The 144,179-nt window shown below is 43.5% G+C and overlaps 1 protein-coding gene across 5 annotated transcripts; it reads left to right on the top strand.

Moving 5' to 3' along the window:
* The first annotated feature begins 35,106 nt into the window (after nucleotides 1-35,106).
* On the top strand, nucleotides 35,107-100,290 carry HMG20A (high mobility group 20A). Of its 5 annotated transcripts, none has more exons than XM_033160925.1 (10): nucleotides 35,110-35,206; nucleotides 78,266-78,372; nucleotides 79,115-79,262; nucleotides 81,128-81,340; nucleotides 89,043-89,175; nucleotides 90,518-90,546; nucleotides 95,212-95,287; nucleotides 96,308-96,523; nucleotides 97,379-97,522; nucleotides 99,985-100,290. In XM_033160925.1, the coding sequence occupies exons 2-9, from the start codon at nucleotides 78,284-78,286 to the stop codon at nucleotides 97,513-97,515; spliced, it is 1,041 nt and encodes a 346-aa protein (XP_033016816.1). In that variant the 5' UTR covers nucleotides 35,110-35,206; nucleotides 78,266-78,283; the 3' UTR covers nucleotides 97,516-97,522; nucleotides 99,985-100,290. The 5 variants fall into 5 exon arrangements, with proteins under 5 accessions (XP_033016817.1, XP_033016816.1, XP_033016813.1 ...); XM_033160922.1 differs by having other exon boundaries at nucleotides 35,112-35,206; nucleotides 90,515-90,546; XM_033160923.1 differs by lacking the exon at nucleotides 35,110-35,206 and adding an exon at nucleotides 76,817-76,904 and having other exon boundaries at nucleotides 90,515-90,546.
* The last annotated feature ends 43,889 nt before the right edge of the window (nucleotides 100,291-144,179 follow it).

Raw genomic sequence — 144,179 nt, 5'->3', positions numbered from 1 at the left:
GGGTTCTGAGAGTTGTTAGGAAACCTCTATTCCCCTCTTGGAGCTACAATTTCCAGAGTGGCTTAACAGTCAGCCCCTCCTTCCCAGAACTCTGGGATTTGTAGCTAGGTGACATTGTGTGTGTTGTGTGCTAGGTGTGATTTGTAGCTAGGTGAAAATGTTGCGTTGTATGCTTGCTTCAAATGCAACCACATGGAGGCTGTTCCATGTGTCAACTATCTGTATGAGGGACACCCATGTAGTACTAGTGATTTTCAACCAGATCATTGTCTCCTCTCATTTTGCTTCCGATCACATGATTAAAAATGCTGAAACTACATAAGAAGCTGTTTATTCAAATATATATTGGATGGAGCAGCCTACAAGTAAGTTGTCTTTTAAGCAGCTGCTCACAAAGCAAGCTGCCTTAGAGAATAGTCAATCTGAAAATTAACTGCTATTTGTTTTTGTAATGACTAACCTCAAAGGAAAAAACCACACATCAATTTATTCACGTCCAGAATTGTGTGGAAAAATAGAAATCTGTTTCTGATTGATTTGAATGAATATCACTTCAGCAGAGAAACTTTATTTATTTAGCGAAAAGACTATTCTGATGTTGATTTAGTGGCTGTCTCCTTGTGTGTGAATGTTATGGAATGCACACAAATTTACTGTAAATTGACAACTACATTTCTAAATTGGATTTCACAAAATACAATACTGTTCAGAATATAATGGCAGTTGGCCTTTATCACACTGTGGCATGCAGCAAGTACAGGTAATGAAATCAGGTATTTATCTGTCACTCTGCATAAATACTAGATTGCTTTATAGTAAGCGATACTATTATTTTTTATACTTAATAGGTAACCACTCCTACCAAACACCAGATGGAGCTGCAGTATAACACAAAATGAATGTGGTGGTTCCCTCACTGCAAGGAGTGAAGCTACAGAGAACCAGGCAGAGGGCCTTCTCGGCAGTGGCACCCTTCCTGTGGAACGCCCTCCCATCAGATGTCAGGGAGATAAAGAACTACACAACTTTTAGAAGACATCTGAAGGCAGCCCTGTATCAGGAAGCCCTTTAATGTGTAATGTTTTATTATGTTTTCACATTATTATGTGTTGGAAGCTACCCAGAGTGGCTGGGGCCACCCAGCCAGATGGGCAGAGTAATAATAATAATAATAATAATAATAATGACAATAGTAATAACAATATCACATGCAAGCCTTGGTTCACTATCTCATAACAATCTTATAAGATAGTATAACATGTATACTACTTTTAGCTGTTGCATAAAAGATAATATTGCACACAATTACTGTATAAACAATATGAATATAAGGTAGGCAAGTATGTTCCATATATTCTTGCTTCAAAAGTTTAAATTTAAGAAATTGCTTCCCAAAATATTGAAGATAATTAGGAAGATATTACTTTGGCTTTCACCTGCTTTAAAGAAGCCATTGAAAAGCTTTTATCTGTTTAAAGCAGTGTCAGGAGACTAAAATGTCTTAGAAAATACACTAGCATAACCACCAAAGAATTTGAGTTCACAAGGTTTTTAAAGGACTAGTTGGCATGTATGTATGTCTTCTTTGCCTTGATAAAGCAGCCTTTGCTTCAACATCTTTAGAACCACTGTTTTCTACTAATCAGACTGTGGCAAGATGATGCCTTCCATTGGACTTCAAATTTTAAGACAGGTGCAAAAACTTTGTTACAATTGTTTTATAGATTATAGATGCTGCATTGATTTGTTAATCATGACTTTTGATTTAATTGTGATGTTTAGCTTATTTTTTAGTTGCTGCTTTGTTAACAGTGTTTTATACATTGTAATTGTTTCACTGATAATTTGTTAATTACTCTATATGAATTATGCATTTGTGATGTTCTATTATGTTTTGTCATGTTACTGTTATTTATTATTTGTAAATTGCTTTGGGATTCATTTGAATGAAAAGCGGCTTAGAAATATAATAAATCAGATCAAACTGCTTTCTCATGTCTAGGTGCCAAACAGTACTAAATGAATTGAGACAGACAGGAGAGAGGACTTAAAATCAGAGTCAGTTTGGGGGATGAATACTTTTCATGAATGCCCTCTGTTATTCATTAGGTGCCCTAATTTCAGTGGTGCTGATAGAATATTTCAAAGTTTTATAGCATTAAAAAAGCCTATCGGTATTATAGACAACGGAAGACACTAATGAATTAAATAACTTGAAGGTTGGCAGAGACAGCAAAAGAAATCCTTTGACAGTCCCCTTTGATGATAAACTTCCCTGTTGCTCAAAAGGGTAAAACCAGTTACAAGCAAGCAAGCACACAGCAAAACCAAAAATAACCTATTTGCAAACAGATGCACTCTCCTAACTAGGAAACAATATCAACATGAATGTGGTCAAACTGTAATAATGCACTGTACAAAGTATAAGGATAGGTGTGGAGAGAACAAAAATTTAAAATTATTTCATTGGATTATTGGACCTTTCATTGGACCTTGCAATGCATTAATTTGTGAAGGTTTTTTGTGCAGATTTTATTAACTCTATTGTAGGAAAATGTAGTCTTCCGAGGCAAGAGTGAGCTATGGTTTTGAATACCAAAAAAAGAGTAAGATTGAGGAAAAAGTGAATATTGATATTTTAACTTCTTCCTGTGATACTAAAGACATCAAGGCAAAGGCTAGGGGGGGAAATAGCTACATTATATCCAGTATGCACACAGGAAGCCTGAAATCTCCATTTGCTTACAGTACAAGCAATTTCTTATGTTCACTTCTCTTGGTATTAACAGTTTGTCTAATGAAAGAGATAGATGCAGCCTCTTTTTTCTTCTATGTATTTCAGGTACTATTTCTTTGTTCTAAATTTCAGGCTGGCAGGTCCCCTTCAGATGTGTGCTGTCTGAATCACAATGAAGACCTCCTACACTAATACTTTATACCAACACAATCCAGTTAAAAGGAACTTAATTGGTGTGCACTATTCCCTGCAATTTCAGCATTCTAAAAATGAATAGTCTCCATAAGTACCAGATGGTGACATGCACTAATTAATCAGGCCAGCTCAATGAATGAGCCTATTAAAATGAATGTACCTATTAGGCATGTGTTTTCGATGCTCTCTGCTGCAAAAGCCTCCCTTTAAATGAATGCCTGATTCATTTAGTGAGCAATATAGACAAATGTGTGCTACAGTCATCTGAGTGTGCAATGGCGCCAGCCTATCAACTGCCTTTACATCACTAGATGCTTCATGTCAAAGCATGGTTTATGTTGTTTTTCTTCTACTGGGAATGTTGAACGCTTATCGTTTCACCTGTTTGGGCGGAGTTTGCCCACTAACAGCATACTCCCAAATGTGCTGCAGGCACCACAGCTCATCCCCGACAGCTCTTCATAGAGCTAAGCTAATCATTATTCATAGCAATAGGAGGCAATTGTGAGAGTTTTGCCTTTCATCAGCACTTCTAACAAAAAGAGAAACCAAACTATGTTTCACCATACTGCATTCAGGCCATTACAAAATAATCAATTAAGATTTGTCCATAGAAAAAGCAAATATTGTAAGAATGTATAAATCACAAAAGGGTGCATAAATGTAAACGTCCTTGACAAATCTTCTCAACGCCTAATTTATACTACATGCATTTCATTATATGATCCACTTGCCTACTATCAACAAACACATTGGGTGTTACCTACAGAAGCTTTGTGAAAATTATTTTCCATGCTTGCAGAAGTTGTTGAAACCAAAGAGTACAGTACTCATGTTTCCAAAAATGGCCACATTCAGGAGCTCTCCAGATTGACTGAGAACAATGTGCCTTGATATGCTCAGGTATTTTAATAAAAAATAAATGCTTGCATGGGCCACAAATCACTCCAGAAAATCACTGACATGAGTATAAATATAGCACATGCGATGGTGAAGGGAATATAACTCATGTTGATCCCTCTGAAGTAAGCTACTACATTTATTCCTATGCAGTGTTCCAAGTGGGAAAAATGCCTAAATGCATCTCATAGGAGCCTTCTATTTATAAAATTCATTGAAGAATTTCTACATTCCTATGGCTACAGCAGGCAGTACTTTGGGTGATATCCAACTTAATTGGTCTATTCTGAGTATGACTGTTAGGTATTACCCTTTGAATTTAATTGCTATTTACACACAATAGTAAGTGTCAAACTAAGTTGTTATATATTGTTAACTAAACTAACAAACAGTACATAAACTATTACAATTTCTTCCATTGCTTCTGTTATAAAACTGAGCTATAATAGTTATAACTACTGCAGAGAACAAGAAGAACCAGTGAATTACTTCTTTTCAGATTATTAATAAAGGCTAACATCAAGTGAAGCGGTAGGAATAGGAAAATGAAAATGGTAGAAATAAATCTCTCTTTGAAAGACAACAATGGAAAGCTAGCCAATTCAGATAATATAATGGAGATGAGGGACACAGTCCAGTGGTAGAGAAATGCTTTGCATATATAAGGTTCAGGATCCAATCCCTGGTATCTCCAGGTGCCAAGAAAACAGCTCTGCCTGAGACCATGGATAACCAGAGCCAGTTGGGATAGACAAGACTGGGGGAGATGGCCAATGGTCTTACAGCATAAGGCAGCTTCATGTTTCAAGGGGACCTCTTCTTACAGAGGGGGGAAAGCCATTACAGAATGGAAGCAGAGAGAGCTGAAAGGAAGATTTTTGCTAATCATTAGAGATGTAAAAGTCCAGGAGAAAAAAAATGAAAACATTCAGATGGAAATTTGTTCTTTTTCCCTTCAAAACCTTTGTCTTTTTCCAGAAAAATATATATATTATGAACTGTAAAAGATAAGCTTGTTTCAGTCTACACAAACCTTCAATTTTTAGAAGTCCATGATAAATATTATGACATATACGAAAAAGCTGAAACTGATTGTGATAGTTCAGAAAATGAGAATGATTAAATTTCATGTAACATTGTCTCTCCCCCGCCACACTTTTTCTCTGAATATTTCATGTCTGCTTGATACTGAAGGACTGAAAATTATAATTTTCAAAATTCATAATAATTTGCTTTTTTACTATACAGTGGTACCTCTGGTTATGAACTTAATTTGATCTGGAGGTCCGTTCTTAAGCTGAAACCGTTCTTATCCTGAGGTGCGCTTTTGCTAATGGGGCCTCCGGCGCATGATTTCCGTTCGCATCCTGGGGCAAAGTTCGCAACCAGGAGCAACTACTTCCGGGTTAGCGGAGCTCGTAACCTGAAGCGTTCGTAACCAGAGGTGCCACTGCAATGCTGATGGTTTTGTCTGTTTTTATTGGTTTTTGCCCACTCCTCATAAACTGGCAAAGCCACATAAGTGCTAGGTTCCTTCTTCAGTTCAGCAGCTTGTAGCTCCATTTGCAATAATTATTTTTTTAAAAAAGAAAAGAAAGAAATCCAATTCACAATTGTTGTCTGAATAAACTGTACTTTAGAATGTAAGAACCAGCTGCTGGATCGGGCCATTGACCCATCTAGTCCAGCCTTCTATTCTCACAGTGGCCAACCAGATGCCTGTGGGAAACCCTCAAACAGGACCTGAGTGCAAAGGCCCTTTCCCCTTTTCCAGCGACTGGTCTTTAGGAGGAGACTGACCATGGAGGCGGAGTAAAGCCATCATGGCTGGTAGCCATGGATAACCTTCTCCATTGATAGCCTTCTCTTCATTGCCATGAAGAAAGCTACCTCCATGTGGATTAGGTATACACGAGGACTAAAATGAGTTGCTAGGCAGCAAAGACACCCAGTTACATGTGTCTACATAGAAATGAGACCAGGCACTTCAAAGAGTGAAGAGTGAAATGGCACTTCAATACAGCATGGCATACTCCCGTGCCGAGACATACAATTTCCTTACATAACTTCCATAGAAAACCCTTGGAACATTTTTAGACAGACTCCAGGGCACACATATTCAGCTCCTTCTACTGCCAGTTAAGTAACTGCATGTTGACTGGGAAGATGACAAGTTTGAAAGCTAGTCACTGCTTGTTCACTGTGTGTCAGAGTATAGAAGATCAGAATACTAAAGTGTTCCCAAAAAGGGAGCAATGCTAATAGTAGGGAACACCCAATTGATTCTATATGATAAAATCCTTGATAGTGAACATTAGCAGAATGTGATATATATTTTGTTGTTGTTCAGTCATTCATTCAGTCGTGTCCGACTCTTCGTGACCCCATGGACCAGAGCACGCCAGGCACGCCTATCCTTCACTGCCTCTTGCAGTTTGGCCAAACTAATGTTAGTAGCTTCGATATATATACAAAGCCTCTTCTAAACAAAAAAGATTGCACAATTATTCCTCATTTACTTGCAACAAGTATCCCTGATGAGACTATCACCTGATACCAGTGGTATAATGGATGTAGCATTATGTTTGGATGCAGGGGAACCCAAATTCAAACCCACTTTTTGTTAAAATGTACAGTGGGGCTCTTTTATAAGAGACGTTTAAGAAAGCAGCTTCTCCAAAGCAGCCTTCCCCAAGCTGTTCTACAACTCCCATCATCACTGGCTTAGCTGGCTGAGGGTGATAGGACTTTTACAAAAATCTGCAGGGTTGGGAAGGCTGCCTCCCATTGTTTATAAACAGGAGAGAAATAAAGGTACTACATCAATGAGACATACTCCGTCGTCCTCTCAAGGTTAGTAGTTGTACCTACCGGTAGTTTGCTAGGAATTACACAAGTCAAGTATTGTCATGACCCCAAAGGCCAGAAGGGATCAAGGTGGAACAGGCCCAAGAACCACAACTGAAAGAGAAATGCCCAAGACCAAGATGGCAGCAACCTGTGGACAGAGACACCTCCATCCAGGTCTAGCAAAAGGCTAGCATACTTACTTCCAAAGGCCTCTCATATCACAGAGCTGGTACAGTAGTACAGGCAGAGTGCTCCCAGGATGAGCTCCTGGAGAGAAGGAGTGCTGGAATCCAAGCCAGATGCCTGCCCCACAAGGTCTTCTACCTTTCCAAGGAGGGGGAGGCAAGATATCAAGGCATTAAAGGCTACAGTCTGGTCTCAAGCATAGTTGGAGCAACTTGCTTACTAGGAGCTCTTGGTGATATGATGACCAGCCTACCTTGCCCTATGGTGCTCCATGAACTTCTCAGAAGCAGAATGGTATATACATTAGAGGAAGATAGAAACAATTACTCCTCTTCATAATAAATTCAGCTCTAGATGTTTTGCTAGTTGACCAACTTTGCAAGACTCAAAAACCACAGAGAGGGGATGTGTCTCACTCTTAGTTATAGCTTAGTTAGTTAAAATGCTTAGAAAAAACAATTGGTATTTTACTGAAAATTGCTAAACTGAAGATGGGAACAGAGAAACTGGACTGTTTATTCCCTGTTCAGTAAAGCAATAACGTCTGTAATATTAGTCCTGATTTGTAGTCATAACAACATTATCAGAGAAGGGGTTGTTCCAGCAGAGTAATATATAGTATTTGTATTACAATTCACTTGTTTATTTTTTGCTTTGATGGGAAAGATTATTTTTCTTATGAATGATCACAGAATGATTTACTTTTAGATGATTCTAACTTGGCTTCACTTACTAGTTTTGGCAGCTCTGAATGATGAGAAAATCTTATTCACATGCCAGTCACACATATGTACTTGATAGTTTTGGCTGGGAGAGGGAGAAGAAAATGGAAAAGGTACTTTAATTTAAAATGCTGATTTACTATTAGAATTTCACAACAAATGGCCCATATGAGTGCATCTACAATAACTTGTGCAGGGAAATATTCAAGGATTTTCAAACACGCTAGCTTCTAATTACTACTACCCATTGAGTATCAAGCAAGAAATGCTCAGCTATTCCTCCATATAATTTTCTATCAGCTTGGTTAGGAGAAATACCACTTCATGCTTATGGGTGAATTCATTTCATGTTGTTTTTAATGGCGGGATAAGTAAATGCAGGTTAGCCAGAGTATTTCCCAACACTTCATAATCTCAGGGCTACTTCAAACACTAACAACTTTACTTCATAGAAATTCACATCAAGTACTACTTCTCAGGGTTGCTTCAAATACCATTCTGAGTACTACTTCAAATGCACTTCTATGAGACTTCCGGCGAGGGCGCCATAGCCGGTGGCTGGGAGCTGTCTCCGTCCCGAGACGGCTCCGGTTTTCCCGGGGGCTAGGAGACCCGCAACCGCGCTGCGGGCTCCGGCGAGCCGCGGGAGGGGCGTCCCGCGGTTTGGGCTCTCCAGCAGGCCCCTTTGCGTCACCCCATTCTCGAGCCCCTCTTGTAAAAGAGGGGTTCGAGTGAATGGGAAATGGCGTGGGGCTGTGGAGGCTGTCCCCAACCGGGAAAACACAGCGGCGGCCGTCACTGGCTTTTGAGCGCTCACGTTCTTCCTTATTTGGCTTGAAAACATGAAGAAACCTGTAAGCTGTAAGTACGGGGTATAATTGGATTTTAAAGTTGATAATTCGGCTTTCGGGGAGAAGCTTGAAAAAGGGAGTCCGTTTCTCTCCTGTCTGACAAAGAGCTGTAACATTGACTCTGGCTGTTGCTATTTTTAGCTGATACAAAAGTCTTTGATCTGGTGGACTTGCAAAGAAACCCCGTTAAGGGGGGATTTAAGAACTTTGAAGTATTTCTTCTGACTGTGGATTTTAAACTGAAGAATTTTTGCTCTTTGAGCAGGGAAAATGGTGGCTGTAATCTGATACTGGAAGGTAGAAAAGTACTGATCTTTGTTATTCCTTGCCTGCCCTGCTGGTTTCGCTTTTACCATGTATCCGGACTTAGCAATGTCTTCTGGACAAAGGGAAATACTCTGGAGACTAGAACTTTTGCAACAGAATGTCACCGAGATTGAAACTGATTTTAAGGGTCTGGCCAAGGAACTCAGAGAATTAAAAGAAGTATTCAGAGAGAGAAGTACTGCAAGATTCTTTGAAGAAGAGGAGACGCAACTCCAAAAAGAACAAGAACCTTCCTGTCGACGTGAGAGGTCTAGGAAAGGACTTTGGGACATTAGAACTGTGTTCTGGGGTGGGAGCCCAGAATCACGGAAACAACAGATTTGGAAACTACAAATACAATTGGATGTGAAAAGTGAACTGGAGATGCATCTTTTGAAGAGACTGGTAAAGACATTGTGGGAAAATTCTCTGGATCCCTGGCATTATGGAAAAGGAGACATTCTGATCAATGGTTTTGGAAAAGGTTGTGGGGAAGCCCGGTGGGAGAGGGTTGTGGAAGGAGAGAAGATGGCGAGAAGAGGGGTAGGGTGAAAAAATGTATATGATTGTTAGGAAGGCTCACCACGGTACCCTGACTTCAGAGAGCGAAAATGGTTTTAGATCAGAGAAGTAATACATAGGTTTTGAGGTTTAACATTGGTTTATATGGTTGGAATTAGAAGTAACAAAGCAGCAGTATTATGGAAATAAGAAAGGTAAAGATTATAAGAAATTAAGATTTGTCATATGAAATGATATTGTTTTTTATGTAGAATTTAAATGATGTTTGAATTTAAGAAAAAGAAGAATGATGATGAATGAATTGTTTTATATAATTAGATAAGTTACTAAAGTTAAATTCGAACTGAAAGCAAGAGAGAGATTGGGGGAAGTCCCTCTTTAATTAGGATTTGAACAAGAATTGATTCAATAGATTCAGTGTATAGGTGTGTAAGGTATGTATTTGTTTTCTTTTTATTTTTTGTAGATGTTGTTTGTAGTGTTTGTTTTTTTGTTGTTATGGTTATTGTTATTATGTGTTGTTATTTGGTTGCATTTGTTTCAAAACTAATAAATTCTTGTTAAAAACAAAAAAAAACAAATGCACTTCTATGAAGGCAGAACAACAGAGGCATGGGCCAGGGGGAGTGAACTCTTGGGCAAATGGAGCAAAATTGAAGCCCCAGCGGTGCCCAGGGAAGGCAGCACCCAAGACAGGCCCTTCCTGTTGTCCCAATCTTTTCCTTTCTCTCAGCCCTTACCTGTCCTGCTGCACGCAGCATGTCCCCTCTGGCTGCTGCAGCCAGAAGTTGAATGGGGAGGAATTTCTCCTCCCACGCCCTCAGCAGCATCAGTGGCAATTTTAATCTGAAATCTTAGGTGCAGTATACTGCACCCAGAGTTCAGAAACTGCTCATGCTAATGAAATTCCCTGTTGCAAAACGTGCCCAGTTCTATGGGAGTTTTGAACACTCTTTTCTTGTTGGATTTGTCTGCCTTTGACCCTTAAATATTTAACCTTTAAGAAACTCCCATTCATCTTGGACTCTCTTCTCTTTGAATATTTTCAACCATGGGAGCTTCCACCCCATCACTGTATCCAGGCACTAGCCGAGGACCTGATTCAAATGACAAGGTGAAATAGAGCTAGATGGTGTCTGCACCACTTTGCATAGTGTAGCAACTTCCTGAAGCATCCCTGCCTTTAGCACAAGCCCTGAGGATTCTATCATCAAATGCAATCAAACCTGGCAATTGGTGGCTGTCCTAGAAGTTTTTTCTTTTCTTCCTGAACAGGCAGGGATAGTTTACAGAGGTGCCTGTTCTGTCAGTCCACAATCTATGGGTAAATCAACATTACAATATAATAGGTCGTTCCTGAAGTTTCCCTGGGCTTCAAGAGCTTTTTGTTGCATGGCACAGTAAACTATTACAGCAGAGAGCTGCTGCCAATGTAGAAACTCTCTTTGGATCCTGGTGCATGATACTGATGTCTTAATGCTTGCAAACAGACTCCTATTACATTCATTCAATAATTCCATTCAGTCCAAAGCTTATGGTTATGCAAATTTAAGACTGAATATTAATGTAGGAATACTTTCACTACAGTGAAAAGAGCAGTTCAGTCATTTTGTATTTTTCTCACTATCATGAAAATTACTTTAGAAATGAAAATTACTTTTAGCAACATATGGACTAAACTCATGGTTTTATAGTAATATTATTATTATTTATAGATCAAAGCTAACCCCGCTGCCCCTGCCTCACAGTCACACACGACAGAAGAAAGGGGCGGAGCGAGAAAAGAAGAAAACAGCAGAGAGAAATATTTTTTACTGTTTTTTATCTTTATATAGAAAACAGACCAGAAATGAAGTGGGAACAACACAAAATGGTGATTGGGAGACAGAGATGATGGAGAACGGGGAAGAGCACAAAATGGCAACTGGAACCAGAGGGAGAGAGGGAGGGAGAGAGAGCGAGCGCGCACAACAGAACAGCCAATGAACAGCAACTGACACTCAAGAGTGATCGGAATGAGAAAAAAGGCAAAACTAAAACAAATTGTGAAAAAGAGATGAATGAATGAATTGCCTGAGAGAAAGCTGCAAGAATGGGAGTGTAAATGGGTGGGTGTGAGTCTTTCATGGAGGCAGAACAGACTTGAAATTTTTCATAATACACTAAGATAACAGCTACAAAAAATATAAATAAGTAGCATACAGAGTTCTCTCTTAAGTAGCTCCTCCCAGTATTCACCTGGGATCTTTCCTTTGTCCTTCCAGTCTCTTACCCTGGGATACCAACACTTCCCTGTTCTTCTGTCAGGGGATCCTCCGGAGGCAGCTGAGAGCAGGCTGAGGTGGAGGGAGGCACCCCTGATGTTGAAAGTAACCAGCACCGCCAGAGAAGCCCTGAGACTTCCCGTGGGAGCGATAGGCAGGGAGGGAGTTCCGTGGCGGAAGGGCAGTCAGATGTTGCAGGGTCCCAACACCAATTCAGCAGTTCAGCGATGGAGGGGGAATCGGTAGTTCCGTCACCCCAATTACATAGGGGGCTAAAACGGAAAGAGGAAAGGAGGAGACTTGGGGTCCCCAGGTTGTTTTGTTGCAGGCGCTCTCGCAAAGCGCCACTTCTGGAATCTGAGAGTGACTTAGACGGTCATGGAATTTGAGCTCTGACTTGTACATATCTGTATAATAAACTGATGTAAATATACAGATCCCGTGCCATTGCCTTTTACTTGTGAGGAGCATTACTGGACCCTTACATCTCCCATCCAGGGTCCTTCATCAAGCACCTACCACCCCATGAGCATGCATTCCCTGGACCCTAATAAAGACCCCAGACATAGGACTCCAAAGAAAAAAGAAAAAGAAGAAAACAAAGGAGACAAAAAAAGAGGGGGGAAATGAAAAGAAACAATAAGAAACGAAAGAGAAAGGGAGAGAGAGAAAAGAAAAGACAAAACACAAAAGGGAGAAAACATTTCTTCTCCTAGAAGCCTGGAAATTGCATGATTTTATGATCATTATTATTCTTATATATCAAAGCTAACAAGTTATATAAATAGTAAATATCATGTGGTTATTTATTGCATTTATATCCCACCTTGTTCTCCATGCTTCTCCTCCTCCCCATTCCATCCTCACAAGAACCCTGTGAGGTAGGTTAGGCCAAGAGAGAGAATGACTGACCCAAGGTCACCCAGTGAGCTTCATGGCTGAGTGACGACTTGAACCTGTGTTCCAGGTCCTAGTTTGACACTCTAACTGCTACAACACACTGGGTCTTATAGAACAGAATATCCCAATATGCAACAAAAAAACCTCAAAATACTGGACTAAAACAGGAAATGTAAATATTAATAGTATTCATAACATTTGCCCACACCTGGCCATTACTAAGTAGAAGGAAAATTTTACACTGTTAGAAAATGCACATAACTAAATTGTTTTATTATTGAAATTCTAAGGCTCTTGTACTTTCCCCCACTATTACATAAACACCACCAGTATACCCGTCCTGTTCTATTTCAGTTTCCAATTATTACCATTTAGCTTCTGAAATAATAAACTAATTATTATGGAAAAGATGTTAAAATTTCATTAAACATTGTCTGACACTAGGTAGCACTGAGTTGACTTGATGAAATTGGAAATAACCAATTGGAAACAACCCAGTCTAAGAATAAAGATTACACAAATCCCCTGTATTGCTCACTCATTAGTGCTCTTAGTCATCAGTAGTTTTAAGTGCCTATAAAATAACCATCTAATTCAATCTTATTTTATCACAGTTTTTTGTGTTTTTCTTCTGAGCAATTTTATGTGGCTAACACCAATAACATAAGTTTTGAAAAGGTATGTTAAGAGCTACTTTTCCCTTTCCCAATAGAAGGATCCATACACACTGAAATGCCAGCCAGCTTCAGTTCTATTGACACCCTCCACTATGGAAATAACAGTATTGCCAACAACTGATTCCCCAAGGCAGCTCTTCCAGGTGAGTCATACATATTAAAGTATGTATGGAAACAGAGTATCATAAATTAAACTTAGGACAAATCCAATCAAACATAGCAGACCAACAGTTTAGGCTCTGGAGGACACATGCGATGATGGGTGGGCAGTCGGGAGTATGGTGCATGTATGCATGCATGCATACAATCCCTCTCATGCACACACACACACAGATTCACTCACAGGGAGGACAAAAGGATTAAACCCATCCTTCACATCTTTCTTCTCATCCCTCCCTTCTTCCATCTGGACAGATTCTCTTGGCCAGCTTGCAAGGTACATGAATAGAAGAAGGTTTGGCTGAGAGACAGTGACTAGTCTAAGGTCACACAGTGAATTTTGTCATTGATTTTAACCCTGGTCTCTTAGTCCTAGCCTGGACAAAAAGGCATAGAGGCAAAAAAGCTGGGGGAGAGGAATAATATTTTCCCATAGGCCTGGAAATTTATGGGGGCTGTGTGGTACCTTTTTAAACTAAGCAATTCACACTGGAATCTTGTACATACTTACCAGGGAACAATCCTTATGGAATTCAGTGGGACTTACTTCTGAGTAGGGCTGGGTGCTATCTGGTTTTCAACATCACAATATATCCACAAGCTAAACATTGCAATATACTGAGGTATCACAATGTCTAAAATAAGGATGGAGCTATGTAGAGGCATTGGCTGGCTTCAGTTTTCCCCACATTGTGATTTTTGCATAACACACACACACACACACACACACACACGTTTCATGATATATTGCCAGGCCAAATTTTTTTGAAACTGATTTAACAATATGGATTTCAAACCAGTTTTGGGCAATATATTGATATATCACCCAGCCCTATTTCTGAGTACAGTTACTGTGGCATGAATCCACATTAGCAATTGTGATAGCAATTTCTAAGCCAAGGTAGAAATATTTGGTGTTAAGCATTGATAAAATTGAAATGTTTAAGTTTTCAGTATTTACTTGCAAAGGAGAAGGATAGGAAGAACAGACAGGTGCCACACAACATTTATCCTAGTAGAGAAGCAACTGTGACAGCACAAAGCCCATTTGAATCAGAGTAAGACACTTTTCAGCATAGCTTGGTGCTGTTAGTAAAACTACAGTGCTTATGAGACATTTGACTCTCCAATCCTATTAGCTTTGGTCTCCTCTCTTACACAACTCTGGTCACTTTTCCTTATGATTGTAATTCCCCCTCCCTTTTCATTTCTATTTTTACCTACCATATTGTTGTCACCAATGTGTCATAAGAAATACGTTGTATATAATAATCAATGTAACATTTCATAATTGGGAAAAAGGAATCAATATAACTTCTGATTTACGGTATTGTCAGTAAACAGCATGCACTGCAGGCTAGAATTTTTGCTTTGAATGTGTGTCTGGCTAGTTTCTATAGCAACTGCACTCATCCTTTTCCTCCTTAAAACAATTTTTACTGCTTCCATTTATACTTAGTTTTATTGATCATTATAGGGCTGAGAATGAGGGTTGTGCCTTTGTCAGTCCTGAATATAATATCAGTGGTTTTCTTCATTAGCCTCACTGGAAATAGTGCTGTTGCTGTTTTCAGAAGAACTAACTAGAATTACATTATAATGAATGTCAAACTGTATATAAGACGCTGGAGGTAAGACAATAAGATCATAGAATTGTAGCATTGGAAGGGACCCAAAGGAACATCTAGTCCAACCCCCTGCAATGCAGGAATGTGCAGCTGGCCCATACTTTTGGCCCATATGGGGATCAAATCCACAAACATGCCAATAACTGATTCCCTGAGGCAGGTCTTCCAGATGAACCTTCGAATTATCAACACACTCTTCTGTCAGGATTTCTAATGCAGATTTAATTGGACAGTCCATTAAAATTCAGGACAAATACTTTTCTTCATCCCCCCATTTAAAAGGTATTAAAACAAGATTTTTAACTGAGATGCCCAGTAAGCTCTTTGTCCTTTGTTTTATATTTTAAGCTATAATATGATGAAATTGCCAGTCAACAGGGATTTCACAACAACTTTAACTGGCCAAGCTACACACAAAATTATGTCGTGCCACTCTAGTCGGATTGTACCATTTAGAACAGGAACTGCATATCTGAATGCTGACCTATATAGGAAAAAAATCCTACACAGAATAACATTCCATGTGATTTCTCGGATTGTGGGAAAGAAAATTGTAGTGGGGGAGGTGATTTTCAGCAGAAAAACAGCATGAAAACACCCACATTTTTTTTAAAGGAAGATCTCTCTCTCTCCCCATGCCCCCCCCCAATCCAGCTTTCCACTTCTAATTCTAACCCCAGCAGCTGCATTCTTGGCACTTTTGAAAATAAAAGTGCCCCTAAAGGAATAACACTAAACCATATTAAGAGAATGAGTCAATTCCTCCTCCCAGTTCACATTCTCTCCCCTTTCTACTATGATACCCAAATGCAATCATATTATAGAACCATCTGAGACACTTATCTTTGAGTTCTCTCACTACAGCACTATTAATAATTTGGGGGATTTCAGGAACTACTGCTTTTTATTTCCATTTTGCAAGAGTGGACAATAGTAAGGAACTTACAGCTAGTTACATTCAAATGAAAGCCAAGAATGGTAAGAAAACTCCTTTAGGTTCCCAGCTTTTATTGTTGCTGATGAAACCAGATAAGCATTTGAGTTAAAAGGGCTCAGAAACTGTTAAGAGAAGTGACCTTTTTGTTTTGTTTTGGTCTACAATATGTTTCTATGTCTAATGTTTATTCTGAACAAGATGTTTTCTGAACAAGTAACATCCCCCCCATAAAGTTGTTTTTTTAACAGAGAGAGTATGCCTTTACAGCTAGATATCAACAACTCAACAAAATATTTACTCTTATAACAATGTAGCATGCAAACTTGATTTTGTAATTTTTTAAAAAAATAATTATCTGTTGACATTTAGATTATCCCCAATAGGTTTCAAAAGTACTAAGGAAAATGAATCAGGGGAGAAGCGTTCCCACATTATTAACTCAAAAGATACACAACTTCCATCTCAGTACATTACCTTCTGTCTTTATAAAAGACATTGGCAGTGCACTGGAGAAGTAGATTAGATAAAGGAACAAGCAGCCTTGACACCTCAGAAAAAAATCCTAGGATAACAAAGATTACATATTTTTAATATCCACGCTAGATGTCCTCTGAATACAGTAACGAATAAAGGGGACTCATTAGCATATACTTTTCTCACAGTCAAAATTGGTACAGATTATTATTATTATTTAAATCTGGAAACAAAATTATCCAATTTAACACAATGGCGTACGGTAGTTCTCATATAGCACTAAGGCTAACCTTAACACAATGAGCAGATGTGCAGGTTCCTGGAGAGAAAATCAGGACTACAATGCTTTTTGCCTGGTCCTGCTGCTGTGCTTTCTAGTGCTAAGCCATGGTTTGGCTTAGCATTATGCCCAAACCTGGGTTCATGGGTTGCTTCATTCCAGGCAAACCACAAATCTGTGTTTGGATGCAGTTCTAAGCTAAACAATGAGAACTGCAACTGCAATCCCATATATTGCCTAATTCACGCTAAGCAATGGTTGTATGGGTCAGTGTTTCCTATTCTTCACACTTCTTTTAATTCTGATTAGACAGGAGGCGCAAACCATGGTTTGCCATTCAGATGTAATAAATAATGATCTGCACTAAAGAATAAGCAACTAAATAAATTGAGTGCAAGGGGTTCAGGAAAGAACTACTATTCTATGTATTGGGAGACTAGGAATGTTGCATCTGAATTAACTGTATCTTCCCAATGGAGGTTGTCTGAGCTTCAATATGTTTCTGAAATGCAAACTAAACCTTGCTAAAATCCATCAATATAGGAGTAAAATAATGTAATCAAACTTTGTTAAGCAGGTCAGGACATACTTTGCTTAAAAGGGATTATAAACCCATGTTGTAATGTTCATTTAAATTTCACCCAGTGAGTCATGTGGAAAAATTGTGTTCACCAGCAGAAAACCAACTGAAAAACATGTATCCAAAGCACACACTCTTTCCCATTCCACAGCCTTCAGTTGTTCAAGAGGGAAAATATAATCGAAATAGTAGCCTTTTTATTTCCTGTCTAAATTATACAATGCATCAATGCAGCTGAGATAGTTCTGCTCAGATAGCACTACTTAACCCGTCCCAAACCCTAGAGGAATTTCTCCCACACAGAACATGTAGCATTTCGTAAGCCAGAACAATCAACTACTTTTATTTAAATCTTAATCCAGGGCTACTGATAGAAAGGGTAGGGTTTTAGGGACCCCAGCTTTTCTTTTTCTTTTTAAAAAGTTCCTATGTGCTCTAGAAGCAAAGTTTTCTAAGCCAACTTGTAAGCCTTCCGTTTTGGTGAAATGAGCTAGCCTGGCTTCAAGTCCCTGCCTTGCAGGGTTTAACACAATGAATGAAGCCAATGCATTATTGGCAAATGACATTTCGGTCACCGCCCAATACCCAGACTTTGCACATCACACAAGTGAACTCATAGCTTCCAGCAGCAGCATCGTGTCTGCTTGCCATCCACTGTCCTCTCCACACACATCTAGCACTAGGTCGAGAAGATCAAAAAAGCACACACACCAAAGTTACAGCAGGATCTTGATAAACTATTATCATTATTATTATTTGAATTTGTTAATCACTTTGCCCAGGGTCAGTTCATATGGCTGATAATTCAGAAATGTCTTCAGAGGCAGCCCCACATCTAATGCATTGCGGTGATCTAACCTAGAGATTACCAGAGGATAGTAAACATTAGGCTATCCCTGTCCAGCTAAGGGCACAGCTGGGCCATCAGCTGAAGGTGATAGAAGGCACTCCAAGCCACCGAGTCCACCTGAGCGTCAAGCAACAGTAATGGATCCAGGAGCTATGTACCTACTCCTTCAAAAGGAGGGCAACCTCCCATCCATCTGATCTAGGGAACCACCCACTAACAGCACCTTACTCTTATCTGGACGGAACTTGGCTCTCATCCAGTCCATTACTGAGCCAAGACAACAGTTCAGCACACCCACAGTCACACCTGCAGAAAGGAAAACTTGTCATCAGCATATTGCTGACAACATATTCTGAAACAGAGCTCCCTCAAGTGTAATGGAGCCCCCACCTTGTGCAAGCCAGAGGCAAGATGGGGGCTCCATTACACTTCTCCGTTGAGGGGCAGGAAGCCGCGCATCCCTAAACTGAGATGTTTAAAGGAGGCTTCCATAATAGTATATAAATAGAAATTCTTTATATCCTAATTTAATGAATTTGCCACACCATCATTCCTACCATGCCAAAGAGCCAAACTGTTCCATATGCTATTCACCATCCATGCATTTCCTCATGGTTGTGATTTTATTATGGGGATATTATATTTCCAGGAAATATTTTTATCTCCCTCTAGCAAATGTGTTCAGATGTGATTTTTCTGTACAACATGCTTGCACAAGTGTCAACAAGCCCCACTGGTTATTATATATGATAAGCATTGTAATACTTCCACACCCCTTCATATTTATGATTAAGATTATTATTTTTTAAAAAGCTATATTATTTGAAGACATTCATTCATGAAGAAAGAACACATATTTACTGAAAAATGCACATTAACAATGTACCTATAGTAAAGAATGCACTCACAGTTGGCTTTTGGGGGTGGAGGAATGAGTATAAAATAATCCAGTACACCAGTGTTTTTCAACCACTGTTCCACGGCACACTAGTGTGCCGCAAGATGTTGCCTGGTGTGCCATGGGAAAAATTGAAAAATTACTTTATATATAGTCAATATAGGCACAGAGTTAATTTTTTTTAACATTTTCTAATGGTGGTGTGCCTCGTGATTTTTTTCATGAAACAAGTGTGCCTTTGCCCAAAAAAGGTTGAAAAACACTGCAGTACACTGACCCCATACATTTAGATAATGAGGTCTGCCATGTGACTGCATGGGCTCTTGGGAGTGAATCCCATGATGCAGGTTGGGACCCAAGTGGAAGTGGGCCCCAGTTATTAACAAGTGGAAGACCATCAACGTAAGGGTGTGAGTTATGCTTTGTAAATATCCTTACTGACTCACTGAGGAAGCTGCAGCAGATACTATTTCAGAAATGACTTCCCAGAATGGTCTAAGATCATGATGGTGATTACCAACAAACTGGGATCTAAATGTCCAAATAATGAAGTAATTTTATAATATAATTTGCACATTATTTTATATCACAAGTATAAACTATTACAAACCAAAATAAGCTGAAATTACTCAACTCAACGTAAGAAACCCAAACACGTAAATTCAAAGTATTTCAAACAACCGGAACAAACAATAAATAAGTAAGTATGTGTACATAAACCAAAAATAACACCACCAAATAAGGATACTTGTCATAGTCCTTATAGAGCACCATGTATATGTGTTTGTGAAATGAAACTGGCACTCAAGCCAAGCCATACGCTGGCCTTCAAACTGTATCTAACCGAGATTTGGCTAATGAACCAACAGGAAGTACAGCACTTTCCCCAAATCAGTACTGATTAAGATCATGATGACATCTGAGTTCCACGAGGACTTACAGGGGTAACTTCCAACTTTTATTCTATAGCTTTCTGTTTTTGAATGCATGAACAGAAACATTACTTAAGTAAATATTGAAATCAATCTAATAGGTAAATAAAAAGTTGAGAAATGACTTAAAATTTCTTAACCTTAGCTTCTGTACCAAAAACATTTCATTTTTGTGTTATTCACTGTTACAGATGAAGAGGAAAAGAATATTGGAGAAACAACCTAGAACATTTTCAGAGAGTCTAAGCATTCTGGTCCTGCTGTTGAGTCAAATGAGGTAACACAGAGCCCAGCCAGGAGCCCAGCTCCACCTACCCGCTGCAGTGTTTGTCAGCGAACTGCCTGAACTGCCTTAGGAACTTAATGATTTTCCTACTTAAAGAAAAAGTTGAATAGAATCCTGACAACGGTCTAATGCTTCCCCGCTTCAAGTAGTGAGGTGGCATACACAGTACATTACACCACAGCAAAGCACGACAGCCTTGTCAGCAACTTTTTCTGGAAAGCCTCAAGGCCCCTCCAAGTAGACTGTCTGCATATCAACCTCCTTCTAGACATGTCTTTGTCTACAAATGGAGAGGGCAGCTGGATTTCACAGGAGACTGGATCCATTCCTAGGGCCTCATGCTACTAACCTGTACATAGTGGATGATGATTTTCATCAACAGGCAAGTAACTTCTCATCTCTAACCTACTGCCCACTAATGCATCTTTCTTGATGGTAAAATTTCCTTACCGCCCACCAGTGCTCGATGGAAGGAGGATTCAGCTCATGCCGTAAAACCCCCTACCACCCACCTAGAATCCTGAAACGCCCACTAGTGGGCGGTAGGGACCAGGTTGACAACCCCTGCATGTACACAGAGAACATGAATGCTAAACAATATTTTAATCCTCTTTATGTTGTTGTATCTAGTTTTCAGTAAAGCTCAAGTCTCCCATAATATTATTAGGAGAAAGCTGGTGAAATCTAGGCTGAACGAGGTAACTGTTAGGTGGCTTTGTAGCTGGTTGACTGACTGAACCCAAAGAGTACTCATGCATGATTCTTCGCCATCCTGGAAAAAAGTGACAAGTGGGGTGCCACAGGGTTCTGTCCTGGGCCCGTTGTTGTTCAATGTTCTTATAAACAACTTGGATGAAGGAATTGAGGGGATGCTCATCTAATCTGCAGATGACACCAAACTGGGAGGGGTAGCTAATGCTGCACTAGACATAATCAGGATTCAAAATGACCTGAACAGATTGGGAAACTGGACCCAAACTAACAAAATTAATTTCAGATAGGACAAATGTAAGGTACTGCACTTAGGCAGGAAAAACCAGATGCACAAATATAAGAGGAGGGACACCTGGCTTGCCAGCAGTACATGTGAAAAGGATCTATGGGTTCTTAGTGGACCACAAGCTTAACATGAGTCAACAGTATGATACAGCAGCAAAAAAAGCTAACACTATTCTAGGCTGCAACTACAGGTGTATATTGTCCAGATCATGGGAAGTAATAATAGTTACCACTCTATTCTGTCACACCTGGAATACTGTGTCCAATTCTGGGCACCACAATTTAAGGATGTTGACAAGCTGGAATGTATGCAAAGGAGGGAAACCAAGATCATCAAGGGTCTGGAAAACAAGCCTTATGAGGAATGGTTGAAGGAGCTGGGTATGTTTAGCCTGGAAAAGAGAAAATTGAGAGGAGCTATCATAGTTATCTTCAAATATCTGAAGGGCTGTCACATGGAAAATGGAACAAGGTGGTTTTCTTCTGCACATTTACTTAGTAAGCAACCAGGAGTTCATTGAAGTGCAGTAACAGGGGATTAAATCTGCCACACAAATCCACTATTATAAAGTGGAAGTGTCTCTGCGTCCAGTCCCTGTGTCCGTGGGATTGCGCTACTGCGCATGTGCCCCACGGACAGCCGTTGGGACTTGGAGCGCAGAGACTTCGGGAAAGGTCGGTGCGAGGAGAAGGTGGGAGGAAGGAAGGGTGGGGCCGACTGGCTGTCAGTAAGCGAGGAGGCGGCAAGCCAGCCAGGGAATGCCCGGACGTGAGAGCGGGAAGGGGCGGGGACAAGAGCGAGAGGGCATGTCTGCGAGGCTGGGCGCGTGCGCGGAAGAGACTGGGCTGAGAGCGTTGACGTCGCCTCCCCCTCCGCAGCAACAGCGCTGCTCGCTTCTCGCAGCCCCGCCCACGGCTCGAGATTGTGCAGCCGAGCATGACGCGGTGTCCTAGCGCCCGTTAATTTAACGGGCAGAATACCCACTAGTTTCTATATAAGTGCCTAGTCTTTAGAAACAGAATCCAAAATATAACATGGTTAAAGTAGTAAGAAACAACTCACCAAAATCTATAGCCCAATGAGTGAATGGAACGACAGACAGACAGACAGACAGACAGATAGATATTCATATATTAAGTCCATCTATACAGACATCTGCAACTTTTTGAAAATTCTCTGATCCCTTGCAAACCAGAATCTTAAGACTAGAGATGACTGTGAACATATAAGGGGATTAAGTTAAGCTATTTATACTATTCTGCAATAACAGCATTGAACACAGCTTAAGCAGCCTCTGGGCCAACTGCCAAGTATGTGGAGTAAAAGTTGCCTCAAATGCCAGGGTGCCTGGATGAATTAAAGAAGTAAACTAGGTTTACCATAACATATTTACCATAACAGAAGGTGTGTTGCTTGGACATTAAATTTGATATATTGCTCTAAGAAAAGCATTTAGAATGCTTTTAAAGAATGCATTTTCTATTATATTGGTGGAATTATAAAGCACTTCTAAATTAACCCTACAATTCACATTGATGAAGTGAAATAAAACATTAACAAATGAAAGCATTGGTTGTCAGCTAGGAGCACAATAGATAATTTTAAAAGCCGATTATGAAAAAGAAAATATCCACAAGAATAGTCATATCTGAACTGTCTTGTGCTTCCTGACTTGGAATATTTGAATAATAAAACCATGCTTAAAACTTTTTTAACACAACAAAGTATAATGGCAAAGCACAACAGTGAGCACAGAGCATTACTTTTATGAGTCAAGCAAACTGGAATGAACTCCATGTTTTGTAGAAGCTTTAGTATCCAAGTAGAGTTCTAACTCATATTTTACTAATTGCTTAAGGCTAAACCTGATATATGACACAGTTGTCATTCATGTATTCTTTCCATAAATATATAAAGATTCTGGAAGTGCTTACTTTAATAAAATAAACAAGGAGACAGACATTGAACTTTCCCTCCTTCCACACGTCATCTCTTTGTTCCCACCACTTTGGGAATGAAGAATTAATGTTTGAGCAAATGACTGACGGGAAAAATCCTCCTTGCTATTTTTTTCTGTTCAAGTAAGATCTGCCACTTTATTTGTGAATGAAACAGAAAAGCAAAAAGAAATGTGTGCCAACCATTGTCACATCTACTTTGACCACAAGTGTCTCCATAGGCTGGACCTGCAAAGCAGTCATGAAATATTCTAGTAGGCCAAACTCTTTATTTCTATTAGTCCCATAATTATAATAAAAACCTACTTTGTTTGCCCAGTACACCTTCCAGCATCTATGAAGCATCTTACATTAGTGATGTACTTGGCCTCAAGCAGAACACAAAAAGGACTTCTGAAAAATAGCCTATTGCTCCACCTCAGAGGAATGAGCGTCCACTCACAGACCAGCAGAGAATATAGGTAAATGTGCTTAACTATTTTTGCATTCCCAATTATGCTGGATAAATTTTTAAGTAGTGGAAGGGGTGCCTCAAGTGTAGTGGTAAAATGCTTTGGAGAGGTGCTTGTGAAGCTCTGAAAGGAAAATGCAGCAGAGGGGAGTGGCTCTCTTGAATTTGTCTTGTGTAGAATATTGGTTGAAAAACAGCAACACAAGCTGTTAACTCACACACCCTTCTGGAATCCTGAAGGCTGCTGCATAAGATGTCAATAACTCAAATAACTGAGGAAGGAAGTGCTTATTGTACACTGAACACAAATTACATTCGCAACACATACCCACACTTCCAGAAAACAATGGCACACACAATTAGTAACAATATGCATATGAGACAGGACAGAACAGTTGCCTGATCATGAGATGGTCAATAGTGGAGAAACAATAGCATGACTGCAGAATGGTACAGCGGAGATAGATGACCAGAATATTATAATAAAAGGAATTTTGCATGTATTAGTTTCCACAAAAAATAATGTTTTGGTAAGCATTCTCCCATATGTGTCCTTGGGAAGCCAAGTACAAAATTTACAGTGAATTGCTTGCCATCAAGACTAAGATGCAAAAAAAAATATTGAGGTGCACCTATTAAAAACCATGAAACATTTAAATAATTTAAATTGTGTGGGATTAGCTCTCTAATCTGTATGCCACATCTATCCTTACTATCTGCAATGACACAGAAATCATGTTCTGCTCAAGCTTTATAACCATTTAATCTAATCTCACGTCAGAGTGCAGAACTCAAATCACCAAATCCTACCAACCATGAACAAATTAATAGTTTTTCCTTTCAGTGGATCTGATTCTTATATAAGTGTCATTTCCTTAGCTGAAATCTTCAAGACAAATCCTTAATCTTAAATGATACTATATAAAGCTTTGCAGATCACATTCTTTTTTTAAAAAATTAAACTTTATTCATCTTAAAAATTGCGGTTACACAAAAACACAACAAATACAAAAGAAAAAAAAGAAAATTCCAGCATTTCATATTCCAAACAAGAAAAAACAAATAGAAAACATAGAGAACGAAAATAGATGTATGAATTAGCTTACAGTGCAAGGATCTAGAAATTAATTCTATAAATACGTTATCCACCTTACTCAATATTGCTATATTTCTTTACATTATTGCTTACATTGTTTCCTTGCTTTTTGCTTTTTGCTATCTGTAAGTCGTATATCAAGACAAACGAAGAAGAATAAAGACTTCCACCTACCAGGCAGCACTCACTTTAATCCTCTACCTTAATCCATTTTAATAATTCCCTTCTCTATTTGCAGATCACACTCTATTTGGGTGATTTATATTTGCATCCTTTAATGGGGGCTCACCACTGCCTTTGGTATACAATTCAATGGTGAGGTAGTGAGAGACAGACGGATGCCAACAACACACAAATGTTTAGTACACAAAAGAAACCATTTTTGCAAAATGAGGGATTTGGTTGGTTGGCATCCATCTGTCTTGAGAGACTATGGAGTGAGTGTCCAGGAGAGAAATCAAACTGCTGCATTAGCAGCACCAAGGTAACTTCTCCAGGGTGCAAACCTGGGCAGTGTGTCTGGAGGTCCTGGGCTGCACAGACAATAAGACACCCCTCTCAGCCTCACAGATGGGGTCCAAAAGGAAGCAGAGCAAGATGTTCCAGGAGTTGCAGGAAGGAAGCATACAAGGCGCTACCCAACTGCCTTAGGAACTCCACTCTGGATTTGTTCCGGGTTTACTCTTTAGCATTTTCTTCTCCCAAAGGTATAGATAAAGCCTTTAGGTAACAACATCACCAATGACCCAATGTATGCTAATTAGGTCAACAATAGGCAAAACAGTATCAAGTTAGTCAGTCTATTTATTTCTTTAAAATATTATGCAACCTTTTATCACATCTCATAAACTGTCCAATAATCTCTCATTCCCCACAAATTTAAATTACTGCCATATCTAGCATGTTAAAAAAACCCCCAAGGTACCAAATTTGGGTACCTCAGTACAAGAGTTTACATGTCTGTAGACAAGCAGAAGCCAGTATTTCAGGTATTGCAAATGTAGGTTCTTTACTTCCAAGAACACATCATGCGTAAATTTGATCAGTGATATCCGAGGCCAGTCAAAGACCAAATTATTCTCTAAAGGCAATAAAGGACAGAGTGTAGGAATAGCAACATAAAGGGATACGTTGACATGCAATGCTAAGCCACGACAACAGAGTTTATACTGTTAACATGAAAATAGGAAAACAGCCTTGTATTTACAGTGGTACCTCTGGTTACGAACTTACTGTAATTCGTTACAGAGGTCCGTTCTTAACCTGAGGTACCACTTTAGCTAATGGGGCCTCCCACTGCTGCCACCACGCGATTTCTGTTCTCATCCTGGGGCAAAGTTCTCAACCCAAGGTTCTACTTCTGGGTTAGCAGTCTGTAACCCAAGGTGTTTGTAACCCAAGGTACCACTGTACACACAAACTCAGGGTGGAAACCACTGGAGGGGAGAGTGCTTGAATCCTGCTTCTGGGGTTCCCATTGAGGATGCTGGACTAGACGGGCCATTGGCCTGATCCAGCAGGCTCTTATTATATTGTGCAACATAGAATCATAGAATTCTTAGGAGGGGATCGGTTCACCGCCCCTCAGACCCTGTGGTGGGTTGGAGTATTACCAGCTAAACATCACAATACTTTTTTAAAAAACTCTTTATTGCGGTCCAAAGACCCATAGAACAATTTCAGAACACAATACAGTTAAGACAGCCAACCACAAAAGAGAGAGAAACTGAGGCAGTCATTTTGTTTGGTCTCAAGCTTGATGATCTTTGTTTCTTTTGACTTCTGAAAGAAACTTTGCCACGGCTAGTGTAATATCATTAGACCTGTCATCGAAAAGGTATTTAATATTGAAGGCTTCAGATTTTCCCGGCAGATTTGCCAGTAGGCATTTGATCAGTTGAACAATATACTGATATATCACAATGGCTGGAATAAGGATGGAGCTATGTAAAGGCATTGGCTGGCTTCACAGTTTCTCCCACGTTGTGATTTTTGCATAGTGTGCACACCCAACCATGATTTGCAATATATTGCCAGGTAAAAAAATTATGAAACTGATATCACAAAATGGACTTCAAATCGCCCAGTCCTAATGTAAAGTTCTGAAGAACTTGAAAGCTTGCCACTATCTGGGGACATTTTGATCAGTCATAGAATAATAGAATTGTAGAGTTGGAAGGCTCTACCAAATTATCTAGTCCAACTCCCTTCAATGCAAGTCTAACCAAGGTATTCCCCAACTGCAGTTTTGGACACTGTTTTAAGATACTGACATGAAAAAATTGATACTAGCTTTCATTAAAAATAATGCTATTACCCTACCACAATGAAAAAGTTGCATTCAATCACATCACATAGAACTTTATCATGTACACTATTTCTAACTTGAATGCCTAAAAATACAACTGTTATGCAACTTTGAGAAGAGCAGGCTGCTGCTTATCTGTCAATACTTATTTCTAATCATTACAGTAGCACAATAATTCATTCATCCATGACTCAGCCATTTGATTTTGTGCTGCCTCTGCTCCCCTACCATCAGCTCCACTGTCTTATTTTTAATAGTTCCCCCCCCCTTTGTGCTAGCAATTTAATCTAAACGAAAAGGCAAATTGCAACATACCAGTGACATATTGGTGAAATTATAATACCCCAATGCAACTATCCCATAGTGGGAAGACTATAACTTCATAACATGAATCATATGCACTTCTTGCAGTACTCAATATATTTTTGTTGAATGCCTTAGTATGTATCTATGCATCATATAACTTTACATGTAGACATGATATCTGTTAAGATGCCCACTGCAGAATTTAATGCAGAGAAAGATAGCATTGAAATTAGTTTCCTGATTTTCAATGTAGCACATTGTTCCCTTATTTTAAAATGAAGCTACATTGCATTTTTCTGATTTTCATTTATTGTTGTAACATTAAAATCTCAATACTTTATCATGGCTGTACATTTCTATACTGGCTAAAGTATCTGAGAAAGAGATGTGATGGTAGTTTTTCAGCAACAGACCTACACTGTTTCAATGTACAACCAGCACATAAAATACAGCATATTCTGACCATAGATTTTTTTCTGTTTATTTGCAGAAACACACTTCAATACAGTGTTTCCCTAGTTAGTCTAATTAGCATCAATTCTCGTCATACCTGTTATTCTGCAATGACATTTGTATCATTTTAATCAATGAAAGCCAGCAATTCTAATAGCAAAACCCATCTTATAAAACACAAAGAAAAATGCAGCACTACCATACTGCAAAATTAAGAGGGAATAAATACATAAATCTTGCTGTTTCATAATTACACCATCAACTGCATTTTGCAATACATTATTTGATTCACTGCCATGCAAATACCAACACTAATAAGAAAGACAACTAAGCATCCATGTTTTGATGAATACAGCACCAGGGAAATGATCAAATTATGTCTGGTGTTATATAAAACAGAACAAACCCAACCACACTGACGTGCATGCAGTACAAACTTACCTTAACTAAAGATCCTTTAAGAGTGGAGAGTCTGCATCTAATTGTTTGGCATTTTCACCTTAAACCACTTAAGCTGTTGCAGAACATTTTGCATGGCAACTGTAACCAACAGTATCTAAGGGTAAGAAAGGTACTTTAAATGCTAGAGAACAACATTCCATATGGTGGTGCACCTTAAGTCCTCATAGTAGGGAAAACACTCAAAGCTTAAAAGATACACAGACGCAGTATTTATAAAATCCTGGTCACCACACCATAAAAACAGGTAAAGCTACACATGTACATGAAGTACAGAAAATGTAATGCTTTATGTTTCCTGCAATCTGTTCTGATGGTTTTGAAGATAGGATTTTACTTGCATTTTACATTAAAGGCTTGCTGATAGGAAAGCTCACTTCAAGGAGGGAGTCAATCTAGCTACTTTAGGAAGGGAGTTCCAATGTTTGGGAGCAGCCACCACGAATGCACTCCCCACATCTAAACCAAGCGTGCCTGTGAAAATGGCAGGACTGAGAGGTAGTTCCCCAAAAATCTCAGAGCCTGGGCAAATTCATAGGGAAGCACAGAGTCCTTCAGATACCCTGGGTCTAAGCTGTATAGGTCATAATCAGAGGTTTGAATTGTGCCTGTAAACGGACTAGTGGAGCCGCTGTAGCAAGAGACTTACGCTCCATAGACTCAGCCCTGGTCAACAGTGGCTGCAGCTCTGTAAGCCAGCTGAAGACTCCATGAACTTTTCACATAAAGCATGCTAAGCCATTCAAATACCATGTAACTAAAGTATGGGTCACTGTGGCAGGATCAGATGATGTTTCCCATCTCTGTATATAAAGATTCCACTTCCCTACTGTATCTAAGAGTGGCGGATAATACCTCACAAAACACATATAATCATATCCTTTAAAAATATTTTCTTAGCATGCAAGACATTGCTGAATATGTATTAAGCAAAAGGAAAATAACTATTTCTTCCCATTAGTGCCTTAATATTGCACAGACACTAATGTGTCACTGATATGATGTATGACTTTTAAATGTACACTGTGATTTACAATCTATAAGAATATGTACTAACCTTTTAATTAGCAACAACTTAAAGGTAAAGGTAAAGGGACCCCTGACCATCAGGTCCAGTCGTGTCCGACTCTGGGGTTGCGGTGCTTATCTCGCTCTATAGGCCGAGGGAGCCGGCGTTTGTCCACAGACAGCTTCCGGGCCATGTGGCCAGCATGACAAAGCCGCTTCTGGCGAACCAGAGCAGTGTGCGGAAACGCCGTTTACCTTCCCGCTGGAGCGGTCCCTATTTATCTACTTGCACTTTGATGTGCTTTCGAACTGCTAGGTGAGCAGGAGCTGGGACCGAGCAACAACTTACTTCATCCTGAATGCCAAACCATTCTTTGTTTTGAAAAGTTTTCCACCCACATTTTTGTTAGAATCTGGTTCTAAGGAAGCCTGTCATTTCATTGCTAATTTCACTGGATTAAGTTAGTGTTGACCTGCATAATCAGCACTAAGGTAACAGTGTTTTGTACAAATTGACATTGGCGAGCATTTCCCTCCGTGTTTGTTATAACTGATACAAAACCCAACAAAGAAACCACAGCTAGCTGTTCCCCTATCATATTCTACACAACTATGTTTGTCATTTCAGTGGTAGCTGTAGTTAAATAATGTAGACCAGGGGTCAGCAAACTTTTTCAGCAGGGGGCCGGTTCACTGTCCCTCAGACCTTGTGGTTGGCCAGACTATATTTTTTGGGGGGGAAATGAATGTATTCCTATGCCCCACAAATAACCCAGAGATGCATTTTAAATAAAAGGACACATTCTACACATGTAAAAACACGCTGATTCCCGAATCATCTGCAGGTCGGATTTAGAAGGCAATTGGGCCAGATCCGGCTGCCGGGCCTTAGTTTGCCTACCCATGATGTAGATAATTCCTTTTCATTTAGCAATGGTGAAAAGCTTTTAAATTATTACCTCCTCCTATCACTCTTAGTTTCAGAAAACAACACATCAGCCAGCTACAAAGAAAATAAAAAGAGAGAAGCTATATGAGAAGTTCGTAACAGAGTAAAAACAAAGGATATACGGTATGTGAGGTTTGACTTTTACATCATTATTCCAAATTACTTGTATGATACTAAGAGTGGACACTGCAACTATACAAGCAGTATGTTACAAAAGATGGAGGGGACTGCAACAAATCCTCCAGATTGGGGTGGAATGGGTGACTTTTGACTAGGGCTGGCTGATATCTGCTTTCCAACAATGTTAATATATAGCCAGCTAAACCTTGTGATATCCTGATAAAGGAGGAAAGAAGGTGGGGAGAAAGAAGGCAGTTGTTGGCCATGCAGATGATCAGCATAACCGTGCACAACTTCTGCCGCTTCCAGGCGAGGCTGGTTAGGCAGTGCTGCCCCGGGCAGAGTACACCAGCCGGGGCAACAGATGGCATGGCACCGTGCACAGAAATGTAGAGCCCTGGGGCTCCAATGGCCTCCCTGGAGCCGCCAGCTGTGACTTGCCCCAAAGATAGCCTCTCACCACACAAGCGATGGCTACCAGAAGCCACCCTCCGGAGCACTACGCGAGGCATGGGAGGCAGCTTCATTCTGCTCAGCAATTGCACAGCGAGGGAGGGAAGGTGGCAGCCTGCTGGCACTTGTGTGGCCAGAGAAAGAAATGAAGGTGCTGGCTGACAGGCAAAGTTAGCACCACTCTTGTCTCAGGCTCCCCAGGCTGGCATCTGGGCTGCAGAGGGAGGGAGTGGGCAAACATCAGCAGCCTGGCTGGGCTCTCCGGATTGAGCTGAAGTACTTGATTTTAAAGAGTAGAGATATAGCAGGCATAATGGTAATCTGGTGGAAGGATATTGACAAGATGAACTGTGTATAGAGGAGGGTGACCAAGATTACCAGGGTATAACTGCCCCAATCCAACAAGACACATTTCAGTACCAGATATACAACTGAAGCTGTGAGCTCAAACCAGTGCAAGTTTACTATTGAGCTACAAACTCCCTACTCAACCTAACCAACAAAATTTACTTTCAAGTTGCAGATGTCCTTAAGACTTAAAGGACACTTCAAATATGAGCAAGCTTCAAGAACAAAATCTATTATCATGTGACTGATTAATATTATGCACCTCACATTTCAGAAATGTATTTTATCTGCCACTGAAAGTCAGGTACAACTCATATGAATAAGGATAAAAAGTTTAGTTGGGAAGTCAGTAAATGACATTATCTTTATCTTTGGATTTTCTTACAATAGGGTAAACCCATCATCAACTGAGTAGCAGATTACTCATGGAAAAAACAACGGGGTGGAGAAATAATTTCTAATGTACTGTATTTCAGAGAGCAAATGAGGTTCTCTTGAAACAGAATGGAGATCATACTTTTGCCAGGAAGTATCCTGATCTGTACAACTTATCAGCTGCTATTTTACCATTACAAAATCTAGCACTGTTGGGAAAGTAAATCTACCTACCAATGAAAAAAATTAGCCCCTCACATGCTTCGATCCACATTTCAGGAAAAGCTTCTAGATTTTAAAAAAGTAACTCCTGGTTCATATAACCATAATTTTCTTTTAATCTGTGGTTTAAACACACTTTCCCACACATAAGTAAAATCCTATAAGTCCACTCAAAAATCAAACTGCTGCAACTGTGAGAAGATAAAAGCATGCTGCCAAAAAAAGGATCTACATGAATCTACTGGAGCGTCTGTCATCTCTAGTTCCTGCTCTCCCCCATTTATTTATTTCCTGCATTTATATATCACCTTTCTGCTAAGTCTGACCGATGTATTGATCATCCAACACCAGCTTGTAGACCACATCATATGAACCACTTCAAAAAAAAATTGAACTGGCAGTGTATTGCAAAGCACAGCCTTCAAAACTCCAAGGGGCGCTATAATTATGAGCTCTCTGGCAGGCAGCTGGCTGGCTGCCCTTTCAGCTCACTTTCCCCTCCAATGCCAGAAGAGCCCCACTCTCAGCCTCAGTGCCTCCCCATAACCATGGTGTCTCTACCCAATGCAGAAATCAAGGCTGAGCTGTTTCCTCTTTCTACTTCTAGGGAGGAGTGGAAGGAGTTCGCCCTCCAAATGTGATGGTTCGTCTGCCTCCAAGATAAGGAATCTGCAGTGCACATACCTATTAATTTCCTTGACTGCTCCTTTGTCCATTCTCCATACACACCCCGTGCAATCTTCAATGACTGCTCCTTCACCCGATCTCCACCCTCCCCAGCCGTTCCATGTTTCAGACATCACAATATATATCACTAAATCACAATGTTTTGCTGGTGATATAGCTGGTGACATATCGCAATGTTGAAAACCAGGTATCGCCCAGCCTGACATTCCACCAAGGTACCAAAGACTGTTTACACAGCTTAAAATATTAACAGAAACCAATGGTATAGTATTCCCAGCCTGATTTAAGGAGCTGATGGCACTAGCTACTTGGCCTTCCTGGCTTCTGCATGCAAGTCTACATAAGACACCTTGCTCCCGCTTTCCTTTATTGCAATACCTTTTGTTCTCTTAGCTAGGGAATCTTAAACAGTGGGGACTAGTGCCCATTGGACTGGTAGGGAGGAAGTCAAAGCTAATGACTGTCAGAACCTCGCCTCATTTCAATGAAGGTAAGGCTGAGACTAAGGAGAAGGAAGCTTACAGCCAATGCCACTCTCTAAACTGGTTGTAAGAAAAAAGGGAGGGAGGAGAGAACTGGTCGACCGCAGACTGAGGTTGGTTGGGTAGCGCCCCATTTGACCCAATGGAACAGCCTCCACTGACTTTAAAAGAACCTAACAAAAGCTGGATGGATTCTCAATACTGGAAAACTCTTATCAAGCAAAGAGCTAAACTCTCTAGATTACTTTGTATAAGTAGTTAACATAGCCTTGAAAAGCCAAGTACAATGATTATGTACATGACCTTGTGGATTTCATACTTTGGAAGGTAGTCTTGATCCTGGAAAGCACAACAGAAGACTGTGCTGGGGGGTGGGGAGGAAGAGAAGGGGTAAAGAAAGCTGAGGATAAGCCAGAGGATATTGCTCTCTTTCAATATATCTTGTACATTAAGCACATTCACAGTTCTAAGAATTCATAAGATTGAGGAATAAAAAAGTATTTATTGTTTCCCCCCCATGCTCAAAGTGATTTGCATTTCCCTCATTAACTGTTACAATGGGCTGCTACTACTATTACTATGCCTATACAGTATTAAAAATGGGGAGCCTGAGGCAGATAGTGACTTGTCGCACAGTGGATTCATGGCTGAGGAAAGATTTGAAGTAACTGCACAGCAGCAGCTTTAGTAAGTGTGACAGAAGGCACTTAATCAACTTAGGGTAAAAGAAGAAACTTCACATTTCTGTAAAACTGTGCATATGCTGTCAGGCTGAAGTAAAGTTCCACACATAATTTTTAAGCACCAGCCGTGCAGATAAGAGAATGAAAGACAATCAACTGCCCCATATTTTTCCATTTCTAATTGATGACCTCCATATAACAAGAGCCTGTGTGTTAAGGTGCTCAAAAAGCCATTCAGAAACACAATTATGTTGAATGCTAACAATTTACAAAATCAAGTTCTTCGCCCTGTCCTCCACAAGCTGTCCAAGTGCAAAATAAATGGGGGTGGGGAAGGAAGAAAAACATATGAAAGCCTAAAATAATCAATATATTTTGGAACATACAGTATTCATATTTGGTGAGCCATGGGCCAGAAATACAATGACTAGCGGGGGAAGTGGTTCTGAAACAATGTGTCAGTTTCCTATGTGGAATTACTTTTATGGGAATGAAGGGATACAACTTCAAGGGCTAAAAACCAAGGAAGTCTTGACTTAAAGAGCAGAACAAAACAAAACAAAACAAAACAAAAGGCAAATCCAGTCAAGAGCAAAGATTCAAGGGGAGGTTTCCAGGGAGCCCTTTGCTGATTCTGTCCAGGGCCCTGATCCTCTTACAGATCTGCATATCTTCCGGCACCTTAAATTTCATGGCATCAGCCCACTAAAGCAGCGGCAACAGGACCGAAGCATCCAGGCCACGAATCCCAGAGCTATGGCACAGGGTGGGCATGAAGGAGACAGGCCGCCCGGGACGAGTCAGGAGGGAGGCAAGAGGAGGGCACCCCTCACGGACTGCGCTTTCCAGGACGGGCATGGCAGGCGGACAAGGCGCCCGAGCCCCACGGAGCTGCTCGCGAGGAAGACACGCACGACAGGCAGGCACGGCGCAGACCGCCCATCGCCGGGGGGGGGGGGGAGGGGGGAGCAACACCACCACCGCTCAGGAAAAGTTTCCCTTCTCGAAGAAAAGGGAGGCGAGACAGGCCGGCCCGAAAACTTCTCGGCGGAGAAACTTCTCAGCTGCTTCGGGGGAGTCAGAGGGGGCCGAGAAGTCTCTCTCTTCCCCCCCCCCCGGCCAGGAAGCGGAGGCGACCCCGCCCCACGGGGAGGGCGGAGGGGGAGGCGGCGGCGGCACGGGCGCGAAACGGCCTCTGACGCCCCCCTCCCGGCCTGGTTCGCGTCCCGCCCGAGGCGGAGAACTCTCGGGCACCCCCGCCCGGATAGAAACAAGGAACGAAAGTTACCTCCGCGGGTGGGAGGGAGCGGGCGGGGCGGTCGGGCGAGCGAGCGGGCTCCCTCCTTTCTTCCCTCAGGGCCCGTCGGCTCTCTCTCCCTGGCGCCCCGGTCCCTGGCGGGCGGCTGCTTCGCCCGCCTCACGCGCCGCGACTCCTCGCCTCGCAACTCAAACTGCCGGCCTCCCTCCCTCGCAGGCCCCGCCCCCTCGCTCGCTCGCGTGTCCGCGCAGCAGCAACCGCCTCCCCGCGCGCGCGCCAGCCACCAACCGCCGTTCACGCCCACAGGCGGAGGGGGAAAGGGGCGTGGCAATTTTCTCCGTCCCGTTAGCAACGCCGACGCTCCGCTTTCCCTGGAAGGTGAAAAAAAGAGGATCCCGCTCGCCCAACTGCGAGACTACGACCCCCAGCATGCATTGCTGCTAACCCGCCCTGTGGGTAGTTTTTTTCGTCGTTGGTGTGTCGCCACGCGTGTGTGTAATTCTTCCGCTTTCAAAAAATAGTTCCGCCGCTGCTTTTATTATTATTGTTGGTACAAGAAAGCAGCCAAGTGTTTTTCGGAGGTTATAAAGGGGGGGGGGCTTCTCCTCCGTTGTCACGTTGGATTGTGGGGGGGCCGGAGGGGAGAGAGAGAGAGAGAGCGCGCGATTGCGGAAGGATACGCGGCAGCTGAAGGGGCGGGGCTACGCCGTTCTGCGTGTGAGGAGAGGGCGGAGAGAAGGATGGCGGTGGCCGAGTGGGGGTGACGGGGCAGCAGTCTCTCAAGGGGAAGCCCCCCCCCCGTCCGCCATTCAGCGACAGGTCAGTGGGGGGGGGGCGAGGGGGCGAGGGCTGTCGGGTTAAAGCAGCAGGCGGCGGCGCGGGAGGGGGGTGAGGCCGCGAAGGTGGCCCCTGTCAGGGGAGGGGGCGAGCAGGCCTCTCGGCGCCCCCCCCGGCAGGCTCCCTTCGAGAGGGTCTTCCTCTCCCCCCGCCTCGCAGGGGCCCCCGGTGATCCCCTCCATCCTTTTCCGCCACGTGCCGCCTTCTGGCCCTCTCAGAAAGGGGGCGGGAGCGCGGGGTGGGGTCCCGGTGAAGCTCCGTCGAGAAAGCCGAGTTCGCGTCGTTGGGCCGCGGCGCTCGCTCCCTTGGGCTGCGATGTCCACCAACTGAGGCGCCTTGGCCAAGGGACCTCTGGCGGAGAAGGCTTTCGCCACGGCCGCTCCTCCTCCCGGTTGTCTTGTGCAGGCCCCGGGGTACCTGTGGCTGGGCTCAGGTTCTGCTGGTGGGCCTCTGGGGGAACAGGATGCCGAACAAGGCGCCTTGGGTCTGGTGCCTCATGGTCCTCGGCTTGTTCAGATGAGAACCCATCAATATTGGCTTAATGGCTCTGTGAAATGCAACTCGGTGACCTTGTGAAGCTTTCTCCTCGCTTCAGCTCTGTCCCGCCTTCCCCCCACTTATCCGCCCCGCCACTTCACAACCCTGCGAGGTTGGGTAGGCAGAGAGGGGGTGGGAACAATGCTGCCTCCAGAGGCAATTTGGACTCCTGAGCGTATCCAGTTGTTCCTGAAAGCAGCATGACGTGGTCAGGTGCCAAACTGAAAGGGGGAAATTGGGAGTGTGTTCTTGGTTTTTGTTTTGAATCCACAGCTTGAATTTTGCACTATTTCAAGCTACAGTTTTACCTCTTCTGCATATGACATTGGGTTTTGAACAGGTGGGTGTGACTTCAACCAAACACACAGAATGGGGAGGAAAGAGGTTTCCTGTCGCTGATTTATTGTAATACATTTTCAGTGGCATTATCTATGTAAGGTTCATGGTTTCAAAGCTATAAATATCAAAAGGCCCTTTTTATAATTTTACTTTGTTGTTGGTGTTGCATACTAAGACTTCAGCCCTCCCAAATTTAGTTTTTCTCTGGTTGTGTGCAAATAATAGTTTTTCAGAGACTGAACTGTATTGTGGAAAGCCCTTACCCATAATGCACATCATGGATGGTTTGGTCTGCCTGCAGAATAGATGGCACTAGTGCCACAGAAAGCAGGAGTTTATGGCTGAACCAGTGCGGGAAGGCCTCATGGTCCCGGCTTTGCTGTAGCCAAGCCTCCATTCCTTCTAGCTTTGTCCTGTGCTTTGCTGCTGCCTGCTTTGTGGCTCAGAAGATTAGAGACAAAGGCACAGTATTAAACTATATACAGTTGTACCTTGGTACTCAAACGTAATCCGTTCCGGAAGTCTGTTCAACTTCTGAAACATTTGAAAACCAAGGCACAGTTTCCAATTGGCTGCAGGAGCTTCCTGCACTCAAGCAGAAGCCGTGTCGGATGTTCAGCTTCTGAAAAAAGGTTCAAAAACTTACTTCCAGGTTTTCAGCGTTCGGGAGCCAAAACGTATGAGTACCAAGCTGTTCGAGAACCAAGGTACAAGTGTATTATGGAAAGTTTCCCCCCTGTTTGTTGTGCAGTTGGGTAACTCTTAAGATACCGTAACAAAATTCTGCATGATAACTTCTGAGCGCAGCAAGCAGTTTTTTTGTCTGTTTGGATACAGTTTAACACCATTTTGAATTAAGATGGTGGTCTGAGCCAGTCAAAAGAATTCCTGAGCAATGCTGGGTATGAGACTGCTGTTGTTGTTCAGTTGTTCAGTCGTGTCCGATTCTTCGTGACCCCACGGACCAGAGCACGCCAGGCACGTCTATCTTTCACTGCCTCCCGCAGTTTTGCCAAATTCATGCTAGTCGCTTAAGAACACTGTCCAACCCTCTCATCCTCTGTCGTCCCCTTCTCCTTGTGGGAAGAGCATGCTGGAGGAAATCGGGAAATGGATGCTAGCACCCGTTATTTTAACGGGCTGAAACCACTAGTTTCTTTAAGAACTTGCCATAGTTTGCTGTGGTCAACACAGTCAAATGCTTTTGCGTAGTCAATGAAGCAGAAGTAGATGTTTTTGAGGAACTCTCTAGCTTTCTCCATAATCCAGCGCATGTTTGCAATTTGGTCTCTGGTTCCTCTGCCCCTTTGAAATCCAGCTTGCACTTGGGAGTTCAGTCCACATACTGCTTAAGTCTGCCTTGTAGAATTTTAAGCATAACCTTGTTGTTGTTGTTCAGTCGTTCAGTCGTGTCCGACTCTTCGTGACCCCATGGACCAGAGCACGCCAGGCACGCCTATCCTCCACTGCCTCCCGCAGTTTGGCCAAACTCATGCCAGTCGCTTCGAGAACACTGTCCAACCATCTCATCCTCTGTCGTCCCCTTCTCCTTGTGCCCTCCATCTTTCCCAGCATCAGGGTCTTTTCTAGGGAGTCTTCTCTTCTCATGAGGTGGCCAAAGTACTGGAGCCTCAGCTTCAGGATCTGTCCTTCTAGTGAGCACTCAGGGCTGATTTCTTTGAGAATGGATAGGTTTGATCTTCTTGCAGTCCATGGGACTCTCAAGAGTCTCCTCCAGCACCATAATTCAAAAGCATCAATTCTTCGGCGATCAGCCTTCTTGATGGTCCAGCTCTCACTTCCGTACATTACTACTGGGAAAACCATAGCTTTAACTATACGGACCTTTGTCGGCAAGGTGATGTCTTTGCTTTTTAAGATGCTGTCTAGGTTTGTCATTGCTTTTCTCCCAAGAAGCAGGCGTCTTCTAATTTCGTGACTGCTGTCACCATCTGCAGTGATCATGGAACCCAAGAAAGTGAAATCTCTCACTGCCTCCATTTCTTCCCCTTCTATTTGCCAGGAGGTGATGGGACCAGTGGCCATGATCTTAGTTTTTTTGATGTTGAGCTTCAAACCATATTTTGCGCTCTCCTCTTTCACCCTCATTAAAAGGTTCTTTAATTCCTCCTCACTTTCTGCCATCAAGGTGGTATCATCAGCGTATCTGAGGTTGTTGATATTTTTTTCCGGCAATCTTAATTCCTGTTTGGGATTCATCCAGTCCAGCCTTTCGCATTATGAATTCTGCATATAAGTTAAATAAGCAGGGAGACAATATACAGCCTTGTCGTACTCCTTTCCCAATTTTGAACCAATCAGTTGTTCCATATCCAGTTCTAACTGTAGCTTCTTGTCCCACATAGAGATTTCTCAGGAGACAAATGAGGTGATCCGGCACTCCCATTTCTTTAAGAACTTGCCATAGTTTGCTGTGGTCGACACAGTCAAATGCTTTGGCATAGTCAATGAAGCAGAAGTAGATGTTTTTCTGGAACTCTCTAGCTTTCTCCATAATCCAGCGCATGTTTGCAATTTGGTCTCTGGTTCCTCTGCCCCTTCGAAATCCAGCTTGCACTTCTGGGAGTTCTCGGTCCACATACTGCTTAAGCCTGCCTTGTAGAATTTTAAGCATAACCTTGCTAGCGTGTGAAATGAGTGCAATTGTGCGGTAGTTGGAGCATTCTTTGGCACTGCCCTTCTTTGGGATTGGGATGTAGACTGATCTTCTCCAATCCTCTGGCCATTGCTGAGTTTTCCAAACTTGCTGGCATATTGAGTGTAGCACCTTAACAGCATCATCTTTTAAAATTTTAAATAGTTCAGCTGGAATATCATCACTTCCACTGGCCTTGTTGTTAGCAAGGCTTTCTAAGGCCCATTTGACTTCACTCTCCAGGATGTCTGGCTCAAGGTCTGGCATAACCTTGCTAGCGTGTGAAATGAGCGCAATTGTGCTGTAGTTGGAGCATTCTTTGGTACTGCCCTTCTTTGGGATTGGGATGTAGACTGATCTCCAGTCCTCTGGCCACTGCTGAGTTTTCCAAACTTGCTCGCATATTGAGTGTAACACCTTAACAGCATCATCCTTTAAAATTTTAAATAATTCAGCTGGAATATCATCACTTCCACTGGCCTTCTTATTAGCAGTGCTTTCTAAGGCCCATTTAACGAGACTGCTAGTTTAAAGCAAACTATGTTTTATGAATATATGAATAGCATGCTGGTACATACTGCTCAGTAGTGTTGGATTTGCCTCTCCTTTGCTTTGCGATATGCGTGGACCAGCTCTTGTACAGTAGTTTGTTTCTCTCCAAACAACATTTGAGTGCAAACCAGGTCAGTGTGTAGCAATGTGCTCTGATATGTAGCACCGGCTTATATTATGGACTTGAAGTTAATATGTTAATCAGAAGGTCTGCCTTTTTATAGGCTGTGTGATGTTCCACAGTGATTCAGTTCAGATCTTGAAAGCCCTCTGATTCATAACGAGTGTTTGCATGATAGGCGTATGTACACTTGATTGTGACTGTCATAGGCAGCTTCTGCATAGTGCCTATGAACAGAAGCACACTCTTCCATCACCTTCAGCTAGTGGCCCAGCTACGCCCCTATCTGGACAGGTATAGCCTAACTACTGTTGTCTGTGCTCTGGTGGTAACCTCAAGGTTAGATTACTGCAATGCAATGTACGCAAGGCTGCCTTCGAAGATGGTTCAGAAACTTCAGCTGTTGTAGAATTCAGCAGCCAGGTTGCTGACTGGAGCAAGACACCGATCCCGGTCTGGCTACACTGACTACCAATTAGTTTCTGGGTCCAATTCAAAGTGCTGGTTTTGACCTATAAAGCCTTAAACGGCTCAGGACCACAATACCTCAAGAACCTCCTCTTTCCATATGAACCTACCCAGACCCTGAGATCATCTTCTGAGGCCCTCCTTCATGTGCCGCCTCCTTGAGAGGGTGGCAATATGAGAACGGGCCTTCTCTGCAGTGGCTCCCTGTCTGTGGAATGCTGTCTCCAGGGAAGTTCACCTGGCACCTTCATTATACACCTTTAGGCACTAGGCAAAAACGTTCCTTTTTAACCAGGCCCTTGGTTGACCTGATCAACATCCCATACCCTTTTAAAATGTGGCTGTTTTTTTGGGGGGGTTATTATTGGGTTATTGCTTTTATTTTTATTTTATATACTGTGATCTTTTTATGTGAACTGCCCTGCGACCTCTGGGTATAGGGCAGTATATAAATTTAATAAGAGCCAGTGTGGTGTAGTGGTTAAGAGCGGTAGACTCATAATCTGGTGAACCGGGTTCACTTCCCCGCTCCTCCACATGCAGCTGCTGGGTGACCTTGGGCTAGTCACACTTCTCTGAAGTCTCTCAGCCTCACTCACCTCACAGAGTGTTTGTTGTGGGGGAGGAAGGGAAAGGAGAATGTTAGCTGCTTTGAGACTCCTAACGTGAGAGTTTTTAATTTTAAAAACATGGTGACAGATGCAAAGGACCATGCTTCTTCCTCCATGTCACCGCAACTGGTCCTAAAAGGACTCTCCTCTGAACAGCATTTGTTGAAGCCTGAGAATGGGAAATTGTAGAAACCCACATAATTGCTTAGGTGCATGCCTAGGGATCATTGGATCTTAGCCGTTTAGACACACAAATACTTCTTGTAGAATTCTATCAGTTACATTTTATCTGCATAATCAAAATGAATTTCAGCAACAAAAATTATTTTCCTGTGCAGCCTGAGTTGGAGCATTGAACAACATTATAGTTAATTGTTGTAACTTGTCTTCACTTAGCCTAACTCACTGCCCTGCTCACAGTTGTGAAGAATATTCTCAAGTTATGAATGGTCCGTTTCTCCATTAAGAAAAAGAGGTTGGAATAGGTGGACTGTCCCTGGATCAACTTCTTTAAGTTCTCAAAGTTCTTAACCTAGCTCATGGTTGTCATCTGAACTAGCCAAATATTTAACTAATGATCAATCACAGTCAATCAATCATTTGAAAAATACTTATTTTTTTTAAATAAATTTCATTTTTCAATTTAACTGTAATCATAAGCAATTACATACATACTTATTTTGACTTCTCTCCTCCCCTTCCTTGGTTTCTTTTAAAAACATTTTAAAAACTGCATATCGCCCTTAACTTCTTTTATTTATTACACTCTATATTTCTGCCAAAATCACTTTTAAACTGCTTGATTTTAAATTAATCCTTCTAATTTATTTAGTTGTTTACAATATTTTTAAAGATAATCCACGTATCCCCCATTCTTCATTAAACAATCTTTCTTCTTGATTTCTTATGAAAAATAAGACTTTAGAGCCACCTTACCCCAAAATGGCAACTAGACATCTGCTTTGGTGACTGTAACCTTGGTTTAAGGTGCCATTTGGCACCTAGCTTATATATATGAGTTTCTAACACTGAGCAACAGCCCTCTTTCTTACTCTCCAGCAACTGCTATTCAGAGGCATGCTGGTAGTATGTACCAACAGCCTTTGCTGCCAATATTTATTTATTTATTATTAAATTACTACATTTCTATACCACCCTTCATCCAAGCATCAGTTTACAATATGAAAACATAAAAATACATAACATCGCTGCAAATAAAAACAATACCCCCTCCCATACACAGTATAAAAAGCCATAGATTGTGTAATTAACCAAAGGCAGAGGAGAATGCTGTTTCTGCTTGACACCTAAAAATATATAACAAATGTGCCAGGCAAGCCTCCCTGGGGAGAGCATTCCACAAATGGGCAGCCACCACAGGAAAGATCTGTTCTCATGTTGCCACCAGCCAGACCTCTGGTGGAGAAGGCACACACAGAAAGGCCTCAGATGATGATTGCAGGGTCTGGATTGGTTCATATGGAAAGAGACAGTCCTTGAGGTGTTGTAGGCTGTAGCTAATTAGGGCTTTATAGGTCAAAATTAGCACTTTGAACAGGACCCAAACACTAAATGGCAGCCAATGCAGCTGGGCCAGGATTGGTTGGGATGGTCCAGGGAACCATCCACACTAACAGTGCCTCAGTATGGATTGAGCTTCAGTTTGTTGGCTCTCATCCAATGCATTACCAAGGCAAGACAATGTTCCAGCCAGTGTTAGAAACAGATATGAAAGCTAGGAGCTAAATGGCACCTTAAAATTAGGTTATGAGTACAACAACAGAATGTCTAGGCACACTTTTTATAACAAAAATACAAAGCTGAAAATGAATGAACTGCAGCTAAAATATTATGTTCATTTTTCATATGGTCTAATCCTTTCTCTGCCCACCCCCCTAATATTCTTAAGAGGGTCTCTTCTCCAGCCTTCAGAGAATAGCTGGAAGTGGGGAGGCAGAAAAAGGTCCTCCTTTCCTTCCACTCTGCAGTTTTAATCTGAAATCTTAGGTGTAGTACTGCACCCAGAACTCAGAAACTGCTTGCACAAACGAAATTCCCTGTCACAAAATGTGCATAGAACAAGGGGAGTTTCCAACACTGGGTCCAGCACATCCACTGCCTCACCTCCATATGTAAAGGAGAAGTAGAGCTGTGTGTCATCAGCATATAGCTGACAACATACCCCATAACTGCAGAAGACCTCACTCTGCATGCACCGTATTTTTCGCTCCATAAGACGCACCTGAACATAAGATGCAACTAATTTTTAGAGGAGGAAAGGGGGGAAAGCCCTGTTTTTTTGAGGATCAGCTCAAAGTGGTGCAGCTTCTTTTGCAAAGGGAAAAGCCCTGTTTTTTTGAGGATCAGCTCAGTGGTGCAGCTTTTTTTTGCTGCAAAGGGAAAAGCCCTGTTTTTTTAAGGATCAGCTCAAAGTGATGCAGCTTTTTTTGCTGCAAAGGGAAAAGCCCTGCTTTTTTGAGGATCTGCTCAAAGTGGTGCAGCTTTTTTTGCAAAGGGAAAAGCCCTGTTTTTTTGAGGATCAGCTCAAAGTGGAGCTTTCATCAAGTGTAGCTAAATGCTGCCGGAGCAAAGTTGGATGCTGATGACTATTTTTGTACAAGAACTGGAATTTTATTTTTGCAGATTACTTCAGTTTAGACAGCTTAATTCCCTTGGTTTATTTTCAGATCCTTAGGTCCCCAATGGTATGTCACTTTTTTTGTCTCACAAAGCTGTTTATCCGTGATTTGCTTTTTAAAGCTAGATATCAGTAAATGCAGCTAGACAATTTTTTTCTATATTACTAGGCTGGCAGATTTGAGTTTCCTTGTTGAACAATATTGCAATGAAAAGTGGTATGGATGGCAACAGCATCAACAAGAAACAACCCCTTTCCATTGCTTCTCACTGCAATAAAAAGAGGTTTAACAGTTCGGACTAATTCCTTTAAAGGCTGGAGTTGTGTTCTTAAAATGCATAAATGTTTGTGAGAAAACCTCAGGTCAATCTAACATAAATTGAGGATTAATGTAGGCTTGTGAGAATCCTCCTATGAACATGTTTTAACAAACTGAAAAGAATTCACCTTTGAGTCACGCCTTAGTACCTTGTTCTGAAAAGGTACTGATGATGATATGTTAAGTGAACTTGGGATTTTTTTTTTAAAAACAAAAATTTATTGGTGTTTCCACATAAAAAATAACATAAAAAGAAAACAACATATAAAACAAATACAATAAACAATACTAATAACAATAAAATAAAAACTTATACATACCTCAACAACACAGAAACACAGGAATCTATTAAATTCTTATTTCGAATCTTATTTTGGGGGACTTCCCCCGTTCTCTCTTCTGCGTTCAATTTCTAATCTACTTTAGTAACTTTGTAACTAGTTTAACAATCATTCACCATACTTCTTAATCTTCAAATAAACATCTTATACAACTTATATCATTCAACTTATTATTATCACTTAAAATCATATTTCAAATCTTAACTTTTTATATCCTTTTTTCTCTTAACTTAGTAAAACTATTGCTGTTATCACTTCTAATTCCTACCTTAATAATATTACAATCAAAACATTATCATAAAGAACCTAAATATTTCTTCCCTTTTCCAAATCGCTTGTTTCCCTCTGACGTAGGAGTACCTTAGTAAGCCATCCTGATAAATCTCATAAATTGCTTTACCCCACCCCCTCCTCACCATCTTCCTATCTTGATCTCCCACCAGTCTTTCCCCCTGTATATTCCCAGTCCAAATCTTTCTTTTCTCACACCAATCTGTTCTTCCAAAATGTCACATCTTCCTTGTTGCAGAATGTCACCTTTTCCTTAGTACCTAAAGGCCAAAACATTGTCCCCAAGTATCTCTGCTGAACTCTTCCAAAAACCTTGTACATTATCTCCAGATAACTGTAGTCCATTCTTCAGATCCAATTTTAAATCCCAGAGTTGGTATTCCTGCATTTCTGGACTCTCACCCCAGAAAGCCGTTATAAAGTCATTATCATCAGCCTCAGACCTCTCACGTCCTTGAGACCCTTCTTCTTGTTGAATCTGTGTCTTCTCTACTTCAAATGATATCTCTGGGAAATAGTTCACTCTGATTGTGTCTCTAAATGTATCTTCAATTTCTCTAGTTGTTACTTTAAGATCCTCAGCAAAATTCTTAAAGGCACTTCGAACCCCTGAAAAAGTTTCAATGACACTCTGTTGCAAAAGTTCCAATTGCAATAAGATTCTTTCCTGGCCTGATGCCATTGCTGGGTCTGGAAGAGCCGTGGGAACCAGACAAAAATAGGCAGGAGCGGGCAGGAAACAGCAAAGTCTCAGTACATTTCCATCCTCAGTGATCAAATTTCAGCTGCCATTTTCCCCCTTCCGTCAGAGGGTAAACTTTCTTTCAGTATAATTCTCTCTTAATTGGAAGAAATAATTCAAATATCTCAGTCTCGTCCCAGAAAGGGATTTCTTAAGCAGTCAGAATCAGAATCAACGTAAAACTTCAAAGCAATCCAATATAGCAACAGCCAAATCCGGTGTTACTTTGATCTTGCCGCAAAGGAGAGAAACGGACTTCCTCTTTTTAAGTCTCTCTCCGTAAGCCAATTAGTCCAAATCCAAATCCAAATTAGGTTCCAATTGAAGTCCTTACTTACGGTTCCTTCTTTTTTCAGCCGAATTTTAGAAGAACGGAGCGCTCACCGCAGGCGGCCAGCTGCCACTTGGTTCCCCCGGTTGGGGACAGCTTCCTCAGCCCCGCGCCGGAGCCCGTTCACTCGAGCCTCCCTTTTACAAGGGAAGCTCGAGAACGGGACGGCGCAAAGGGGCCCACAGGAAAGCCCCAGCCCCGGGACGCCCCTCCCGTGGGTTACCGGAGCCCACAGCGCGGTTGCAGAGCTCCAACCCCCGGGGGAACTGGAGCCGTCTCGGGACCGAGACAGCTCCCAACCACCCGCAATGGCGCTCACGCCGGAAGTCCGATCTTGGGAATTTTTAAAGGGTCAAATGGATATTCTAATCTGAACTAGAACAGTGAGCACAGAAGCAAAGGGTGTACAGTGGTACCTCAGGTTAAGAACTTAATTCATTCCGGAGGTCCGTTCTTAACCTGAAACTGTTCTTAACCTGAAGCACCACTTTAGCTAGTGGGGCCTCCTGCTGCTGCCACGCTGCCCCCACCCAATTTCTGTTCTCATCCTGAAGCAAAGTTCTTAACCCGAGGTACTATTTCTGGGTTAGTGGAGTCTGTAACCTGAAGTGTCTGTATCCCGAGGTTCCACTGTATTAAATATGTGATCTTGTAAAAGACCCCCTGAAAAGTTCTTGGCTGAGCTAGCTTCTTGGGTCTCCTAACTGGGCCTTGTAGTATAAAGAATGGAATTTAAAGTGTCATCCACTCTGTGATTCTAATATTTTCTTCTGAGCAACTGCCACTGTTCCATCTTCCTCACCCTTTTGCCCCATAATTTGCTTCAGCCACATGTCTTGCAGTCACCTGGATGATGTTTGGGAGGGTGCTACTATCTCTAGGTCTTCCCAGAGAGCCATAACTGGTAAAGGCTAACTTCAAGAGTTCTGCTTCCTGCCCACTTCACTCCCTTGAGTGTGCATCAAATGCTCCATGTAGTAGAATCTTAGAAGTTTGAATGCTTAGCAGTGTAAATGTGTGCTGTTCAAAGTTTATATATTCAAGTAAACATAACACAGAACATATTATAAACACTGATCCCAATCCAATGTTTTTTCAGCTATACTACCATGGAATATTCCCCCCCCCCGGCACCCTGTTCTATTGGTGAATTGCAAAAAAATTAAAAAATAAACTTAAAAGGAACCAGCTCCTCAGCTATCTCTTTGAAATACATTAACAACTTGGGGGGGTAGTTTGATCTGTGCAGCCATTTCCCCCAGGCACAGATTGAAAGTACTTGCATTGAATGTGATGTGTGATTGAAATTCCATGAACATACATTGCTGGCCTGCGCATAATGCATGGTGCATTCTCCGTACTCCCCTACCCAGCTGAAGCTCAAGGCATACGTAAGGACAGTTTGTGCTCATTGTAGCCGATTCACATGAGTGATTGGCTACAAACATCCCACATAACATAACAACAACCACCTTTATTTTCCTTCTCTCTCTCAAATGATTTGTACCACCTCAAACTGTCAACCCTTAACCTTTATGGATATGGTTATGGAACTAAAACTAATGACGGTGACTGAAGAAGACAGTACAATTAGAATTGAGAATCTGCTATGATTAACAACCTGCTAACACAGAACTCTTAAAGATCTCCATTGCTGCCATGTGATATCAGAGTAGAGAGGTAATTTCTAGACTACTTGAGTATTTGTTTTATCAGTTTTGCTTTGCAGACAAAGCCTTGATACATGTTGTTATACTGTATATACAAATATCTTACAAATTGAAAACAATGTGCTGTTCTTGAAGGCTAATGCCATTGATATAGAAGAATAGCATTATAATTGCTGGCTAGTTTTGTTGGTTTTAACCAGGCATGTCCAACAGGTAGATCGTGATTTACCCGTGGATCACTGGACGTCTGTGGTAGATCACTGGCTCGCCCCAAAGAAGCTCAGCACTTTTTGCTCCCCTAAAAAAGCTCCCCAACTTAGACCTGAACCCCCCAAAAGGGGGTAGATCACTGCCCGTTTTTAACTCTGTGAGTAGATTGCAACCTCTTGGGAGTTGGCCACCCCTGGTTTTTAACCATTCAACAATAGCAACTATCTGAAGGGATGAGAAATCTCCCCACTTTCCTTCCTTCCAAGTGGAGGTTAGGAACACTGTCTTGGAGCAGATGATTCTGAGTTGTGTGCTTGTTCTTCTGCATAGTTTTTCATGTTTTCAGCTAATGAGGTTAATAATAATAATAATAATTTATTTATACCCTGCTCATCTGGCTGGGTTTCCCCAGCCACTCTGGGAGGCTTCCAACAACAAAAAACAACAACAATAAAACATCAGACATTAAAAACATCTCTAAACAGGGCTGCCTTCAGATGTCTTTTAAAAGACAGATAGTTGTTTATTTCCTTGACATCTGATGGGAGGGCATTCCACAGGGCGGGGGCCACTACCAAGAAGACCCTCAGAGCTGGACCTCAGTGTCCGGACTGAACAATGGGGGTGGAGACGCTCCTTCAGGTATACAATTTATAGAATTGTAGAGTTGGAAAGGACCACAAGGGCCATCTAGTCCAACTCCCTGTAATGCAGGAATTTTCTGCCCAGTTTGGGGCTCTAACCCATGACTCTGAAGTTCAGCATCTCATGCTCTACCAATTGAGATATCCCAGTGCAAGTTTTAATGCTGTGTTTTCATTTAGTAGAGTGTCAGTGATAGAATCATAGAATTGTAGAGTTGGAAGGCACTATACAGGTCATCTAGTTCAACCCCCAACAATTTAGGACACTTTTGCCCAACGGGCTCAAACCCATGACCCTGAGCTATTCCTGTGAGAGCCATATAATTTTCAAGTAAAGCAACATTTGCTTGCAAGAAGGAAGGTGTTGTTACTGTACTCTATTCTTGTATTCTGTACTATTTATTACAAAACAGATAATTGAACTTATATTTATTTCATCTGCCACTTAAGAGTTTTTAAGGGCTGTGAATTTTCTTTTTCTTTTTTGGGGGCGAGTGGGTGGGGAGAATTCTCAAAGCTTATGTAATTCTCGTAGACACTTGTAGAGTTTCTGAAATTCTGTTCTGAGAGCTTATTCCAGCAAAGCAATTATCAAGGGAGCTATTATAAGGATATGTTTATTAGAAAGGTTTCAAAGCATACAGAAAATAACACAAGTACGTGAAAACCTTTCAACTTGTTCCCTGAGCTTAGATGCACTGCTGTGAGCTGGAAGAGCATTGTGGGTATTGATATGCAAATAAAGAATGGATTTGAAGCCATAGAGAGAGTGGGTGGATGATGGAAAGTTCAAATGCCAAGAAAATGATTTAGTATATTCTACACTGTAGCACATTATCTTTTAAAGTTCAATGTTATTGATCGAGTAGACACTTTCTAGAGGCTCACCTCTTTTTAGATCCCCAAGTAATTGTAGTAATGTGAAGATCATAGTATATAATGTAACTCCTTTTGTTTACATAGAGTGGCTGTAGGTTTTTTGAAGGTGACATATACCACCCTCCATATACCACAAATTGCAAAAAGAACCAAATAAATTCTCTACACAAAGTTGTTCACAAATTTATACTGTAGATACACATTTTGGTGAACTGCCCCCTCTAATTGAGTAAAAGAGGTTTGGTTTTTACATTTGGTAGAATGAAACTGCAGTCGCGACTCTTCTAGACTGCTTTTCCACTTCCATGTTTTAAAGAATTTTTCTTTTGTGCACAGCATTTACTGTATTTCATCTTCAGCTAGATCCTCCAGCTAGATCATCTTCAGCTAGATCCTTTTCATTAGCTTTGTTATCTTGTTGGGTTCAAAAATAGTGCACAAATATGGAGGCCTGTTACCATTAGCTCTTTCTGCCTGCTCCTAAAACACATTTTGGCTTACTTCTCATAAACAGCAAATGAGTGGGTCAGCCTCTTTCTGGATGCTGTCCACCCATATGGTATGTGGGGGCTCATATGATGACAATATTCCACCATTCACAAAGTTACCAGCTCATGCAAATTAGCATGTCAGGGAAAAGTTCCATTAGAACTATTTTTGACAGCAAAATCTTCTTTAGTGATCATTCCTAGCCGAGTAAGGTTGTCTTCCATAAACACGGTTTTAACAAAGAGTCTGTAAGTGACTGTAGAGGCCAATTCTGGATCCACACGTCCTTCCACAGTGGGGACATTGGTTTCTGGGCAGGAGCTGATCACGGTGTGGATTTCCCAAGCGTGCCTTCCTCTTAACACGGTTCTCCCTTTCATCCTGAGTTTGAGTGTCTTCAAAGCCCATGACACCTTTGGTAAAGGCTGTTCTCCAATTGGAGTGCTCGCAGGCAAGTGTTTCCGAATTGTTGGTGTTTATACTACATTTTTTTTTAAATTGCCTTGAGACAGTCTTTAAACCTCTTTTGTTGACCACCAGCATTACACTTTTCATTTTTAAGTTCAGAATAGAGTAGTTGCTTTGGAAGACATCCACACAACATGACCAGTCCAACAAAGTTGATGTTGAAGAATCATTGCTTCAACGCTGGTGGTCTTTGCTTCTTCCAGTGTACTGGTATTAGTTCACCTGTCTTCCCAAATGATGTGTAAATTTTTTCGGAGACATTGTTGATGGAATCTTTCGAGGAGTTGGAGATGGCATTTATAAGTGGTCCATGTTGCACAAGCATACTGTAAGGTTGGTAGTACAATAGCTTTGTAAACAAGCATTATGGTTTCCCTGCGAATGTCCTGGTCCTCAAACACTCTGCACTTCAATGGGGAGAAAGCCACACTCACAGAGCTCAGGACATTTTCCAACGTTACACCATTGAGTTGGATTTGTGGTGCTGCAGAGGGGTTATTTTGTACTTGTTGGTGCAGTACTTTGGTTTTTTGGATGTTGAGTGATAGGCCAAGCTTTTTGTAAGCTTCTGCAAAGATATATGATGTATAGAGAGAGGAGTGTCCAGTCTTGTGAGACACAACTACAGTCTGAAGCCAGATAATCACCATATTTGTTGTTTGTGAGATGTGTTGCTTTGTTACAGAAAGTTTAGAGATGTTTTCTCTTTTAAATTCATTGTAAAATTCTGATTTTTTTAAGATGAAACATTACATTTTGGGATACACTTTCAGCCTTATTTTAGAGTGGTTGCTAATTTCAGTTCCTGATGCAAAGTTTAGCAAATGTCCCAACTTTTCTTATTGTTTCTATTTCCGTCCCCCACCCCCAATTCTGGGACTGTGATTCTTCAATGGGTTGATCATACAGAAAAGTAGTAAAATATTGTTGCTTCACTAGGACAGTAGATTTTTTTTAAAAAAATACAGTGTTTTACAAACACGAGAGGAAAAAATGCCAGCAATGTGTTGGTCTGACCCAGCCTTCCCCAACCTGGAGCTCTCCAGATATTTTGAATTACAAGTCCCAGCAGCCACAGCCAGCTTGGCTGTTCTGGCTGAGGCTGATGGGAGTTGTAGTTTAAAATATCTGAAGAGTTCTCGGTTGGGGGAGGCTTGTATAATCTAATTAGTCTGCAAATAACTATTTAAAGCTAACATGTTGCAGACTAGGCTTCTGCCGTCACCTTTACCAGCAATACCATTTTTCTCTCACTCTCCTCTTCCTCTTTAACATCCATTCTGAGAAGAGTTCTGTTGGTTGATTTTTGACTTTTAGCTGCTCCATGAAAGCAGCATTACAATTTCTCTGAAATCTGAACAGATTTATGTGCTGAAATATTTCTTTAGTTTCCGGTGAGTCAGATATGTTGATGAATGACCACACAGCTGGAGAGAGAGCACTTCTTTGCCTCCAAGTGGAACATTGGTGTGATGATCAAGGGGCAGTGGGTGGCAGAGCAACCTTTGCTATTATTGAGTGGCATTTTGGTGAGTCATGGACTTGAAACAATAACTCTGGATTTCCTGTTTCACCCAAATTCCACGTTGTCAGTGGTGCTTATCCTCCCAGCAAAAATGTTGACTCCATATGAGCTGAGGAAAGGTCATGGGTTTGGAAGAATGCCCTTTCTCATGGCTCTCATTCAGACAAAATGATACATGGATCCTGATACTGAGGGCATGGGGCAGTGTGAGGGTTGTAGCCTGATAGACAATTCGTGGGAAACCTTTATTTCTCACAAACAGAGACACAACATTCTCTTACTTCTGGCAGCCAGGGGTGGAGGTAGAGAAGATGCAATAGTTCTACAGATACAGAGAAAACTATTCATTCTAATGAATAATTTGGTTTATAATAATGTGGAAAACAAGTCACTTGGGAGTAGCATTTAAAGTGGTCACTTCAAGTGTTTAAATGTGGGTTGTCTGTATCAAAAAACAAAAAACAAAAAAACCCTTCCAAATAACCACATATATAGCTTGCCTTCAGTGCAAAGCCCATCTAGAGCTGATGTACAAACCAGAATCCCATCTTGTCAGTAGTCTGTTGTCATTTATTAGCTTTTGTTTTATCACCAGTTTAGGACATGCCCAGCCTCTCCAGATCCATATGTTAAAGAGAAATAGAGCTAGGTATCATTGGCATACTTGTGAAATCTTGCCCCAAATCTTCTAAGGACTACTCCCATTAGCTTCATATAGAAATCAGTCGCCACCCCAATCTCCACAGCTTGTGCAAGATTCCAGGGGTTCCAGGGTTCGTGTTTCCTTTGGAAATGTGGCACAGTGGAGACTGTGGTATCTTTAGGATACAGTGGTACCTCGGGTTAAGAACTTAATTTGTTCTGAAGATCCGTTCTTAACCTGAAACTGTTCTTAAGCTGAAGCACCACTTTAGCTAATGGGACCTACTGCTGCCGCTTCGCCGCCAGAGCACGATTTCTGTTCTTATCCTGAAGCAAAGTTCTTAACCTGAAGCGTTATTTCTGGGTTAGCTGAGTCTGTAACCTGAAGCATCTGTAACCTGGTGCCTGTAACCTGAGGTACCACTGTATATGGTTTATTTACACATTTATTCAGCTTGTGTATGAGCCTACTGTGGAGGGGTTCCTAACATTACACTCCAAGAAGGTCTCTTGCTTCTCCAATGGGCACAGCAGCCATGCTCTCTGTCTCCTTTTACAGCCAGTCGCTTTTTTAGCTAGCACTTCACTGCTAGCTGCAATTCTGAAAACTTAACTGGTCTTACTAATTACCTCTCTGCTCAGGGCAGGGCTTCATCCATTTGTTGGCTGGCACATTCTCTGCCTCTTAATATTCTGCTTTGATGGCTCACCTACCAGGCTTTGTTCCCGTAAGACCTACGGTCAGTGAGCTATCACCAGGCTGGCGTGGCTCTTATTTTTAACATAAGCTGTTTGTCACAGTTTAATTCAGGGGTCAGCAAACTACGGTCCGAGGGCTGGATGCGGCCCAATTGTCCTCAGGATCTGGCCCGCGGATGTCCATGGATTGGCGGATTCTGTTTGTTAATTTTCTTCGTTAATTTTTTCCCCAGCGCTGCCATTTTTTCCAGCGCCACCCCCACACACACTGCGGCGTCGCCTCCCTCCCTCCTCCTGGCTTCTCCCCGCACTGCATAGTGGAGGAAGGGGGCTGGGCTGAGGGCCATTTTGGGCAGCGCCTCTCCGGAGCCAGCCAGCCCTATCGGGCCGCTCGTCCCACCGCTGCTGCCAGCCTCTGCCGCTCACAAAGGCAAGCATTTCACATCCTGTTTCCTTGGAGAGTTTGGCTAGGTGCTTCGCGGGAGCTTTGTGCGCATTACTTGTGTTGCTCAACTTGTGCTTTTGCTCTCTCGCTCTCCTCCCTTGCTGGCTGGCTGGCTGGCTGCCTTGTCCTGCTAACTTCGGAGGTGTCTTTCAGAGGAGGAGCTGGCGGGTTCTCAGCGCTTGGGAGGCGGCGGCAAACCGGAGTTTGAAACGGACCTGTTTGTCTGTTGGCGCATTTCCCCGTCTGTGTTCGTGGTCCAGGGAAGAGGGTGGTGGGCTGCTGTTGTTTTTGGAGACCTCGGGGGCAGGCGGGCATTGTGTGTGTTTAAATTCCTGCTTGGGAAGAGGCTGTAAAACAAGCCACCGGGAAAACTTCCTCCCCTTTCCCTGCTCTTGCTTTTGGTCCTGCCTAAAGTGATTAGGACGTAGTGTGGCGCTGTTGGTTAAACCACTGAGCCTAGGGCTTGCCAATCAGAATGTTGGCGGTTTGAATCCCCGCGACAGGGTGAGCTCCCATTGCTCGGTCCCAGCTCCTGCCCACCTAGCAGTTCGAAAGCGCGTCAAAGTGCAAGTAGATAAATAGGTACTGCTCCGGCGGGAAGGTAAACGGCTCTGGTTCGCCATGCTGGCCACAAGACCTGGAAGCTGTAAGCCGGCTCCCTCAGCCAGTAACGCGAGATGAACGCCGCAACCCCAGAGTCGGACATGACTGGACCTAACAGTCAGGGGTCCCTTTACCTTTAGCTAAAGTGATTTAAGGTCCCCGAGAGCTCCGGATTTGGCTGACTAGAGAAGGCACCGGGGCTAAGGGGAGTTCAGTGCAACCCTCAATCTCAACCCCCTCCTCAAATATCCTGGGCATCTCTTCCAACTCTTTTTAAACCGGCAGATCTGACGCTTTTCAGCTATCCCAGATGATATATTTTGGAGACCTTTGGGGTTTGGCTTGAATCTGTGTTTCCTAGGCTCCCTTTTCCTTTTCTCTTTTTTTTTGTTCACTTTAGTCCTGCTGCCGCCACTGCCAGCAGCACCATAGGTAGGCAGGGGGAGGGGAGGGGCTGGGGGAGAGAGAGAAGCCCGCGCGCAGTCCAGCCCACCAAAAGGTCTGGGGGTGGTGAACCAGCCCCCTCCCAAAAAAGTTTGCTGATCCCTGCTTTAATTCCCCAAACCTTGTTTAATTTTAACTTTTGTTGGACCCAGGAATTTAGGGTGTCTTACACCCCCCAAACTCACAACTATATTAAATAACATTGGGGACAAAATCATGTTCCATGGCACTGCACAGATCAGCTGTCAGGGGCTGAGGCACAATCATCCAGTGCTACTCTTTGGAAATGGTAGAAGCAAAACCATCATAAAAGGTGCTCCCAATCCCTACCTCCTAGAGGCTGTACTTCAAAAATCACTGAAGATTTGCACTCCCCCTTTTCCTCACCCAAACATCATTTTCTCCGAGGAACACCTGCAGCTGAACCACTACCATCCTCTTGAGTACCTTGTCCCCCACAAAGGTGTCTCAGTGACAAGGTGGTAGTTAGTATAAATGGTGGTGTTTTTTTTAGTGCTCACACCACTTCCCCCATCAAGGAAACAAGGAACTGTGCATCAAGTAATGGCACATTCACCACACTCTGGATCCACTCGATTTCACCACACTCTGGATCCACTCGATCAGCACTCTGTGACTGGCATGAATATGCCAGGATGGGCACAGGTTGGGAGAGCCTTGTCTACTTTCTCAAGCCTCAGTAACTGAAACTGACCCCACAGAGTTGGACAGGATAGTATAGCAGACTTATAAATGGTGTCACTCAAGTCCACATGATTTTTGTTTTCAAATTGTTTTACAAAAAATTTCACGGAGGCCTCTGATGGCTTCCAGACTGGGTTAACTGGGGTAGATGAATGAGGAGAATAAAAATAAAGTCTCCAAATACAATTTATTGAGAACAGGGTGAAGCAGTGGATTCCTGGATAATTACTGTGTTCATATGTATCATTAACTATTATATAGCCTTGGGCTTGCACACTCCTCACTCCCCTGAATGCGTGAATGCAGTGGATGTGTCTATGAACCGGGTGAACAGTTTTCCTGCCATTAACAAAAAGAGAGAGTGTTGGTTAGGGTAATATAGATGGCAGTAGCAATATGTGGTGGTTGGCTGAAATAGATTTCTACAGATGTTTGGCAACAGTTTCCAGAGCCTGAATATTAATAGTATTGTCGGGGCTTGATATAAACTCTGGATAGCTCTGAGCTTTACATTCTTTTCCCTGGAGATTAAGCAAATCTGAAGCATGCTGTCGTTCAACTCCTCTGAAATTGCCAGAGAGTTCTTGGGCAACTCTAACTTGCCGTGACAGCTATTGTTACTACGTGCTTCTTGCTGCTTTTCTAATGAGGATTTTGTTGGATTGTGTTTGGAGGTACACCAAAAAGTTTTAAAACATCACACCCTAGGTTTATGATTCTAGATTCAGGTAGGTAGCTGTGTTGGTCTGATGCAGTCAAAATAAATAAATAAAATTGTCCAGTAGCACTTAGTTGGTCTCTAAATTTATGATGTTCTTCAGAAGTTACAATTGCTTGAAAGCAAGGTTTTCTTTTCTTTTTGCACAAACCCAAATATTTCTAATAATGTTTGAGCGATACACTTATTCTAGAACAATTGTATTATTTGTAGCCATTGTAGGTTGAACACCTATTTTTCTGTTGTTTCATTCTGAGTTGGTAATATTTGTTAAGTGCTTGTACAGGTTCAGATAGAACTTGAGCCTGGGGCCCCCAAAGGACTGCCTGCTCCATCATTAACTTCTCTATCAACTGAAATCTGTTTTGGAGACCCTCCTGTATGTCCCCATTACTGGCTTTGTTGCTCTGTTTTCTGTTGAGCAGATACAGCTGAAGGAAGAAGTAGGAAAAAGCATTGCTCTTCAAATTCCTCCTTCAGGTCTGCACAATTTTTTAGGGGATGGAGGACAGAATGTACCCACCTTTCATAGTGAAGAGGGTGGGGAGTTCAGAAGTCCTCAAGGGCACCACTGCACCCATGTGGCAACCCCAGTCTGATACTAAGCTGATAAATATTGGAAAGCCAATAAATATTAAATTCAGCAAAGGCTCCTAAGGCCACAAAGTGCACATTCACAGAGGAGGCTGCCTTTTGCTTCTCTGCAGGATTTATCTTCCTGGTCTCGCTGCCTTCTAGTCGCCCTTTCCTGGCAGGCTGGTAATTGTGCTACCTTTATGCACCGGTTGTGACTAGATTATTTAATCCTTCCTGTTGTGCTTTTGCTCCAAAATTACTCTTGCTCAGTGGAGTTTTCCTCTTGTTCACCGACCTGAGTGCCTGCTTTCAATCAAGGAGCATTCCATTGACATGCAGAGCATGCACATTTCTGAGACTAAGTAATTATTATTCTCTTTCACAGTAAAAGTTTTCAGGAAGTAGAAAAGGTACCTATAAGTCAGAAGAAAAATGTGCCTCAGTTGTTCAGAGCAAGTTGACTTGTAACCTTAGGGCATTTTTTATGTGACCCAGAAGCTTAACATTTTGAGAGACCCTACTGTCATTGTGTAAAAATTTTGCTGTCATAGTTATTGGGGTAAAAAGAAAATGCTAGAGGCTTGTAAATTGTGCTAAGTAAACAGAAATGCAGGTCATTATGTTGTTCAGTTCCCATGATCTATTGAAGTTCATAGGTCAGGATTTTTCAGTAAGTGACAAATTATCTGCATTTTTAGCAGGGGTGGGGATATTAAGGCCTGGGAGCCAAATGCAGTCCTTCAGGCCTTTCAAACCAGCCTTTGGGGCTTCCCCAGCTCTTGCCTGGCTGGAATGTGTCTTGAACTGTAATCATGGCCTTTGACACTTGGAAGGCATATTTTTAGGACCCACACTATTCTTGTGATTGTAAATTGTTTTAAATTGTTATGACTTGCTCTGGAACCTTGGAGTGAAGGGCAGGCAGAAGATCAAGATGGTGGTGGTGGTGGTGGTACACACACACACACACACACACACACACACACTGTGCTGCTTTTGAGAGTGGTGTGCTGAGCTCTTGGGCGCCTAGGCTTGTGCACCACCTTGGGCTCTGGTGTGCCACCCCCAAAGGTAAGTGCCCCCAGGGACGCCCCTCCCCTCCTAGGTACACTACGATTCATATGTAATGCAAAAAGCCAAAATGTTGCTGCCTTGAAGTTCGTTTGTTCGTTTGTTCAACATCTCAGGTGTATTGGAGGTAGGAAAACAGCACTCTCTGGAATCTACAGTAGTCATAATGAATAGTGTGCTGTGAGCTAAAACAGGTCTGGGAGTGAGACTGAGATGGATTCTGAACAAAGATGAGAGAGAGAGAGAGAGAGAGAGAGAGAGAGAGAGAGAGAGAGAGAGAGAGAGAAGCTAATGTGTTTTCTGTTTTAAAAATATTCATATATATCTGCAAACTACCTTATACTGTAGCACTAGCCTACAAAACACAAATGGCTAGGCAAGATTTGCACCATTAGCTATGGAGTTGTGCACTGTGTGAAGGGGTTGAATTAATTTCGCTGTGATTAAACTTTAATGTTTTGTTGCTGTTATTTCCTTCAGTGTGGTTGTTAACTAGGGAGTCATTTCCAGTTTTATACTGTATTGTCTGAGGCTATTGGCCACTTTAGTGAAGAAAACCCAGTAATACCGTAAGTGGGATTAATTAGTGCAAGATAGTGATTTTCATCTGCTCAATTGTATTTAGCTTGATTGGATGCTTTCCCCCCATTTTCATTGTAATTTGTATACTTATCTAAGGGGTTGTGAACCTGTGTATGGTGAACGTGCTGCTTTAGCATACAATTCTGTTCAAATTGTGTCCCTTTTCCCTTCCCTTCCCTTCCCTTCCCTCTCCTGTCTCAAGCTGTGAACCACCTTCTGTGTTAGTTCTCAGAAAGCCTACACTTTCAAGCCATTCATAAAAATAAGAATAATGCCTTTCTATAGAGGGAAGCATATTTTTGTACCTGTTCCCAGTTCAGAGCTCTTTGGTATGCCAGAAAGAAAAAAGAAAGAGCCGAGGTTTCAGGAAGAGAACATGCATATAGGAAAGAAGTTCTTCCTGCCTACCCAAAGGGTTTTTGAGCTCAGCCAAATAGTCTGTACTTCCATGTATGTCTTTTTAGTCTGTCTGCTAGCACTGAGTGTTCCATTTTCCAAGTGACTCACTGTAAATATTCACTTTTGAGGGAGGTAGTGGAGGGAGGAAGCAGAAGAGTGGCTTATTACACAGATTATTCCGTAAATATATTTGGCCTGATTTTAAACATACGGGCTGCAGTCATGCCTGTTGCTGTCTCTTCTTTTTCTAACCCCCCCCCCCATGCAGCCTTAGGCAAAAAACAGTTTGGCTAATGCTGCTGTGACATTCAGTTTTGGCAGTAGTGCAAAGCTTGCATCCTCCCACCCTTTTAATGAACAAGCTCTGCCTAGAAATTCTGTCGCATGTACCAGAGTGTGCAGTTGCTTGGAAACGGGATTCTAAAGCCAGGGTCTGGTGCTTCGCAAGGTACTTTATTTTTTATTAAGGAGGAAAAAAAGTGCATGACACCCTTCATGTTTGCACAGGTTGCAATCGGAAGTGTAGACTGTTCTGTTTTCCAGCCATGACTGATGCTCTTTTTCCCTGGGTCAGCCACATGATAGTCTGGGCCAGTCTGGGACAGCTTGACCTGGAAGGCTCGTCCCCCCCCCCCAAAAAAAAAGTATCAACGCACAAAAAGACATTTGTGTTTCTAGACTAAAGTTCTTGTAATACATTTTTGCATGTAAATTTTATTTCAGTAGTGAGCCATAGAGACAAACCAGAACACAAACTGCTCAGTAGCCCTCTTCTGCAAGAGGATGCAGGTGTTAAAGCCACATCCCTGCTCAGCCCCCTGGCCTCCCCCCCCCCCGCCCCTCTGCAGAAGGCTGGACCAGTTGAACAGAAGTAGGAAGATCTCTCACCTTAATTGCCACATTTGGGCAGAGATTGGAGCACAGCAGTGAGTGGCGATTGAAAAAGGCAGTTGAAAAGAAGGCAGAGAAGAGCTGCTTCTCTGTGTTGGCATCTTTGCCCTGAGTCCATATGTAGCCCCTCGTGCCCCCCTCCTCCTAAAGAGAACATGAAACTGTCAAACTCCAATGCCATACAAGTTAGGATATTAAGGGTATCTTTATGATAGAATGAATTGTTGTAAGACGCTCTGGAAGCCAATCCTGGCTGAAAAGTAAGGTTTAGACCACCCTTTCCCAACCTAGTTCCCTTCAGAAGTTGGTTGACATCAGCTCTCATCAGTTTCTGCCAGCATGGCCAATAGTCAGGGAAGATGAAAACAGTAGTCCAAAACATATGGAGGGTGCCGGATTGGAGAAGCCTGCTATAAATAAACGACAGGTACTTTTTTAATATTTAAAGCAGGAGCCACAGTATATCTCACTTAAAATATAGTAAACTCTATTTACTGTTAGTACAATAGAGACCTTTGGGGGTTTTTTTAGCTTGAAATACGAGGATTATAAATAAAAGTCACACAAGCTAAAATCAAATAACCAACTGTAAAAGATGAACAGAAATTCAACATGCAAATTGATTGCCTATCTCATGATCAATCTTTCATTAGCGCTCTGTTTCTCTAATGGTAGAAAGGGTTTGCTGTAGAAACTTTCTGAATCCAAATGAGAGATATTTAAGTTCCTTTGTGTACCATAAAAATAACTTAGGGCATATTTTGTGTATCTCCTAAATAATTGTTTTGGAATGTTTTCAGTTGTAAAATTCAATGTTTATACAGTAATTTTCTGCAAGAAGGAATTCCTAGAAAGGGAAGGGAAGGTGAAGGAAGCCAGAACAATTATCTCAACTCCTCCTTGCTGCCATCTTCCCGGTTGTTCCTTTTTGTTACATATCGCTCATCTTAAATATCAATCTGGGCACCAGCTCTCTCTGGTATATATGTAGCTGGCAGAAAATCTGGTGATACTCTTGGTTTTCTTTAGCAGCAGAGTCAGACAGTCATGACTGCAGGTCTTTTAAAGGGCTGTGCTTATAGCATACTAATGAAAATTTACGTAAAGCCAGTGCCTGGCTATACTTTTGGGGGCCCACAGAGCAAGATCAGGCAGCTTGTTCAGCATGGAAAGGTGAATGAGAATATTGTGACCCAAAAGATGCATCCAGGCAGCTCCTCCACTTGCATGTGATCTGTTTGCGCACAACCGTGCACACATGCAGTGCTGGGAACCTGGAAGTGGCGGGAGAGAGCTGGAAAGTCCTTGTGGCTCATGAGGAGATCCTCCCCAGAGCTCAAGGAAGAGCTCAAAGACTTTCCAGGGTGCTCCCCACTTACACACATTTCACTTTTACACACACTCACACACACGGGGGGGGGGGGTTCCAGAATAGAACCCCCACATCAGTGGGGATTTGCCTATATAATTCTCATGAGCATATTGGGTATCAACTGTTGCTGGTTGAATTCTGCAATATAGTCTTAATCTTGAAATAGTTGGACTTACAAAGACGGAAATATTTTTTTGAAAATATTGATATGCTGCATCTGGACATGATGATTGACATTAGTTTTGTGTGCTGTGAGTAAGCCACAGCAAACTTTGGGCTCATGCTCTTCCCTTTCCCTTCTCCTCCCACATGGCCAGGAGGTTACTTCAGAAGTTTCCACTTTTGTTTAACTATGGTTTGTTGCTTCATCCAAACTGACAAAAAGGCTAAGATTAATTATGGTTTGCATAATAGTTTCAGGTTTACTTTGTTTTAAATAAGTCATCAGTTTCATGAAACAGCAAACCATGGTTTAGCAAAAAGCAGAAGTAAAACCATGTGAACTCCTCCTGCCCACACAAGAGAGGAAAAAGCTCATGAACCTGATGCTTGCCGCAGCTCATTATAATTCATGCAATTTGCACTAAACTGGGGTTTGGCATGACACTCAAACGCAGCTGTAGACACATTTAAGCAATGTGAAAAAAATAAATGGATTTCTGTGTTTGGTCATTTTCAAGTCACAAGGAATAGAAACATTTTGAATTATGGATGTATGATGAGTATGCAAGTGGGATGGTTCCCCCCCCCCAAGAAAATAATTTTTATTAAAGATTTCTTAGTTTACAAAAGCACGTGCATTGTCTTTTTTCTTTTTTAAAAATCATACTTTTTTATTAATTTTTACTTTAACATACAAACATAGAACTCGTCAATTATATTTACATTGTTATTCCATAGTTTATATTTCATTCCATATATTTGTGTCGTATATCATCCTTATATTCTTTTTTACCTCCTATAAGTTCCATTCTTCTTACAATACAAATCTGTCATTACTGAACCCCTCCCTATTCTTCCCCCTTTCTTTCCCCTCCGGCTTCCCCCCTTCTTCCTCTGTTTTATTCTTTCTTTGTTCAGTTCTTGCGGTTTCAAACCTCTTTATTGTTTTTATCATATGTTCTTAATTATTTTCAACTTTGTCCTCATCTTTTCCTCTTTATATTCTTATATATTTCCAACTCAATAAAGTGTTCTAAATCAAGCAATGAGATTCCAATTACTATTTCAGATTCCACATATTCTATTCAAATATAATAGAAATTTTCCCCATTCTTTTTCATATGTTCCACTTCCTGTTTGCCGAATTTTCACTGTCAATTTTGCTGTTTCCATATAGCTCACCATTTTTTGTCTCCATTCATCTACAGTTGGCATTTGTTGTTGCTTCCAAACTTGTGCCAATAAGATTCTCGCACCTGTTGTTGCGTACATAAATAGAGTCACATCCTCTTTTTCTACATCCTCTCCTACCATACCCAACAAGAATGCCTCGGGCAGTTTTTTGAATGAATATCTATAGATCTTTTTTAGTTCATTGTAAATTTCTTCCCAATATTGTTTCACTTTAATACAATTCCACCACATGTGGATGAAGTTTCCCTCCTTCAACCCACATTTCCAGCATTTTTTATTTCCTGATTTATACATTTTGTACAGTTTAGTTGGGGTGATGTACCATCTATATATCATCTTATATATGTTTTCTTTCAACTGTACTGATGCTGTAAATTTCAGTCTTATGTTCCACAGTTTATACCACTTTTCAAATTCAATATTGTGGCCTAGGTCCATTGCCCATCTAATCATGACACTTTTTATCTCTTCATCCTTGGTATTCCATTCTAATAAAAATTCATATATTTTAGACAAGATCTTGGAGTCATTTCCCATCACTATTTTGTCTAACAGTGTCTCCTCCTGATCAAATCCTCTTTCTTTCTTATCTTTTTGGAAAACACTATGCAGTTGACAGTATTCCAACCATCCTTGCAGCCTGTCTTTAATCTCTTCATACGGTCTTATATTCAGTTCTTTCTTATCACCTATTAATATGTCTCTATATGTGATCCATTTTCCCTCAGTATTGGTTTTTTTTATTGTAAAGGCTTCTTGAGGTGACAACCATCTTGGTGTTTTTCTCTCAAACCATTCTTTATATTTGTTCCAAACTAAAAATAATGATTTCCTTATTGTATGGTTTAAGAAACCTTTGTGTGCTTTAATTTTATCATACCATAGGTATGCGTGCCACCCGAATCTATTTGAGAAGCCTTCCAGATCTAATAAATCTGAGTTTCCTAGCTTAAGCCATTCTCTTATCCATACAAGACAGGCTGATTCATAATAAATCTTGAGATCTGGCAGTGCAAAGCCTCCTCTTTCTTTTTTATCTGTCATAATTTTAAATTTTATTCTGGGCTTTTTGCACTGCCATATGAATCTGGAGATTGTTTTCTGCCATTCTTTAAACTGATTTTGACCCATCACAATTGGTATAGTTTGAAAGAGGAAAAGCATTTTAGGCAGGATCATCATTTTAACTGTGGCTATCCTCCCCAACCATGACAATTTAAGTTTTTCCCAAATTTCCAAGTTTTTTGTAATCTCCTTCCACGTCGTTAAATAATTATCCTTATATAAATCACGATTTCTTGCTGTCAGCCAAATGCCTAGATATTTCACTTTCTTCACCACTTTTATTCCTGTTTGTTTTTCCAATTGGTCTTTTTGTTCTTCATTCATATTCTTCACTATCATGTTTGTCTTTGTTTTATTTAATTTCAACCCTGCCAGGGCCCCGAACTCTTCAACTTCTTTTAACGCTTCCTTTAATGAGTGTTGCGGATCTTGTAATGTTAAGACTATATCATCTGCATAAGCCTTAAGTTTGTATTCTCTATAGCCTTGTTTGATGCCTATTATGGCTTCATTTTTTCTTATTTTTTGAAGCAAGACTTCTACAGTTGTTATAAATAATAAAGGTGATAATGGGCAGCCCTGCCTTGTTCCTTTCGATATTTTAAAATTTTGAGTAGTTTCATCGTTTACTATAATTTTTGCGTTTTGATCTCTATATATCGCCTCTATACACTTCATGAAGTTCTTTCCAATACCCATCATCTTCAGATTTTCCTTCATAAAACTCCATGAAACGTTATCAAACGCTTTCTCCGCGTCTAAAAATATCAGGGCTGCCTGTTTGTCTATTTTTTCATCCAAATATTCAATTATATTAAGAATATTCCTCATATTATCTCTTAGCTGTCGACCCGGTAGGAAGCCTCTTTGGTCCATCTGTATTTGATCTTTCAGCACCAGTTTCAATCTTTGTGCTAATATATTTGTAAATATTTTATAGTCGCAATTTAATAAGGATATCGGCCTATAATTTTTAACGTTTGTTTGTTCCGATCCTTGTTTATGAATCAAAGTAATATGGGCTTCTTCCCATGTCTTAGGTATCCGACCTGTCTTCTCTACATTCCATATTACTTCCTTCAATGGTGCCATTATCTGCTCACTCAATTTTTTATAATATTTGATAGGTAGTCCGTCGGGCCCGGGCGCTTTTCCATTTTCTCCACTTTTAATTGCATTTAAGATTTCTTCTTCTGTTATAGGTTTTTCTAGCATATCTACCTGTTGTTGTGATATTTCCTTTAATTTATGTTTTCCCAGGTATTTTTTTATTTTCTCTTCATCCTCTTTTGGTGCTTTGTATAATTCTTTGTAGAATTCCAGGAATGCGTTCTTTATCTTTCCTTGTTTGTCCAATGTCTCATTATTTTGAATGATTTTATTTATCGTAGTTGCCTCCCTTCTCTTCTTCAACTGCCAAGCTAACCATCTTCCGGTTTTATTAGCAGATTCAAAATTCTTTAATTTCAGTATATTCATTTTCCACTCTACCTCCTGGTTTATTAGTCCCTCCATTTGTGCTAATAGTAGCTTATATTTCTGTTTTATTTCTGTATCTTCCGGTTTTTTAACCAATTGATTTTCTGCTTCCTTTATTTTCTTCAATATGTTTTCTTTGTATTTATCTCTTTCTCTCTTCTTGATTGAACTCTGCTGGATGAGATAACCTCTTATTACTGCCTTACTGGCATCCCATACTACATTTATGTCAGTTCCTTTATTTAAATTACATTCAAAATATGTATTTAGTTGTTCTTTCACTTTTGTTAGGATCTTTTCATCATCTAATATAGTTTCATTCATTCTCCACCTAAAGTTTTTCTTCCGTTTAGTCTCCCACTCCATGCATACTGCCCTATGATCCGACAGAGTTTTTGGTAATATTTCTACTCTATTAACTCTGGTTGTTAAATCTTTCGTTGTCCATATATGGTCGATTCTGCTCCAACTTCTATTTGCATCTGAATAAAATGAAAATTCTTTCACCGTTGGGTTTTTCCATCTCCATATGTCAATTAAACCGTTCTTTTCTGCTATCAATTCGAATATCATTGGCAGTTTCCCTTGATTCATTCTCTTTTTCTCTGATCTATCCATTTCCAAAGATGGTACTCCATTGAAGTCCCCCATCAGTATAATTTTACAGTCAATATAATCATTTAATATTTCATCTAGTTTCTTATAGAATTCCACCTTATTATCATTTGGTGCGTAGATTCCTACGACTATTATTTTTTCCTCTTCAATTTGAACTTGCAGTCCTAAAATTCTTCCTTCTTTGTCTTTAAAGATTTGCTTCGTTTCATATTTATTTTTAACGTATATCACCACCCCTCTCTTTTTCTGAGTATCCGAGGATATAAATTCATTTCCCAATTTTTTGTTTTTAAGGACTCTATTATGTTTTTTTATCACATGAGTTTCTTGCAGACATATTATGTCTGCCTTTTGTTTTTCCAATACATGTCCAATTTTATTTCTCTTATTTTTATCATTCATGCCATTCACATTCCACGAAATTATTTTAACCACCATTTTGTTCGTTTAATTAAATAAATTTTTATTTCACTTTAATTATCTCTATAAAGAAAAAGATGCGAGATCTTTATGAGGCTATCTCTTTAATCTCTTGTTCTTGTATCTCGTTTTCACCTTCTGACTCCGATTCACCTGACTCCAATTCAACTCCTTCTATCTTTCCTAATTCCTTATATCTCCTTCCGAATTTCTTTATTTCCAAGATAGAGTCAATCTTAAATTTTTTGTCTTTATAAAAGAAAGACACTCCCTCTGGATATTCCCACCTGAATCTTATCTTATTTGCCGTCAATATCTTAGTCAATCCTTTATAAAGATTCCTTTTGTGCAAGAACCTTTTCGGGATATCTTTAAACACTACTATTTGTTTCCCATTTACTATCCACTTTGTCTCTCTCCCTTTCCTTAGAATTTCATTTCTTACTTCCATAGAGTTGAGGGTTACTAAGCAGTCTCCTGAGTATTTCTTTGCTCTTCCCTGAGTTGGGTTAGGCCTAATCCTAAAAACCTTGATAATCTGATTATCCACCTCTTCCATTTTCCAATCAAGCAGTTTAGCTATTTCTTCAACAATTTTCCCTCTTAAATTCTCCCCTGCCTCTTCTGTTAAACCTCTAATTTTCACATTTTGTATTTTTTGATTCATTTCCAACAGTGCAATATTGTCCAAAGTTGATTCTTGTATTTTTTCCCATTTCTCCATTTCTGCCTTAAATTTCTCTCCTTCTTTCCTGTTCTCCCTGACTTCTTTTTGAACTTTCTTAGTTTGTTCTTCCACTGACTGTACTTTACTGCTTAAATCTTTCATTTGGCTTGAGAATTCTGTCACAATTTCCGTCAATTTTTCCCCAATACTTTTTTCACTTTCTTTCATTTCTCTCCTTAATTCCCTTATTTCAGATAATATCTTGGCCAGATCCCCTTCCCCTTCTATTTCCGCCTTAGAAGACCTTCTTTCCATTGGTGTTGTTATTTTTGTAACCTTATGTGCCATTTTATGTGTGTTATACTCCCCTTGATCACTAGAGGTCGCTTTTTCCACTGCCTTACCAATAATGTTTTTTCTTCCCTTTACACACCAACTTAACCTTCCACTAATACATTTGGTATAATTAATACAATTATATGTTCAATTATATATTATACCTTGTACATTGTGTATTATCTTTTATATTCTTTATCAGTTCTCCCCCTTTTCCTTTCTTATCCCCAGAGTCTAGGTTTCGTACCCCACAGTCTGCAGAGTTTCTATTTCTCCTTCTGCCGCCTCTAATAACCCCCTCCTCCGCTTGGCTCTTCCTCTTTCCACTTTTCCCGTGGTGGGTCGAAGTTGGATCGTCTCTAGGTTGTAGGTCGATGTTGGGTCGTCTCTAGGTCTTTTTGTTACCCCCCTCAGTTCAATCTGGTGCGTTAATAATTCAGCGTAAGGTCTTTAGTATCTCTCTCTCTCACACAATGTTTCTTAATCACAGCGACTTCTTGACAAGATGTACAGCTTCTAGTGAACCAAACAGGATTTTCCCCCCACCCTTTTTTGCGTTCTCAGTCTTTCGCAACCCTCACCCTATGGAAGTTCCACAATTCGAGTTTCTCCAAAGTTTCAAGGTTCAAAGTCAGAGTCTCTTTCTTATAGCCCAATATCTCGCCAGTTCTTTGTCAGCAACATAAAAACAGCATTCCCGTTCATTAAAGTTCGTTACAGTACCTTTCGGCTTTTCCCAGCGAAGCGAAACTTCCTCTTTCAGTCTGTCTCTTTGTTTCAGCGTTACCACCTCTCAGCTACTTTGTCTCACTTACTCAGCAGTTCCTCCTTCTCAAAGCTCTACGCCCCGCGCCATTTTCTCCCGCAGCGCCCGAAGGGTTTCCTTTCTTTCCACACTCTTTACTAACTCCCCGTGTCTTTTCTCTCTCTGTATTTTAATCTCTTTATCTGATGTTGCAGACCTTCGGGAGTTCTTTTCTTTTTTCCGGAAGGTCTCTCCGCTTTTTCGTGGAGTTCGAGGCAGCGCTTTGCAGGTTAGTTTAAATCCGTGCGTCCGCGGCTCAACCCGGCTCCCTCCAGACTCTTCAAAGCGAGTCCGGTATCCGAGCTGGGGAACCTTCTTTGGACGCCGCCGTATCTATGCCTCCAGAACTTTATCGTCCTGTGTTTGGGTGTTTGTTTTTAGCCTTTAACAAACCCCTTATCCCTGCAAAACTCGGGTTACCTCCTGAGAGCTAACCCGCGCTCCTTTCCGATCCGCGGAGAACCCGGAAGCCTTGTTGTTGTTTTTTCTACAGATCAGTTTTATTTGTTGTGAGACATTCTATGGATCAGTTTCATTTGTTGCATGCAGTATTAGGTTGGGAAGGAAAGAGGGGGGAGGGTGGGTGGGGTGAGTTAGTTAAGCTGAAAACATAATCCAATCACAATTGAAAATGTAGATGCCCATTGATGACAGTATATTAATAATAAATATCAAATCCTAACGCTTTATTCTTGAGTGAGGATTATGAAGGGGGGCAGGAAAACACCTCCCTGTTTGGTGAGAATAGTGCTGACAGTTTGTGAAAATGGGCCACCGGAAATGCTTTAGAGACCTTGTTTTGATTTGTGAAAAACACTTAAGGCATAGAGCCCAGCCAAATCATTTGGGCATATATTGCATTGGCAGGCAAATTCAGGCTCTTTGAAGAAATATCAAAATGGGCTGTAGTGGTTTTGATGAGTAAAATGAAGAAAGGAAGAACGCTTGCATTAGATATTTTTCTGGCCTTAATTAAAATTGCACAGAGCTTCTATAACATCTTTGAAGGTGATGCATGTATGTCAGATGGTAAGTGGCTGCTGAAATCCTTCTAAAGATTTAAAGCCAAAAGCCCCAAGGAAGAGCAGAATTAAATATGGGAGCTCAGAAGGATATCACATCTCTGCCTGCAAACAAAAATCTCTCGAGTAGTGTGAGATAGAGCTGCTGAGGACTTTGTGTATCTTTGCAAAGCAAAAAGATTTTCCTGCCAGGCCCTGTTTTTGTGTTAATCCCAGTACATAAAGCCAGTCCAAACTGTGTGGCTTGTCAGCATTATCAGGATCTGTGCGTTTGGAGCCTGGTCCATCCTGTACGTATGGCTGATTTTTGCTGCAAGTATGAGGTGACTGTGTACTATGGCTGTCTTGTGTGCCCAGTTTAACACAGCACCACATCTTTGTTGGAAACCAAAGGGGCATTGTTCTGCCTCCCTTCCTCTGTAGGTGGAGTGTCCATAGATATGCTGCCTGCGTAGAATGTTAAGATGCCTTGTAATCTGCCATGTACAGAGAGACTTGGAAAGAAGACTTGATAAACCGTGTGCTCATGGGCTGATAAAGGGATGCTCCATTTGCACAAGGTGTTGCATTGGCTTTGGGAAGCAGGCATGTTGGCATATGTTGCTGGCAGCTATAGAAGCTGAGAGCTAGACTGGACTGTGTGGCGTACAGCCAAACCGGTCGATAACAATGCCTCCAGATTTTTAGGAAATATGTATATCTGAGCTCTGTACCTACGGTAGGTACATTTTTGCCATTGAAAGTAGAGGCACAACTATCATTTCAATTTCCAGCTGCTGAACTGTTTCCATAAATGGCCTTCTGGTTGCTAGCTAGATGTGCTCCCCAAGAGAGATGCTTTTTGCATGTTTAACCTTAGTACTGTTGTGGATACCAGAAGTAATGAAAACACCCCCCCCCCCCCCAATTTTATTTATCTTTTAAGCAGAACCTACTTCCATTTCCCACCAGGCACAGAGCCAGAAAGCTTGTTGTCTTTTGAGTTTCATAGTAGAAGGAGCATGCCATTATGACAATGCAAAATAGCCCAAATCTAAAAATAAATAGTTGGGCATTTTAAAGTTGTGATTTAATACAGCCTTGTATTGAAACTCATCCAATAGCCCTAGGTGACCAGGTATTCCATGTAGAGAAGTGAGTGAGCTAGCAAAGGAGGAAGAATTGCTCAATTCCTTCTCTGTCTACTTGGTTTCATTGCTGGCCCATCCCTCAGCTGCCCTTCCCTACTAGCCGCCTAAGAGGCAAGCATCTTTCATTTCTGTGGTGGTCACAGATGTGTGTTAGGGAGTCCCTCTTCTGCAGCCAACAGGTAAACACTTCTGGGCTTACTTAAAATCTTAATTTAATACATAAATTTCATACAATAAAATTGCAAAGTGCCCATTAATTTGTTCTCATGCCAGGAGTTTGTGGGCCAAGCGCTCACACAGCCCCTTTATAAAATAAATTATCTAGATCTTTTTCTTACTTTCAAAGGGTGTGCTGAGCTATGCCCCATTTCAAGCTTTTTTTTTTCTTTTTTAGTAAGTGAAGCATGAGTTTAATTGGTTCTGACTAGACTTGCCACATTTTGGAAATGAGCAGACAAATTTCCAGTTCTGTACTTTCTAGGCGCTAAGCCTATATATATGCATGTGCTTCTGCATGGAAGTATATTTCCCATCTGCATACCAGGGCTACTACCACTCCATAGTTGGCCAGATTTTGTTCCAGGGGAAAGGAAGGAGAGAACTGGAGACTGTGTTGAGTGGCTGCTAAGCAATGATAATAGGATGCAAAGTGTTGAACTGTAACCTCTCTGGTGGTTTTGTGTGGGTTGGTTTGTCATCTTTTTACGGGCAGTAGCTGGGAACACCATTGTAGCCACAATAGAATATTTCTGGCGGGGCTTTATTGTATTTAAAGAATTTTTGGGGGGAAGGGGGTGTAAAATGTAAGTTACACAGAGCAGTTTGAGGGTGGACGCTACTAATGATTTACAGATTATTATTTTCATTTTTTCATTTTTATTTAGTGGCAGCTTTTTGCATTTCACTCTTCCTTTCATCATCCTGATACATGGCTTTACTGATCTCCACTCAGCTTAATCCACTGGTAATATAGAAGTCTTGCTTTTAAAATCTTCCAATATTAGTATTTCCAGGCTCATGAATTTATATGGCATCTTCAGGTTTTAAAAAATAGGTATGGTGCACATATTTTTTCTGCAAAACATTTTCTTTGTAGCTGTGGAATTGTAGACATTTATTGCATGGTTTGGGGCTTGAACAGAGGCCTAAGGCTAGGATTGGTGGCTGCCATCTGTCTCAGTCTGCAAAAAGGATCAGAACCAGGTAATCAAACGTTACTGAAACTCTTATGAACAAAAATAGGTCAGTAGCCAAGGACAGTGTGTGTTACTAGGAATGTAGAGATCACATCCAGGAATCCAAGCAACATTTTGTGGCACTTTGGAAATGGCAGGATATAATAATAATAATAATAATAATAATAATAATAATAATAATAATAATAATACTGCCCTATGCTCGTAGGACAAAGTACAATGTAAAAAGTACTAAAAACATAATACAGTGGTACCTCTGGTTACGGACCCGATCCGTTCTGGGGTGCTGTTTGCACCCCGAAAAGTTCGTAACCTGAGCGGCGATAGCGCGATATTTCGCTTCCGCGCATGCTCGTGCGGCGAAACACTTCCGGGTTTGCCACGTTCGCAACACGATAAAACGCAACCCGCAGCTATCGTAACCCAAGGTATGACTGTAATAATTAAAATAATTAAAACACTTAACAATACTAATGTATACAAACCAATGACATTTCCCAACAAAAGCCCGTAAATGATACCTTGGCCCACAAATAAAGATACAAAATCCAAATTAACTTATAACATTTAAAAACACTTTAAAACATCCCCCCACACCAAATAAAACACCCATCCAAGTTAAAAACTCATTCCTGTTAAAACCATAATTGTAGCACAAGGGGTGAAGGATAGGCGTGCCTGGCGTGCTCTGGTCCATGGGGTCACGAAGAGTCGGACACGACTGAACGACTGAACAACAACAACAAGCACAAGGGGGTTGGCCCATGCCTTGTTTCACCACTTCAGTGGTGGCACCGCTGGGGCACCCTGCCTCCAGGGCAGGCAGGCTTTATAAGAGCTGTCCCAACACACCTAGCTGGCATGCTTTCAGTGCTGCCTGCTTGCCCAGGCTCCTGGTCCCTGCCCTACGTGTTCAGCTGCAGGCAGGTCCTGGTCTGGAAGTCCCACAAGTGACCATAGGTTCAGCAGGTGGGGGGAGATGGAGTTGCCAAAATGGGCAACCTTGCTTGTACTCTATCCCAAAGTAAAGAAGATATAGATGGTTCCTAAAAACAACAACAAACAAACAATGCCCCTGAACCTATTTTCCTGTAATTTGGCAAATGTAATCCACTATGGTGTTTCTGTGCGCTGCTCTGGTTTGCCAGAAGTGGCTTTGTCATGCTGGCCACATGATCCAGAAGCTGTTTGCTGGCTCCCTCAGCCAGTAACGTGAGATGAGCGCCGCAACCCCAGAGCCAGACACGACTGGACCCTTTACCTTTAACTAATCCACTATGGCAGTGTTCTCGAAGCTACTAACTTGAGTTTGAGCAAACTGCGGGAGGCAGTGGAAGACAGGAGTGCCTGGCGTGCTCTGGTCCATGGGGTCACGAAGAGTCGGACACGACTAAACGACAACAACAATCCACTATGGAGGTAATAGCCTTTAAATTTCATCCATTTCTGTCAAATCGAAAACAAAATTCCAAGTAGTGAATTGTGGGTGGCGGAAGGAAGGAATTGGACTTAGACAGACCCTGAACATGACTTGGAGAGCCTATAACAGCACCTGGGACTAAGGCATGTGTTTCCCAAACCATGAAATTGTGGCCTGATTCAAATCTTGTATACACTTTTGACTGGGTATCTGAAGGAATACCTGAATCATAGAATTGTAGAGTTGGAAGGAACCACAAGGGCAATCCAGTCCAACCCCCCACAATGCAGGAATGCTTTGCCAAACATGGGGCTTGAACTCATCACCCTGATAAGAGTCTCATGCTTTTCTGACTGAGTTCCCACATCTACCTGTATTGATGTCAGCAAATTTATAGCTCCCCTCTAGGTGCCTCTGCCATCTGACATAAGGTAGGGAATGACTAGAGAGAGGGATTTGATGGTGCTCCATTTATGGAACCCCAGAGAGGCCTACTTTTTTTTTTTTTTTTAATAAGAATTTATTGGTTTTACAACAAACAACATACAAATATAACACCCACATTAACCCACCCCCAACTAGAAGTAAACATATACACAAATACCAATAATTCTTCTTCTTATGCTGTAAAAAAAAAAAAAAAATCTTGGTCGAATCTTGGTACAGACTTCCCCTGCCTTTTCACCTTCGGTTCCAATCCCAAATATTACTTTAATAACATCTTATACCATCATAATCTTAAAAAATCCAAATACCTAAAAATTAAAATTCAAAAGCTTCTTTTTAACAAATCCTGTTTCGTAATAAACAATATTTTCCCATTCTTAACTTAACATAAATCAAAACATGTTATAACTTCATATTAATTCCACACAAGATTCTAGTTCTTATCCCCTTATTTTCAATATGCATCATAACAAATATCTTCATTCACTATAACTGCTGTTAATAACAAAAATTTAAAATACCTCTTTTCTTTCTCTAAAAGCTTAAAGTCTTGACACACCGGTTTCAGGTTACCATAATACATTCTTTGCCTTTATACCTTAATATCGTTCACCCTATCCCCCTTCTGTCCATTTTCTTTGGTCGTCTTGCTCCAGAGCTGCTCCTCGAAGTATCCTTTTTCTTTACATAACCACAGATCCAGACTAAATCCAAAATAGTCCTTGCATAGAACATCAGGGTGCGCACCTTTTCTCCCAGCCTCTCCGGTTCATCATCACATTCTTCTTTTATTTGTAGACATAAACATAAAGTTCTCACCTTCGCTCCCAAGCTCTCACCTTGGGAGTTAGATATAACAATTTTCTCCGTCCTGGGTCTGCCACCCCCAAAAGACGATCCATTACTCCGGAGTAGCCATACCTTTTCATCCTGTTGTTCAATCAGCCCCTTCAGTTCTGTGCCAAGGCTCTCCTCCAATACCGCCATTTCCTGTACAGTCTCCTCTGTGGGATATAGCTTTTTTGACATATGACAGTTCAATATTTCCAATTTTCGGTTGAGCAGTTCCAGTCTCAATAAAATAATCCTTTCTTCATGGGTCCTTTCACAGTTCATAACCAAGTCAAAAACAAAGCCGAGCATGGCAGAAGCGGGCATAGGTGTCAAATTGCAGTTTCGGTTCTCAGACTTCTCCATCTTGCCAGTAACTTTCCATTCAGTCCAAGTCTTTCACGGCCATTTTCCCTGAATCCAGGGCGCAAGAATCGAAAATTTTAAAAAGAGATACTGTCCTCCTGTTTAATCCCCAAAGGGAAATCCAAAAGTCTCACTTGTCAAATTTTAAATACTTTGTAGCCATCGCTGTAACAGCAGTCTCTTAAGCTGGTTATTTTCTATCTCCCGAGGGGAAAAAGGCAGGCTCCCTTTCCAAATGTCCCCCAGGTCGTCAACAAAGCACAAAAACAGATCCAATCCAATACTCACGACACCGGGATTCTTAAACTCCAACTTTGACAGGTAGAACGTTAACGCTCATTGCGGGGGCAACCGCCGCTTCGCGTCCCGGTTGGGGCATGTCCCCTGAAGCCCGGCTCCGTTTTCCCTTCACCCCCACTCCCCCTTTACAGGGGGAGCGAGGGAAGGGTTCGGAGCCATAGTGGGCATAGCCGGGGAGCCCAGGGTGCGGGACGCTCTTCCCGCACCCCATCGGAGCCCCGCTTTGCGGTAGCGGGGCTCCAACCCCCGGGACAGACTGGGTCGCCTCGCAGCCGAGGCAACCCACGACCGCTCCGCGATGTCGTCGCCGCCGGAAGTCCAGAGAGGCCTACTTTTTATCCTTTCCTTGCCAATCTGCTCTATTTTTGTTCTTCCAGCCCTTTTAAAGTTCTGAGCTTTAATTTGTATTTACTGCTTCTTTGTTGTGAACTGTCTTGGGAACAGTGCGCACACATACACTGATGCTGATTTGCTAAATTGTGGCTATGACACTGGACCCAGAGCTTTGGATCATATGCTCCTTTCCATAAGTTGCTTGTTTTTCTAGCTTTATATCACAGCAATATCTATTGAAAAGCCAAGAGTCAAATGCTGCATTTTATCAGCTAGTGCTGACCCTGCAGCAGACTCCCTATGAATTCTTTAAATATTTTGAATTATGATATTGTCAATTTGGGGTGGCACATGCTAATATTGATTTAAAAGTTGGGGATCGTCAAGTAACCTTTTATTTTAAACTAGTGCTTTAAACCCGTTAAATTAACGGGCGCTAGAACATATGTGGTGAAACATTTTTAAAAACAGACTGCTCGCCCGCCGCCACTTGTAACGGCCGCTTCCGCTTTGAAGTACGTCCACGCGAGCGCGCACCCGCCGTGTGCCCGCGCACACCCACCGCTTCAACAGTTTTGCCCGGCCGCCCAAAGTCTCTGCGTTCCAAGTCCCAACGGCTGTCCGTGGGGCACATGCGCAGTAGCGCAATCCCACGGACACAGGGACTGGACGCAGAGACACTTGCACTTTATTAGTATAGATCCTCATTTATTAACACAGTGGTTTCTATAAATGTTCAAGTTTCTATTTGTACCTGCGGCTTCCTGCTGTACCAGAGGTTGGAAGGGCAAAGGTGCTACTTCCTTTTGGAATCCAGCTCAATATTTTTCTCATCCTGACAAAAGTATGGTATACAGGAAGGAAGGAAGGATCTGGCTGGGACTAACCCATTAACAAGACTTTCCAACCAAAAGAATATGCATAAATGTCCTACCAAAGCATAAATGCATAACTATGTCCTACCTACTTTTGAATTTCTGTGAGCCATCTTACAGCTTTGGAACTCTGAAGTCTACTTGGCAGTGATGAAAGGATTATTGTCAGCACAGCTGTGGGATTTGGAGGTCCTGAGGCTAGCAGATCAGCCCCTGACACGGCATCCTGTGCACGTTTTTATCCATTTCCAGTTCCAGTGGGAACTTGCTTCCTCCTCTCCCTTCTTGCCTGTTGGGATAGTTTAATAACCTCTGCATGCTCACAGATATTTGACCTCTACTTCTGAGACTTGACTTTCAGTGTCCAGCCATATGGATTGAATAAAACAAAGCTTTAAAGTAAGAAAGAAGTTTGTGTCCTTCTAGCTTCCTGTGTTTATATGGTCTGTTTTGGGTGGTGTTAAAGCTGATGTCCAGCTGCTTCCTCTACAAGACTGAAAGCCAGGTTGGAACTTTGACACTGACTGAGCCCCAGATGTAAAACAAAAGAGGTGTGCCATTGTGGAACACAAGGGGCAGAATGCCAAGCCATTGTGCCATGTTCATCTAAACTGTATTTGTGTGAGATAAATAAATATCTTCCTATTGTGAAGGATGGCATTTTAAAGATGCTTTTTGACTTCATTGGAGCCTCTCCTACAAAAGTCTGCTCTATGGTTCCTTTGCATAGGAGAGTACAGTATAAAGCTTTGCTCTTCAGAACAATGAAGATCTTCCCCCATAGATGGGCAAATTGGATTGTATGAAAACAAGCCCAAACTCTCCATGTTACAAAAATCCAAGTTTCATTTTTTAGTGTAATGATCCATGTTTCAACCAAAATATTAATAAATTGTGTAAGTTGAGGAATTGTATTTAAGAGCTTAGGTTCTTCTCCTGTGTTTGACAATGTCTGCAATGCATACATGCTTTGCTCCTATCTCTAATGGCAGTGTGGTGCACAGTTGGGATGGGAAACCTGTGGCCCTCCAACTCCTATCAGCCCTAGCCAGCATGGCCAGTGGTCAGGGATAATGGGAGTTGTAGTCCAATAGATTCCCCATCCTTGACATGCAAGGATAAAGCAGTTAAAGGATCAGCTAAAAAAATTGACAACACCCCTAATAGTGTCCATCATTTTTGCTCTCAGACTATGAATCATACCTACAGACAGCTTTGTAAGTGTTTGTGTTGCCTCCCTTGGGAAACTGGTTGCTTCCTTACATCCATTGCAAATTATGTCCTTGGTTAGTAGAACTGACACCCCTTACATCACTCTTCTCTAAAATGCAAATGGCTAGTATAGCATCTCTCCCTGGAGGCAGCAAGATTGATGTGGATCATCTGTTCCACCTAGACCTTCCATTGATCTGCTGGTCTGGGCATTAATGGAAGGCTTATTTCAAAGAATACCTTGGTTGTGCATCCAAAGAGAGGCATTCATCATAAACTATAGCCTAAGCTGTCTGTCTCTTACATACATATATGTGTAATAATATAGCAAAATTTGAACAGTTGGAAAGCCACAAAGTGCATTTTCTTGCAGCATAGAAATAAATCTTCAAAGCCAGCATGGAGGGCAGATACATCAGAATGTGCTTGCAAGGCATCCCCTTCATCTGTCTCAGGCTTGGGTAGGTGTCATTGCCGTTAGATTGTGCCTGAAATGAACAGAGCAGAAGGCTATCTGTAAATGTCATTGTGGCACTCATATTCTGCCTAACACTTCTTCTCAGACTGCAATTGCTGTAGATACATTTTTCTTTAAAAGAATTGCTATAAAATAGGTGTGAATTGTTTTATTAGCCATTTCCTCTTTACTTTTTTTGCTGTCATTTTAGATCCTCAAAATGTTTCCAAGTTGCCAGAAGGTTCAACTCTGAGTGTGGCTTGAGTGCCAGCAGAGATGACAGTAGCTCTAAGCTGATGAGGAATTTAAAGGGGGGGTGTTTATCTGACTGTAAGGTAGAAGCAGGATCCAGATTTGTATTTACAAGCTTGCTATGGTGGATGCAGGATAAAATAAATGACTTTTGAATTGGAAATGTATTTTATTTCTAGCAGGGGCAGGGCACTTGCTCAGTTGCATGGTCATTAGGCAAAGGACCCCTGGATAGTTAAGTCCAATCAAAGGTGACTGTGGGCTGCTGGCCGAGGAAGCCAGGTCATGTGGCCAGCATGACTAAACCGCTACTGGTGCAAAGGAATACCACGATGGAAACCAGAGTGCAGCTGCTTTTGAACTCACCCTATCGTGGGGATTCAAACTGCCGATCTTCCGATCTGCAAGCCCCAGAGGCTCAGTGGTTTAGACCACAGCGCCACCCGCGTCCCTGGCATGGCAGTTATGCTGCACAGTCACACACTGTTCGATCTTGTTTCCTGTGCTTTCTAACATTTGTACAAAGCTCTTGGGAGCTCTCAACTGGAGGCTCAGGGTGAGGTGTCATCACTACGAAGATGACACTGCAGCTCTGTTTCTCCTTGCCACCTGCATCAGGGGATGCTGTGCAGGTGTTGGATCCGGATCTTGAGGTAGTGAGAGTCGAGTGACTGCCAATAAACTGAAACTGAATCTCGAGAAAATTTAAGTCTTGAGGCTTGATGGTTCCCAAATCTGGGAAGTAGGAAGGTAACTTGCTGAAGATAGGGTCACACTCTCCTTAAAGGACCATGTGCATAGAATTCTCCCATGCTCTGTCACTTGAGGGCCAAGTGGCCTCAGTGAAACAGAGGGCCTCTTTTCAGTTATGGATGTACCATCAGCTACTGCCATTCCTGGATGGGGATATCTTGGCCTCAGCTAGTAATATCCCACTTGGGAGGTTGGATTGAATTGGGGTTCTGCAGCTTAACAATTGTCCTTAGAAGCAAATGTTGCTCGAGTTGCTGGACAGTACTTGGGAAGAAACATTTAAGATTACACTGCAAGTCTGCTTGCCAGATGACAAACTGGTATATTAAAGTAATACTAATGTGAAATATGCTTCTACAGTTTTCTGTTGCAACAGTAATGGAGAACCCAATGACCACTTCATCTCCCTCGTCAAATTTTCCAGAAGATGATGGCTCAAAGGAGAGTAATGATGTTGTTCCATCAGGGTAAGCAACTGCTCCTATAGTTTTGGGTCATGCATACATAGTCCACTATAGGACCTACAATGGCAATTTGCTGAATATTTTTCTTTTGCTTTGGTTTAAAACACCCACTTCTAAACTCTATCTTCAGTGACTTATTGATACTTGTTTGGAAAAACACTTAGAATTTCCCTTTGTATGTTGGAGAGGTGGTTTTCATGTGGTGCATATTCTTAAATTAAACATCATACCTGAAATAAACTGCACCCAAAGGGGTGGTGTTGATCAGCTGAGGTAGATTTCCTTAGTATTGGTGAGATAAACCTGCATAGTTTTTAAGACGATAGTGTATATGAGCCATGGCCACTGGCCGCTTCCTAAGGGGATGCTTTGCCTTTGACAATGCCCTTTTTTTTGGTAGTCACCTAAAGGTAGAAGCCCTCATAAATGCTCCAAGGAATTAGATAGAGCTAGTGGTTAAAGCTCAGTCTTTCATCCCAAGCTCCAGCATGATGACTGCTTAGTCTTCCTTGGGCTTTAGAATATCATTCTGTTGGAATACTTGATAACTGGTATAGACTGCAAGAGAAATTGTTCTGGCGGGTGCAACATGCAGTGTTCTGATTGTCATTCTTTGGCATATGTGTTTCTTTCTAGCTACTTTTGATATTTTCAATATCACAAAATATCCCAGGGAGTAAAATAGGAAGTACCTTTTCCTAACAATTGTGGGACTATATTGCATGATTACCTATTTCCCCCCCAGGCTAAATCATTCAGAAGGATCGTGTACTGGAAGTGCCTCCCAGTCCGCCAACAATCCAGATTTTGCAGAGGATTTGCTGCACAGTCAACTGTTGCGAAATGAGTCATCTAATAAAGCTGAAAATAGCGAGCCAAGGCCTGAGGAGGAGGTAAACAGAAATTAGAAGAAGTCGTCTTCCTCCACCTAAATTCTCTATCCATTCAGATCTTTAAAAAATAAAACAAGAGAGTTGATTATTTGGAATTTGATTAGCATTCCTCTCCTCTGTAAACGGATAACACCTGCAGTGAAACAGGTTATGCTGTCATTCCTCATCCTTCCTTGAATGAGTGATTGACAGTATAGAACTACAGCAATCCTAGGAAGCTGGCACAAGTAACGCCAGCTTAAGTAAAGCTCAGGAAGCCCGGGGGGGGGGGGGCAAACACGGCTGAGGTGGTCCTAGCCTGGTGGGGTGGAAATAAGCCGTTGAAACACAGAGAGCCCCCCCCCCCATTCAACAGGGCGATGGGAGCTGCACCCACCTGTTGACATGCAGGGGACAGTTCCCAGGCACCCTCATCAGGTCTGTACAAACTGTGAGGTTGCACAGAGATAACCCATGAGAAGCTTCTCAAATATCAGCTGGTAACACCCAACACCATTTTTTCTAAACTTGCTAAATTCTTTGCTCTGGGGATATTGTGGCATCCTCCTCAATTCAGGCATAATTTGTGGATCCAGAGGCTTTGGGTGCAGAAGGCTTTTTTGTTTTAGTTCCTCCTCCCCTACTTCCCACAAAGTATTTTTACTCATCTCCTGTAATTTCTTGCCCCATTCTCTTTTTACAGCCAACATGTACTTCACCCCACCCCCCTGCCAACCCCCACTCCAGTTTCTTTCATTCCTCCTTCCTGGTCCTTTTACATTCTCTTCTTCTCTTATAAGAGATTTCTTTTTATTCTCTGTTTGTTTCTTTAATAATTATAATAACAATAATAAATATTAAACTTTTATGTCTGTTTCTAAGTACCTTCAACACCTCTTGTGCCCTTTCCCCTCAGAGGAGGGAGACCTCCCCCCCACACACACACTTCTGTATCTCCTGGCCTCCTTTACTCAGCATGCAAGGACGCTTGCCCATCCAAAAGGCCTTGGCACAGCTAGTGGGTGGGGGCAGGCAAGTGAGGAGGCACAGGGACCCACCTGAAAGTGGCTCAAGACCCATGGGCACATCCCAGCCTACCGTTTGAGAAATATTGCTGTGGATTCCCAGTTTTAAATTTATTAATTTATTTATTAAAACTGCAGATGATTTTCTGGCAGCTTTGTCTTTCTTTAAAACCTTGGTACATTTCGTATGTACTTTTGAGTGTTGCTTATCCCCAAATCTTCTATTTTATCTCTTCCTAACTTTTCATCGGGACTTTCAAACCATATCAGTCTTGGTTTATTTATTTTGACATTTTTTAGTCTTTAAGGTGCCACAAGTTTTGTTTGTTTGTTTGTTTGTTTTTGTTTTTTTAGCTGCAGGAGACCAACATGGCTACCCTGGAGTAATTTTTTGAAAACTTTTTTTTGGGTTGTGTGTTTAAATATCTACAATTCTTAAGAATTTTTTATTTTGGCTTTACCAGTGAAAGCTGATTCTGCCCAAATTTAACCCTTACACTCTTATCTGATCCTCACCATGCCCCTTCTCCATTACTTAACAACTTTGCTGATCATGCCTGCTGGGCTGAACCATAATTTGATTGTTGAAAAAGAGTACCAGGGATGTTTACTGAAGCTGTGTGTGAATTATAAAAGCATTTGAGATGCTAATGTAGGTTTAAACCTGGAGCAGGGATCCATGGCCCTCCAGATGTTGCTGGACTCCCAAATTACAACACCCCTGACCATTGGCTCTGCTGCCTGGGGCTTATGGGTGATGGGAGTCTGACAACATCTCAGAGGCCACCTGTTGTTGTTCTTCCCTCCAGCTTTAAAGGAACTGATGTCTCACACTGAACTTTCCTCTCTCTGTCTTTGTAGCAAAGAACTAAGAGAGGAGGCTGGTCCAAAGGGCGAAAGAGGAAGAAACCCTTAAGGGATAGCAATGCTCCTAAATCTCCCCTAACAGGTTACGTGCGGTTCATGAATGAGCGGAGGGAGCAACTTCGAGCAAAGAGGCCAGAAGTTCCATTCCCAGAAATCACCAGGATGCTGGGCAATGAGTGGAGTAAACTCCCTCCTGAAGAGAAACGGGTACTGTTACATTACTTTCCTTTATTCTGGAATTTGGTGTTTTATTTCAAAGATTTTCCAGGTGATAACAGAAAGTCTATTCAGGTAACTAAAGAGAGATTCTAAAAAATTATGTGCTCATTTTAGATAGGTAGGGCCTAAATTTTCTCTGCAATGTAACATAGCCCTGTGAGTCTTCAGGAGAGAATCACAAAGCGTGGCAGGACAAGAGTTTGTCTTTGCCCATAATGAGAATGGGGAAATGGCAAGTCGGATTGCTAAGAGGTAGAATTACTTCATGTTGTACATTCATCAGCACAGCTGGTGTCTTGGAAAAGACAGGATGCATATTGAAAATGAGGATGCTGTTGACGATGATTTATCCTTCCACTTAGAAGGGCTGCTAGTGATGCAGAGAAAGCTGAACTCACTAGGGTTTTGGGTAGGAGGATTTGCTTCGTTAGTCTATTTTTAATCGAAAGATCCATCCCAGAATGGGGATTGTGAAGAGGGGGCTGATGGTTTGCTTGCTTGCTTATTTCCTTTATATCCCATGGGCCTGAAGTGGCTGAGAGCAGTTTTTTCTAACAGTGCAATCCTACACATGCTGCATACTCAAAAGCAAATACCACTGAAGACCAGTGGGGTTCTTTCCTGGGTAAGTGGGTGTAGGATTGAAGCATTAGTGCTAATAGTTTTGTGCCCGAGGGATTCGCAATCTTAGGAAATGGAATGGTTTGGGGAATAGGAGGCCAAATAAAGAGTGCCATTGCAAGCATATACCACATCATTAATAACCTGTCCAAAAAAACATCCAAAAAAATGGTGCCCCTTGCATTTGTTCCAAGAGGTGCTGCAGTGTGAGCTGTGTGTGGAAGCAGCTCCGTCCCAGGTGAAGCAGTGATAGCGTGTCTGGATCCCTACCCAGGAGGTAGCTGGATCTTCATTCCCACTATGCCTCGTCCTGTTCTCCCCCTTGGTGTTTGCCCGTCTTGGCCACAGCCTGTACAGTGAGGGGGGGGGAGTATTTGATCCCCTGCTAAATTTGCCCATTTGCCCTCTGACAAAGAAATGACCAGTCCATAATTTTAATGGTAGGTTTATTGTAGCTGTGAGAGACAGAATAACAACAGGAAAACCCCCAGAAACCCAGAAGACAAAAGCCAGAGATTGATGTGCATTATAATGAGTGAAATAAGTATTTGATCCCCTATCAACCAGCCAGGCTACCTGGTATCTTCACTGTATGTAACGAGCTGAGATTAGAAGCACCTGCTGTAAAGGAAAGGTTTTACCTGTAATCCCAGCTCATTACAGTACCTGTACAAAAGACACCTGTTGACAGAAGCAATCAATCCAGCAGATTCCTGTAATGGCCTGGGACTCAGAACCAGAGGAGTCTCAGTCTGCACCAGATCCTCTGCCTCAGACATCATCTGAACCAAGTCCGGGGCCTGATCCTGAAGAGCCCCAGTCTGCACAGGTTCCTCTGCAACAAGCACCAGCTGGGCCGAGTCAGGGGCCCAAGCCTGTCCTGGCTCCAGATGCAGAGAATACCTTGTTGCCATCAGCTGGGCCATCATTGACAGTTGACCCACTACCGGCTGGGTCAGGAGAGGCTGAGGCGGCCCCTGGGCCTAGTAACCCACCGGTGTCTCCCGAGTTGCAGAGACCTGAGTACTCGCAGGAGGAGTGCTCGCCTTCGGGCAAGACAGGGGGATCGGGGAATCGGGACCGGCCATTACCTCGTCAGAGATAAAAGGCTGCTGGACCTTGTCCCAGGTTGCGGGAGCAACATTGCTGTTTCCCAGATCCTGCCTGTGTTCCTGTACCCCAGCCCTGTTTCCTGCCTTGACTCCCAGATTACCATTAATCCTTCCCAGATTACCCCTGGGCCCAGCACAATTCCAAAGTAGCCACCATGACCAAGAGCAAACTGCTGTCTAAGGATGTCAGGGACAAGATTGTAGATCTGTACAAGGCTGGACTGGGGTACAAGACTATTGCCAAGCAGCTTGGTGAGAAGGTGACAACAGTTGGTGCAATAATTCGCAAATGGAAGAAACACAAAATAACTGCCAGCCTCCCTCGGTCTGGGGCTCCATGCAAGATCTCATCTTGTGGAGTTGCAATGATCAGGAGAACAGTGATGAAGCAGCCCAGAACTACACGGGGGGAACTTGTCAATGATCTCAGGGCATCTGGGACCATAGTCACCATGAAAACAGTGGGTAACACACTATGCCGTGAAGGACTGAGATCTTGCAGAGCCTGCAAGGTCCCCTTGCTCAAGACAGCACATGTACAGTCCCATCTGCAGTTTGCCAATGCATATCTGAATGACCCAGAGGAGAACTGGGTGAAAGTGTTGTGGTCAGATGAGACCAAAATCAAGCTCTTTGGCATCAACTCAACTCGCTGTGTTTGGAGGAGGAGGAATGCTGCCTACGACCCCAAGAACACCATCCTCACCGTCAAACATGGAGGGGGACATATTATGCTTTGGGGGTATTCTTCTGCTAAGAGGACAGGGACACCTTCACCACATCGAAGGGATGATGGACGGGACCATGCATCATCAATCTTGGGTGAGCACATCCTTCCTTCAGCCAGGGCATTGAAAATGGGTCCAGGTTGGGTATTCCAGCATGACAATGACCCAAAACACACGGCCAAGGCAACAAAGGAGTGGCTCAAGAAGAAGCACATTAAGGTCCTGGAGTGGCCTAGCCAGTCTTCAGACCTTAATCCATTGAAAATCTGTGGAGGGAGTTGAAGGTTCGAGTAGCTACACATCAGCCTCAAAATCTTACTGGCTTAGAGAGGATCTGCAAAGAGGAGTGGGACAAAATACCTCCTGAGATGTGTGCAAACCTGGTGGCCACCTACAAGAAACGACTGACCTCTGTAATTGCTATCAAGGTTTTTGCCACCAAGTACTAAGTCATCTTTTGCAAAGGGATGAAATACTTATTTCACTCATTATAATGCACATCAATCTCTGACTCTTGTCTTCTGGGTTTCTGGGGGTTTTCCTGTTGTTATTCTGTCTCTCACAGCTACAATAAACCTACCATTAAAATTATGGACTGGTCATTTCTTTGTCAGCGAACAAATGGGCAAATTTAGCAGGGGATCAAATACTTTCCCCCCTCACTGTAAATGCTTAGAATTGACATCTGCTGTGGCCACACATTCTCTCTGCATCAAGCAAGAGAACCTAGGGAACCAACAGCGGGAGGTGGGGCACCCCAGGCCTGGTTAGGTAGAAGCTGGGATATAGTCTGTTATCAGAGACCTTGCAATGGAATTGCTGGATGGGGGTGAGGAAGCCAAGATGCCACCACCTCAGCTCTACCTGTGATGCAGGGCGACCTGGACCCTTGAGAATTGCTCCTGTCCCCAGTTGTTGCAGCAAGGTGGGAAGGGAAATTTTGGCTGCAGTTACGGGCATGCTTATGTTAGGAGTAAGCCCCATTGAAAAGAGTGGAATTTGTTTTCAAGCAAATATGCCTAGGATTTCCCTTTTGGAAGAGGGTAAGTCTGAAGGAGTAAACAGGAAGAATAGCAAAGAGCTGACTGAGATAAACCTCTGCTCCCTACATAGTTAATATAAGAGCAGCCGTGCTGGAGCAGACCAAAGCCACCGTTCTGCTTCAGTGGCCACCCACATGCCCATGGAAAGCTCACAAGCATGGCATTTATTTCATAGGATCACACAATTGAAGAGTTAAAAGGGACCCTGAAGGTCATTTAGTCCAACCCCCAGCTATGCAGAAATTTATTTTGTTTCATAAAATTTATACACCACCCGATTATTAAAAATAACCTCAGAGTGGTTTACATGACTGGAACAGCCACCTGTCATCGTTCCCCAGCAACCAGTATTCTTAGGCATCCTGCCTCTGATTCTGAAGATAGTGTACTGTATAGCCATGGTAATTAGCCACTGATTGCTTATTCAAAATGGGGGTGTACCGTAGGCTTACATAAAAGCATTACGATATTGGCGTATGTGTATGAGCGTTACCCCAGGGCCTCCAGCACCAGAATCTCTTGTATTGCATCTTGTATACAGATATGTGCAGTCACTCTGGCCCTCCACAATTGTTTGCCTCTCTAGAATAAGTAAAACTGCCCATACTCTTCTCATTCACCACCAGTTTCTAGATAAGGCTATAAAGTAGAATAAGAGGAGAGGCCTGGAGCAAATTTAAAAATGAATGGAAAAGGAGGGAAGAGAAGCCTTTATAGAAAAGGGCACAATCGTCTCCATGCTAGCTTGTGTCTGCTGTTTAAGTTCTTCACACATTGATAGCTCCCTTTGAAGTCTTCTGTAACCAAACTCGGTTCATTAAACAAATGTGACAGAATGCTCCAGGCAACATTTGATATGATTTCTTCAGAACTATATTCAAGCTCATCACTGTTATGAAAGCTAAAACTCTGGATTTGATTCATCCCATACAGATACAAGGGTGATGTGATTTGTCCACGTGAAGTTAAACTTGAGATGCAATCTCTTTGTCTTTTTCATTTATAGCCTACCCCATTGCAAGGGTTTAAGGCAGGGACCCATTAAAATATAGGTGTACTCACATTGGTTTGTCCTGGCTTAACTCTGGCAAGTAAATGCCACTTCAGGGTCATTCCATGAAAATGAGGGAAAAAAATTAATTTTTTTTTTAAATAATAATTTTTTTACATGTTAAGTTTGTGTACACATATCAAATTGTTTTGGCAACAAAACAAATTATTCCCAGAATGCTTCATTCCAAGATGGCCACCACCTGAATGTAGCACATGTTGCAAATGAATTTGTTTTTGAAGTTAGACATACATTAAAGGTAAGATAAAATCTATTCAAACCATGTAAACAATTATTGTAATATGTATACTGAAAGCTTAAAATGTCATCTTTTGATTGCAAATAATCTATATTGCTCCAATTACATTTTTCATTGGTATTGATTGATTCTAATTATTGATGATGAAGCTGTAACGTGAGTTACCAAAACAAGTTATTTTTAGAATATCTTCCTGAATTGGAGCTTCAGAATTAAACTTTTCTGCATTTTCCTTCTAGGCAATAGATGCAATGTAATCATGTAAACATTATAGTTTTATGTTACAGTTTGTGCCCTACAAACACTATCAACATGTGTAACGCGAGTTACCGCAATTATGGTAACTCACGTTACAGTGCTCAAATTTTGCATTCTAATTGCTCTTTTTGGAAAATTACACCTGTGTGGCACAGGATGAAATTCAAAGTGCTCACTGGAAACAAAACCAAGTAAGCTTGTTTACTTGTTCAATGTGGTATAGTGGGAAGCACCACCCATTGGTTCTTGCATTTGACAATTCTGATCATTCAAAGGAGACAGTGGTATGTTACATGGATTTCATTTTGCAGCAGATTCGTAAAGAAGTTGACATAATTAATGTATGGTCTGATGGACCAAGCTCACAATTTAAGAACAAATATGTTGTGGCTGCAATTGCTGCTCTTGAAGAAAAGCACCACAAGAAAATAGGGTGGAACTACTTTGCTACATCGCATGGCAAAGGCCCAGTTGATGGCACAGGAGGGACCATTAAGCGTCAAGTTTGGAATGCAGTGAGAGCAAGAATGCAAATAGTTTTCAACAGTGGCATAGCAAGCCTCTGCGCTGCTGGGGGCGGCGGCGGTGCAGAGGCACCCCCCTGGGGGGAGGGGCACGACGCGTGCATCGTGACGTCATCGTGACGTCACGGCGCACATGGATGCAGAAAGGGGGAATTTCCCCCTTTCCGCGGCTTTTTTTGGGTGGGAGTGGGCCAGCGAGGAGGGGGTGACAAGCGTGACAACCCCCCTCGCTGGCCCACCCACCCCCCCGCCGAAAAAAAGGGCGGAAAGGGGAAAAGGAGAAGCAGAGCAAGTACTTGAATGCGCCTGCTCTGCTTCCTTTCCCCCCCTCCCAGCGGTTTTTTTTTGGCGGGGGTGGGCCAGCGAGGAGGGGGTGTCATGCCAGTGACAAGCGTGACACCCCCCCTCGCTGGCCCACCCCCCGCCGAAAAAAAGCGGTGGAAAGGGGGAAAAGAGAAGCAGAGCAGGCGCTTGAATGCACCTGCTCTGCTTCCTTTCCCGCCTCCCAGCGGTTTTTTTGGCAGGGGGTGGGCCAGCGAGGAGGGGATGTCATACCAGCGTGACACCCCCTCCTCGCTGGCCCACCCTCCGCCAAAAAATAGCCGCTAGGAAGGGGGGAAAGGCGACATGCTCTCGTTCGGGGCCCGCCCGGCGGGGTGGGGTGGGAAGGGCCAGCCAAAGTGTCACCCCCTCCCCTGGAACTAGGGGCGGCCCGCCCCCCGTCCCACCTTGCTACGCCCCTGGTTTTCAGTGCCACTCAGTTTGTCACCACAGCAACTAAAGTCTCTATGGTGAAAATAGTGATCACACCAGGCCAAATCGTTAAAAGAAACGCTACGCTGAATACAATGAATATTTTCAAAAGTGCGCAGCCAGTGAAGGCCATATCAAAGATGCACCATATTAAGATTCTGGAACACAAACCTATTTGCCCCATACTTTCTAAAAATAGTGATGCAGTAACTAAGCAGACCTATGAAGTGGGAGTTCTACCTTCATTTAGTTCTAACCTTCCTACTGTTGCAAGTTCAACAGTTCCTGCTGATATTAAGCTTGGATCTTGGGTAGAAGTGAGTTATGAGGGAAATGTTTTTTCCAGGAACTGTGAAAGACATTAAAATTGTTGAAGAGCAGCAGGAGTACAAAGTTAGTGCTATGAAAAAAACTGGAAATTTCTGGACATGGCCTATGCCTGCTGATGAAATATTTTACATCCGATCTAAAGTCATTGGCGTAATTTCCCCACCTACTATGGTTAATTCAAGAGGCTATTATAGATTCTAAACTGTCTCTAACATTCATGTTTAAATAAATATTTGTCAAAATTTCCTAAGTGACAAGAAAATAATTATTTACCTTCATAAAATTCCAATGTATGAAATTATTATTTGAAAAGTAACGCGAGTTACCATATTATGTAACGTGAGTTACCATAAGAAAAGTTATTCAATTAATAACCATTGAAATTTGAAATGCCTGACCACTATGCTATGAAAGGCAAGATTTCTGTAATACTATTGCCTAAAAAGGTTTTTTTCTAAATTCCTCGTAAGAGGAGGAAAAAGAAAAAACGTGGGTACATAAAATTAGGCTGTCCAATTCATGTAACGCGAGTTACCACACAAAAATAATTTTTATTTTTAATATTTTGAAATTAATATGAAAAAGGTAATAGGTTTTTAAAATAACCAGGTATGTATTATATACACAATTATTTTATTCAAGATTGCTTCTCATTTACTATGTTTAGATATTACTTAATTGTAGTAATCATAAGTCAAATGTAACGCGAGTTACCATGGAATGACCCTTCAGATTGGATGGTTTTATGTATTGAGAAAAGCATAAAGGGGACATATCCAGAGGATGCATGTTACACAGATGAGGAGTAGCCACAGAGATGCCTTTCTGTGTATCCTTGACTTTGGCATACAGAAGAAGGAAGCCTCAGCTGACCTTAAACTTTGGCATTCAGTCTCTCCATTCTCACTTGTCTGTTCTGCTTATTCAAAGACTGCAGCAGAAGTTGACCTGCCTGGTTGACTTGCTTGGTGCACTGAGGCAGAGGACAAATGATCTGTTCTCTTATTGCAGCGCTACCTTGATGAAGCAGATAGGGATAAGGAACGTTACATGAGGGAGCTGGAGCAGTACCAGAAGACTGAGGCGTACAAAGTTTTCAGCAGGAAAGCACAGGACAGGCAGAAAGGCAAATCGCATCGACAAGGTACTGAACTATGGCATAGGAGTCCTTAAAAGTAACTCCTAGAACAGTTGGCTAGTCCATCTATTTTGTTCTCATTTAACAGGTATTGAATAATGGTTTGCCGCAGGTGACTGCCACTTCATTTAACTTTTTCTCCCTTCCTTGTTTTGAGCACAGGATTTACCTGCAATATGGATGAATGTATTACTGTATTGGCCCAAATATAAGCTGCACTTCCCCCCCCCCCCCCAAATTCCGACCATGAAAAATTAAAGTGCGGCTTATGTTCACGACCTTACGATATCGCTGCTGAAACAGCTGCCCATGAGGGCCGTCGGGGGTGCGGGACAACAAGCCTCCCCTGAACCACCAGAACAAAAGGGGGGCACTGCAAAGCGGGCATGGCTCCCTCTCCCCAGAGAGCAGCATGGGGCAGTGGCGCGCCGCCTGCCTGCCACTCCCAAGCTTGCCCCCAAGCACAGGTCAGTTGCAGACCATGGGACTTGCCCTGAAGCCAACACAAGTATTTTAAGCACAACATTTTTTCGTGTTTCGAAGGCACAGATATCTCTGTTGTTCAGTGTGAATGTAGCCCTAAGGTTATGGCCTGACTATAGGTTGTGAAGCAGTGGTGGGTGACCTGCACCTCCTCAAACAGGGTTGGATCAGAAATAAGCCATGCTATTCCCCATCCCGTCTGCAAAAGTGAAAAATAACTTGGCTTGTTTTTGAACCAATCTGAATTTGGACTGGAGGTCACCAGCAGCAGCAGCCCTAAACCCCAAGCTTCCCTCCCTCCTTGCCTGCCCCCTGTTCCTCCAAATACCCCCTTTCCTTCCCACCCACCCTCTAAACCCCTTTTTCCCCGCCCCACGTGCCTGGTTGCTGCTTGTCCATGGAGTTTTCTTGGCAGGGATATTGGAATGGCTTGCCAGTTCCTCCTCCAGGTGGATCACATTTAGTCTAAACTCTCCACTGTGACCTGTCCATCTTGGGTGGCCCTGCATGGCATAGCTCATAGCTTCCCCAAGTTATTCAAGCCCCTTCGCCACGACAAGGCAGTGATCCATGAAGGATCACTACTACTACTACTACTACTACTACTTATTAACTGCTCTCTTCCCCCCAAGGTCCCAGGGTGGGCTGCACAATATTTAAACACAATTTTTAAAACAGTTTAAAACAAAACTTTGTCTCTGCCTATCACAGCAGTGGTCATTTTTTTAAAAGTTACAAATAACATGGAATGTTATAATGTAACTAGGAAAGGAATTATGGGATGTGTCTCAAAGTTACTCGAGAAATTGTTTCCCTCTTTCAAAATTCATTTTGCTTCTCTTTTTGTTTTGTTTTTTTCCAGAAGGAGTACGACAGGCTGCCCATGACCATGAGGTAAATACAGCCAAGCCTGACTTTTTAATAATACAGTAGTTTAAGTTTGGCCAGGGGTGGGGTGGGGGAGAAGTGGGTAACAGGTTCCCTCACAGGGGATAACATGATCCAAGTGTGAATTGTGTGGTGCTTATGAAGGAACAATAAGGGACACTGGTGGCACTGTGGTCTAAACCACTGAGCCTCTTGGGCTTGCCGATCAGAAGGTCGTTGGTTCAAATCCCCGCGGTGGGGTGAGCTCCCGTTGTTCGGTCCCAGCTCCTGCCAACCTAGCTGTCAGGGAACTGTCCCCGGCTCAGCGCAGGGTGGTGGAAGGGGTTTTGGGATGACCCCACCTGACCAGCAGCACCTCCTCCTCCAGCAGAGGAAGCAGCGAGGTCTCCAGTGGGGAGAGACAGGCAGCTCAGAGGCTGGAGAGCAGAGGCTCTGGGGATGTTGGAGAGACCTTGCACTCCCCTTGCCCCATGGGCGAGGGGGGAGACACGCCATTTCCGTTGCCCCAAGTGCGCAGAGGGGTGAAACGTAAGGAGGGGAAGCGGAGATTTGGGATACCGAAACTCTTAGGTTGGGGTCACAGCTGGAAGGGGCCACTCCCGGATTCTGCGAGTGACTGATACAGACATGAACTTGTAGCTCTGCACTGTAAATAGTATGCACAATAAAACCGCTAAAAGACAGGACGGAGTTTTGGCTGTTTACTCACGAGCAACCACCCAGCGGACCTTACACTAGCAGTTTGAAAGCATGTCCAAGTGCAGGTAGATAAATAGGTACCGCTCCGGCGGGAAGGTAAATGGCATTTCCGTGCGCTGCTCTGGTTCTCCAGAACCGGCTTAGTCATGCTGGCCACATGACCCAGAAGCTGTCCGCGGACAAACACTGGCTCCCTCGGCCAGTAAAGCAAGATGAGCTCCGCAACCCCAGAGTCATCCGCGACTGGACATAACAGTCAGGGGTCCCTTTACCTTTACCTTTTATCAAGGAACAAAGGGAAATAAAACTATGATCTCTAGCTTTTTCATGCATACATAAAATAAAATACAAAAACCAGTTCTTATTGCTCTTAAAGGTACTGTCCCAGGCAAGCACTTGGATTGTTTAGGGCAGGCTGACAATTTGCAGTCTCATGTTTTGTAATGGGTAGGTAGGTCGCTTGAAAGAGCACTGGTGTCGATTTTAAAATTGTTATCTGACTGGGAGTAAACAAAATCGGAAATGATAATTTGGGATAATTTGTGGAACCTGAACACTGGGGGCTATTCTAGCAGTTCAGTGAATTATTTTCCAGACTGACACTTGGTACAAACGTCCCTCTGTCTCATTTTAAGGATAATGAAAGAAGCAATTGGTTTTGTGTTTCTCTTCTAATTTATGATAAATGACACTAAGCCTGAACAAATTAGTCCTTTGCAATGAAGTGGTAATCAAATCCGTATGATTTTAATCCCAGGAGTGAGCCTTAGAGTGGTTTAAGTACATAGGAGCCCCCAAGAGGATCCTTTACATGCTGGGGTAATGCACTCGATAGGGGAAGAGTGCTGATGGTTTTCATTACCACTCTTCCGTTAAGCAGAGTTTTTCTGCCTTTTAGAGACTGAGCAATTTTGCTTAATTGCTTAAATGCTTGGGAGTTGGGAGATTGTACTTGGAGAATCTCTACCCTGGGGACAGCAATTATAATGCCCAGAGTGTCTTCTTCCATCAGCCTCCAGTCTGAAGGAGGAGTCATTTGTGATTCATTCCCAAGGTTTAGTGCCAGATTTCCTTGGGATTCCTCAGGACTGACTTTCATCATATTGCTCCTTTAGGCTAATACTCATTTTGCATCCTCCTTCTTAAATGTCATTTCTGCAGCATGTTGAGAGGCTGATGCTATTTTATTATAGTGTTTTGTTTTTTACTATCAGTCTGTTTGAATTATTTATATGGAGATAATCATGTACAGTGATGTGTTGTTGACATGTTAATATATTTGGTTGCTTTTGTCACGCTATACTATGAATTGCTTTGAGCGTAATATATCCAGAAAAGCAGTATACAAAGGCTGCAACCAGATGTCACAATAAACAATGGGAATGAGGATAGGTGTCTAGGGCTCACAACCACCACCCACTTCCCTCTTCTATTGCAGCATGACTTTTGATGACTGTTTCAGATAACCATAGCTTAGTATTACATTGAAACCATAAACTATGGTTTATCCTTACAGTAGCTTATTAACTCAGTAGTTTGAAATGGAGTTGTTTCAAACCATAGATAAGGTTAGTCGTGGTTTGTTGGATTTGGTCGACACAGCAAGTTGTGGTTAAGCAGGGAGGCAGTGAGACTTGTGGTTCCCAATATATTGTTGGACTTGCAGCTGCCATCAGTCCCAGCCATCATGGCCAACGGTCAGCATTGGTGGGAGTTATAGTCCTGCCACATCTGAAGGGCTACAGTTTGCTGTGATGAATCTAGTGCAGTCCAAATGACTGTGACCTAGTGGCCCCTCCCAAAGGGTTGTCTTTTCCCCTGCTCCAGAATTGAATCCAAGTGGGGAAAAGAGGCTGTAAAATTGTGGTTGGGACCTCCATTCCCGACTTGAGGGGAGACGCTGTCGCCTGTGCACTCAATGAGGGTTTCCCCAAGTATCCTCTTGAATGTTGATGAGTATATGAATGCCTAGTGCAGTTGCTATGTACAGTTAACACACAAGGATTTTTTGATTATTATTTTTAAAGAGCTTCTTGCTGCTAGAAATGTCTGAATTTGGCAGATGGTGGGAGTGATACCGGAAACATTTTTGACATCCTGTTGCTTCCTCCCGGTTTCCTTTTCTCCTTCTCCCCCTCATATGTCTGCCTGTGTCTGCATTCCCAACTGCCTTTATACTACATAAGGAGTGCCAGCTTTCTTTATTACAAGATACAGCAGCTGTCTTGGAGTTTGCTCAGGCAAACACACAAAGAGCTTTCTGAAGTTCCATCAAGCCGTTGTCTATCTTGGCTGTCTGCCAAATGGCTCTCCGTTAACTCTGCCAAGCCCCCTTTTATGAGGCATACACTGATGTGAAGTACTGAGCTTTAACTGCCAGAATTCCCTTGTAGGCTCTTAACCACTTAGCTTTCTTGCTTGGCCCCAAATCATGTTTGACATGTCATTTAAAGCAGTGTTTTTCAAGCACTGTTCCGTGGCACACTAGTGTGCCGCGAGATGTTGCCTGGTGTGCCGTGGGAAATTACTTTATATATAGTCAATATAGGCACAGAGTTAAATTTTTTAACATTTTCTAATGGTGGTGTGCCTCGTGATTTTTTTCATGAAACAAGTGTGCCTTTGCCCAAAAAAGGTTGAAAAACACTGATTTAAAGCCTATGGTGTTCCAAAACAAAAGACCACGGTGTTGGTGAAAACAGGAGAGAGGCATTTTCTGCTTGGTATATGTGGGCAAGGTCATGATCTAGTTAACCATATCCCCCAGCCTCTGCAAAAAGCAGCCCTAATAGCCGCCTCAATAGACAGTTTGGTTTGGGAAGAAATGTGGCAGGTGTAAAATGTAAACTCCGCTCCAATCAAATGGGAAGCCCTAGGCCTTGATGCTGCAGATTTAGCTGGGAGAAAAGCACATTAAGAGATCTGATCACTATTCTGCTACATTATGGTTGCTTTGGCTTCTAGGCTCCCATTTTTTTGTTGCCTGCCAATGATGAACTGACACAGAGGAAGTTACCATGAGTAAATACAAGAGCTTTCCCTGGAAGAAGGGCCTCTGATGCAGAGGACTGCCTCACTCCTCTTCCTGGCTTGCATTCTTCTCACACATGCACATACCCAGATTGCTTCTAGACTCAGCTGGGACAATAAAGTCTCCTTAGTAGCTCTTGCCAGCATATAATTCTAAGCAGCGCTTTGGAGCCAACCTTTTGCTTTGCTCTTCACCTGCTAGAGATGTGATTTAGGAGCAAATGCCCTCCCCTCGTGGCGGCGTTGAACTGAGCCTATGGGTTACAGTGGCATAAGGAAATCTGGCTGATTCTCACCCTTAAGTAACTTTCATCAAGTGAACATGGGGAATGTGGAGTAGGAAATGGGTCAAGAGTGAGTGCTGTGCCATCCTAAGTTCTCTATCATTTGCATGCCCCCATTAATATCCATAACTGAAAACGGTCTCCTTAGTGCTTCCCTTGGTGGAGATGAGTGTTTCATAAATGTGCAGCGCAATCCTAAGCATGTTCACTTTGAAGCATCCCCATTTTGTGAAATGGGACTTATTCCTGGGTAACACAGCTTCAACTTTTCAGCTGAGTGTTAACCTCTGAGGCCCTTAATAGACAAAATGAAGAAACCACTGCAAAAATGCCCATTGCCTTCAGTTAATGCCAGCTGCTTAAAAGCCATTCCTTGTTCCTCTAGGGAAGCTTTAAGGTTTTTGAAAGCCATACAGTAGCCAATTTCACTAGGAAATTCACTTGAATCCGTGTTTTTTTTCTGTTTCTTAAGACTGTACCCTGAGACATTGTCTCTTATTAGAGATCTTAGTATCTCATCCCATCTTGAGAATGTCCTAAAACTTGTTAAGGGAGAGGTGCTTATTGAAATCCCCACGTGGTATTATCTTCAGCATATCTGTCTGTTGTTATGCTGAGAAATCATCAAGATGTATGTACCGTTCTTGTCTGTATGCAGAAGGAAGCTGATGCAAAGGAGAGGTCCGTTTTTGATATTCCAATCTTCACGGAGGAGTTCCTGAACCACAGTAAAGGTGAGCAGAATGCAAGACATGTGTCCCCATTCCACCCACCCAATAGCTGGCAGAGTTGAGCAAACGGTATTTTACACATTGCTGTGTGCAGTGTTTGGTTTTGTGACAACATTATGTGCATCTACTCAGGTAAGTCCCCTTGAGTTTATTAGGGCTTTCTCCCATGTTCAGCGCATATAGAATTTCAGCCTTAGTCACTTTGAGGCGGGGCTGTTGTGGGACAAAGAGGAGGGATAGAAGTATTTTAATGAAAGATTAAAAGATTGGTTAGCTACCATTCAGTTTCAAGACTGAAAAAATATGCCTTCTTTTATACTAACCCTCCCTTGGGCTCAAGGTGTAGAGCTTGTTCTGATTTTTTGTATGTCCCAGTCCTGTTCAAAAAGAGATCACCCCTTTGTTCCCATACTAGACTTATTGGTTCTTATACTGGATCAGCCAGTCTTCGGAGCCCCTTTCACCCTCATCTTCTCCTCCATGAAAGCAGCTGTGAACTCCTGGTGCTAACCAAAATCTGCAGCGAGTTCCCCCTTGGATATTGCAGCCATGCCTGGCTTAGAATGTCATTCCATTTGATGCAGTGCCAGCAGACACTTGTACTAGCAAGATCTGGAGATATTCCCTGGGCAGCCTATCCTTTTAGTTATATCAAGGTGAAATAAATGTTCAGAGAATGGGAAGCATTTTATTAATCAAGCAGATGATAGGGGCTTTTCTTCTGAAGTTCAGTGGCAAAGAGGATTTGAGTTATCTGTCAAAAGAGGTCTCTAAAGTACCTTGGCATATGCCTGTTGGAACAGTGGCTGTGGCTGACTTACTTCGCCATCAAATACGTTCCAGGTCTTGATTTTCTCCCCCTTTCCCTCACCCCCTTCAGTTCAATCCTTATATACCTGCTTGTTGTTTGTTTTGCTTCATTGGATATTACCAAATATTCTCCATATCCAACTGTTAGACAAAAGGGCTTGCTTATGATCTCCCCTCCCCTTCTCATCTGTTTTTCCGGTGCGGGGTTGACAGCACGGGAAGCCGAGCTGCGCCAGCTGCGCAAGTCCAACATGGAGTTTGAGGAGAGGAATGCTGCCCTGCAGAAGCACGTGGAGAGCATGCGCACAGCGGTGGAGAAGCTGGAGGTGGACGTGGTGCAGGAGCGCAGCCGCAACACAGTCCTGCAGCAGCACCTGGAGACCTTGCGGCAGGCCCTCAGCAGCAGCTTTGCTGGAGTCCCACTGCCAGGTGAAAACCCTTTCCAGAGCCTGCTCACCTCGGAAGCCTCATTTCGGGGGGGGGGGGGAGAGTTTGTAGCCCTTGGTGTGCTTCAGGGATTGCATGCTACATGTTGGGCTAGGGAGCTTTAGGATGTTCTAAATGTGGCAAGCTGCCCCTGCTCTCGTGTGTATGGTGTGAGCATGTGTGTGAGAGAGAAAGTTTGAATTTTGAATTAGTTGTGCCATTCTGTTGCCTATGAGTACTTCAGAAGAGAGGCCTTCACCCTATGCCAGCTGAATGGAGGTGCCTGTTGGTCCTTGAAGGCCTGTCAACAGTGATAGGAATGCAGCATATTAGGGGCAGTTGCCTTCATTTAGGCCGGGGGCTGCATGTAAAAGGGGGATTTGCCAAAGCGCAAAAAGTGAGACGTGACCTTTTTCCTTTTTTATTTTTAAGGACAAATTTGAGGAGGCCTCAGAGACCCACAAAAACCTTTTGGCATCCCAAATACCACATCAAGGGAGCCATGGGAGCAGTCAGTAATCATTTTAAAACTATTTTTTTAAAAAAATGAAAATGTCTGAGAAGTGACAGGTGGGAGGCACAGAAATCTCTTGTGAGGTCCTGATTTGGTTTGTTGGCCACGGGTTAGTCCCTCCCGTGATGCAGTGTAGTGAAGCAGTCCCTTTTGTCCTACTGTTGGCCAAATGCTGTATCCATGCAAGCGAACCACCTTCATCCCATGTGCCTTGCACTGATGGAGCATTTGAGAATTCAAGTCCCGCCTGCAATTTGGCCTAAGAGTGGAGCTTCAGTGCCTGCTGTAGCTACTGTAGTTAACACACTGTTTTCTTTTCCCCTTTTCTCATCTACACCTTGCAGGAAGTGGAGAGATCCCCACAATGGACACCATTGATTCATACATGAATCGGCTGCACAACATCATCCTGGCAAACCCACAGGATAATGAGAGTCTTATAGCCACTGTCCGAGAAGTTGTAAACCGCCTTGAACGCTAGTGCCTGGGTGAGCTGCTGCCTTGCCAGGACTCTTTGCTCTTCCTAAGATTGAAGTGAAATGCCGCTGGCTTCTGAAACAGCTGGCTTCCAAGTTAGATTTCAGATCCCATAGACTTGGATGTCAACATTCTGTATTTGGTGAAATCAAAGTCCAATAGTAGTTTAGTTATCCAGCACAAACGCCACATTCACGACACTCACTGTTTCTGATATTCTGATATCTTACATTTTTCACAGTTACACTTCCATATACAAGGGCATATTTAATAGGGTTGCTAAAGAGACAAATCAAGTCTCCCCACCATGGTATATTTCCCGTTAGCAGTGTTTATCAGCTCTTGTATGCAGCTGTACTTTAAGAAGGAGAAGCACTAGCTTGACCTATTTGTTTTAAACCTGCAAGGCTACGTTCCTGAGCCATTATTCTGAATTGCCAGCATGAAACCAAATGGCATTTTGATTCAGTGGATTCTGAGCGGAGGTCCATCTGTGCCATGGGAAGCCAGAGGTCCTCAACCTTTCTGGTCCTGACCTTTTGTGATAATTGCGTAGCGCAGTTAATTGCGTGATTCCCATTTCAGCTTAGCTTAAGTAAAAAGACCATTGCCCTTCCCTCGAGCAGCCAGATGGAACAGACGAGCATTCCAAGTCATGTCTGCTCCCTGCAGGATTTAGAAGCAGCACTTTTGCCGCTGTTTTATGAAAGGGAACAGCTTGCGGACACAAGTCTGGGATTTTTCTGCTGCTCATCAGCCTTCTTGTTTTAACAGGGCATTTTCTGTTAGGATGTCTGTAAGCTGGAAAGGAGAGGCTTGGGGAATTGACAGGTGGGAGGCTGTTTGTCTGCGATAGAATGTGGCAGTCAGTGAAAAGGTCTCCCTTTAGGCAGGTATTGGAAGGGCACCTCAGGCCCAGAGCCAGATGCTTCCCATTCAACACACCTTTGCAGCAGAGGCTGACTCGGAGCTTCAGATGTTAAGACAGTTAGCTGTATGCGGTTGTCTCTGCTGTTGTGAGTGACCCCAGGAGAGTTATCAACATTATTTGTGGCATCAAAATGGAAATGTGTTCTGCTTCTGGAAAAAATTGCATTCAAATTTGTATCACTTGAAGCAACAGCCACAAAAAAACAACCACCACGCTTCTCCTCCTTCCTCACTGTTCCGGTTAAGAAGGCATGTTCTCACTCCCTAAAAACAACATTGATGAGGCAATTAAAATGTTAATTTCAGACTGAGTTAGTTATACAAATATGAACACTTAACTGCTGTTGATGTTCCAAGCACAGTTTGTAATTAGACATTCACTTGGCAAAATATTCATCGAACGTGAGGAGGCTGTGAAGGCAAAGGATAGGAACTGTCAGGGTGGGGCCACCACTGAGAAGCAATAAGTCCACGTAGCTTTTAATGCTTGCTGTGTGTCAGGTTGCATTAACCAGAAACACTTTCCCCCCTGTCAAATGGGTTTCCTTTGTAGTTTTGGCACGGCTTTTAACCTGCGGGTAAGAAAAATGCAGAAATGCTGCGAACAAAATCAGTTATCACCTAATAATTCCTGGTGTACGAGATCATAGACCATTTCCAAAACTATGAAATCTCTGGCAAAAGATGCTCCACCTGTTTTTGTTAGGCTAACTGAAAACACTGTAACTTTTAGATGGGAAAGGCTATTAAGGAGCTTATAGATCACTTGAAAGTAATGGGATTGTTGTTTCGCATCTTAGTTTCACTCCTGCTTTCCCTTACAGCACTCACCTCAAACTGTCACCCTAATGATTTGATTCATATTATAAACACCAGAAATCGTTTTAAGTTTAACAGAACTGATCTTAATGCCACTTCAAAATGTGTATATTCACCACTGGGACCAGTAACATTGGATTTCTTTTACACACACTTCCATTTTAAGTTACATCATGTCTGCGCAGTTGAAACTGCTGCTTTTTGCTTCTTCTTGCTTCTTTTGATGATGGGAGCTGCATATTGACAGTTTTATCTATAATGTTTGTTTTCAAATTTTAAATGTGTATTTTATCACATCTGCATCTGTAGAGTTTTGGGTTGGGTACTTACCCTAAGCTGTTTTAGCCAACACTTCACAAGTGTGTTTAAATAGAAGTTCTACATCTGCAAGGATGGTTTAACAGGATGTTGTGACTTTGAATAAACCTCTTCCATACATAGCCCCAGTATGCAAATTCCTCATCAAGTTGTCTTTAGGGAAGCTGGGGGGAAAGGCTAAGTATGACAGTGGCTAATTGCAGCAACGTGGCTCATGCCCATTTGGAACTTCCACTGTGTTTCATGAAAGTCCTCCCTTTTATTTTCAGGTGTTTGGGATTATCACTGAAAATACAATCCAGGACTGAACCCACTGTTTCCAGAGACAAGTCCTAGTGTGAGCCTGACATATACAAACTTTTTCTAAATCTTGTCATCGTCCCCCCCCCCTTTGTTTTATTTGCAGTTTCTTAGGCCCTGGGTGTTTTTCTTAAAGGGATGAAACAAATGTGAGGAATGAGGGACATGCTGGGAATAAGCCGAAGACACTCTGTTTCTTGCTTACTGGATAAGCATCTTCTGTGAGGACCCAGGAGCAGCCCAAAATAAGATGACAACTTCCGGAGCAAGCTTGCACTGCTGTGTGCCATTTCCTGTTATTTATCACCTGGCTGTGGGCACACTCTGGACTAGAAGATGCCATGATGATGCTTCCTTCTCTGTCAGGTCAAAGTTGTCTGTCTTTGGTAATACAAACTCTGGGATTTCTGTTGCCCATGCTCTGAGAGAGTCTCTCCCCGCCAGCGCAGTCCCACCCTGTTTCCCTGCACCTTTGTTCCATGAACTCTGTGCTCTGCTGGCCATCAAAGCCTCTCTTCCATCTGGTGAAAATGTCTTCAGATGTGTGTTAATTGCTTTAAAAAAAAACACCTCTGTGATAATTCAGTAAAAGAAAAGAAAAAGGACCATCAGCTTTCTTTTTTCTCCCGGCATTGTAAGTTCAAAACCTTCATGTTGGACTAAAACCTTCTTTGTAGTTTGTTACGTAGCTTGATGTTACATGGTAGTCTTGTGATTCAAATATCTCTTCTGAGCAACAGGAAATGGGCCTGAAGGAGAAATCACATACCCCTCCCCTTCTGGTAATGTGTGGCCATCCCAAAGAAATAAACTATGTAAACAGGTCTCTTGCTATGGATTTTTACAGAGCTCTAGCAAAAACGAAAGTAAATAAAATGGAGATCTGGAGGCTACCATAAAGCAGGCATGGATAACCTCCGACCCACAGACTAAATTAGTCTTAGCAGGGGTCATAATTTGCCCCAAAAGAGGCATTTTCTCTGCCATATGCCTGACATCCTACACTGTCGAGAGTGGGGCAGTTAAAGACATGACTGCAAAGGAGCATCGGGCAGCCCTGAAGTGCGCTTCTGAGTGTTCTTTGGCAGGGCTCATAGTGAGCTCTACTGGGATCTGCTGCACTCAGGAGTTCCTGTTCAGTAATCCAGCTGTTCCTTGCCAAAAGCAGGGCTTGAAGTTGGTGCCACTCAGCTGATCAGCACTGACTGCAAGCCCTACTTTGCGGCAGGGATCTTCCTTTGTAGAAAAGCCCTAGTTGCTCCTCTGAAGAGCCACAGTACATGCTTCAGACAGTGCTAGAGGCCAGAGTGAATTATGTGGGTTGCCCTAACCTAGAATCTCACTGTGTTCCATTGAGTCTGCACACATTTATGTCTCTACAAATGTGAAATGCTGCAGTCAAGCAAGAACACGAGTATGTTTGGCCCAGATTCTAACACCTTGTGTGAAACCAGTGTAGACCACCCATGAAATAAGTTTCACCTGAGTTTGCTGTCCTAGTACCTTGTTTACAGATAATCCTGTGAGCTGCTGAATTTCTGGATAGATCACATTTGGAGGAACGAGCTTAAGGACATTGGTGTGTTGCTAGCCAGGGATTCATTACAAAGACATGTATTGTGGATGCAGGGTCCAACAGTACTTTCAGCCAATAGATGAGGAAATAAGCAGTCATTGCAGGGCTGACAAATGAATCCTTTTATTCCTCAAATGTGACCCCCCCCCCCCCAATTTAATGCCTTCTATTACTTTCTGCAAACACTGGTGTAACATCACAAAAGTGTACTGTTGGCATATGTTTAACTCTGATAAAATATTGCCTTTTGAATGTTTATCTGAGTTTCATGTAAACCTGGTACCTCCTGACATCAGTCTGATCTTGTGGCTTCAGCAGAAAAGCTGCCTCGATGCTACTGATAGCAACTGTACAGTCTGAGTTGATACCCCTTGTTCACACAGCAGCTGTATTGCCATGCACCGACTGTGCAAAGAACAAAGAGTGCAGGAACAGTGGCAGCCCCTCCCAGAGAGTCCCTGGCAACTGTGCAGCTACACACAGATTGCAACACAATGCAAGACCATTCTCCTGGCAGCAATGTGTGGAAAATTCCCATTGACAGGAAGCAACCAACGGCAGCAGGGTTAGCAACACTTGACCCATTCTTTCCTCGCTCCTCTAGAGATATTAGCGAGGAAGGAAGGCCTTGGTCTTATATGAGGGAGCTGGCAGGCAGAATAAAAGTCCTGTTTCTAAGAGGTGTGTCCAAGCTTTCCCTTGGGTTGTAACACCTTTCAAATTCTACTTTGAGCACAATTGGCATCTGTGAGCATTTGAATTGAGATAACTTTTGTGATGGGAATGTCCTGGCAGAAGTGGACCAGTAAAACAGGATCATACTAAAAGAGCAAAGGTCAAAACAAGTAATTGCTGCCCAGATGCAACAGTACAGCAGGAAGGTGGAGTGGAAAATTGCAGAGGAACGTTTGAGGGATGCTGCTGCTGACACTTTGCAGCCCTATGGTTTAGTAGAGGGGGACAACAACAACAACAACAACAACAGACAAACAATTTTATTTATACCCTGCCCATCTGTCTGGGTTTCCCCAACCACTCTGGGTGGCCTTTCAACAGAACATTAAAAACAGAATAAAACTTCAAACATTAAAAACTTCCCTAAACAGGGCTGCCTTCAGGTGTCTTCTAAAAGTTGGATAGTTGTTTATTTTCTTGACATCTGATGGCGGGGCGTTCCACAGGGTGGGCGCCACTACCGAGAAGGCCTTCTGGCTGGTTCCCTGTAACCTCATTTCACACAGTGAGGGAACCACCAGAAGGCCCTTGGAGCTGGACCTCAGTGTCCGGGCTGAACAATGGGGGTGGAGATGCTCCTTCAGGTATACTGGGCCAAGGCTGTTTAGGGCTTTCAAGGTCAGCACCAACACTTTGAATTGTGTTCAGAAATGTCCTGGGAGCCAATGTAGGTCTTTCAAGACCGGTGTTATATGGTCTTGGCAGCCGCTCCCAGTCATCAGTCTAGCTGCCACATTCGGGATTAGTTGCAGTTTCCAGATCACCTTCAAAGGTAGCCCCACATAGAGCACATTGCAGTAGTCTAAGCAGGAGATAAGCAGAGCATGCACCACTCTGGCGAGACATTCTGCGGGCAGGTAGGGTCTCAGCTGGCGTACCAGATGGAACTGGTAGACAGCTGCCCTGACCTGTGCCTCCATGGACAGCTGTGAGTCCAAAATGACTCCCAGGCTGCGCACCTGGTCCTTCAGGGGCACAGTTACCCCATTCAGGACCAGGGAGTCCACACCTGCCCGCCTCCTGTCCCCCACAAACAGTACTTCTGTCTTGTCAGAATTCAACCTCAGTATGTTAGCTGCCATCCATCCTCCAACCGCCTCCAGACACTCGCACAGGACCTTCACTGGTTCTGATTTAAAAGAGGGGTAGAGCTGGGTATCATCCGCATATTGATGTACACCCAGCCCAAACCCAATCACAGTATATGACCAGCACGATGTCTTGCGAAGTCACAACTAGGAACTGGTGGATTGGTTATTTCCAGTCTGTGTCACTTTTACATATATTCACTCATTAGTCTGTTCCATTCCATTAATCTGCAGGATTAGGGTTTTTTTTAATTGATTCAATTTTTCTGATTCACAAATTAGTCAGATTAGGTCAAATCAGTGGAATTCATAAGGATCAAATCTCAACTGTCTAGGGACAGTGCCACATCTTGTTATTGGTTCTGATGCAGGGGGGCTTTGGGGGATCCTGGTCAGCAAAGATGAAAGTCCCTTTACGCCTCCAGAGGATGTGATGATGATTGAAAGGGATTAAAAGGTCGTTAGACAAGCTTGTGGAGGAAAGGTCTATCAATATCTACTAATCATTAAGGCTATGTGCTGGATCCAGTTGCTGAGCAACAAGAGCAGCAGAGGCAGGGCTGCTACTGTCAGGTCCTGTCGGCAGGCTGCCTCTGAGGTACCTGATTGGCCATCCTGAGGAAAAGGAGGCTGGACTACATAAGACTTTGCTCTTCAAGTTTCCTGCAGAAGTGTTTTTTTTGTAATTTAATTTCTAAGATCTGTTTGAAAGTGAGTCAATGTGCTCTTCTAACATTTGCTTCTTTAAATCTGCTTAATGCTAAATCTGTTCTGATTTAGATTTCAACTGCGTTTTAATGAGTGAATTTTTACTAGTGTTGCCTTCTATTCTTGAAAGATGCCGTCAAGTTCACATTTATCATCAGTGCTCATTCCTAGATGCTCCAAATTGGTAATACACTCATTTCTTTGACTGTGTTTTGAATAGTGTGTTGCCAGTTTGAGAGTTCAATGTGCTTGTGTGTGTGTGTGTGTGTGTGTGTTTTAAATTGCAACAGTGCATTTTCAGTTGCAATCTGAACTATTAATTCATTTGTGGTGGTTGGGGGGGTGTTGTTAGAGGCAAGGCAGGGGAGACGGGCTTTTGTGGAAAATCTTGTGTCATTGTGGTCAAGGACCAGAGCCTCAGACGATCTTCTGGGGGGACCTGAAAAGATCAGGTTGCAACTTGGGGAAAGACCCATTCCTGGGTCCCAGACAGAGCTCCCATCAGCCAAATTAAGGATGGACAGAACAGCCTGCTTCTAGTTCATCTCAATTTCTCTGTTCCTCTGTTTTTTTAAACTTCGGAAATTAATGTTTCGGAGCCACCCACCACTTGTCTTGGAGCACCACTGCCTCCCTGTGCCAACATTTGAGCAAGGGAAGTTAGCTGCAGCCCTTCAAATGAAGGCTGTGGGGTTACATGAAGTGGCCTTGTGGTGCTAACCCTTTTGTTTGCTCCACATTTGAAGCCAACTGGCTTAAATTTGCACCTTCTAGAATCACACATGGGTCAGAATGTACCACTTGGAAGCATCCATTTCACAAGGGAGCTTCCTCTGTTGGGATTTCCCTCACTGGACTCCCCCAACCAAGGTGGTTACTAACAACAAGAAACATGGTAGCTGCAATGCAGGGGGATGGACCAGATGACCCTTGGGAGACCCTTCCTACCCCTAAAGTTCTATGATTCTAAGCAGTGTAGCAATAAAAGTTGCCATTTAATAAAAGTAACAAGCCTAACCATAGAACCTTCGATAGCTGTGGCAAAGGGGACTGCCCCTACCCCAGTCCCCCCCCCCTTGCCACATCTTCTGTGACTGAGGACTATGCTGCTGGTACTCAGATTTTAATCCGAGTGTGTAGGTGTCAATGGTCAGCCCTGCCCAGACCTTAAAGCTGAAGTCTCTTCAGATGGGGAGCAGATCTTCACACTGCCAGTAACCCCGAGGGTGTTGGACCCAGACATCCCTGCCTCGAGACCCGAGATCCTGGCACGTGGTGCTGCATGGGGCAGAGGGCAGGGAGCTGAATCACTCATTCTTAGATGTGCATGAACATGGGTCCTTTGTGAGGACTAGGGCAGAATGAGGGAGAGTGATATACTCCTAAATGCCTGGAAGCGCTTACATCTGTGCTAACACAGGCAGAGTTAGGGGAGCATAACTGGGTCACTTGTATTGGGTGCTGAGCTTCAGGGGCGCTGCAACTCTGCTTTGGAATGCAGCATGAGAGGTGGCAGGGCATCACGTGCTGGCATTGCGCTGGGCACCACTGGAATTTGAGACCCCCTGGTCCACCCCTGGGGCTAACGCAATCGCCCATATGCTTTGGGGGTTAATATCTCAGGCAGCAAGAGTTTGAAAATGCCACAGAAAAATCTGTGTAATCTCTCTCTGTTTCTCCCCACCCCCGAATCTAGCTCTGCCAGATTTTTTTCTCTGTCCTCTCTTTTTAAAGTGGAAAGGCAGAAGTTTGTACTTAATATGGGCCATAATCTTTCCAAGGCAAACAAAAATGTCTTTCGATGTTCCAAACAGGCGTTCTATCTGAATTGGGTTCACTCAGAATGGAGCTCGCTCAAGAGGGTGGCCTTTAGGGTCGGTTCACTGTTTATTCACTGTGTGAGGCCTACGATTCATCGTGTGAGGGCTAAGTGATCCAGTGATGGTGTTGTGCAAGGGAAACTACCTACAGTTCAAACGCCAGTGAAATCTTTCCTACCACTTCAAATACAAAGCATGTCATGGTGTTGTTCAGACACGGTCCTGGCCTGAAGTATTGTGCATCATGTTATTGTTTTATTTTGTTCTATATTAAATTTGTCTACTGCCCTTCAGCCACAGATCTCACAAATACACAGACACAATTCAGATTTGGCTGCTACCCCATCACATGGTTATTTAGGATCTTAAATTAGGGATGTGTGCATGCAAGGGGCCTCTCGTTTTGTGACACAACATCAGTTGCTTGCCTTGTGAGTCCCCACTCCCCACCCCGCTTCAGTCATTGGGATAACCAGTTAGATTACTGCAATGCACTCTGTGCAGAGAATCCTAGAATTGTAGAGTTGGAAGGGACCATGGGGGTCATCCAGGCCAACCCCCTGTTTGCCCAAAGTTGGGCAGTCTGGACATTTTAAAGCAGTTCAAAATGCGGCAGTTAGACAGCCCAATACTGCATCTGGCCACCGAAGCTAGCATCAGTTATTTAATAAAATTTATATACCCTTTGATCATTAGAAAACCTCAAAATGGTTTACAAAGAGAATAAAGCAATTATCAGTCAAAGCAACTCTTTAAAAAAACATTCAAAAGATAAAATAAGCAATAAACTTAAAATATATACCAACATTCTTTGTGTCTAGGTAGGCTCACCTAAACTAGAATGATTTTAGCAGGCACTGGAAGTGAAGGGGCCTGCCTAATGTCTGAACGTGTTGCAATCTAAATTCTGTGGAATTCACCTTTTAATGCTGGCATTTCACACTTGAGCTGCATGCTTATCTTTATGGTTGTAAGTTGTTTTAAAATGCTGTTAATGTTGTTTGTAATGCTGCAGCCCAACCCGGGGCCTTACATCATCATCATCACCACCATCATCATCATAAATTTATACTATAATAAATAAAAAAACAACAATAATACAATTAAAATGATATAGTACCTGGCACAGCACATTAAAACTGCCAAGACCACCAGCAATGTCCCTGTGGTTCATGGAGATATTAGTGGGGCGTTTGGGAACATTGACAGAGTCAGGGGCCAAAAGGTTTTGCAGATTGACAGAAGAGCATGTTTGATATCAGCCAGCCCTTGAGTTGCATGCTCAGGTGGGAACGATGCAGCTCTCGCTTCCCCCCTGCTAGAATGGAAGGATGAGGCATGATCACACCCTGTTGCTCTTTTTGGAACCCCATTTCCAAGAGGTGTTGCAAACAGCAGCAGCAGCTGTGCCTAGTACCACTCCAAGCATCTATAACCTGCATAAGGGGGGGTGGGGGGAAGGGAGGGGGAGAATTAAAATATAGCTTTTGGATCACCACCTTGAATGCAAATAATTTGTGCTGAATTTAAGCAAATGGAACGGGATATATCCCACCGCTCTTAGGAAATCCATCCCATTGAACTCTGCAAGATGTAATCTCTAAGTTAAATATGTAGCCCTGTGCTCTCATGGCAGCATTCTTGCTGACTGCTGCCTCCGGTGGGATAGTAATGCAGTAGCTGATAAGTGGCCCTCCAAGGTTTTCCATGTGGCCCCCTGGATTCTCCCCAGGCCATCCCCATCCCCGGTCCTGTATTGTACTATCCTTGACTCTTTGTTTGTGGCAAAAATATTTCCTTGAACTCTGATCATTGCCTGGATGGAGGATAGAACAGGGTGAGTGAAGAAAGTAGCCTACTGCACAAATGTGAATTTTGCACACGTTGCTTTATCTACTTTTGCCTCTGCACCCCCCCCACCCCCCATGTAGGCCTTGGGGACTTTGCCCAGAATAAGAATGGGGCCCTTGGACTGAGGAAGATGCCGCCCCCGCCCCTGCTGCTTGGGTTGGTTTCCCCCTTTTTGCCTTGCCTTGGTGGGGCCCCCCTCTGCCAGTGGACCTGAAAGGCCTCCCCAGCACTGGGAGCACTGGGCAGCCATACCAAGCTGCCCTTTCCGGGTCCCGCAACGGGTTAGAGGAGTTGTGGGGAGGCTAAAGGCGAGCTGGATCCAGCTGCCAGGCACCTGCTCAGAGCGCTGGAGATTTTTCTTTTTATGGAGTCAGGTCAGGTATCTGCAGTGGGCCCAGCAAGGGTGTGGGAGCCTTGGCAGCTGCCCAAGAATACCCAGTGCTAATGCTGGCTCTGGTGGACACCAAAAACAAGCACCACGACGGCCAATAAAAATGGTGTATATTTTTTATCTTGTATATAATAACAGTAAGACAACGGACAGTGATCCGGTATTGACACTGTTTCACGTACGTCTTCTTCAGCATATGACTGCAAAATAAATAGACACAAATAAACAAAAACCTGCATGGAAATGTATCCCAGTAATCCACGAGATCAATATATCTGCTATAAATATCCATGATACAATACAACATAACAATAATAATGTAACATAATAGCACACCTCAACATATATTGGAAGCAATTTTCTATGGAGCAGTGTTCATAAGAATATGTAACCACTGCTGGTAGTTCTCAGGATTTCAGGAGCTAATGAACCTGCTCTTATCACCAGGTGCATTCCATTACAATCATGTATGAGCACAGTTAAAGCAACTTAACCAAAGCTAAATGAAGCAACCAAGATCCAGGTCCGAATTCAATCCTTTCGGATGAAGCGTCCTAAACATGAAAATGAATTGAGATTCTTTTTGTCTTAATCTTTTCACAAAATCACATCTATTATTAGTGGATCTCTGGTGGACAGCAAGGAGTGTCATAGAACTGTAGAGTTGGTGGGGTCCCCAAGGGCCCTCTAGTCCAGTGTTCCCCAACCTTGGGCCTCCAGCTGTTTTTGGCCTACAACTCCCATCATCCCTGATCACTGGCCTTGCTAGCTAGGGATGATGGGAGCTGTAGTCCAAAAACAGCTGGAGGCCCAAGGTTGGGGAACACTGCTCTAGTCCACGCCCTGCAACCAGGAATCATAACTGCAGAATCCCTGGCAGGTGGCCATCCAACCTCTCCTCCGTTGGACCTCCAATGCAGGCGCACCCACCACCTTCTGAGATTTTCCATTCCAGCGTCAAGCAGCTCTTTCCCTCCAGAGGTTCCTCCTGACCTTTAGTTGGAATCTCCTTTCTTGTCATTTGAATCCATGGGTTTGGGTCCTCCCTTCCAGAGCAGCTCGCGCCACCTTCCATGTGACTGACAGTCCTTCAGATACTTGGCCACTGTATCTCCTCTCAGACTCCTCTTTCCCAGGCTGAACATACCCAACTCCTCCAACCGTTCTGCTTAGACTTGGTTTCCAGACCCTTTGATCATCTTGGTTGCCGTTCTCTGCCCACCTCCCAGCTTCCCTGGCATCACTAGTGCCTTAGTCCCAGATACATGTGAAGAAATCTTAAGGCTTGAGTTTCAGGAGTTGCCTTCCAGGCCCCCACCCCCACTTTTCTCGATGCGATTCAACTGCTCTGCTGGCTCTGCTGATCCAGCCACAGGAAGTTCACGGTGTTTCCTGTGTGACACAAGAAATCTCTGCTCTTTTTTTCTTCCCCAGAGGGGAAAGAGGGCATTTTTCTCAGATTGAGGGTGGAGAAGGGATGCAGGAAGAGTGCACCCAGAGTGCAAATGCAGTCAGCAGGGGGGACATAGCCTTGGAAGGCAGGGGGTGGAGTGGGGAGAATCTGACGGCTTTGCTGGGCCCTCCAGCCTGTTTTTGCAAGAGCAGGGGGAAAAAGAAGCCTGCTTGTTCAGCACAAAATGCGACCCACATGCTCTCAGACACAGCCAGACACTCAGTTATCCATTGTTCTGGGCCACGTGTGTTTGCCTAGATGAGGACAATGGATAGGATCAGTGGTCCAGAGCGGGAGAGAAGGTTGTGTCCACCACCAGAGGCAATGGGCACCAACTCCTCGGGACCAAGGTCCTCCCCCCCCAATATTTGAACCCCCCTCCCAAGTTGAAGGGCATGAGCATTTTAGTGGTGTGTGCACACCATGTCTTGGGATCGATTATGCAGGATGGGGCTTACTTATATTACCATCATTTTATTCTAGTTGGCACTCCTGCCAAGGATGGATCTGTTATAAAACTAATGAAGCTTAAGCCCCAGGGACCCTAATTCCAGAAGGACCCCAAAAGTGACTTTAGTCCACAATGCTTTTAAAAAATGGGTCTAGTAGGCCCAATATGAGTCGCATGACTCAAATGGGTTGATTTTTCAGCAACCTCAAAGTTTGAAAGTCAGCAGCACAGATGTTCCAAAGAGAAACAACCCCACTGAAGAAGAAAATCATGGTTACCCAGACCATGGGTTGTGAAGGGCTCCCCATGACAGCTCTAGCTTCAGGGTCCCAAAATGTAGGTCCACCAATGCCTAGCCCTGAGCGTTTGCTTGGGAAGAGAGGATTGCACTCTGCAACACGCTGTAAAACAGTCTTGGCCAACCTGGCGCCCTTTAGCCGCTTAGAACCACAACTCCCATCAGCCCCAGCCAGCTGTAGTCTAAAGCATGTGGAGGGTCCCCCAGTTGGCCAAGGCTGCTGCGGGAGAAATAAAGAGCAGCATTATGGCGGACTGCTTGCTTCCAGTGTCAGTGGGGTCAGTGTTCTGCATGGTTATGTTACTTGGGAACAGGCGGTGCTGGAGACGGGCGGCTTGTGTGTGCAGCCTCTGACACTGTTGGGGAGAAGGCAGGGAGACTGACAGTAGGCGGCACCAGAGCAATGCCAGGCAGAGGCAACAAAGCTCACGCCCAAACCTTATGTTTTAAAGCAGCATTGTCCCTATTTAACCACCATGGCTCCCCCCCCCCCAATACATCCTGGGAACGGTATTTTGCATTATTTCTGTGACCTTGCTAATGAAAGAGACCTTCATCTGCTCCTGCAGGGCTCTGCTTATCTTCTGCTGTGTTTTATTTTGGCTGATTTCTTTCTCTCTCTCTCTCTGCCCCCACCTCCAAAGAAGGGTGTCTTGGCCAGCAGCAGAAAAGATTTTGAGCTGGAGGCAGCCCACAAAGTTCCTTTTTCTTTGTTTGCTGATGGACTGGAAGAGTTTCCAGAGGAAGCTTTGTTTACTCCATGTGTGTATATCTGGGCTGAGGCCTGTACATTCCACACATTCCACAGAGTGCTTTTTTGGGGGGGAGAAATGTAACAAATGCAAAGGCGAGGTTTGTGCTGTGTGCCCGATCCAAAGGATTTCACAACAATGTGGCAAATGCATATTTCCAGATGTCTGGAATCAAGAGAGCTGGTCCCAGCAGGGAGAGACAGTGCCCTCTGATGGCAACACTTGGCTTTGCAGCTGCTTGAAACTGAGATGGAAGACACATTTCCCCCCTTTTCCTTTTTGCAGTACTGGAGGCAAGAGCAAGTCATTGCAATCCATCAGACGCCAGAGCTGCTCTGTTCCTCAGGACACAAACCAATCCACAGCTTTTGCCTTTCCTTCCTTCTTAGATGGCAACTCTATTCAAAGACCACCTGGAGCTTCAGAGCCAATCAAGATGCTGGGAAGACTGTTTGCTACCACAGTCCAAAAGTGGCACATTGAGCAAAAGTGTCTTTGTGAGAACTGACATCTTGCTAGCAATGGAAACTCAGCTGTGAAAATACTTCCTGTGAATGGGGAGTCAGTGCCCCCCCCCATCATTTGCACATAATAAAAGGGATGTTCTCCCTGAATGAGAAGACAGGATCTGGCAGATGGACCGAACGTGACCAAGACAGTAAAGAAGGCAGTTTGTGCATATGCTGTAGAGGAAAGTGAGGAGCAGATGAGGCTCATCAACCTGGGAAGGGAGCCCACCTAGGAGAAGAAAAGGCTCAGGAGCAAATCCTCCACAAATCCAGAGTGGAGTCCCTAAAGCAATTGGATGGCGCCTTGTCCGCCTCCTTCCTGCAACTCCTGCAGCCCAGCTGGTGCCCAACATCTTGCTCTGCTTCCCTGGACCCCACCAGTGAGGCCGAGAGGGGGGTCTTGTTGTCTGGGCAGCCCAGGAACTCCAGACACACTGCCCAGGCTTGAGCCCTGGGGAGGTTACTTGGGTGCTGCTAACACAGAGATTGGACTTCACCCCGAGACGCTCTCCGTGATCTCTTGGGACAACAATATTCAGCTGTCTTGACATTTATAACTTGGCATTTATTATGTCAACACCCTTCTGACCAGTTGTTCAAGTGGTGAGTCAGGACTAGGGATGGGTGAGTATCTCAGTTTTGGTTTCTCTCCATTTCTCATTTCTCAACAGTCCTGAGTTCAGATCTCCACATTTCCAGATCAGTTTGCAATTCCTTCCTTCCTTCCTTCCTTCCTTCCTTCCTTCCTTCCTTCCTTCCTTCCTTCCTCATGAGGATTCATCAGCATTTCTATGTGAATCTTCATCTTCCCTAATGTACACATTTTTAAAAGATTTATTCTGGAGTACTATTTTATTGGGGGGCAGTTTTGCCCAGCAGGGTGTGGCCTAGAAAGTCATGAGGGAGGTGGAACTGTCTCACAGAACAGTGATCATCTATCAGTGATAGCCTATCTTGATTTCAGCAAGGCCTTTGACAAGGTGCCCCATGATATTCTTGTAAAGAAGCTGGTAAAATGCGGACTAGACAATGCTACCATTCAGTGGATTTGTAACTGGCTGACTGACCGAACCCAAAGGGTGCTCATTAATGGCTCCTCTTCATCCTGGAGAGAAGTGACTAGTGGGGTGCCACAGGGTTCTGTCTTGGGCCCAGACTTATTCAACATCTTCATCAATGACTTGGATGATGGGCTTGAGGCATCCAGATCAAGTTTGCAGATGACACCAAATTGGGAGGGGTGGCTAATACTCCAGCGGACAGGATCACACCAAAATGACCTTAACAGATTAGAGAACTGGGCCAAAGCAAACAAGATGAATTTTAACAGGGAGAAAGGTAAAGTACTACACTTGGGCAAAAAAACGAAAGGCACAAATACAGGATGGGTGACACCTGGCTTGAGAACAGTACATGTGAAAAGGATCTAGGAGTCTTGGTAGACCACAAACTTGACATGAGTCAACAGTGTGATGCAGCAGCTAAAAAAGCCAATGCAATTCTGGGCTGCATCAATAGGAGTATAGCGTCTAGATCAAGGGAAGTAATAGTACCACTATATTCTGCTCTGGTCAGACCTCACCTGGAATACTGTGTCCAGTTCTGGGCACCACAGTTCAAGAAGGATACTGACAAGCTGGAACGTGTCCAGAAGAGGGCAACCAAAATGGTCAAATGCCTGGAAACGATGCCTTATGAGGAACGGCTTAGGGAGCTGGGTATGTTTAGCCTGGAGAAGAGAAGGTTAAGGGGTGATCTGATAGCCATGTTCAAATATATAAAAGGATGTCATATAGAGGAGGGTGAAAGGTTGTTTTCTGCTGCTCCAGAGAAGCGGTCACGGGGCAATGGATTCAAACTACAAGAAAGAAGATTCCACCTAAAAATTAGGAAGAACTTCCTGACAGCGAGAGCTGTTCGGCAGTGGAATTTGCTACCAAGGAGTGTGGTGGAGTCTCCTTCTTTGGAGGTCTTTAAGCAGAGGCTTGACAGCCATCTGTCAGGAATGCTTTGATGGTGTTTCCTGCTTGGCAGGGGGTTGGACTGCATGGCCCTTGTGGTCTCTTCCAACTCTATGATTCTATCTCATGGGCTCTCGCAATTAGAAGGTGTGATGGCCTGGGAGTCAGACTCAGATGCCGAACCTGAGGGATCCCAGCCTGCACAGGATTCCCCACCTCCAGAACCAGCTGAGCCGGGGCTATGGCTTGAGCCTGAAGGCTCCTCCTCACCTGTGCTGGATCCTCAGGTGCAGGCATCTCCTGAGTCTGCTCTGGCTCCTGATGGGATGGAGGAACCATTGCCTGCAGGTGCCCCACTCTCAGCCCCGTCAGGGGAAGCTGAGGTTGCCTCTGTGTCCAGTAACCCACCAGCCTCTCCTGAGCTGCAGAGGCTCAGGGCAGAGATGCAAAGGGAACTAAGTTCCCGCAGGAGGAGTGCTTGCCTCCAGGCCAGGAGAGGCGAGCCACCAGCGGATCGGGGCCACCCTATGCCTCAGGGCAGATAAAAGCTGGCCAGCCCCAGCCCCAAGTTGCAAGAGCAACATTGTTGGTGACCAATTCCTGCTTGAATCCTGCCCTGCTTTCCTGCCTGAGCTCCTGCTCCGCCCTGGTTCCCTGCCTGCATACCTGTTCATGACTTCGCCCGACTCCGTGCCCTGCACCCAGTTTCAGCCACTATGGACTGCCTCTATGTTGCACCTTTGACCACAGACCGGACTTGGACCTCACCTCTTGGGTAACCCACGGGACCAGCACAGAAGGTGTTAGGGCGCCAACAAGTTGGTGTGCTGCAGTGCAGCAGTCAGGATGAGATAAGCCAAGGTCAACAGTCCAGGTCAGAAGCCAGCCGAAGTCAGGTATCAGTATTGGGGTCAAGAGAAGCCGAAGTCAGAGACAGTCCAAGTCAGAACAAGCCAAGTCAGTCAGGTACGAACCAGGAACACAGGAACAAGATGAGCAAAAGCAACCACGCGCCCAGCACAATCGTTGCAGACGCTGTGGAATAGGGCAGTTAGCTTTCTTAAGAAGATGGTTCACTCCCACGCTTCCTATGAGCTACAGCTGTCTCTAATTGCCGCCTTCGCTTCTCAGCTCGGCGTTCTACAGCTGAGAAGGGAGGAGGAGAGGGGATCGGCTGATTCCCCTCGTGACTGGGACCTGCTCCTGGCCCCACTTCTTCCTCTAGCTCTGGTCTTCCCTCCTCCTCCCTGTCAGATTCCTCCTCTTCTGAGGAATGCCGCCACCAGTCTTCCCCAGGTACGAATTCCTCAGATTCCTCTGTGGGTGATGCTTTGTCAGGGGGGGCTTGCCACCACTCCTCCTCATCTGACTCGACCCTGACAGAAGGTGAGGCTGAGGCATTTAAAAAGGCCTTGCCCAGGGATTGGGGGCCATTTTGCTGTTGAGCTCTCCCCACACCTGTTTACCCTTGAATGGGCCAGAAATGATTTTTTTCTCTCAACCTCAGTTGGCCCTCAGTTGGAGGTTTTTTGACCTCCCTCAGTGAAATACTTTGCTGTGTTAGGCATTGAGGAATGTGTTGTTATTATTCATGGTGGAACTGGCAGCTTGGGTGAGTTGGATTGAAACAACCACTTAGTTTCTGGAGTTCAAAGGCTTTATTCATGCAGGAGCAGATTTATTTTGGCAGGACATATTTACAGGATGAGTAAAAATTAAAGATAGAAAAACCCACACCTATTTCCTCAACACTTTGGGAGAGAGAAAATAAAAAATGGCTCAGCTTTAGGGGTGGAGTTATCTTTGACAAAGAGACTACAAAAAAGTGCTAGCTAGATTGCTAGAAAAAGAGTGCCTTCACATGGTTTAAAGTAGCATGTGCATTAGCTAGAAGTTTAGGAGAAAGGAAATGTATTTGCTTTTCTCCAACATTCTCCAACCCTGATGACGTGCTATTCCACTTGCAATGGCTAAGTGGAGTGAGGAACTAATCCTTGCCCTATTGCCATGCAAACTCTGCTTCTTGCTGCAGTCAATAAAAATTTGGCCTGATTTCAGTTACCAGTATTTCACTGTTTCCCAGGAGCACAGTGTACATCTCTGCCTGGACAACTGATTTTTCCGAAAACACCCATTTTTGCAAAGCAATTTCCCTAATATAATATAATATAATATAATATAATATAATATAATATAATATAATATAATATATGTGGTTGTATGCTATTTTCACTAATACATGCATTTACACACACACTTTACCCCAGTATATGTCAAAGGTCCCCACTCTTTGCTGTAGTTGCAAGACTCTTGTGTTGAGCTGAGAGTTGGACTGGATAACAACCTCAAAGGCTCCTTCCAGTTCTATAATGAAATAAGAAAAGGTTAAAAGTGAGTGCCATCTTGCATGCTGGCTTCAGAGGTGGGTTGCAGATCTGAAATGAATGAAGAAGCTCTTTAAGATCTGCAGATCTTTGCTGTCTTTTACAAATCCAGAAACAATATGTAATTAATGACCTTTTAAAAACACTATTTAGACATTTACATTCATTTCAATGTAAAGGAAGTCATGTATGTTATGTAGTTTATGTAGCTTAAATAGTGGACAGGACAGGATGAATAATGTAGAATTTGACAAAACCTGAACTGCAGTAGAATGGAAATGACGCTGGTTGTGATGCGTTGAGGTCCAAGTGGGAATCTCTGCCTTCTTATGTCCTTGGCTGTATGACACACACACAGCCTCTGTTTTCCCATTCTTCATTGTGACTCCCTGCCTTCCCACAATTGCTGCCTGAGGCAACCACCTCACTCAGCCTAACAGTAGGGCCCAGGCTGTGGTTGCCTAATTTTCCATCTACAGTTGCTGCAATGATAAAAAATATCTTTGAAAGCAATCTGTGTACTGAAAATTTCAGTAAGGATTATGACTAGCATTAAATTGAGGAAATATCATTCCTCTGCAAGCTGTAATAGCATTGCAGATGAGGTGAAGGCTATGCTCACCAGATTTCTCTCCCCGACCTCTTGAGTTTCCTTGAAATTGTTTCCTCCCAAGCCCTCAGCCGGTTCTTTCAGCTCTTCTGCATTCAGAAAGCAATTTTAGGATCTGGTGTAAGAGCTTTTCATATTATTATTATTTTTTTTAAAAAGGTGGGGGGGGGGGGAGGAGAAAGGCTTCTGTCTGCCAGCCACGCTTCCCTCTCATCAAGCTTCCATGCCACATTCCCAGAGCTGCTTTTTCAAACTCAAGGGAGTCTAAGGAGCAAACTGGAGTTTCTGTGGAGTGGGCCCTTTCTGAAACTGAAGTGAAGTGAGGACAGTGAAGGGAAACCGGTGTGCAGGCTTTGTGTTTATGCCTTCCTGGAACCTTTTACATTTCTTTCTTTCTTAGATTTTTATTTCAGGCCAATGGAATAAAGCAGTGTTAATATGCAGACCCTAAATTTTCAAAAGACCAAGGGGAATCTCTCTTATGTGATGGATGGCTGGTCTAAACCTAACAGGAGGGCTTATGAGGAAGCAAGAGGCAAAGAGAACTTGAAGAATATATCCCAAAAAGGATGGGGAGGAGAAGGAGGAGAAGAAAAGGAGGAGAAGGAGGAAGAGAAAGTGGTTCTGCCCCCCCCCCAAAGGAGCCCATGGCTGCAAACAAGAAAAAGGTAATAACATGACCATGAAATTTTTTTGCAAGTATATTTAAAACAATTAAAACCATTGGAAAACATGAAGGATATCTAAAAACTGCCACATACCCTCAACGAGTACAGGGTAATAATTTCAAGGCTGACACCCAGCTCAATGGGAATGCTTCTTTTTAAAAAACCCACCTGAATGTTAAGAATAGCAGCAACAGGGAAACTGTGGCCTTCCAGATGTTGGACTACACAGCTCCCTCATCCCTGTCTGTGGCCATGCAGGCTGGACTGACGGGAGCTGGAGGCCTCCAAAACCATTAGGGCCATGGGAGTCCTACCCTTGGCTAGAATGCTGAACTAGGATTGGGAAGTCGCAGATTCAAATCCCCTGAAGCACTCAGGACAGTTGGGCCAAGGAATGCATTGCTGTCTATATACTGGTAAGTAAAGGTTTGGCCCACATTTATGCTCAGACACTGGCCTGTTTTGCACATCATGCTAAGCCTAATAATAACTACTACTACTGTATAATCATTTATTACTTGCACCCCGCCCATCTGCCTGGGTTGCCTCAGCCACTTGGGCGGCTAACCCTGGCTTGGCGTGAACCCATGAGTTTGCAGGCTCCTGAGTTGCAGTTGTTTTGCTCCTCGATCATGTTGCTGCTGTGCTGGGTAAAAGAATGGTTAGGCTTAGCCTATTTCCGTGCGCTGCTCTGGTTCGCCAGAAGCGGCTTAGTCATGCTGGCCACATGACCCGGAAGCTGTCTGCGGACAAAGGCTGGCTCCCTCGGCCACTAAAGCGAGATGAGTGCCGCAACCCCAGAGTCATCCGTGACTGGACCTGATGGTCAGGGGTACCTTTACCTTACAATTGTTTAGACAGGAGGACTTAGCTCTCCCAGACAAACCATCAGACGTAAACCGTGCAAGAAACCTTGATTATAGCTTGAGGTGAGTGGAGAGAGCTGAATCATGAGTTCAGACAACATGCTATAAGCCAAGCCATGGCTTTGCTTGGCTCAGCATGGAACAGCAGCAGAATGGGAAGAAAGAAGCAAAGCAACCACAAAATATTTTCCCAGAGTTTGCATGCTTGCACGTTCACACTAAAGCATGGTTTGGCATGATGCATGAAACAGGCCATTATCTAGTTTGGCCCCAGAGGGAGCAATGGATTAACTTGAGGGCAATTTTGTTTTTATTTGGTGCATCATTTCTATGGATTAACAAGGACATTTTATTCTATTGAGCCATTTTAAAATAATAAACTGCTGCATCCATTGTATTAATTTTAATGCAGTTGGTTTTGACAAACTTTGTGTCATCTTGTTTTGCTGGTTTCTCATTTGGATATCTTTTTTAAAAAGCTGTTATTAGCAAACCAACAGAGATTAAAATTTAGCCACAATAGACTGAGATGCATGGAATCAAGACAAAACACTTGGGGTTGGGGGGAATGGAACTCAAATTATTATCCCTTCTATGAAATGAATAAAAAGGAGGGGGGACCCCAAACAAAGGCCCTCAACTTCCCTGTAGCAATGCTTCCTCCTCTCTCTGGGACCAATTTCTATGTGAGGCAAAAAGTCCCGAGGAGGTTAGCAAACCTACACTGTCAGCCGAGATCTTTATCTGTGCAGGAAATAGGGAAATAAGTTTACTGATAAGAGGGAAAGACAATAAATAACTTAGAAATTCTTTGCCAGTTCCCTGGAGGGCCTCTGGCAGCTGCCAATGGTGTGCACACGGCAGAAATAGATCTGCTGCTTAAGCGTATTTCAAATGAGACCCATCCTTCCCTTCCCTTCCCTTCCCCTCGACATAAACATCAACAACGCCGCTCAAAAAAACTGTGTGGGGTGGGAGACTTCAGAGACGCCTGATCTCAGTGATCACAGGCAGAAGGAGGAGTTATGCTAAGACCAGACCATGTCATTACTGACGAGGCAGGTTTAGTCGTTGTTTGAAGACTATCCCTGCCTCCAGGTCTGGTCTTGACCGGACGGATACTAGAATCAGCAAGGGGTTCCCACATGACCTGAAGGTGCTGCTGTGCAATGCCAGGTCAATGATTCATAAGACCACTGCCATCCACAACTTAAGAAGTCATTAGTTTGCCCCAGGCGTCCGAATGGCAAGACCCAGTTTTCTGAGTGCATGTTCTGGAAGTTGGGCAATAGGGGCAGTACAGGATTCCTTTTGGTGTACCAACCTCCCCGCTGCACCAAGGATTCCCTGGCCAAGCTGCTTCAGGTTGTGGCAGATGTTCTCCTGGAGACACCTAGTTTGGTTGTCCTAGGGGATTTTAACATCCATGCTGACACGACCTTACAAGCGGCCGCTTCGTGGAAAGCATGGCCTCCATGGGGCTGTCCCTGAATAGGTTTGGCCCAAATCATAGTCATGGACATGCCATAGACCTGGTGTTCACCTCTATGGATGTGGGTGATCTGACACTAAAAGTGAAACAAAAGTGCCATGGTTGGATCACTTCCTGGTGCAACTGGACTTCTCTGCGACCCTTCCCCTCTGCAGGGAGGTGGGACCGATTTGGAAGGTCTGCCTCCACCACTTAATGGATCCAGATGGTTTCCCGAGAGTGGTAGGGGATGTTTTATCCCTTGTTGGTGGCCTTTCAGCTGATTCCCTGGTGGCCCACTGAATGCGGAGTTAACCAGGGCTATCGACTGTCTGGCGCCGAAGTGCCCTCTCCGATTGCATGGAGCCCAGAGAGCTCCATGGTTTTCCCTGGAGCTGAGGGCGATGAAACAATCTTTGAGACGGCTAGAGTGCTGGTGGCGGAAAACTCATTCTGAATCAGACCAGACACTGGTTAGAGCTCAATGTTGAGCCTACCAAGTGGCAATAGCAACGGTGAAGAGGACCTTCTTCACCACCTCTATTGCATCTGCAGAAAAAACCAGCAGGAGACGCTTTCAGGTGGTTCATAATTTAACGGAACCACCTGCGCCATTGGGGCCTGATAAGCCCCTCCAAAATCTCCTGCAATGATTTTGCAAAGTTTTTTGCAGATCAAGTCGCTCAGATTCGGAAAGAGGTAGACTCCACTGTGGGAGCAGGGCCAGAGCAGGAGAGTGCTGGAGTCCTGTCTAGTCATGTTACATGGGATCAATTCCAATCTGTTATCTCCAAGGATGTGGACAGGCTGCTAGGGTGAGTGAAACCAACCACCTGTTTCTTGATCCTTGCCCATCCTGGCTCATAAAAGGGCGATGGGCTCCGCAGAATGGTGAATGCTTCCCTCTGTGAGGGAGCCTTCCCAGATGTGCTGAAAGTGTTGGTTATTAAACCGCTTCTTTAAAAACATCCTTGGACCCGGCCAATATGGTCAATTATCGCCCAATCTCAAATCTTCCATTCTTGGGCAAGGTGATTGAGCGGGTGGTTGCTGAACAACTCCAGGCACGCCTGGAGGATGCGGAATATTTGATCCCTTCCAATTGGGATTCAGGCCTCATCATGGGACTGAAACTGCCTTGGCTAGGGGCAAAGGTGAAAGCTGTTTCCTAGTTCTGCTGGATCTCTCAGCGGCCTTTGATACCATTGAGCATGACATCCTTTTGGACTGTCTAGAGGAACTGGGAGCTGGGGGCACTGTTATACAGTGGTTCTGCTCCTTCCTCCTGGGCCATGTCCAGAAAGTGGTGTTTGGGGATGAGTGTTCAGGCCCCTGGGCTCACTTGTGTGGTGCCTCATGGTTCTGTCCTCTTCCCCATGCTTTTTAACATCAACATGAAGCCGCTGGGAGAGATTATCAGGGGGTTTGAGCTGGGTGTTCATCAGTATGTGGATGATACCCAGCTCTACCTCTCTTTTAAATCAGAAACAGTGATCAGAACAATGTCCTGTGTGAGTGCCTGGAGGCGGTTGGAGGATGGATGGTGACTAACAGATTGAGGTTGAATCCTGACAAGACAGAAGTACTGTTTTGGGGGGACAGGGGGCGGGCAGGTGTGGGGGACTCCCTGGTCCTGAATGGGGCAACTGTGCTCCTGAAAGACCAGGTGCGCAGCCTGGGAGTCATTTTGGACTCACAGCTGTCCATGGAGGCGCAGGTCAATTCTGTGTCCAGGGCAGCTGTCTACTAGTTCCATCTGGTACGCAGGCTGAGACCCTACCTGCCCACAGACTGTCTCGCCAGACTGGTGCATGCTTTGGTTATCTCCCACTTGAACTACTGCAATGCAGGGCTACCTTTGAAGGTGACCCGGAAACTACAACTAATCCAGAATGCAGCAGCTAGACTGATGACTGGGAGTGGCTGCCAAAACCATATAACTCCAGTCCTGAAAGACCTTCATTGGCTCCCAGTATGTTTCTGAGCACAATTCAAAGTGTTGGTGCTGACCTTGAAAGCCCTAAACAGCCTCAGCCCAGTATACCTGAAGGAGCGTCTCCACCCCCAACATTTAGCCTGGACACTGGGGTGTCCAGATGTTTCCCGGTTTAGGGAATTTTTTAATGTTTGAAGTTTTATTCTGTTTTTAATGTTCTGTTGAAAACCGCCCAGAGTGGCTGGGTAGACATAAATAATAATTTTATTTATTTATTTAGGTGTTCTGCAACACTGCAAGGCCTTTTTCATCTTCCCACTTGAACCAGTGAAGCTGATAGAGATATAGCTATAGCTCACCAAAGGGGCAACATGTGCGCATACACACACAGAGAGAGAGAGAGAGCCAGCCAGCCAGCAAGAGAGCAGCCCTATTGCATTGAATGAGGGTGTGGCCTGGCTTGTCACGTGGAGCCTTTTGTCCAAAGGGGAACAGGTGAGGACCAGGCTACTTAAGCTGCCTCTGCCCTGCACTCTTCCCTCTTCTTTCATTGGCGCCCAACCTACCAGCCCTTTGCAGCCTGGGCTCTGCTAGTTGCCCTTTTCTGGAACTTGAGTAAGAATTTGGGTGGCGGGGGGTGCTGCTGACTGGCCCTGGGTCTCCCCTTTTTTCATTTGCTTCACACTGTTGGTGTTGTTTGCACAACTGCCATGGTGTTTTAGAATTTGGCTTTATTGGCATTGCATCTGGGCAGGTGAGAGGATTTAATAAACGCTTGTGTTAATATCCTGTGTGTTTATCAAGCAGATCCCAGTATGTAGGTGGGGGCTGCCTTTCACCTGGTCCATCCCTGGTTGAGCAGGGTGATGCTGCTCAGCGCTGTGCCACTGGGGAGGGAGAAGGAGCCTCTGCCTTCCCCAAATGCTCCGGCTGCCGTCTTGCAGAAATATTGGGCAAAGCTCTGATGGCAGCCTTTTGATGCTGCAGAGGTACCATTATTCAGGGCAGGGCCAGCTGATGGAGGAGAAAGAGTAGCATCACTCCTACTGGCCCACTCCATCCTCCCTGCTTTCAGCAGAAGCCACAAGGAAGGCTCTTTTCCCAGGCAATGATAGCTGTGCCTGCCTCACACTTCTCAGGGCAGAAACCCATGAGCTAAGGGGCGAGCCAGTGTCCAGTGGCAAAGACTGATGGGGAAGTCAGGAGGACCAACTCCACGGATAAACTGTCACGCAGGATCAAGCAACAAGCCAAAATCAGGACTGAAGAGTAACTCTAGGCTAGACCAACAAGGAGAAAGGAGCAAAGAGTAGACCAGAAGTCCTTTGGGGTTATTTTTTTTTTGGTCATCTGGTTAAAGAATAAGAGGACCATTCTCTAGGTGCCTAGATCCACACTGGGGGCAAGTACTCTTTGGTAAGAGAGCCCTAACAGAGATTTAAAATCACAAAACATGCAGCAAATTAAAGGATGGAAATAGCCTGTTACACCTTTAAAATATGCCCTTCTAAGTCTTTGCCAAAGTTTCCCACTTCCTTTAGCATAGAAAGAGACCACAAGTTTAGCAAGTTAAAAACAGTTTACTTCCAAGCCAAGGTCAGATTCATGTGCTTTTCCATACAGCAGCAAGAAAAGACAGACAGTGCAACTTAGTTTCAAAAATGGTAAGAGTTTCTAAATTATTTGTATAGAAACACAAAGATGGCTTGCTAAAGCCACACAGTCTTGGACCATCAAGCTAAGACATCCTTACTAGGGTTCATATGGTGGAAGGAAGGTGGAAAGTGGGAGAACAAAGAGTCTGGTAGCTCTTCCTCCCAAGGTGAGGGATTGTGACCTAGCTAAGACTGGAAGGACAGCTTACACTATTGTCTTAACCCCTTCATGCATTAATTCGAGTTAAGCATGTTGGTTATATGAGGCTGGGTATATCCCACAAAGTCAGGGATGAAGAACAAGCCAAGAGGAAGGACCAAAGAACAACAAATGATACATGAGCGATCTCAAGAAGCCTTTGTTGCTCCAGCAAAGCTCAGCTGGACCAGGAAGTCCTCTTATGTACTATTTCCTGCCCGGGAGCATCCAATGGCCTGCCTGAGTGGGTGGAGCCAGCCCAGGTCCTGAAGGTAGTTGACTAAGAAGGCTGGCACCTGCAGCTCAGTGATTCACCACACCAAAGGCTGCACATGAATGAATCCACCATCTCCAACAGTGAACTAGGAGGATGGGAAGTAAGTAAATAAATGTCTACACCAGGCTCTTTGGACCAGAAGAGTGCTCAGAGCAGTTTTAGAATGAGAAACACAAAATGTATGTCAAGAAGAGAGAGCAAAAACTCACATTAAAAATACTGCCAAAGGTAGAAATCCAAAAGCAGCATGAAAGATGGAATGGAGTATCATGGGAGAGGGCATGGTTGGTTGTCCAGCCCCTGAGCAAGAGGGCGTCACGTGGAAAGGTTTCATTGCAGCTACCACCTGCAAGATCTCACTGAAATGCAACTCCCAAGCAGATGTGTGCAAATGGCACCTTCGTTTGCTTTGAGTTATTCTTACTAGAGACGGATGCATTGTCCACAGAGAGAAATCCCCATCCCACACAGACCCTTCTTTTGAGGCAGTCAATCTCACTTTATAGCCATCAAATTGACCAAGTTGCTTCAATACTGGAGAAAGTCGTAACATAAATTTTGTTTGTAAGATACATGATGCACATCCCCGATGGAACTGAGCTGCAGGATAAAGTGGATCTTGTTCCCTAATCCACTTGGACAATAGGAATAGAGACAGAGGGAGAAAAGGCAGAGCATCTGCCATAACTGAGCCTGGATTGTGTTGTGTCCCAGGCACAACCCTGACAATCCTGACTGCCTTATCAAAATCCTCTTCCATTCTACAGTAATATAGTTTTCAAAATAATTATTGTGGAATCGACACTTTTAGATGAACTCATTGGATTGAAGTTACATTGCAGCGTGGGTTATGCTGCATTTACCCATGTAGAACCAGTGAATCCGTTCCAGGCATACGGGTATATGTGGAAAATAGATTTAATATTTTTTTTGGGGGGGGGGTGTTATTCTTTTTTAATTTTCTTTTAGCTATGGGTTGTATCCAAGTAAACTCTACTCAGAGTGGACCCATTGAAATTAATGGACCTCTGCTAGTTGTGTCTTTTTAATTTCAGTGAGTCTGCTCTGAGTATGATTAATAATGCATACAGCCCTATATTCTACTCCTACGTTTCTGGAAGTAAACACTACAAAACCAATGCTGTAATGTGACCTTGATGAAATTTCCATGCATAATTAAGATACATGTGCAACAGTGAAAGCTGAACCCTGTCCCCAAGTTACAGTGATTTCTCAGTGGCCAAAATACAGATGCACAACCATAGAATCAAGTTTCAGCATTGATAATATCCCACTTCATTTGCTGCAAGGCTATGCTGTGGATGGAGGGAATGATCCCGGTTGGCCTATCAATACACGCAAGTCCAAAGCAACTAGAAACCTCTCTGGCCTTGCTGTTTTTCTCCCATCTCTGAAAGGAAGTGGCTTTTCTTGTTTATCTCTGTCTAGAAAAATTGCCTTGAAAACAAAAGTGGAAACCCTTACCAATTTTTTTGAGGTGCACCCTGGAGCATAAAATTCTAAATATAAAGTGGTCTTGTGAAGTTTCAGCTCATGAATATTCACTTGTTGAATTTGCATTTTGTTTTTCATCTCTACCAGCTATTAGAACACTGCTTGTTGCAGGCTGAGAACGCCCTTCCCAGCTGTCTGATCAAACTTTACAATGGATGGATGGATAGATTTGGAGCAAAGCAGCCCCTCATTGTTTCCTGATGCGGACGCCCATCTTTTGGGATTTTTTCCAGGAGGCAGCTTCAAAGACAGCCCAGCAATGGCGGCAAACAGAATCCCACAGCCAGCCAGCAAGCAAAATGGGGAAAAATTTCAGAATTTCTTTCCGCTTCATAATTCTTCCAAGACATTTCTCCAGAGCTGAATCCCACCTTGGGACTCACCTTTTAATTTGCAGTCTTTAATCCAGGTCAAAAGCTAATGTGGTTGGAGCAGCCTATCCCTGACCGGTTGGCTCCCAGATGTTCTTGGATTTAACTGTGGTTAAGGCAGCCTGCCTGGGAATTCTTAGTAAGGCTCATTGGCATGTAGAAGGCAGTGGTAGAGACAGGCAATGTGATTACTATTAAATTTACTAGTCACGTTGTTTTCCCCCACAGGCAACTCAAAGCAACTTATAAAAAGAAAAAGAAAATACATTAAAACTTCTCACCCACACTAAAAGGCCCTCGATCAGTAGAAGCCAAAGGCCTGGTTAAAAATGAATGTTTTTGCCTGGCGCACAAAAATATTGTATATTAGAAGATAACATGATTATGATAAACTACAAAGTACCTGATTTTCTGTTGCTAACTGGGAAAAGATTACTCAAACTGAATGAAACATGATTCCATCAATGGCAGGAGGAGCTTTTCACAGAGTCTTTGATGTCAAGTTGATTCTGGGTGGTGGTGGGCTCTCTTCTCTCCAATATCCTGACTTGTCGGTTTCTTTTGCAGTTCCCGGACCCAACATCACGCGGCAGTTAATGGAAGAGAATTGACGCACTTGCTTCAGAAAGGGTTTTGAGACAGTGGAGTCTAATTAAAGTGAGACTTTCCTTTGAATAAATCAAGACCCTCAACGGGGGAGTAAATTTCCTTTGCCTGTGAGGAAAACAGACTCATCTGTTTATCCCCTTCAGACGGAGAAGGAAGGTGGAATGATACCTCTGGGCCTGTTATAGCCAGCCAAACAGAGGAGCTGCTAAAAGCTATGGGTTGTATTCACTTTCACTTGGAGAAGGAGCACTGAAATGGATAGTCCTAACTTAGACACGTCTACTAGTTTCAACGGGAAATGGTTTACACTAGGCTACAACTCTGTATTTGTTCTCTTGCGTTATTGCAGTACAACAAAGAGAATATATTTACCCAACCCAAACCTGCTTGGGCTGCCAGTGACGCAGCTCACAGTGAGGCACCATCTTTCTACAGAGGGTGGCTTCATTTGCAGAACCTACTTCTGCACCCGGTGAAAAGGAACTTTCTACAACCTTGCCTAAGGGCTGCATTTCCTCAAAGCAAGTGGGAGGAGGAGCGACGGGTGCTGCTGCTGCTCCTCATCCCTGTGTTCAGGCCCGTCTCTACCCGCTCGGTGGCGCCATGAACCAGGGCCGGCGCTGTGGGTCCTAAGGGCGCCAGCCTGAGTGTCCAGGGTGGAGAGTTGGGAGTCCGGCAGCGAGCAAGAATGAGACAGAGCGGGGAAGGAGGCGCTCGTGCAAAGAATCCTCCCAGGCGGCAGGGGGCGCTCGTCGTCGGGCGCAGGCGTTGGATTACCGCCGAAGCTGCTCCCCTCCCCTCCCCGCTCCCTCCCCGCTCCCTCCCCTCGGCCTGTCAGTTGGGTTGCTGCGTCAAGCCCAAGCCCCGCCCCCCTCGCGAGTCCCGCCTGCTTCCCCTTGCCCCGCCCACGAAGGAGGAGCCACGAGGGCTGCCTGCAAGGGCTCCTGGGTCGCTCTCGGGCGGCTCTGATGCCGGGACCCGGGCGCCGCTTCACATTCCCTGCCTGCTCTTGCTTTAAAGGGCAGCTGAGCGGGCTTTGTGTCTGCAGCCCTTCCTCTCCCCTCCTGCTTCGAGCCTTTCCCTCACTCAGGTTCATGGAGCGCTGAGGGGCTTCCCTCCCCCATGGCTTCTGTTCTTTCAGACGAGCCGGCAAGGAGCTTTTCGTCCCCGCCTCCCCCCTCCAGTTTGTCAAAGGCAGGGGATGCCGAGCTGGCGGCAAGGAAGGCAGGCAGGCAGGCAGGCAGGCAAGCCGCTTCGGAAGGAGGCTCAGCTGGAGGAGGACGGAGCAGCAGCTCAGGCTTGCGGTTGCTGCTGCTGCTGCGTCTGAGGCTGCAGAGAAAGGCTTTCCTTTCTCAGCCTGCTGATCCCCAGGATACCGCCATGCACCAGGCTCACTCATGCCTCAGGGGGAAGGAGTGCCTCTGAGCATGAGCAAAGCGCTTCTCTTTCCCCCCCTGTGTCGCCTGACACAACAGGCAGGCTTTCTGGCTCTTTCATTTCTCCTTTTAAAAACTAGAACTAACCTGCTGTATCGTCAACGCTGAGGGGATTTATTCCCCTCCGAAAAATATTTCTAGCTATTTGAGATAGGGTTCAGCCCTGAAACCTGAGGAATTATAATTATTAATTTATTTGTAAAGGTATTTATTTTCCTCCAAAGAATAAACTTCCGGCTTTTTACTGGATCCTGTCTAGGGCTTTGATTTTTTTGCCAGGAGCGCAGGAGTGTACAGTCTGGATCCCCATGAAAACCTTGTAATTATGGATAATAAAGCATGATTTTTTTTTAAGTGTCCCCGGATTCATTGAAAAAAAATCTGGTAACCATATGCTATGCACCCCCGTGGGTGCAAAACCAGCAGGAAGATCATGCAGTGGGATCCAAGCTGCTTTACACGGATCCCCTACTACGCCTTGCCAGCAGCCACTTCCTCCAGCCTTCAGATCTCTGGCAGGGCCTGACCCAGCCGCCAGCCTCTTGGACGGTATCCATTGGTGCATATACATAGAGCACATTCACACACAGGTGGAATGAGAATCATTGGAACTGTAGTTTGATCAGGGTGCTGGTGGTGGTAGCTCTGTGCAGGGTAAACTACAGTTCCCAGGACTCTTGGTGGCAGCGTTGGAGATGTGCATGGTGCTTTGGATGGGGCTTCAACACCAAATGTGCTTTCCCACTGTATCCTCTTCTAATGTTATGCTATATGTACTGCGTTTGCTGGCCATCCTACTTTCCTCTTTCTGCATTTCTTCTGCTTTTCTATTTCCTCCCCCGGAAACTTTTTGCTTTTGCAGACACCCCAAAATAAAACACTGGGTACTTGGCCACCCTGTAAATGCACTCAAGCTGTGTGTTAGAGAGGTGTGGGACTCTTTATTCAAATAGGACTCTCTTGCTCCCCCTCTCAGAGTACGGTTTTTTAATAGAAAGAGCTAAATCCAAAAGAAAACTCTGCTTTTGCCCTGGTGTGACCCATGTTAGGCTGACCCTCCCAACCCCTTTTTGGCAGGCAAGTTGTGAGTGTGTTCTGTTTTGCCGTCCTCTGAACCATTTGGAGGTGTCCACTGTTTGTAAGGCCATTCCATCCAAGTACAATTTGGGAAGCCCACTGGGCAACTTTGGGCCACTCACTGTCTGCAAGCCTAACCTACCTCACAGTGTTGTCGTGAGGATAAATGGGGAAGGGGTAAACTATGCTTGCCACCCTGAGCTCCTTAGAGCAATGGCAAATGTATTAAGAGACAGGGTGAGGTGGGCCGGCCCTGGTGTCATCCCTCAGGGTTGGTGTCAAAACCCCCACCGGGTGGTGACAACTCTGGGAAATTGGGGGGGGGGCGGTGCTGGAGGGATCTTCGCACCACGGCGCCGGATATACTTAAGACGGCCCTGCCTGTGTTCCATGCCAGAGCTTTCTACACACAGAGAGACTTGGATCCCAAGCATTGTCACTGCCTAAGGACACAGTCTAGCTGGCCAAAGCACGGGAGGAGGGTGTGCCGTGCATGTGGCCTCATCCGAGTCCCAAGGGTCTGGAGGACCCAAGCCTACTTTCATGCCAGCAAGAGCGGTGTGGAGAGGGAAGGGACGGAGAGCTTTGGGTGTCTGCCCTGCTGACCAGGCAGGGTCAGAACCTCCTCAGACCTTCTGAGTCAGCGAAAGGACTTCATGAGGAAATGGCGCTTGCCTTGTCACACAGCCAGCCATTACAAGCTTGACAAATTTGCATGCCGAACCAGCAACATCCCTAATGTAGGGAGGGACTTGCTCCGGTGTCTGTACAGGCACATGTGGGCTCATCTGCAACAGCAGCGGGCCAGTTAATCATAGTTTATGAAGCAACCTTGAGCTGGCTGGATCTCTGCCGATGCTCTTATCTGTCATGTTCCCTTCTGACTCATAGTGCTTTTCTACATTAGTGAGTGAAATGAAGCTCCTGCAGCAATAAACAGAAAGATCACATACCTGCTTTGAAGTTGCCGTTTTAAATAACCTCCCAGGGCTGTGCTAATGCAGAGAGGGAAGAGGAAGCCTTCGCCTCCCCACCTCCAGACTTGCGTTTCCAATCAGGCAATGAAAATGAAAAAGGCTCCTTTAGCTACCACATCCCACAGCGAGAGCCATGACGAAGCTTTTCAAGCCAATGCACCCGGTGATGAATGACGCTTGGTTAGAACTCACTTCCCGAGTCAGCATCTCGTCATTCACAAAGCACAATTTATTAACCTATAAACATGGTGTAAGCACGGCAATAGTTATTTTAATTTGTAATTTACAAGACTCCTTGGAGGAGGCTTGCTGGGTGGATTTTCTCCATTCAGTTGGCCTGCGCAAGGACCTCCTCTGTCCACTAGGGGAGGGGGGGTGTTCAATTCTTAAAATAACTCTCTAAAATTATAGTTTAAAGTTGGATTTCTGGGGCAGTGTTTTAAGGGAATCTTTCAAAATAGTAGTTTAAAAAAAGGAAGTACAAATACCTGAATATATTTGTATCTTCTAAACAAACAGCATTTACTATACATTGTGGAAAGTGGTTTGTCTGCTCTCTATATGTTCGGACGCCTCTTGAGATATCATTGCCCAACTCTGCATGAAGGCTCCTGAGAAGCGGGTCGAGGTCATAATCAAGGTTTGGACACCAGGCACCATTTTGATTCAACATGGCAAACGAAAATGTGACTCCACCATTGTTTTTGGCATAGGTTTGGTTACCTCTCAAAACTTCATGGCAAAACTGGGAACAAGGGTTTCCAAGCTGGGGGTGGCAGTCTTCATTGATGTTCAGATACCAGGCACCATTTTAATTCAAGATTGCAGACCAAAATGTGACTTGAATGTGAAATCATCTGATTTTTGGCATCACAGGTCAAAACTCACAAATTATATGGTCCATGTAAAAATCACAATATTTGTTGGTTTCTTAAATTTCTCAGACAGTGCTGAGAAACTCTGCTAGTTTAATTATGCTTTCAAATAAGAGTTGGACCATTGCTTTTTGTTTTTTGAAGTTAGACATTTTTTAAAAAACGAATCTCATTTCTTTTCTTTTCTTTTATTATGGAGTTTGGTGGATCAGGGGAATGCTGTGGACATAGTGTACCTTCATTTCAGTAAGGCTTTTGACAAAGTCGCCCATAATATTCTCGCAGGGAAGCTGGTAAAATGTGGGTTGAATGAGGCAACTGTTAGGTGGATTTGTAGTTGGTTGACTGATCAAACACAAAGAGTACTCATGAATGGTTCCTCCTCATCCTGGAAAAAAGTGACAAGTGGGGTGTCGAAGGGTTGTGACCTGGGCCCATTGTTCTTCAACATCTTTATAAATGACTTGGATGAAAGAATTGAGGGGATGCTCATCCAATTTGCAGATGACAGAAAACAGGGGGTGGTAGCTAATGCTGCAGAAGACAGAATCAGAATTCGAAATAACCTTAACAGATTGGAGAACTGGGTGCAAGCTAACAAAATGAATTTCAATATGGACAAATGTCAGATTCTGCTGTGTCCTATGGGTACAAGAGGTGGCCAACACCACTGAAGATTGTGGGGAATGCCACGCCTGCTACAAGGCAGTTTCCTATGCAGTTTCTTTGGTTTTTACTTGGTGAAAATATCTCAAAGCTCACTTTATCCATGGGCCTGTTTGCTCTCCTCTTTGACCCGCATGACTGTGAGTCCACATTATAGGAATCAGAAGGAGATATCCCCCTCTGACTTTGCTGGAAGGAAAAAAATGTGTGAGAGCCATTAAGAAGTGAAGAGGGAACATTTGTAGGTCCTGCACAGATGGGAACAGAAGGCCTAAATTGTACATTAGCCCTAAATTGTACATTACCTGCAAGTGTGTGTAACAGTCGCCTGATGGGCCAATTAGATCAGGGAAAGCCGCATCTCCTGGGGTTGATGGGAGCAGACAAGGGTAAGTGGCAGTACCTAGCCTGCACCAAATTGCCTCCAAAGCAGCTTTGCAGAGAGTTCGCTTTTTAAAATAAAATGTGCACAAATCCACTTTTCACACATTGGAGGCACTACAGGTGTGAAAGTGGCTCGGAGGCAGGCAGGGTCAGAGCTCAGGGCACTTTTCCTGCAGCCATTGTGAAAGTAGTCAGAAATGTAGAGGTGGATCAAGGTGACTTGCTAGATTGTTGTCTACACAGCATTGTGGTTCAGAGGAATGAGCAGAGGTTGAGAAGGTCATGCAGATTTGTGCACTGCTGTCCTATGCTCATATCTGATTTTGTTCCTCTCCAGCACTCCATAGTTGCATTATTGATTGGCTATGTAAAACATCATTCTGTAATCACATTGGATGTTGTATCTGTTATTAATTCTGAAATGCTGCTGTATAATTCTGCAGTGTTTGATTCCTCCCTTCTCATCCAAATTTATACATTTTCAGTTGATATACTAGGGTAGATTCTGCTAATGATATGCACATGTACTATATGTATTTAAATTGGGGCAGCTGATGATTAAGTTAGGAAAATTATGTCTAAAGGTTGTAGTACAAGATACAGTAGGAGCGTCCATCTCTGGACCCCTCCAGAGGCTGGTGTTTGATTGCAGGTGTCTTCTGCAAGATGCTCTTGACACAATAAGAGTGCACTTGGGACGGATTTATTCTGCTTTAGTTAGTTCTGCGATGATAGTCCTCTGTTATGGACTATAATGGAGGACTGTATGTCAAGTTTCAGTGCTGTGCTGCCTCTCACATGGAGATTCCTTTCCAAACTATTACAACTAATAAATGTACAAACTGCCTTGCTGGATCCGGCCAAGTGTTCCCTTTTACCAGAAGCCACAACCAGTGCATTTGAAAGGCTGTTGGGTCCATGTCTGGTTTAAACCCCGAGTCTGGTTAAACCCTAAGACGGGAGAGCAGGAGGGGCCTTGAAATATAAATTAGGAAATGCAACTTTTATCCAAATTACTACTCCCACCCTCGGCAACACATTTTCTCTGTTTGGGTGGCATGTGACCATCCTAACTTCACTGTGCATTGACCCCGAAGCCATCATGGCCAAGACCTGCTGACAGACGCCTCCTTCTCTGTAAATCGGCCACACCTGCCTTTAAAGCCCATTCCAAGCTGTTTAAGTCAGTGGTCACCATTGCCAACTCCTTCACGCAGTGCATGGAGTTAAACTATGGAACTCGCTCCCACAGCATGGCCACCAGCTTAGATGGCTTTAAAACATGGTTGGACAAATTCACGGTGGATAAGTCTATCGATGGCTTCTAGCTTCAGTGGCTATGATCTGCATTTACTGTTTAAGGCAGCAATGATCCTGAATTCCTGTTGCTTCCCATGGAGGCATCTGGTTGGCCCCTGTGAGAACAGGATGCTGGACTAGGTGGGCCACTGGCCTGATCCTGCAGCCGGCTCTTCTTAGTTTCTGACACACTTTTCTCACAGCTCCTGTGTGTTTCAGTTGCCCAACTCAATCCACAGAGGCGGAAACATCATTTTACTGCCAGCTTCCTTGCTTAAATAAAAGATCCTTCTATTTTGGAAGCTGAGGTGAGGAGAAAAAGAAGATGTCCGGCAAATGGAAATTCAATTGGTTTAATATGAGAACTATTTTACTGCCAACTTAACTGGAGCCTCTTATTAAGAATCTGAGCCTCTTATTAAGAATTTCTAAACAGGGAGAGCGTCTCCCTTGGTGAGGGCGATCTCCAATCATACACCAACATTGCTCTTGGCATATTTATGACTCCTATGAAATCTCCCATCTGGTATATTTTAAAATAAAATTGAAAATTTATCACTTTCCCTTCACTGGGGTGTTGGGCTTTCTCCCTTCCGAGAGAAGAGAGCTGGACAGAGATTATTGCATCAGCAGGTTGACAGCTGAGGTTAGGCCGGGGGATGATTTAAATTTTCAACACTTTCCCATGTTAGAGATTTCCAGAATTAGGGATGGGGCAGGCAAAATTGCAGACCGAGAAGTCATGAGCATGTTTCTTGAACGATAGCTCTGCCCTGCCTCCAGTTTTGGAGACAGCAATGCTTCTGAATAGCAGTTGTTGGGAACCACAGGAGGGGAGGGGGCTCTTGGGCTCAGGTCCTGCTTGTGGGTTTCCTACGGAGGCATCAGGCTGGACATTGTGAGAAAGGATGCTGGACTTGATGGGCCACTGGCCTGATTCCGCAGGCCATTCCCACCTTCTTACGTTCTTGTGTTGTTTTACTTTTGTTTTCAAATCCTGCACCGTTTGGGATGGGAGAAGACACACACACTTCACTTTCTCTTCTGGAAGAGGATCCCGTTCATTGAACCACCAGAGACAGATGTGGCATGTTCATCAGACAAAGAAGTCCTATTAATATATGAAAATGGTTGACATAAACAGAACATTGCACGTGCTCACGAATCCCACGGATGGGCAGAGCAAGTAGGAATGAGCAACAGCAGTGACATCCATTGCTCCACTTGCCACTGGAATGTGGCCCCTGTAAGCTTATCCAATAGGGCATCTGGCCCTCAGAATGGAAAATGTTCTCCACCCCTGTTTATTATATCTCATATGCCTTGCTGCTTGTTCTTCAATCCCAATGGAACGGCAAAAAAGTATTCTCTGCCCACATACCTGCAGTGCTTTTCAGAAGGCAAGGCTGCATGCAGCAACTTCAAAAGAATTTGCCTGACCATCGGGGGACGCAGATCAGTCACGCGCAAAGACGTTTTGCCTCAGCAGCTCAGAACTTGGTTCTGGCATCATTAGGCTCTGATGGCACCAGCTGTTTGCAGCTTTTTCTCGGCCTGGCCTCTTAATGGTGACTGAAAACCTTTTAATATTCACAGCACTTTTAATATTTAATATTGCTGCTGTTATAGGCAATTTTTTAAAATGCTAAGTGTGCTTAAAATTATTAATTTTTTTTAAACTAAGTAAGAAAATGGCCCTCTTTGAGGTTCTGCAGAGTTTGTCCCTGGAATAAATTATGCAGTTTGAACTGTGTCTCTCCCTTTTTTTATTTTGCTTCTGAGATTGAGGTTATTAAGGAATTTGAGGGAGGAGGAATTGCAGAAAATGTAATAATAATAATCTACAGGATCCCTCCCTCCCCTATTCCACGCAGGCCACTAGGCAGGCTTGTCCCATGACCACCACCAGTGATTGAGCTGCTTCCAATGGCCCCACCACACCAGGCTAGCTTATGTTGGGTGGGGATCCTGTGGGACTCCAGTTCCCACCAGCCCCTTCCAGCATGGCCAAGGGGGAGGTGTGATGGGAGATGTCATCCAGCAACATCTCCCCGGCCAAAGGGTCCCCATCCTTGCTATGAAACCATTAATTCCAGAGTCTAATTCGGCTGCCTCCGAAAAGGATACATAGTTACTGTGATGGAAAGGATAATCTTTTGTCTAGGAAAAAGATGGATGCTTGGTGTCCCTCAGAAAGAGGCAACTGTCTTTTGTGCGGTTTGTGGAAATAAACAACTTGGGAAAACCAGACCTGTCTCAGCTCAGGTGATGTTCATTCACTGAAACCAGGAGCGTCTAAATTCAGGTAGATAGCCGTGTTGGTCTGACGAAGTCGAAATATAAAAAATAATTTAATTTTTTTTCCAGTAGCACCTTAAAGGTAAAGGGACCCCTGACTGTTCGGTCCAGTCGCGAACGACTCTGGGGTTGTGGCGCTCATCTTGCTTTACTGGCTGAGGGAGTCAGCATACAGCTTCCGGATCATGTGTCCAGCTGCCGCTGTTGGTATGAGCTTTCATGTGCATGCACACTTCTTCAGATACACTGAAACAGAAGTCACCCTTGCTTTTTCCTGTAGGACTAATTGCAGTCATTAACAGTCGTCAACAGGTTTACCAGACCCATTGAGTCAATCACCCATCTCCTCCTACCCTCCTGAGAAAAACCCCACCCCACCCTCCCACTATATATAAAGGTCTGGTGACTTCTGTTTCAGTGTAACTGAAGAAGTGTGCATGCACATGAAAGCTCATACCCAGAACAAACTTAGTTGGTCTCTAAGGTGCTACTGGACAATTTATTATTATTATTTTATATATTCAGGAGCGTCTTAAGTGCAGCTTTCTGGGTGATGTTGGACTCCAGTTCCCATCAACCACAGCCAGTGTGGCCAACGGTCAGGGATGGTGGGAGCTGAAGTCCAGTGATGTCTGGAGGGCCACAGGTTCCCCATCTTTGACTTGTGTGCTCCTGGCAGACCTCTGTATCCTTGCCAGCTCCATGACCAGAGCTGTACTGGCCCAGACTCTTGGGGGAAGGGGTGGACAAAGTGTAGGACCCTATTGCCAGCAGCCAAGAGCCACCCAATCCGCATGAAAGGGCAACCTTTGAGCCACTGGAAAAAGTCTTCTCATCCTTGGTGGTGAATAAAGCCAATCAGAGTGAAAGGAGGTCAGACAGCCCCTGAGGAGGGACTCCTAGGGTCACTCTGCACAGGGGCGTAGGAAGGGGGTGCGGGTCGCCCCAGGTGTCATCCTGAAGGGGGGTGACATTCGGTGCCCCCCTGCCCACGACTCCCCCAAGCCCAGCGAGTGGCAAAGCGGCGAAGCTGCTGCTGCGGCTCTCCCCCTTCCCCAGCTCACTGTAGGCTTGGGAGTCGTCCCCCCCCCCCCCGCCGAATGTCACCCCCCTTCAGCCTGAAGCTAAGCATTTAGGAAGAAGGTGCTTCAGTTTCAAGAGAATGATGTGCAAGGTCTGTTATGTATGATGAAACTTCAAGGGAATACAATGTAAGTCACTCTTCACTGAAGATTTACAGTGTATATGACCCTTCATCAAAAGATCTCAGGGCAGTTCACAAGCAGCGGTTGGATGGCTTTGATTGTGATTCCTGCATTGCAGGGGGTTGGACTAGATGACCCTCAGGGTTTCTTCCAACTCCATGATTCGATGATTTATTGCCTCCCTAGCCTGCCTCTGTTAACACCAACACCATTCTGCCACAGAGTAGTGGGGGGCGGTGATCTTTGGGAATCAGAGATCAGTTTGGATCTGGCAAAGCAAACCGATTTGTTTTGACCCAGAGAGGGAGAAAACACAACAGTCAAATTCAGTGTGAAACTTGAGAGGCCCACAAACCACAACAGCAATGCATCAAATTTTCTACTTTATTTTCTACGTGCTTAGAGTTGCTTTTTTCAGCAAAGTGCTCAAGGCAGATAGCAGTCCAAAATAAGAGCAACAGGTCTCTTCCAGAGGATGCCTATATTGAGCAATTACCCTGATTTGCTTCCAAAAAATTGGGTGCAGATTATATGCCGTCTCTGTCAAGTGTTTGTTATCCTGAATGCCCCACTGTAGCTTTATGCTTTTTATTTCATAAAATTTATACACTGCTTGGATGTAAAAAAACACACACCCCAAACCCAACAACTTAGAAGTGGTTTACAAAAAAGACAAAGCAACAAAATTATCAATAAGAAAAATTAACAATAATTTTAAACTTTCAAACGTTAAAGTGACAATAGACTGAAAACAGATTAAAACTTGCACCAACTTTCTAAGAATATGGGTGGTCCAAACAAGTTCGAAGCATCTGGGTGGGCAAATTTGGGGTAAGTAAGGCAGCTGCCCCCCCCCCCACTGCTACAGCTTCCAGGTTCCCTGTGAGATCTCAACAAAATGTGGCAACTGCCAGCAAAGCCCCTTCTCCTCACTTCTCCGCCATCGTCCATGGGCTGGGCACCCGTGGATCCTTTTTTAAAAATATGCTTTTTATTAGTTTTCTTACTTAACAAACACACACACACAAGAAATTAACCAAAATAATAACGACAAAAACAAAAAACATACATACGTCCATAACTCCATAAGTTCCTACAAAAGAACTTCTGCCACCATGTTCTTAATTCCCAGTTCCTTATCTTCCCCAATAGACTTTCGTCTTCCTCAAAGCGGGTCAGTCTTATCTATTTGTTAAACTGCTTCTTTAATCATTTCACCATTTCTTCTGTTATCTGAATACTATACTTATAATCCAAATTGAAGTTTGCAAAAATTAATCAAAATATGTCCAGGTTTTAACTTGAGGGCACTGGTTTTTTTTTTTTTTAATATTCTTTATAAATTTCCCACTCCTTTTTGAACTTTTTGTTTGGCTGTCTCCTAATTGTCTCTGTCATTTTTTCCAGTTCGAGATATTCAAATAATTTATCCTGCCATTCCTCGTTTGTTGGTACTAATTCTCCTTTCCAATTTCTGGCAATTAATATTCTTGCTGCTGTTGTAGCATATAAGAATATTCTCTCTTTTTCATTTGGAAAATATGGGTTTAAAATGCCCAAGTGGAAAGCTTCTGGTTTCTTTATGAAAGTTTGCTTTTTTCCAATTATTATTACAGTATATAATATCCCCAAAATTCTTATTATATGTTTTTGCAACCCCACCACATATGAAACAGTGTCCCTTCTGCCTGTTTACACCTCCAGCAAGTATTAGATCTCATTTTATACATTTTGGATAGTTTGTTGGGAGTTATATACCACCTGTAATGGATGCGGGTGGTGCTGTGGTCTAAACCACAGAGCCTAGGGTTTGCTGATCAGAAGGTCGGTGGTTCGAATCCCCACAATGGGGTGAGCTCCCGTTGCTCTGCCCCTGCTGCTGCCAACTAGCAGTTTGAAAGCACGTCAAAGTGCAAGTAGATAAGTACGTACCACTCTGGCGGGAAGGTAAACAGCGTTTCCGTGCGCTGCTCTGGTTTCGCCAGAAGCGGCTTAGTCATGCCGGCCACATGACCCGGAAGCTGTACACCGGCTGCCTCGGCCTATAGAGCGAGATGAGCACCGCAACCCCAGAGTCGTCCGCAGCTGGACCTAATGGTCAGGTGCCCTTTACCTTTACCTTTATAAACCACCTGTAGAACATCTTCAAAAGATTTTCCTTTATTCCATAATCTTTCCCATGCCGATAGTTGGATATTTTTACCAAAATCTTTCACCCACTTAATCACTACTTCTTTCACCTCCCATTCTAAAAGAAGCTTGTACATTCTAGATATTACTCTTTTCTTGTTTTGTATTAATTCTTTGTCTACCTGTAGATTCTGCCCCCTGAGGCGACTGCCTCCGTCCGACTCCTGGGCAGGCAGATAAGAGCCACCAGCACCGTGTGAAGTAAGTCCCCAGGAGAAGTTGCACTGAAGTTACCTGTACACTTGTCAGGAGTGAAACTGGCGCGGAAGTGATGTAACTCGGGCAATTCAAACATCAGGCGGCTCTTAAGAGGAGTCTGTAAGATTAACTTTGTGGGTTTGCAGATGGCAAAATAGCATGTACTGTGTGGGATGGAGCTGCCAAACAGAAGCAGCGCATTCTAAAGACCACACAGTGCAGCTTCCAGCTGCTGAGCCATCCTGAATGGTGCTGTTACTGTTACGAGGAATTATGATCTTTTAGTGGGATCATTATGCTGCATGAATGGAACCGCATACAGCAATTTCCCTCAGCCGTATGTGTCCATTCAAAGAACCAGAAATCCCTTCCAAACAAAGATTAAAAAAAACAATTGAGAAAAATAAATGCATTCCAGTGTACATGTGACAAAACAATGCTTTCCCTCTTATCCAACGGATATGGAGAGAAAGGCATTTCTCTGACAACTGCACAGTGGAAAATAAATGGAGTAATTTAAATAAAAATGGGCCATGTCTCCTTGCCAACATGTTTGACACGGCAGCTGTGAGGAAGTTGTCTGTTTTGAACAATATACAGGGACAGAGGCACATTAGCTGTTCGGATGCTTCAGGACTGGCAGGGCCCCAATTCTTGACAGGGTTTGCTTTATGTCAACTTTGTCCTACACATCTGTGAGAATCCTGCTCGTCTTGTGAATGAGCACATAAAATAAAATAAAATTGCAGTGTCTCTAAAATACTGGAAAATACTTCATATAATGCTGCTCTTGAAAAGTACTGGAAAATACTTCATATAATGCTGCTCTTGAAAACGTGATTTGAGGGAGCCAGGAAATTATTGGCCAGTTAGCATAATATCTGTTCCTGGTAAGTAGGTGCCAAGCATTATTGCAAGTGTCGCATGACCAGGTGCGCAGAAGAGCAAGCCTCGCTGAGGTAGGATCAGCAGGTCTTCTGCAAAAGTAGTCCTCTGAGAGGGTCAATGAATAGAATGGATCCGGCACAGATGGCACATTTGAATTCCAGAAAGCTCTTAATAAATGTCCTCACCAAAGGCCTCCTGAGTAAATACAGCATTTATGGAGAAAGAAGACATGTCCTCTGATGGACTGGCAACAGAAGTAGAGCATAGGTGGTCAATGGGGGGGGGGCTCCAGACATTGCTGGATAGCATCTCTCGAGGAGAACGGGGGTGACCAGGGATGATGGGAGATGGAGTCCAGCACATCTGGAGGGCACCACGTTAGCTACCCCTGGAGCAGAGGGTAGGAGCCATTTGGAAGGTGGAGAGAAGGAAGCCATGTGGTGCCCATTTGCTCACCAATCACCAGGCATTTATGTCAGCAGCCAGGCAGCCAGGTTTGTGAATGAATGAAAAAATGGAAAGTCCTTTGGGAATACAGGTAATCAAATAGAAAGGTCGCAAGGACTCAGGCCAGGACGAAAATATACAATAATTTCCTCTATTTTTGTTGTTTAAAGTATGAAACAAATTCCAGTTGCAATGATTTTTAACTCCAGGACAAGGCCCTGTTTCATTTATTCTTCATCAGCTGGAACAATAAAGAATCTCAAATTAAACTTATATCTTCTGACAATATTATCCGTTTAGTCATTTCTATCAAAACAATTGTGTGACAAGCATTCTGACATCCAGAGAAAGTTTATCTATGTTTTATCATATCTATATGAAAGAATACACATAAAAATTATATATAGAAAATTATAGTAAATAATATAGCAATTCATGTAGCAAACAGAGACAGCTCTATTTGCAACTTATAAATGTAAGTTGAGGTGTGATCTACTACACAGTTAAAGAGACAGGACTACACCTGCAGGTTTGTGGATGAGCCTGAGGTGCTGAGGAAAGTGAAAATGCAAGAGGAGCTGCAAAGTGTCCTAAGGGGATATAATTATCTAATATTAATCTCTAAGCAGTTACATTAAAAAATAATGCATTTTACCATCTGTATTTTAATAGATTTGTTTTATAATATTTAATTATCACTACCAAGTAAATCAGGGTGAGTGCAAGATAATAAAATAAATTGTACATCTTGGGGTCAAAGTTTGGGGTGGAGGCATATCTCCAGCATAAGATGAAAGTGATCTGGTGATGGTGCCAGGGGAACCTCTGTGGGGAGGGAATTCCCTGGGCTGCCACCTCCCAAGAGGGCAGAAATTACTAAGAGGTGAATTACAGTGTCCATTGCCTGAATCTACTTTTCTGGGCAGCTCAAGATAAAAGAGTGCCCTGAAACAAGAGGAACAATCAGAAACATCAAGCTTTTGACTAATAATAAATATAATAATAGGAAATTTTTGTATGTTTGTGTGTGTTTGTATGTTTGTATGTTTGTGTGTGTTTATAACTCCTGTTTTACAAAACATTCCTTTCTCATTTTCACCATGTTGCAGGAGGTGAGTGTGCAAGGAGTTTGGGCAAGATATTGAAGCCCATTTGAACTCAAGAAATGAGGAAACCGGAGGAAGGGGGATGAGCAGCAGCAGCAGCAGCAGCAGGGAATCTACCCAAGAGGAAAACAGCTTGTTTTTGTTTACCAGAGTGAGTCATACTTTGCAAGTGCAAGCAATTTATATACTGTATAATATAAGCATATTACGCATGCACATATAAATTCTTAGGACGTAAGAAGAGGTGTGCTGGATCAGGCCATGGCACCTCTAGTTCAGCACCCTCTTCTCCCAGTGGCCACCCAGATGCCTCCATGGGAATCCTGCCCTCTCTGCTCCTGTGCCTGCCAGCACTTGCCTCTGACGGTAGAGACAGAATCAGAGCCATCCTGGCTAGGAGCCGCCGATAGCCCTCCCCTCCTCCATGAATTTGTCCAATCCTCTTTTAAACCCATCAAGGTTGGTGTCCCCCAGTGCCTCCTGTGAGAGGGAGTTCCATAGGTTGCACTGCATGAGGAAAGACAGTTATGTATTCAGTGATCTGTGTTTGCCTGAGCTTGAGTCTGGACTAAGGAGTCTGAGCTCCTGTGTTCTGATTCAATACATGCTGTCCAATCACAGAACATTTCAGGATTTGGGCCTCTGACATTGGCCCTTGACACTTGAGTCGTGATTCGCAGCTTGGAAGTTTAGACAGCCAATCATGTTGGGAGTGGCCTGGGCTTTCAGGAATGTGTATAAACAGTTGCTTTGCTCCTGTTTCCCAGTTATATAGTTCAATAAAGGTTCTTGCTACTATCACTGTGTGTTGCCTCATGGGAACCCACCTACACTTCAGGACTTTCTTATTTCACGCTCTGCTTTTCAATCTCCATTTTGCTGAATGCGATTCCTAGAAGGGGCAATTGACCACTGTGCCTCTCCTTAGTGTCAAGGAATTCCAGAGGTGGGCCCTTCTTTACAAAGTCTGTTTCCTTGTAGGTTGCACTTATGGTAGGCACCATGTGGGAGTCCAAGATCAGAGCTGGTTACCCTGCCAGGGTTCAGTCAAGGAACTAGGAACATGGAACGTTGCTCCAGAACAATTCTGAAACCAACCACCGAGAGTCGAGATACTTCCGGAGGGATGCATTTCCTTCCCAGACTCCACCTCCCTGGAGGAGAGCTATTTTCATTGGAAAGCAGCATGCTTGTTTGATGAGGAGGTATGTTCCAGTCGGCTCTCTGTTTGATGCTTCCCACTTCCTCTGGGATGGGTACACTGGGGAATGAGGAATCTCCAGAGAGGAGGATGTTTCTGGGGAGAAGTTGTCAGTGTATGAGTTTGTGGACAAGGATGCCTCCCTGAGGATGGAGATATCACAAATTTGTCCTCCATCTGTGAAATTCTTTGGAAGATGAGTTGTTTTGGTGACTGCATCCTAAGATGGTCTAGGAAGACCATATTTCCCATCCTACACATCCCAGGATTCGTCTCCTGGTCTCTGGGTTTAAAATTATTCCATGTCATCCTCACAAAAAAAGCTGAGAAGTAGCTTAGGATTACACCAAACCACTGTGAACAGTTCAACTCTGGATTGTTCACTGCCAACAAACTACTATCTAAAGTCATGGTTTGTTTTTGGCTTAAAAACCTTGGTTTGTTTTAACTATGGCTGGATGTTCTGTTTGCAACCATCAGCATCCTTCCTTAGCCATGGTCTGTTGACCACCCTAACCCAGACAGTAAAAAGCAACTGGAAAGCAATGGGGAAACAAACCATGCTCTGTTTGTCTGTGTGACAACCCATGCTTTTTTAGACAAACAATGGCTCAATGTTATGTGCAAACCAGATCTGCATGCCCGTGAGATTTTGCAACCAGATATCCTTGGTGCACCTCCAAACTTCTACCCACAACACTACATTGTATTCCTAGATATGCATGCATTTTCTAGCTATGCGCCAGAAAAAGTGTAGGCCTTCTACATCTCTCAGTGGTAGGCTGGCTTTCTAGTGGAAAGCAGCTTGATAGTATTTGCAATATGACAAAAAGAACAGGTGTTTCATCCTTGCAAGCTCTCGGTACATTTGTTGACTGACTAGCAAAAGTTAACATTGGTACAACCTTTGTATAAAAATTAAAAAAAGAACCCCTTCTGGACTGAATAATCAAATATGTCAAATAATTGCTGCAGCTGTGATTGATGTCAACAACACAACTAATTACCCCAAAGATTAAAATGACTCTTTGGGTTTTTAAGAAAGCTACAAATTGGTTAATTATTTACTTCTCTCACCTCTCTCACCTCGTTCTGCCTTTAAATGAATGGGAATATTGTGGGATGTGAAACACAAGAGCAGTCAAGTACAATATCCCTAGAGTGGCCATAAAAGGGGATGTCTGGACCAGCTAGTCGGAACTTCCTGTTTCTCCTAGGCTGGGACAGACTTCCTCTGCATGTGACTAGAGGTGGGTGTGACCTCACCTTGCCCAGGTAACAAAAGAGCAGGACTGGTCAGCCATCTCTCTCTCTCTGACTAAATTCGTCAAAGAAGCAACATCTGCTTAGCCTAAGATGCTCTCTTGGCTTGGACAAAGGAGCTGTCTCTATATGGGATAGATTCCAGGTATATTACTTTTGTAACTTAAGTCTGCCTTCTGGAATGCAATTGTGAGCAGAATGTGTGAGTAAACTCTTTTTATACTTTTTATAGAAGACTGTGTCATGTCTAACTTTTTATGAGGGACTAAATGGGGAATTACCAACGAAACTTATTTCAGAGGCTTTAGTGATCCTGAGCAAACGCACCTGCTGCGCAAGTTAAAAGGGGAATGTTACTCTGCTAAATTGCAGAACTTGTTAACACAAGTTGAAAAGGATATAATCAAACAATATATCCTCTCCTGCATCCCTGAACATTCCCACAAATATTTACCTTGGGATGGAAATTGTAGGTTGAGACAAACCAGAGCTGGTTTAATTAGGATTTCAACAGTTTTCGTACCTATTTCACCTCCCAATCAAACAGATAAACTATTTAGTTTACTTGCTTTTTGAGCCATACAGCATTCAGGGCCAGAACAGGCACAGGTAGAAGAGACCTGCTCTAATTGTGCCT

Source organism: Lacerta agilis, chromosome 9 (assembly GCF_009819535.1).
Source record: "Lacerta agilis isolate rLacAgi1 chromosome 9, rLacAgi1.pri, whole genome shotgun sequence".
In the NCBI taxonomy this organism is placed as follows: domain Eukaryota; kingdom Metazoa; phylum Chordata; class Lepidosauria; order Squamata; family Lacertidae; genus Lacerta; species Lacerta agilis.
The sequence above is the reverse complement of the archived record's forward strand: the minus strand, read 5'-3'. Positions and strand labels throughout refer to the sequence as shown.

Coding starts and splice junctions, on each gene's coding strand:
- HMG20A (XM_033160922.1), top strand. CDS start 78,284: ATGGAGAACCCAATGACCACTTCATCTCCCTCGTCAAATTTTCCAGAA. Junction 90,547..95,211: donor AGGCTGCCCATGACCATGAG/GTAAATACAGCC, acceptor GTCTGTATGCAG/AAGGAAGCTGATGCAAAGGA. Junction 95,288..96,307: donor GTTCCTGAACCACAGTAAAG/GTGAGCAGAATG, acceptor CGGGGTTGACAG/CACGGGAAGCCGAGCTGCGC.